Source organism: Pteronotus mesoamericanus, unplaced genomic scaffold (assembly GCF_021234165.1).
Source record: "Pteronotus mesoamericanus isolate MK-2021 breed Mesoamerican mustached bat unplaced genomic scaffold, CSHL_Meso_final contig_50, whole genome shotgun sequence".
NCBI classification, from domain to species: Eukaryota; Metazoa; Chordata; class Mammalia; order Chiroptera; family Mormoopidae; genus Pteronotus; species Pteronotus mesoamericanus.
This window is the reverse complement of record NW_026555186.1, coordinates 43,489,492-43,593,194: the sequence shown is the minus strand read 5'-3', so window position 1 is coordinate 43,593,194 and position 103,703 is coordinate 43,489,492. Positions and strand designations below refer to the sequence as shown.

At 38.7% G+C, this 103,703-nt stretch overlaps 1 protein-coding gene and 1 pseudogene across 1 annotated transcript; one reads left to right on the top strand and one right to left on the bottom strand.

Moving 5' to 3' along the window:
- Window positions 1–4,946: 4,946 nt before the first annotated feature.
- On the bottom strand, window positions 4,947–96,647 carry FAM81B (family with sequence similarity 81 member B). The gene is made up of 12 exons (XM_054578300.1): window positions 96,459–96,647; window positions 91,565–91,759; window positions 55,074–55,116; window positions 54,535–54,632; window positions 50,453–50,517; window positions 36,159–36,402; window positions 32,008–32,126; window positions 22,635–22,764; window positions 16,233–16,339; window positions 8,559–8,694; window positions 6,787–6,982; window positions 4,947–5,131 (listed from the first exon to the last, which is right to left on the bottom strand). Exons 1-12 carry the CDS (start codon window positions 96,645–96,647, stop codon window positions 4,998–5,000), a joined length of 1,656 nt encoding a protein of 551 aa, XP_054434275.1. The 3' UTR covers window positions 4,947–4,997.
- A 1,236-nt stretch (window positions 96,648–97,883) lies between these two features.
- Window positions 97,884–98,666, top strand: LOC129074478 (ribosome biogenesis protein NSA2 homolog; annotated as a pseudogene).
- The last annotated feature ends 5,037 nt before the right edge of the window (window positions 98,667–103,703 follow it).

Here is a 103,703-nt window from a genome sequence, read left to right as displayed (position 1 = left end):
TGCAGCCAGAGGGATGTCTCTGAAATGCAAATCTGATGCCAGTCTCCTATTTAAAATCATTCAAAGGCTTGTTGGGCTCTCAAGGTAAAGCCCAAGTTCCTCTATAGTTATAAGGCCCGTTGGGATAGACACCCCACTGCCCCTAACTTCCAGCCTATCTTTCCTACTTACCTCCCCGACTTTTCCTCCCCGCCTTCACCACACATTAGGTTCAGACGCGTGTTCCATTCGCTTGGCCGCAGGCCTTGGCACCGGCCACTCCACCCCACGGAGCCCCCACATCTACCTGCCTAGCCCCTTTCCTTCCGCTAATGCTTGAGAGTTTCCCTGTGGAGATCCTTTCTTCCAGGAGACCCCTGTGCCTGATTCCCATGTTTATGCTAAATGCCTCTCCCAGGTGTTCCCATTACACCCTTTACTTGCCCACCTATTTACAAGTTTAATTGCTGGTTTTTTCCAGCAGATTGTAAGTTCTCAAAGGGCAGGATCCATGTTTTGTTTGTTCAATATTGTATTTCAAGAGCCTAGCACATGAATGAATGGAGCCTGCAAAGCAGTATCTCACAGAAGTTGGAGACCCTTTATGAGGTAAAAATACATACATATATGTGTGTGTGTATATATATATATTATAGATCCAGTTTCTCCTTGGAGTGTTTGGATACTACTTGCTTCTATTATGAGTGACACTAATAGTAGTGAGTAGATGTTTGCTAAGTCTCAGTAGGAGAAGGGACAGCTGCTGGTGTCCACAGCCCTCGGGGATGCAGTTACTTTGACCTCGGGCCTTACTGCTGGCCTGGCTCTCAGGTCCGTGAGTACATCCACTGACCAGTAGGGCTGAAAAGCCAATTGCTTGTGTAGCATACAGTGGCAGATTTGTCTTTCATCTTCAATGGGGAAGCAAAAATACTTTGAACATTATTATTTAGCCCTCAGTGTAAATAATGTTTTGTAATTTTTACCCCTAAGCAGGTTTTGATAAGAGGAAAGAAATGGCAGCAAACGCAGGGAGTTTGTGGGATTCAGACTATAAGCCTGCTTAGGTGATGTTTATGCCTGAAGTGAGGCCTTTCTGAGATACATGAATGTTTGCCTCAAGTCTACTGGGTGGGTCTGGGTCACAGATTCTATGACTCGCAAACCCTCCCCTGTACGTGTGGGGAGAGAAGTCTGACATTTCTCAAAGGATTAAGATTTGCTTGGTATGGAGTAAAGTGCCATGCGTATTGAGTTTCTTTAGGTAGATTGTTCATCCTTGTCATCTTTTTGCATCCATGGCAAAAGAAGGGCAAGGGAATGGGGGTCGAATGCTTTACCTGTCCCTGAATAGAGGTGAATTTACTGTGAAACAGTGGCTCTTGAACTTCAGAGACCCTCACTTGGATGAGCCCTCAGCAATGTCTTTACAAGGTCGTTGCAAAATTTGCAGAAGACATTTTAATTACAATAAGGTCATTGATTGATTAGAACCACTGTCTTTCCACTCCCACTTCACTTGATGTCAGGTGACCCTGGCGTGTCTGTGGGCACCTTTGGATCCAGCTAAAGAGAAGTTGAGTTTGGGATACATTTGAGTTAGAGGGATATACTTACGGAAGTAATAGCCACTTCTGTATGGAGTTAAGTCGCAGCTGACCTGAGGTAGCAATGGCTTCCAGGAATATTCCTACAGGTTAGTGTGCCAACTGCTCAAGACAGGGCAACAACAAATCAAAACTTTGTGCGCTTTAGGCCATGCAAAACTTGGACCCACTGTCTCACTAGGCATAGTTCTCGGGCCATCTAGAGTCTCTGCAAATGTGTGAAACCTCAACTTGGGCTCCCAAGCTAGAGAATGCTAGCAGAAGATCCTTTGATTCCATTCGATCCTTTGCTTACCCTCCTACCTTACATTCAGTTACTACCCTGTCAACCCCAATAAGAGAAAGAGACCCATTTCAGGAAAGCTTTTTGCTTGATCCTGTGCTAATACTTGGATTACATTTTCATCTGGAACATTTTTCTTGCAAGAAAAAAAAAAGTGCATCAGCACCCTTTTTTCCCCCTCTTGCTTGCTGCATGTCCTTGCTGCTTTTGTAGCTGTGTCTGTAGAGTTAAAAATAGGTATGAGTGGGATGACTTGGCCCTTCGCCTGTGTGAATTCCAAACTTAGCCCTTCCTACAACCACTTATTTGGTTGATTACAAAAAATTACTCATTCAGCCTAGTAGTGTATTTGTTGTTGAGGTTGTTGTTAAAATATATTTTCACTAGAAACAATATTTGTGTTATAATGTAAAAACATTAATAAATGCTGAATAGAAAACAAGTATTCATACCCTCACTGCAAAGTTTTTTATAAATTCTTATTTGTTGTATGTTGTGGAATGTATATTGCAATTTACTTCTTTAAAAATTTTTGACAAAAATGAGTTCATATCCATATTGCTTCACAACTTGCTTTTTTCACCTGTGTATCCCGAATACCTTTTTTGAAAAGACTGTATTTATTTAAAATCTTTTAGAGAGAGGGGAGGGGAGGGAGAAAGAGAGGAAGATAAACATCAATGTGTGGTTGCCTTGCATGTCCCCCACCAGGGTCTTGGCCTACAACCCAGGCATGTACCCTGACTGGGAATCGAACCGGCAACCCTTTGGTTCACAGGCCAGCACTCAACCCACTGAGCCACATCCGCTCGGGTATATCCTGAATATTTTTATCAATTCCTCTTAAGGGCTGGATAGCATTTTTGTTTGTTTGGTGATATGAATTTAGCGAATTCCTTATATTTGGGTTGTTTTCAGGTTTTGTTTTGTTTTTACTACAACAAATGGTGCTGTAATGAGCATCCTTGTTCATGTATCTTTCCATTCCCCCTGTAATATAAATTTCTAGTAGAAATTTAGACTTCCAGGGTCAAAGGATATATACATTGCAAATGCTGATAAAAGTTCCCAAATTGCCCTCTAAATCATTGCCCCGATTTACAGACTCACCCATAGCGTGTGGGAGCGCACATCCCCGCACGCCCATGCCAGCCCAGCGTTACCAAGCGCTTCAATGTCTGTCAGTCTGAAAATGGTAGCCGCAGCGGGTCACTTTAATTTTTATTTAGTATGTTAACTCTCTATTTATTTAGTTATTTATTTTTCCTTCCCCTGCCCCCTCACCTGAGGACACCCTTTCATTGCTTTTAGAGAGGGGCAGGGAGAAAGGAAGGGCGAGAGAAAAACATCGAAGTGAGAGAGAACCATCGGTTGCCTCCCATACTCACCTGGACTGGGGCTCAAACCCACAACCCAGGCCCGTGCCCTGACCAGAAATTGAACCTGCAACCTTTTGGTTGTGGGTTGACACTCCAGCTAACCAAGCCAGACCGGCCAGGGCCATTTATGATTTATTGTACTCTTCTGTGACTAGCCTGCTCATATTCTTTTCCCATTAAAAAATACACACATTGATTTATTTTGTTATTGACTTGCAAGGGTTATTGGGATTCCTTGAGATATTAGCCCTTTGTCCTAGTATGACACTTGACAACAAAACATAACTTGCTATTGCATTTTAAATTCTTAAACTCAAGGGATTCATGAAAAATCCTTTGGAAAACAATCAATTATGCTGTATGTAAATTAATAAAAATAAATGTAGGTATTTCATACAGCTAAAAAATTAAAGGTAGGCATTGATCAAAAACTTATTTGGAAGGCAAGTTTGTTCTTTATCATCCTTCCTCCCTAAGCCAAGGAAGTAACCTAAGTCTCAAGTGAAGTTCCCTCGCCTAGTTTAGAAATTTGTCCTTGTTCTAGAGAATAGTGCGTGACATAATAGTTTTATTTTTTCTTCATTTTACTGCCTGATACTAGGTTCTACATTAATGTACATATCTAGAAAAGTTAGAAATGTTTTTAATATTGTAGGAAACTAGAGTTTTTTGAAGTGTCTTTGAATTTAGCACCTAGATTACATCATGTTGGATGTTTTTCATGTAAACTGTTGTATTATTTTGCGTGAGTTAACTCTTTAGTTGCTCATAATTCTGATACATATTGAGTACAATGAAACAATATTATTCGCTATAAATACTGGGATTGCTAGGAAACAAAAATCTCTGGGTCAGAAGTTGCTAATGACAGGCCACTGGCCATATCTGCCCCACAGATATTCCCTCATAGGTTAGGAACTGTTGGTATTTTGAACTCCAGTTAGCCCTCAGTATTCTTGGACTAGGAAGGGGAGGGTTGGTCCCAGGACCACCCTCCCAGACCCCCATCCCTGAGGTTACCAAAATCCAAGGATGCTCAAGTCTCTTCTGTAAAACGGCATAGTATTTGCATATAACCTGTATTTGCATGCAGGCTACAGTAGGGTATGCCTACACATTTCTTTATTCTCAGAGATTCAGCATAGTGCTGTTGCACAGAACATTCTGGGTACTTTCTTTTTGTGGGGGCAGAGGACAAGCTTGTTTTCTATCCACAGTTGGTTGAATCTGTTGATGCAAAACCCATGGGTATGAAGGGCCAACTATTGCTAATGCTTATGCAGAGGTTTCATTCATATGAAATCCAGATTTCTGTTTTCTTTTAAAAATAAAAATTTTGGCACTAATAGATAATATATATGTTAATAATCTGGAACTCCATAGTGGCTATGTTTAGACAGAGTGCAAGTGGTCTCCGATTTGCCACAGTTCCCGCCACTTTTTAATGCATTACATCGGCCTACTTTACTCAGTTACTTTGTGTAGATTGCTCTTGTTTATTTGTAGGTAAATAAAAATATAAAAAGGTGTGTATGTTAAAAATTTAATTTCTTCATTAATAAATTCATGAAAGCCTCATAAAGCTCCTTTGTTTTATTAGATTTTCTGATACATTCATTTCCTTAAAAAGGTGGTAAGAAATACAGAGACAGTGGAAGCAATAAACATTCAGAGATGTTAACTTTCTTCTTCCCAGCTTTTACCAACAAATCACTCCATTGGCTGGTGAAAAGAGGATGACTGGAAAGTTTATACTTCCTGGAGTTCCACTATCTTACGCTGTAATTTCTTTAGGTCTTTCTGTACTTTATATATCTCTAAATCCATCTTTGTTTGGTGTATTTGTTGGAGGGAGCTGAGAGAGTCATGAATTGATTTAAACCCTGGAAGAAGACATGAGCACACTTAAACAATGCGTTGGAACTTTTGTTTTTTCTACAGAAGCTGTTAATCAGCAGTCCTGCCGTAACTGATCATCTTTTCAAAGCACATTAAATTTTATTAAGACCGGTCTAAAATGTGTAACTATTTCTTGTATGTCATGAAGATGCCTTAGCAATAGTGTCTCAACTTATATCTGGCTTTATTGTGAAAATTTAATTCCTTCCTTTCCTCTCCCCCCAAATATATCGCATACTGGAACGAGTCCATATTTCAAGAGAGAAATTTAAAATAGTTTCTTCTTTCTCTACACTTTTATGAGAGATTTGGATCTCTTTTTTTATTCTAGTCTCCAAATTGAAGGTAAAGGCCTTTCCAATCTCAGATGAGATTTCCAACTTTCTCTAACTTCGCCCTGTTTGAGGGACATAAAGAGTGGCCCCCCTCGCCCCGTGCCCCCGTGCCCCCGTGCTTTGCATCTCTGTGCAAGTCTGGTCACTCAGTCCTCAAGCTCCTTAGGGTACAGCCCATTTCTTGTTCATTAGAGCCTTGCATATGGTCATTTCTCAACACACTTATTAAACGCATAAAGGAGAAGCCATTAATGTGGAGTCCCTGTTCGCTCAATTCCCACTTGATAAAATGCAGAGACATGTAGTTTGCAAATCCCCCTTCAGCTCATGCTATGACTATTACTGGAATGAATAAAATTGAACCTCTGGTAGGTAGTTAAGTAGAAAGCAAGGCTGTAAAAGAAGGGTCAGTTAAGTTTGGAACATGATTCCTGGCCAGATAGTTCATTATTTGATTTGGCAGTGGGAGCTGGGGAGTAGAGGTGCGGAGGGTCAGGTTTCCAGGCAGAGAATTTTATTTATGTGCCAGCAACATCTGGCAGAATGAGACCATGATATTTTTCCAAGACCTTCAAGGCATCTCTATACAAGATCAAAATTAGGTAGAATTCCCATGCATTTTTCTGAGACCTAGGGGACATAAAATAAGTTGGGGCTTTCTCTTGTACAGGAAACTTCTGGTTCCTGGTAATTCCCTTAGAATTGTGACTGGAGGCAAATGGCTGCGCCACAGCACCTATTCCATGTCCTTCACTGTGACAAATTAGATGGGCCTTTCAAATCAATCTCTTTAATGTTAGCTCAGTTTGATATTGCTGCTATTAGCCTCCTTCAGAAGAAAGACAGTCATTACACCAGACTCTGTTAATTCATCTCTCTTACTTCGAAAGGTCAGGTCTCCAGTCAGACATCTGTCTAGGCTCATTATCTGCAAGTTCAGCAATTTAGGCTCCTAGTTTCATGATACACCCACAAGCCACACCTTGATGATCTCCAAGGACTTTCCATGCCTAACAATTCTGAGTTTCTGATCGTAGAGAGTAAAAAAAAAACAACAACAAAACAAAACAAAAAAACAAACAACTCACATCAATGGCAAGCTTGTGATGGTGCTAAGTACGAAGAAAAAAATAAACTTACCTACCTACCTTCCAGTGGTATGCTGAGATTCTGTGAGATAGGAAAATCAGCTTGAATATAAAAGAAGGTTACTAATGACAAAACTGATAACTGGCCATTAGGTCCAAGTAGGAAACAGGGACTGGATAGGCAAGGAGTGATGTTAATTAAAGGCACCTGCTCACCTGATTGATATTCATTCTGCATTTTCTCTAATTCATCCCAGATGTGCTTTTCCAGCTGGCTCATTTTTTTAGACAGTTTATTTTCTATATGCTTTACTTTGCTTAGTTCTGCTTCCTGTTTGTGTGAGTTAACAAAATTCCCTAATTTGCTTGAAAGCTGCAGTAATTTTTCTTCCATTTTATTTTCTGACTTTTCCTATAAAAGAAATCACAATAAAACTCTGCAGATAAGAAAATCTATGTGGAATTGTATTTCAGCTTTGAGAATGTTTTTTAACAAACTCACTTTTCCACGTTAAACATGGGAATTTAAACCAAGTTCCCTTGTACCTAAAACAGTGTTCACAAATATAAGATTCACCTCTTTGTTCAGCCTGGTTCATTTGTAGTTCCTAGAAAGTAAAAGGCTGTGGTCTTGCAGAAACGCCTCAAGGATTTGGAATTTCAGCCTAGCGTTTAAAGAAGAAAGGCATTTAAATTCTGCCTGACCTGAGCTCGTTGGACATGCTCCTAAGTGTCAGAGGCCCTTATTCCCTGCGCTTCGTATCTCGCTGTGGAACAGCTTGAGCTAGAGCAGTGATTCTCCACCGTGCTGTCTATGAGAATCACCTGGACCATATACCACACCCCTGCCAAATTCTGATTTAATTAAAAGGTCTACGATGGAGCTTGGGATTGATCTAGCATAAAAGTGCTCCCAGTGATTCTAATGTGCAGCAACCTGAGGCTAATTAGCTTCTCTGCTCCTCCCCTCTCCCCTCCAGAGAATGTGGGAGCAAGAGCAGGCTAGACTGGCTCGGCCCCTGGGTTCTCCTCTCTAGTCCTGCCTGCCTCAGGAGGGTGAACTCCAGTCTCCCTGTTCCTTGTGGTGTGAGGCTTCTGCCTGCAGGTGATCCTGTGGTCACCTGGAGCAGCCTGCAACAGGTGGAGGTGTCTGCCTGAATCAGGTAAGCAACTAGCAGACCCACTGGGCTGAGATCTGAGCGGTAGCTTTATCAGGGACAAAGCTGTAATGTTTTTGTCCATCTCGTGGGCCATGTTTCTATCAGTTGTTTACAAACTCGGGTAGTACTGGTCTGTCTAAAGCCCCTCTACCAAAGTTCCAGAAACATCTTATTTGAATCACCTGCAAGCCTGGCAGCCACTGAGGACCCTGGTGGCCCGTGCTGCTCTCCTGGGGGCCCAGCAGCTCGGCTGCAGGGCTGGCGGGAGGGAGAAGGGCGCCCTGCACTGCGTCTCCCATGCAGCCTCCTCACGCCAAGGCTGGGGCTTTCTCCACAAGGTCTGACCGGGAAGAGACGTTTTGAAAACCTTGGATCTGCTATCGGATCTCGGGAGCGGTAAAATGGCTTGTCTAAGGCAGAAGTTTTCAGGACTGCTTGTGGCGGAGCATCACCCAGGCAGCTTGCCTAACAGCACGGATTCCCAGCGGAGGCCTTGGGAGGTCTGGCTGATGCCTCAGCTCTGGGCTGGGACAAGGCATCTGTATTTTTAAAAACTCCCCTTTGAATATTCCGGAGGTAAAACATATTCTGAAAAGTGTGGGTTCACAGAGTTGGCGAGTAGCGAACAGGAGCAGAAGACAAGCCTCTAGATTCCTCTCCTGGTGACCACCGACGCCCCTCCCCCCTCCTCCACCCCTGCCTCGCACTCAGTCACTGACACAGCGGAGGTTGCGGTGAACGGCCAAGGGCGACTTCGCAGACCTGACTCACGGCTGAACAGACAGTGGCCGCGCGGTGGTCTACCTCCTGAGTAGCAGAACTCCTTACCAGTTTCTCCTGTAGGCACTTCAGGCACTGATTTATTTGGCCCAGCTGGTCTTTTTCATATTTGATGAACTGGCTTTCGGTCCATTTTTTATTTTTCTCGACTTCCTCATACAGAGTGTTTGAAAGTGAATTAAATCTAAGGGAAAATTGTGTTCTATTTTAATAAGTAAGTTTAAACATAAAACCCTAACTTAGCAATAAAGTACTCAGGGTCCCTGTCCTGAGCTTGTGTTCAGCATAGCTACCGCCAGCGCCCCTCCACACACCCTAAAATCCAGGCACAGGCAGCGACGGGACAGAAACACCTGTCGCCCACGCAGATTTCCTCCCGGAGCCCTGGGCACATGCGTGCGCCTGGAAGAAAGACTTCGCTAAGTCACCTGGGTTGACGAGTATTACTTTACCTAGGGGTTAAAGGGTCACAGGAAATATTTTAGGCTTTGCAGGTCGGTCTCTTTGACAACCACTCGGTGCTGCCCCTGCAGCCTGAAAACAGCCACAGCTGACAGAAATCAGCGTGGCTCATAGTCATAGACAAACAGAAGAGCATGGTTTGGGTCCAATCTAACTTTATATACGCTAAAAGGTAAATTTCATACTCTAGTCACAGGTCATTAAATGTATTTTTTTAATTTAAAATTTATTAGAAAGCGTGAGCAACAGCCTTAGCCGTGGGCAGACTGGCTCAGGGAACCCCTGATCTGCAAGGACCGCTGCGAAGCGAGGAGAGGAGCGGGCCAACGGCCCGGCGTTGTTGAGTTGAGGGGAGAAAACTCAGAGGTAGGACCGAAGAAGGGAGAAGGAAGAGAGCCCCCAAAAGGCTTTGGGGAAGCAGAGCATTCCTTGGTTGTCTTTTCTTTCTCAGGTAAAATCTTCAGTAAAGTCCCCATTGCCACCAACGGGTCTCTGCAAGCGGACTCTTGGAGGGTGGGGTGGGGTGGGGTGGGGGGGAGGCTTAAAGTGGTGCTGAGCTATTCACATGGGCAAACCGGACAGTAATAGGCAAAGGAGGGGCAAGGGACTGCGGGCTTCAAGATGATGCACTGCCCAAGTATTAAATAATAGAGAATGAAGGATTTTTAAAAATGGAAGTGGATGTTATTAAAAGGGGGTGGAATCAAATATCAATTTGAAAAGTCACTGCAGAGTGGTTGAGGGTTTGAGCAGAAAGAGGGATTCCATGACTAAGGGACATGGAACTGGGAAGAGGTAGGGTGAGAGGCGGGGACTGGCGAGTGGTTTCTGCAGGCGCCTTGCTCATGATGAGAGGTCAATTTCAAATTGCCTTTTAGAATGAGCGAAGCATTAGATTGGCAGGAGCAATGCATGTTGACACAGGAAATATTCAGTTTATTTGCCGCTTGAAATAATAGCCGCTTGATTGTTTTTACTAAAAATTGCACACAGGTAATGTAGTTTGTGATATTTATCATTGGAGATTGCTTAAAACAGGTCTGGACAGAAAATATTCCTCTCTGGCTCTCCTGAAAAAGTATTTATTCTAATAATTGGAAAAGAAAAGTTGTGTGAGGCCATAACCATTTTTATGTAGGCCATGAGGCATCTAGCAATGGTATGGAGACATTTTTGGCTGTCACGGCTGAGGGATGCCGCATGCCAGCATGGTGCTGACCATCCTACGGTGCACGGGACAGCCCCCAACAGTACTTATCCAGCTAAAATGCTGATAGTGTGGAGGTTGAGAAACCAGGATTTAGAATATGAAATCAATGAATAGAAAAAGCTAATTTTCCAAAAGTTATGTTAATTGTAGTATTGTAGCTACATTCTGATCGTCACCTCTTTGAATTATAGTTTTGATACACAGAGAGAGAGATTTCACGCAGAGAAAGCACACCATGATTCAGGCGAGTACCTCAACATTGAAGGAGGTGCAATTGGTTATTCCTGTTCTCAGGCTAATGATTTCCAAACACCCACGCTACTGGCTGACAGCTATTAGATTTCAGACAGATAAGCCCCCAACCAAAAGGTGGATATAATTTTAGCCAACTCTTTCCTCTGTCTGGAACTCTTCTCCTTAGAATGTACAATACAATGGTTCCTGCCTTAACTTCATTCAGATTTATAGTCAAGCACCACCTCATCACAGACACTTTTGGACCACACTAAACAAAACAAAACAAAACAAACCAGCAACCCTTTTCCACCTGACACTCTCCATTCCCTTACTCCATTTTTCTCCAAATGCTCATCACCAAATGATATATAATTTGTGTGCTGTCTCCTTCACTGGAGCCTAAGTTTCACAAGGGCAAGGATTTTTCTGTGTTCTTGGCTGTGAACAATGTCTAAAATATAGAAGGTGCTAAGTAAATAGTCACTAAATAAATGAATAAATGAGCCATTTTTTCTCATTCATTACCTTTTATTTGGGCTGTTCACAAAGAAATCATACACTCCCCAAGCTATCGAGATACCTAAACTTCGACTTTCATCTTCCCTTCCCTGTTTCTGGTGAAAATATTAATTAATAGTGATGGTTAAGTGGGGCAGTAAATCTTCAGGTAACAAAGAAGTAGCTTTACAATTGAGAGTCCAGCCTTCATTGCTCACCTTTACTGTGTAAATAAATGAGAGCATTTACTCTAATCACTGATGCAATATTAAAATCCCTCTGAAAACCAATGTGCCCAAGTAATATCCCTGAAGGTCACATCAGTAATTGAAATTCTGAAATTAAAATAAAGCCATAAAGAATGAATTATTACTTATGATCTTTTCATTACAAGGTTTTGCCTGCAATTGGAGGCTCACTTTCCTGGAACTGTCTGAAGGCAGACTCTCTGTTGGTAGTTTATTATAACATCAAAGCATTATTTAAATAGTATTCTCCTTGAAAGATAAAAAGGATAAAGTAAAAGTTTATGTGAATCTTTTTTCTTTCCTTAGACTTTTTCCCCTAACATAATGGACATGACTTACCATGTAAAAACTACTGTTCTATTAATTGTAGAACTTATAGTTCAAATCTCAACAAGATGAATTATCTTGAATGATATTCACATTTTAGTTCCCAAATCCTCCATTGCAATGGTTAAGGGGTATTTCTATTAGATGTAGACAGATATAAAGAAGTAGGTAGATTGATGGGTGGATGGATGGATGGATAAATTTTTCTTTCCTTTTTTTCAAAACACATCAGTCAGACTTTTAAATTATGGTCAGAAATCTCACTAGGATAATGTTGGCTGGGGTTTTTTATCCTGAATTTTTGTACTGGTGGAGTCAGGTTAAAACATACTCCAAGGGCAATTATAAGGGGGGAGTTACAAAAGAGTAAAAAAAATGCAACAGGGATCTATAGACACAGCAGGGCTCAGGACAGAGAGCTGTGCTGAGAGCGAGCGGTGAGGGCAGAGTGTAAGGTTTGGAACAAATGTCTGAGAGGCCACCCTGGTTATGGCTGACACTCATAAATGAGGACATAGGTCCATCATGGGCCAGCTTTAAACCCAGTGTGCATTCAACAATCTGCTCAATTAACTTTTCAAGAAGGTATGAAAACTTTGAATTTTTAAAAGCTGTCACTATTAACAGGCCTTCAAGAATTTAGATGGTAGCTTTAACCAAATGTGAATATAAAAAGATTTAATGCACTTTGATGGCATTAAAAATGAGGATTTTTTTTGCTTCTACATTCTTTTTTTAAAATTAATTTATTTTTCCAAATACACTTGTCTCTGCCTTCCCCCCACCACTTTCCCCTGCCCCCCTCCCCAGATATTTTTATTTTTTGTAATAAAAACTTAAAAAGTAGAGAATAAATCTAAAATTTAAAGTTTCACATCAGAAGCAAAAAATTGATTACCAGAAATATTTGTCTGCTAAATTTATATCTTAAAGTAATTTCTTATTAATGTTCTGTGATTTCTGACTAGTGATACTAATTAAAAAGTTATTCCAACTCTACTCTGCCAGGAAGACTTGCTTCCTGGGCATTCCAAGTTGTACTTGAGCTTAAATGCCAATATCTTCACAGCCTCATAAAATTCTGGTTTCAAGCAGATGTGATCTTTCATTTCTCTAAATTTTTGTACACAATAAGTTTCCTCATAAGGGGAATTATGAGATGGAGGCATCATAGATCAACAAAAATAGCCCGAGATTTGGAGACACTTTCTAACTGTGTGACTGTGTGCATTACTTAATCTCCATAATTATAAGTTTCCTTATCTTTAAAATGGTTGAGGACCACTCTACAGAGTTGGGTGTACTTGAGTAGTTGGAGAACTTAGTGATTGGTAGACATTTATAAATTACAATCTCTATTTTATTTCTGTCTAATGATATATCTCATGTAACATTGTCTTCACTTTTACTTCCCCTGTGTTTAGCTTGTCACTTATTTATGCATTTTCTCCCCAACTGTATGTGGCTATGGTTATGTCTTTGGATAGTCTAAAACCACAACCTACATATTAGAGATGCTCAAAACCGTCAATTAATTCCTTCATTCACTGATTTCTCTTGGTGTCTAAATAAGGGGTGCTGAGGATACAAAGATGAATGAGACCTGTTCTTGCTTGGATAGTTTGTAACTTTCCACTCTGTTAGCATTTTCAAAGTTGTGCAGTAAAATTCAAATCTATGCATTTGCTTCCATGACCAACTCCTGTTTCTTTTCTTATAAATCACTGTCAACTAGACAGCATCAGCTGTAAGAGCCATCGTGGGGAGAGACTGGTAGGTGCTGCCTCTGCAAAACTAGTTCTCAAAGACAGCTGTGTTTCGTGATGGCCCAAACTTGCTCTACAAACACTGAGTTGTCAGCTGAGGCCATTGCTTAGCTCAACACTAAAACCCTCCAGGAAAAGGAGGCTCAGTGCAGGGGTTTGAATGACAGAGCTCCTTTTGTTAGGTCTAGTGATCAGTGCCAAAGCCCCAGGAATTCACTAGCAAACCCTCAGGAAACACTGTGGTTTTTAAGTTCAATATAAAATGTATTTAGTTGACCATTAAATGTGAATTTGTTAAAGCTTCTAAATGGGAAAATGGCTCAATTAAACGTATCCTTTAATGGTATTAAAATGCTCTTAATTCCTTTAATCAGAGACACTTGTTTCTTAAAAAGAAAGGAAAACAAATTCTATATCCATCTACTTTGCTTTGACAAGTGCCCTGATTTGGGGGGCGGGGTGTGGAAAGCCCTATCTGTCTTTCTTTCTCTTTGAGGAAAATAGATTTGCAATACATAGCTCAGTTCAAGGCTACTATCCCTGATGTAAAGGAATCCTATAAATTGATTAAAACTGATGAAAATCATGACACAGACTTTGGTGAATGATAAGAATGGGCAATTCACAGAAAATAAAATTCAAATGGTGAAGGGAATATAAATGAAAACAGGAGGTGCTGTTTTTTCATTCTTTAATTGGCAAATATTAAACAGAGATAAATTCCAGGGTTGGTAAGAATTTTGAGAAAGATTTCTTACACACTGCTGGTGGAAGTATAAATTGCTACATTTTTAGAAAGAAATTTATAAAAATAAATATGTAAATTTTTTGACCTAGGAATCTTGCCTATAGGGATAAAAGCATCTATACCTAAGCTTACCTAAGGATATACACACGATAATTTTTTGTTGGTGTACTGTAACGTAAACTGAAAAGAATATATCAATAAGATAAATGATTGAATTAATGATGGTATATCTGTAAGTTAAAATATTATTCAGATATGAAAAATAATAATCATTTGTCTAGAGAGAGACCCAAGATATACTGGCAAAAGGCAAATTACTGAGTAATGTGTATAGAATTTATTTTTTAAAAAACCCATGCTTTCTCTACACGTATAATGAGTGATTTATATATCTATATGTAATATACATGTTATATTTAAATATGTGTATATATCAATATATGTGCATACATATAAAATGTTGTCTTTCCGTTACATATTTTTATAAACAAGGAGGAAGGTGTAGAAGGATACATGCCCACTGTTAGCATCGGTTACTTTAGGACATGGAAATGGTGTGTCTTAATGTGCACTGTTTTCATCTTTGTTTTATTTTGCTTCTTACAATGAATGCATATTACTTTTTGATTTTAAAATGATGGAGAAAGTTTAAATTAAAGAGTCAGTCATGTAATTCAATGACTCATTAGAGCTCATAAATATTTGCCTGGGGAAAAATCTGGTTTATAAGGTCACTGTGACCTGCTGTAAGACTAATGAAATGTTACAACTTCATTATTTTTGGTGAGAAAAAGATTCAAGTTTATCCTAATACAAAAGTGTTCACGTTCATATTTAACTACTACGATTACTTGTCTGTAAACCAATTTCCCATAGGACTAAAGTTAGAAAAAGTACACAGCATCATTCATAAAACAGTTAGCCCTGGACCTTAAACATTTCCTTTCTCTCTCTTTCCTATTTGTTAATACACTTCATCTCTTGCCAGTCTTCCATGTCGGATTACAAGTCTAATTTCTCCCCCAATAAAATCAATTCTTAAGCTGTACTTCTAGAAACAGTTTACTTTTTTACTTCTCCTTTGGGTATTTTTCTTTTAATTGAAAGCTGAAGGGATTAGATGAAGCACCACAGAGATAATTTATTGAGCACTCTCATTGTGCTAGATATTAAGAACCTAATATGACTTTTAAGAGTATGAATAAAGTGGGTATTTTCTCTTTACTCAAGACTCTATTCCTCTGAGCTTTTGCTATGAGTATTCTCTTTTCCATCCATTCCTAGGACACATTTCCCAATTTAACATCTCTGAAATTGGGAGGTGCATTAAAATGATGGTGTGCTATGCTTTACTAGACAGCTTCATGTCATAGAGGTACAAAAATATATGGTACACCTTAGAGTCAGTGGCAGTTAGATTTCTTGAAATATGGGAGATATGGGGGAAAATGGAGAAAGCACAGTGTTACTAGAATACTAGGTTTGACCAAGGCATTAAATCTAAGTCATGGGGGACAGAGAGGATAAAGAGCAAGGCTAGAAGGGGCCATAAGGCCATATCATTCAAGTCACTAGAAACTCTTTTGCCTGAACTAGAAACCCAGGAAATGGTGGTCATTTAAGCAAGAAAGGAGGATTTGAGGATAAGGAGGCCAGTGATTTGAATATTTGTGGAGTCTTGTCTCCTTTACTGCTTACTTCATTGCATAGGGGCAAAACTCAATGTAGGACGGGGTAGAGACCAGTCTTCAAAAGGGATAATGTAAAGGACCAGGTAGAAGATCTTAGAAAAAAATCCTTAGAAAGCTCTTTAGAAAGTTTTTGTAATCAAAGTTGTTTTAAAAATTACTTGATAATCTTGTGCAATTGATGTGTATTCATTGATGCTTTTATTGAGGAAGCTTAATACACAATCAATGACAAGTTAAAAATTCCTCTATAGGAAAGGTCTGTGAGTATTTCAATTCAGTTGAGATAAAATGCAAAGAGAATAACAGAATTAATATTCATATTTTTCTTTTATTATGAATATTGCAATATTCATGCAATATTCATATTAATATTAGTAGTACTGTAGTGTAGAATATTTTCTATATCACTTTTGTTGCTTTCCTTCTTGACCAGGTTTGTATTCCTGGAATAGGTTTTTATTTAATGCCAATGTTTTTGTTAGGCTAAACCCTTAGGAATGCATTTAACAAAATTAAAAACCTTTCATTCACTTACTTGAACTCCAAAAGATTCATTTCATGGTGATAATCCCCCTGGACCATCTTTAAATTTGAGATTTGTTCAGAATTGGAAGCCTCTATCTTTCCTAAGAGCTGTATTACCTAATGAAAGTAGAAAAAGGAACTTTGTGTGTGTGTGTGAACAGAAGCACTAGCAGTTACATTAGTTATCCTTTATTCCTAAAGGAGCTAGGAAACAGACTTGAGTCTAAAACACATTTTTATTTGAAAATGATTTTTCTTCTGAAGGAATGTTTCAGTAGTTACAGGGAAAGAATAATAGAGGAGTATTTGATTCTGCTGTCTGTAATATTCTCTTGATAATAGGCTATATAACAGTACCACAAAAACATACTATTGACATTAGTTTGTTTATCAATTTATTAATTTGATTATTTCCTTAATTTGTCTTCCCAGTTACAATGTAAACGACTGTATTCTTTATCACCACTATAACCTCAGTGCACATGAGATGGTTAACGGTAAATATTCACCGAATACTTATTGAACCAGTGTTGAAACATACAATTAACGTCTGACAAAAACACACTTGAGGGGCCTGAGATGAGGCCTCTCAGGAATTTCCAGGTAGGATTCTGACATGAGCACAAATAAATCCCAAGTGAAATGACTTAGGGATATAAAGCCAGGGAGAAGCGAGTTCTAGTCCTAGAAGCGGGGCTAGGAGTGTCGTCCACAGCACAGAAACACTGAGGATGTTACTTTAGGTAAAAGGACCAGATTGGAAAAATGGAGGCAGAGTCGAGCACATAATCATGCCGAAACAAATCACTGTCAAGGGAAATGAAACTACATGATTGACTTTGGCTAAACAGACTTCGGCTCCAAAACAGATGGTCATGTGGAAGAGAGTAGGCACTTTACAAAGAATCAGAGTTCTCTTAGAAAAGAAAGAGGTGAATAATGGAAGGGTTTGAATAGATAAATATTGGGTGAGCAACGAATAGCACATGAAAGACTCTTTATAGGAGATACATTTAAAACAGGCTATTGATAGGAGGCACACTTAAAGGCAGGACTGTTTTAATAGTAAAATAATAAGTAAATACATGCCTGGCAAAAGCAAAGAAAAAGAACGCAGGCAGAGCAATACTGTTAGATAAAATATTTTTCAAGGCCGAGTTTGTTAAACCGTGAAAGATGGTCATTTTTATAGATTAAAAATACAATCCACAGTGAAAAACAGAGTTTTGAACCTATATTTACCTTATATATTGAACTAAAAAGAAACAGCTAAAGAATTACAAGGATAAACTAATAGAAATGATATATTAGTGGTTTTATAAATATATATATATATATATTTTTTTCTTTAGTGAGAGGGTAAAGGAGGAAGACAGGGAATGAAACTAGATGTATGAGAGATACGTCAGTCGGTTGCCTCTAGCATGCCACCAACTGGGGACCTGGCCTGCAACCCAGGCATGTGCCCTGACTGGGAATTGAACTGGCAGCCTTTCGGGTTGCAGGCCAGCACTCAACCCACTAGCTGCACCAGCCAGGGCCTGAGATATTAATGATTTTAAGTGGCTTTTCTTGACCCTTTACTGGTCAAATAAGTAAAATATAAATAAGGATATAGAAAGATATGAAAATATAAAATTTATTTAATAGATTTGTATACCAATCTAACTTGCAAACAGCAAACATTTATTCTTTCCCATTGCCCACCAAGCATTTGCAGTGACTAAGTGCATGTGACTGTAAAGAAAGTCTCAAATTATTCCAAAAGCAGAAAAAGCACAGACCATAACTCTAACTCCACTGCACTAACACTAGAAATTAGTAAGAAAAGTATAAAGCAAAAAGATAATCATTTGAGTAATTGTATCATTTAATTCCAGTGTTTCATGTGAAAACGTGCCTCTCAGACCTCCTACTACAAGGAGCATAACTGGCCAAGGGCCTTGACTGCCGAACCTGAAACTCATCACCCCGTGTCAGAGCCACGCTTCCCCCTGGCTGCTCCCAGCCTCTGCCTGAGTAGCATCCCTCTCATGAGTGACTGCGGCTCAGGGAACTTCATGAAACTTTGTTAGCATCGCATGGCAGTCTAAGACCTTCTTTCTCCGCCCTTTTCACAGGAATCAGACCTGTATTGCATGCAGTCTGATGGTTCTCTGTATCTCTTCCACCTGTCTCCCCATTTTTCATCAGTTTTTTCTCTCTCAATAAATCTCTTGCACATCTAATTTCTTAATGGCATTTACTTCTAACAGCACTAACACAAGTGTCAAAGAATAAATCAACTCTGCAGCTGGAATTTACTTAGGAAAGACTAATGAGAACATTACGTATCAAAAGGATACGACACATCTATAGAGATCAATTTGTGGCATTAAATGTTTCCATAATTATACAAGGCTGAATGAAGCTATATAAACTAATTATTAATTTCACAAAATTAAAAAGAGAATAATAAATCTAACCAAAGGAAAGCAGGATAAAGAAATGGACAAATTAAGGTAGGCAGAATGGCTCCACAGAGACATCCATACCCTCATCTGTGGCACCTGTGAATATGTTGCTAGATGGCCACAGGGATTTGCAGCTGTTATTATGGTTACAAACCTTAAAAGAGGGAGATTATACTATTTTATTTAAGTGGCCCAACCTAATCACAGGAGCCTCTAAAAGCTGGAGTCAGAGAGGTTTGAGGTATGAGGTGAACTTGGTTTGTTGTTGGAGAGAGGTCCCATTGAAAATGCAGGAAGGAAGGCAGGTAGCTGGAGGAAGATCAGTCCCCAACTGACAGCCAGTAAGGACCCCAGTCCTATGACTGCAAGAAACTGAATTTGGCCAAAAACTTATGAATGAGCCTAGAAGAGGATTCATCCCAGCCCCTTCTCCAAAGGAACACAGCCCTGCTGACCCCTCAGTTTCAGCCTGTGAGGCCCTCAGCAGAGCACCCAGGCTGGCCATCCTGGACTTCTCACAAAAACCGAGATAATATATTTGTTTTGTTATAAACCACTAGGTATGAGGTGATTTGTTATGGCAACAATATAAGACTAATGTACAAACATTAAAAAATTAAGGAACAAAAAATATGAGATTATTATGTAAATTCAAGGGATGTTTCTTTGAAAAGGTAACAAGCAAAGTTTGTCCTGCTCTAAACATTAAGAAAAAAGAAAACATAACCATTAAGATTAGAGACAAAAAAATATGGAGTAATTATAAATATATGAGATTCAAACAACATAGCAAAAACATTCACAAAACTGAAATTATAGATGAAATGGAAACTCAATAATTATGAGACTTCAACTCACCTTCCTCAGTTCAAAACAGGAGACCAAAAAATAAGGATAAGAAGATTTAAACAATAAGCTATTTTTTAATAGATTTAACTGAACTTCGTACCCCCCAAAATACTGAATATGCATTCTTTTATAGCATGTACAAAATTTCACTCTCCAGCCACAAAAAAACCCTCAAAATATTCCAAAAACTAAAGCCAGTATATACAATAAATTTTAATTACAATGAAATAAAATTAAAAATGAATACTAGTATAACAAAGCATAAAATTCTTAGGGAAAGAAACAACAACAATATCTCCTCTTAGCTAATAAATCGAAAAAAATAGAATATGCAGTTGCAAAATCCCAGGAATGAGAACATTACATGTCAAACCCCAGGGGATATTGAAATAAATGAATACTCATGGAAAAATTCACAATCATAAATGATTATATCATTAAAGAATAAAGAACAGAAATAAAATACAGTACAAAAGAAAATGAACATCAATACAACCTGTAGGAAAGGAAAAAATTAGTAAAGCTTAAACTGGTGGAATGGAAAACAGAATGAAAGCAGAATTAAATACATTAAAAGACTGGCTCATTGGAGAACAATCAACATAATTGTTAAGGGACAACTAACCTAACTAATTAAGAAAAAAAAAAAAGCATAAGTTAAATGATAAAATGGCAAGGGGAAAAGATAAAAGCAGAAAGGATTAAAACAATCCTAATAGTATTTTGTACAACTTAATGCCAATATATTTCAAAATCTGAGTGAGATAAATATATTTTTTCAAGAAAAGTAATTTACTAAAGTTGACCCTTGAAGAGATAGAATGTGTACAGTTTAATTTTCATAGAAAAAAAAATTGAGTGATGATATTAAAGGACTCCCTTTTTTACCAGAACAACAGGCCCAGATGTTTCAGAGTCGAAGCTACCAAATCATTAATGGTTGGAAAATTATAATGCTTTTTAAATTGTTTTAAAGCATACAAAAAGAAGAGAAACTTCAAAATTATTTTTATAAAGTAAGTGCAACATTAATTTTAAAAATCTGAAAATATTGAACAAAACCCCTAGAGACTAGTTTCATTTATAAGTATTGATCAACATTTTTTTTTTCCACAGAGGACACATCACAGTCTCAAAATAACCTTTCAGCATCAGTATCAACAGGATATTTTTAGTAATTTTTTCAAATCAAAAGTTCTCTAAGAAAGGGATGGTATTTGAAAACTGACCATACAGATCATTCTTTCTTAAGCAAATATGATCAACATTTTAAAATATCAGCAAACAGTATCCTATAGCAGAACAAAAATATAATCAAATGCAATTTATTTAAAAAAATTAAAGATGGTTTAATAATAAGAAATACATTAATGTAAATAATTACACTAGTAAAACTGAGGAGAAAAGTAATATGATTACCTTGACAAATGCTGAAAAGACATTTGACAACATAACATTTTATTTTTTAAAAAAGCTCAATATAACAGGAAAATTTGTGTATTAAACATGTTTATTCAGAAAACTTCCACATCATAAGGGAAACAGTGGGAGCATTTCTGTTAAAATCAGGAACAAAGCAGAATGCCCACCATCCCTGCTCTACTATTTAATATTACACTGGAGTTACTATTAAAAGCAGTTAGGAAAGGGAGAAGAATTAGTTGTATGAAAATAGAAAAATATGAGTTAAAATTATTTAAAAATCATATGATTGTGTACCTGGAGAACAAACAACTGAAAAATACTACCATCAAGAAGAGATTTCACTGAGTTAGTGGAGTATGAAGTTAATACAGCCTTCCTAATGTACAACCAACAACCAGTCAGAAGACATAATGAAACACCCATTATAATAAACTAAAGAAATAGACAGAATCTTGAAATATATTTAAGAAAAAATGTTGCCAAACCATATGAGGAAAATTTGAACCCCCTCTTGAAGTATATAAAAGCAGACCTTGAACAAATGGGAAATACTGTTTGTAGATAGACATTCACGATTTCACCATTATGACTATGTCAATGCTAAAGTTAAATTATAAATTTATGGTGACTTCAGTAAAAATTAAAGCAGAGTTTATTTATTGGTTTATTTGATGGAATTAGGTTGATTTTAAAATCATATGCAAAAACAATTATCACCAGGAAAAGGGAAAAAAGAAAACCATGGAAGGGACTAGCCTTACCAGGTATTAAAAATATTACAAGGTTTCAATAATAAAAATAATAAGTAAGACACATGCTATACTAGGAAAAACTCTAAGTGGATCAAGTATTTAAATGTAAACAGTAAAGCACTGAAAATGCTAGAAGAAAATAGGAACAATTCTTTCAAGTCTGTGTGTGGAAAAGCTCTTCCGAACTGTGTCTTAAAATTCCAGAAGGCACAATAGAAGACACTGATAAAATCAGCTACAAATAGGGAACATATGCACATCAAAAGACAAATGATAAACTGGGAAAATGTATTTGCACCTCATATCATGAAGGGCTCCTAGAAATTGAGAAGAAAAAAATAGGCCAATAGAGAAACAGATAAAAGCCATGAACAGACAGCTCACTGAAAAGGAAAAAACAAAAAACAAAAAAACCCCCTCAAACTAAATAGCTCTTAAATATATGCAAAGATACTCAATCCCATTCATAATAAGAAAGGCTAATTAAAACACAGAGCTGTTGTCTTTTTGCTATAAGAATGGCAAGATTTAAAAGTTGAACAATACTTATTGGTGAGACATTGAGAATATAGGACATTTTACTTATTGCTGGTGGGTATGCAATATGGTAAAAGTCCTGCAGAGAACAAGATCTTTCAAAGTAACAAACACATGTACCTTTGACCCAGCAATCCCCCTTCTGACATCTCTCCTGCAGGCATACCTACATATGCACCAAGTGCCGTGAGTGCAAGGTTATACACTGAAGCATTGTTTGAAAGACAATTGATTGAACTGACAGTGTTCATGGCACTTACACATAAGCTGTCATATTAAAACCCCTTGGAAGGAAAGAGTTCTCTTGAATAGATACCATTTGGCTGGGCATATTGATAAGCTATAATAATCTTTGGGCAGTAACACGTAATATGAATTCTATCAATTTTCAGTTACCTTCATATCCAAGTTCTTAGAAACAGTTTCTAGGGAAGACATGAGTTCTTGAATTGTTTTTTCAATTTGTCGGTACTCATGCCTGATGAAATGAATGTCTCCAGAAAGCTTCACAATGCTGGAATCACATCTAGTGGCAAGATGGAAATTGGATGTGAGATCAACAGGCTCAAAACATTTTTAATCCTGCGGTAGGATCTGTGCATTCATTTGATGGCAAATGTTCTAAAGTTTTTTAAATAATGAGTTGGTAGATGTAGGAGCAGACACAGGATTCTCCTTCATTTTCCTCTTCTTGCTGGGAGAAAAACCATATTGGATAAAAAACACTCTGGCCCAAACCAGAGAACTAAGTTGGACTAGGTAAAGACATTGGGGAAAATAGGGAGAAAATTTTAGATTTTCGGCCTAATACATTAACTCAGTCATAGCAGTTCCAACAGGTTTTGGTTTTTGAGAATATTCCCTGCTGCCTATGGTTAGGCAAAATTGAAAATTTTTCCTCTTCTGTATCACATTCTGGATCCCCTTTCCTCCCATTCACTTCTTCCCTTGGCTCCCAGATTCTCAATTCTCCTTTGGCTAGTGAAGTGTCCAGACCCACCTAAATCTTCCAATCCACTTTCAAAACAAAACTTCCCTCCTTTTAATCCCCATCAAAACTCCTGCTCCTGGAGTGGTCTCAGTCAAATACTGTCTTGAATTAGGACAACAACTCACACTAACATATGACTGAAACTTTGGCCCATAACATTGCATTTGGTATTTTAAGGAAGGGACTGTCGTGAAATGGGGTTGGAGTTGAAGATTAACTATCTTCCCAGCATGCCCGGGAACCCCACCCCATACCCTCTCTCACGGCCTCTTTTGGGAGAGAGCAGGCCGCACGCTGCATGGACCATCAGTTTCAGTACCCTCACACATGCGTGAAAGACAGCGTGGAGAGTGCTGCCTGGGCTGTGTCTTTTGTATACAAGCTATCAGAGATTGTTTGGAAGTTTGTCATTTCATGAAGTAACTGTTTTGACTGTCATCACATAAGATGTATTAGGAATCACGTTTTTCATGTTATCATGCTAAGTGCTATGAAGACTGTTTATTTTATGACTGTTAATATTTTTTAGGATCCAGAAATAGGATCCTAAAGATTTTTAAGATTTTTGATGCCAATGTTGAGCCAAAGGTAAGATGGTGATTTTGCCTGAGCTGTCCCTTAAAGAGATCCCAGGGGACTGTGGTTAGGGGGTGAGGAGACTGCTGGGGAAAAAAACAAACTAGGAATTGATCTAATCAAAAGGGAGCTGGATGGTATGCACCAAAGTCATGGGCAAAAGCCATTCCACCCATTTGTATATGTAAAATGTTATTGTCAGAAAAACCTCCATTGTTGGTTAGTTAGAATATCCTTATGTGAGTCCACATTAAGACCTCCAAAGACTACACAGGAGCAGTTGCTGCTACCACTTCCTGACACCTTCTCCCAACCCCCCACCTTGATCCCTACCCTCTGGGACAGCGGGTCTGTGCATTGTGGGCCAATGGTTAAACATTTGGTCTCTGGTGTCAGATAGACCAGGCTTTGCAACTGGCTTCTGCTGCTTCCTAGATTTGTGATCTGGCACAAGTTTTTTAACCTCTGTGAGAGGATAATGATGCTAAGGTCACTGCATGTAAGTGCACAGTTTATTTGTCCACCCGGTAACTACAGTGGCTGCCAGACACAGGCAACGACATGAATAGTGTCTCTTGGAGAACTGCGAGCCCAACCTTCCAACCTAACTAGCTGTCCTGAATAACATAGGTAATGAGTATTTAGTCAGTACCTGGCACAGAGAAAGTGCCAATGCAAGATCAGCAGTTATTATTTATTTATTTAACTTGGAAGTTGCTGGCCAATTCATTTTCACCTCTGGACCAACCCAGCCTCCTCATCCCGCATGCTGAAGTCAAGGGTTAGGGGTTTTCCAAAGCTCACACTCTATATTTCAAAAGGAAGTTTCTCCTTTTCTCCTTCTGTGGAGTAATTTTATTGTTTCTTTTAAATTAGAATGTGTTCATTATAAAAAATTTCATATAATACAAAAGGAAAAAAACAAAGAGGAGAGTTAATGTCATCCCAAATCCCATTTTTCAGAAATAGTCATTGTTAATATTTGGCTATCATTCCATATATATTTACACGCACACACACAGAGACATATACATACACGTATACACATATGATGACATGGATGGAAGTTAGAAATACTATAAAAATAATTTTAGAATATTTGTACTGTTATATACTCCAATTTTCTTTAAAATGTAATATTGAATTTTAATTTCATTTAGCCTAAGGAAAGGTACCTGTAGTGAAAAGTGAACAAAGTTGCTGACCTTAGGATTTTTATATATATTACATATATATAGACATATATATATTTCTTCACTATGAGGGATATTTGTTTCTAAAAAAATGTGATAAAGAACTATCACACAATGGAATGAGACTTTTTATACCTACCATTTTCAACTTTAGACATTATTTATTGACCATATGCCAAAAATGGAGAAAATAAGTTTATATACTTGTTTTTAAAAAGGTTTTTTTCATATTCTGCTATTTTGAAAATGTCAAGTTATATGACATTTACACTGTGTTCTGTAGCTAGATTTCCCACTGTTATTCAATCTTCACTCTACATTTAGATTCTGTGTTCATTGGCAGTCCTTTTAAACCATGCTTTCCTTCCTGATAACCTTATTTCAGTGTATTCCTTGGTTGGTCAGCTTTTGCCACCCCGATTGCAAGAGAAGGCCTTAGGAATGTTGGAATCTTTTCAGTTCTTGAGTGATTGGGAATGAATGCCTGTCAGTCCTCTAACACCTGAAAGGTGACTCAGTTAAGATAACATCATGGGGTCACCTCTTCTTCTGTTCAGAATGTGATCGGTGGAGCTCCATCCTTTTCTGGCACTGGGTTAAGGTGGAGAAATCTGACGTGACTGAATTTTTTCCTTGTTTCATGTGATCTGCTTTGTCTACCTAAATGTCTAATGATTTTTTTTCTTGATGTTCAGTAACTTCAACCAGGATATCTTGGTTTAATTGTTCTTATATTAATTTTTCTCAGGTTGCCAGGGTTTTTGTTTGTTTTGAGCTACAAATTCAAATCTCTTATAACCTTGAGTATTTTCCTTTTGAAGAATTTGTTCTGCTTTTTCAGGAGCTCCTATTATTGGTCTATGTTGAATAAGTTTTACTTGTCTGTCATATACATTACTTCTCTATAAGCATTTTTATATTGAAAAGCATTTTCATTTTACTTTGTATGGCTTGCTCACAATTTTTTTAAAAAACAGCTATTACCTTTAGTTGTATTTATTCTATTTGGGGAGCTTCTAAAGCATTCATAAATTTAACCTATGTAATATTTTAATTTTTTCTTTTAACTTATCCTTGAGTGATTCATTTACCTATTTCCTTTTGTTGTCTGATAATCTCTTTTTGGGTGAAAGCCTTTTATCTAATATTTTTATCAAAATAAATATGTCTATAGTTTAAAAGTTAACAATAACTAAAGGCTAATAAAAATAGAGGCTCCTTGCTCTGCCTCTTAATTCTTCTCCCTAGAGGCAAGGGCCCACCTTTATACATAGTTTCAGAGATTCCTGGTACAGCCAACTCCTAAGCCTGTTGAGAGTTCTGTGATGTGAAAGTAAGTCATTTTCAGCTTATTTCCCAACTTTAAAATTGGTTTTATTTTGTCAGTAAGTCAGTCACCACACGTCCATCTGTTTTCTAGGTTCCAAGATTTCTGTGCTGATATCCCCAGTCTTTGTGGGTTGATGTTTTAAAGAGAAAATCTGTTTACTATAGATTTGGTGGGGTTTTTGGAAGAAGCAAAATTATATGTAACTGTTAAATCAGCAATTTTTTATGTTTTTTTAATCTTAATTTCTTTAAAACCAGAAGAACCTTTGATTTGAACTCTTCTTGTGTTTTTCTGGGTAATGCCTCTCATAAGGTATATTCATTAGCCTTACATTTTTATCAGTTTTTATATCTGTCTATCCATCCATCCATCCACCCCTCCATCCTTCCATCCATAGATGACGGTGATGATATTGGTGATTTTTATGCACAGGCTAGATTCTTCCTAACTACCACACTTACTTCTTTTAGTGATTCTGGCTATTTGCAGATTGGTGAGTATGTTCTTGATAGAGAGTAAATCATATCCTTTACTCAGGCTCGTCTGAGTCAAAATCTATGGTTACCTTAGGTGGGTGATAGTGAGGCACACCTTCCCATTTTTCCTGAAAAACCAGATTGTGTATCTCACGGCAAATCATTCTCAGTTGTGACACTCTTGCCTCCTCTCCTTCCTCATCCTGTTGCACTTCAGCCAGTTTCTCTCATGTATGACCTGGCAAGGAGGGATGTCCTAGGTGATAAATAACATGCTTACATCTTCAGCTACGCCTCCCCAGCTTTCTGTGCTGCTGACCCAGATCTCTATAGGGTCTCTTATCTTTCCTGTGACCCAATCAATCCCCCAGGTAGTAGTGCTCTATTCAGATTATTTGGCCTACACTTTTCAGGATCATGACTCTTGTTTGGAGGAAATCATTATGTTTAATATCACAGCATTTGGTAAGTGTGCTCTGCTTGGGGCCATCAGTTGTGGCAACACCTATGTTATATTAAATATGTATTACATTTGTCTTCCTTTTTATTTTTAACTGGCATTAAGACATCTCAAGTGAGAAGAGATGAGTAAAAGTGTCTTTATTCTACTGTCTTTCACCAAAAGTCCCTGCTCTTTATGTTTTAAAAATTGACAATATTCATAATGCCATTATTGTTTCTTCAGAGGAGGTGACTTTTGCTTTTAACCACCCTCAACACAATTTGCCATTTTTTTCACAAGCAGGTCTGTCCCGGGGTCCCCAGTAGCCAAAGGTGGCGAGAGGGTTGGTCTCCTCTGGCTGCTGCTGCAGAGTGCAAGTCAGAGCCCTCCCTCCGGGTGCCCTTTACACGCTCACCTTCTTTCTCCTTTTCGCAGGAAGGCTAATCTATCCAATAGAGGAGGGGGTGTCAGAAGCAGGCCAGACAACTCAGAGCACCTCATCTCATGGGAAGTAGTTGCTTTTAAACTGCCACTATTTTGGGATAGAGAATGTGGTGCAAAATTCAAGGCGCATTGCTGTTACCAAGTATTGAGTTTGATTTATGAAGCAGTGACATGTTTTCTAAGAATTATGTTAAAGTAATTTACTTTTACTTATGCCAAAATGATCATTGAAATGGAGGTCAATATATGTGGAAAGAGTGACTAATCTGCCTCCGCTTGTCTACTAGTCAATTGCCTGGCAAAAGTACAGAAAAGAAATAGGAGAGGAAAGGTGAATTTAATTAAGTCTTATGGCTTATAGTGAGATTCTGGTGCAGATTACCAAATAGACTGAAGAAATTTTCATAAAAGAAAGACATTTCAAGGAAAAATAAGACCTTGTCTTTGCACCACTGCTTAAGATTGAGGGGGAAGGTAAGTAAGCAATTGGAGAGGAAGGTGAAGGAATAGGATGCACTTGATTTTCACTCTTTCCTCAGACACACCAAATAAATAGCTGTATGTGGATCAATTGCCTCTGAAGAAAAATATAGAAACCAGTTTAGAAGCTCTTACACATGGAGCAAAGAAGGAAATGCCTACACCAAAATGGGTAGGAAAAGCTGAGACACACTAACGCCATAAACCTCACCTGGTGCAGGGCCTTGCAATTGGGAGGGAACCCCCAGATCCTGGCTTCTTCCTGAGGAGTGTAGGGTTTGAACCACACGTCGGGCACTCAAACTTTTACAGTTGCTGCCGGACGACTGGCTCCCAGTTCACCTATCTCTGAGAGCTGATGGGTGCATGTGTGAGTTTGTGGGGCCACAGGAAACAAAGGGGTGGTTTCAAATGGCCACAGGATTAAAAAATGGGCAAAGGGCCTGAATGGGCATTTGTCCAAAGACAACATACAAATTGCCAACAGGTGCATGAAAAGATACTCAACATCGCTAATTGGAAGGGGAATGAAAATCAAAATGGTAAGATATTACCTCACACCTGTTAGGATGGCTATTATCAAAAAATAAAAGGTAAGCCTTGGAGAGTATGTGGAGGAAAGGGAACCTTTGTACACAGTGTGCAGGAATATAAATCAGTGCAGCCATTATAGAAAATGGTATGGAGGTTCTTCAAAAAACTAAAAATAGGTAACATCCAACAATTCCTCGTCTGAATATATCCCCAAAGGAAATGAAGTCAGTACCTGGAAGAAATATCTGTCCTCCCATATCCATTGCAGCAATATTCACAATAGTCAAGTTATGGAAACAACCTAAGTGTCTGTTGATGGATGAATTGATAAAGAAATTGAGGTATACATACACACAGAGGAATATTTTTCAGCCTCAAAAAAGAATGAGGTATCACCACTTGAGACAACATGTATTAACCTGTGGCGTTATCATAAGTAAAATATGCTAGACACAGAAAGACAAAAACTGCATGATCTTATTTATATATGGAATCTAAAGAATTCAAATACATAGAAGCAGAGAGTGGAACAGTGGTTATCAGGGGTGAAGAGGTAGGAAAAATGGGAAGGTGTTGGGCAAAGGGCACAAAGTTGCAGTTATGTAAGGTACAAAAGTCTAGAGATCCAATGTACAGTATAATGACTATATTTAATACTGTATTGAAGAATTAAAATGTGCTAAGAGTAAATTTCAGGGGCTCTATTCACACACACAAAGGGTAACTATGTGAGGAGAAGATATGTTAATTAGTTTGACTGTACTATTCATTTTATGTTGTAAATCTATATCAAATCATAGATTTCACACCTTAAATATATACAATTTTTACTTAAAAAGAGGAAAAATGAAGAAAAAAGAACTGGAGCACAACAAAGGGAGTTGCATGTGGTTTCCTTGATAGTATTTCATTCATCTCTTGGTTTTATTTAAATCTGGTTGTTATTTTGCCTTGTATATAAGACAGAATTTACAAGAATAAAACAACAGGCTTGTAAGCATATCATTTGCAGAAAGAAAGAAATGGAGTGTCATCAGAACACCATCAATTGAATCAAATTGTAAGTTGCATTCAGAACAGATGTTTGCTGTTTATCTTCTTTGCAAAATTACAGCACATCTAAGTAGGGTGTTAGTGTTTGTTTTATTATTTTGCTTCATAACTTACATAAATACATAATTCTTTGTATCAGATATTATATACAATTTTGTAGGAATTTAATATATCCTAGAAATATAAAAATATATTTATACATAATATACTGAATTATATACAAGTATATCTATGAATGTGTGTGTGAACATACAGGTATTAATCTGGTAAATTCTGTTTCCCTAATGTCTGTGTTGTGTTTTGTCTTCTCTGAACTCTCATGGCCAGCGCTTAGCGTAGATCCTTGACATTTCTTACCTTTTTGCTATAGACTTCCTTTCATCTTCATGCCTTCTTCCCATTGCCTACCAGTTCAGTTACTACTAGAATGTCACTAAATATGATGTGCCATCCATTTACTTAAAATCTTCCCATGGCTATTTATAACCTTCTACATAACGTTCAAAGTCTTTGCCTTGGCCCACAAGATCCTTCATCACCTAACTCTGGACCACTTCTCTAGCTTTATCTCCCAATCTTCTATCTCTTCCTAAATGCAAATCCCAGAATATCAGAACTAAAATATTCTTCCCACTGGTAAGCCCTTGAACATGTCACAATAATTCATCCTTAGTTCTTTTGAACATGTTATTCCTTCTATGTGAAATACGTTTCCCACGCTTTCCTGTCTAGCTAACTGCTATATAAATTGTTCAAGACTCATCTCAAGTGTTAACCTGCTTCAGAAAGCCTCCCCTAAGCCCCAATCTGTTTGGGATATTCTCACAGCACACAGGCTTTCATTCAAGTGCTCACCTCATTACTTATATTTGTGGCTTTATTTTTTCAGGTAGACAGTAAACAACCATAGGGAAGGGGACTGTGTTGCTGAATCCCTGAATCCTAGCACACTGCCTGGCATGTAAAGTGCTTACTATTGGGTTGGCCAAAAAGTCCATATTTTTTTTTTCTGTAAAATAAAAGACACATTTTTCATTTTCACCAATAACTTCATTGATCTGGATATTTTGAGTATGTCAGCTATCCTGCTATTGGCTTCTAGTGAATGGGTAGAGGCCAGAGGTGCTGCTAAAAATCTTCCAGTGCATAAGACAGCCCCATGGCGAAGAATTATTTGGCTAAAATGTCAATAGTACCAAGAACCTTTGCAAACCACTTTTGACATGTTCAATCAGTCACAACACCTTCTCCATATATTGCACACATTTTTTTTTATATTTCAGTTGCATTTTTACCTTTCTTGGAATAATAAAGCATGATATGCTGAAAATATTGTGTATTTTCTTCCATCTTCAATATTAAAATGCCTGCACAAAAATTCACCAATTTTGATACTTTTTTTTTAAATGCACGCTGATATGACAGCTGTCACAATACAATCTAACAAAATTGTTTCAAATGAATTAAAAGACAGTTAAGCACTACTAGAACCATTGTTTGGAAAAAATGTAATGGGCTTTTTGGCCAACCCAATATATTTTTGTTGATTCGGATGGAGAAGTTTGCCTTAGGTGTTAATCACCTAATTCTATTTGGTCATTTATACTTCAGAGTGATTAACAGGATGGGAGGAAGGGTAATCCAGGAGTCAGGAAAGAGGTGCTGGAAGTTGGAGAGATGGGAATGTGTTCAAGGTCTGCCATTCACAAGTCACCTGTGATGTTTCTACCAGAGTGGCCCTGTTATTGTCAGTACCTACAGATGGTCACTGAATTGTATACCATTAGTTCTTTTGATTTATAAATCTCTTACATAAGATGCTATTCAAAATTTTATCCAATGGCAGTAGGTCCATTTCATTAAACTTTTACGTGTAATTCTTCTATATTTTAAATGTTTAATCAGAATTTGATACCCCTGGACATTTTATGTGTGATTATTAGGATACGTCTCTGCATGGATGCTGGCATTTGGACAACTGAGGGCTGTAAAGACAAGACTTGTGCCGCATATGGATGGAACTGGACATTATGTATATGTGGCATTTATAGGAACCTTGGATCTCACAGGTAACCTGAGGTTTTCAAATTCCGTGACATATTTTTACAACTACCATGTCATCAGTTTAGCTTAATGTGAAGACAGTATCTTGTCTGGAATTTGTTTGGAACAATATGGAACTTATTTGGGAATGAGAATTCAGTGGCCAAGAACTGACTGCTAAACATTAGTTAATAGGCTGCTTCTCACCTGGCTACTCTTCCTCGAAGATCTCCAACTCCTTGAAGGTGTTTGGTGTTTAGCTCCTGCACTGCAAAATTAGTTCCTGTGGCCGCCTGGTCTCGAATTCTTATTTGGTCTTCTAAAATCTGTAATTTTGAGTTAGAATTCCTATTAATTTCTCTTCACATATGATAAGAAAGTATTATATAAAGCAGAGGTTAAAAAACTGAATGCATTTCCAAGTTGAGCTAATAGTGTAACTGAGTGGTAGGAGAGTCTGATGTCAGAGAGGAGTGCTCCTGTGTGTCCCGGAGAGGCAGCGATGGCTGGGCTCCAGCTGATCGTTGCCAGGTGGGAACAATGGTTTCACAGGGTTTGAACAGAAGCCAGAAACCCAGACTTCATGTTAAATCTCTCTGTGTTTAAATATTGACATATTACTCAAAAGCTTTCCTTAGTCATGTCTTCATTATGTCTTGATGTTCTGAAATAGAGCTGACTGACCTATACCACCAGACTTGGTGGTCCCAAGAACAGTAGTTTTAAATTTTTTTACACTCATAATATAAATAATAATAATTAAAAAAATTTTTGTCCACACAAAAAATTATATCTTACTTGACATTCAAAAAAATTCCAACATAATGTCAGGTCACATAAAAAATAATTTATATTTACTTAGAAAACAGTGAGAGTATGGGACTTTGGAAAACACACATTTGTGTTATGGAAAAACCTTCAGGTTTAGTTGCCATATATGACCAAGGCCTGAACTATATTTCAACTTATGTTTATAAATTTTCTGAGGAAAAGAATTTTTGTAGCTAATAGTCTACAGAAATTTCAAAGACTATATACAGAATCATGCCCATTTAGAAGGTGACAGATCAAGACAATTTAAGAGCAAATTAAGCTTAAATTTCTATTCTTAAAAGTAATGAGAAAAATCACAAAACAAAATAATGGGCTGTTTAAGTGAATAAAAAAACTTGTAAAAACATTGTAAAATATAATTAAGAGAAAACTAACAAACTGGAAAAACATTTATAATATGTTATTGCCACAGTTTTCAGTGCTGCTCTACAATCAGCATGCGCCTGTTTGTGAGAGCCAACTGTGTGTGCCTCTTTCCATATTTGTCAGTGACATACTGTTGGTGTTCTAAATGAATCATAGAGTTTTTACACCATGGAAATAGGCAAACACTGAAAATCAGAGTTAATTACCCATAAAAAATTGATTGCTGAATGTTAAACATTTAACCGTGTATCACTGGTTATTATTCTTACTTAACTAAAAAACACATCAAATCAATAAGAATTAAAAAGCACTACCCCCCCCCCAAACAAATTGACTAAGACATTAACAGATTATTGACAGAGAAAATCAAGATTGTTATAATTACTTTTAAGAAGTGAAAGAGATCTCATTTCTATCCCATTGAATTAGCAAAGATTAAAACAATACATCTCAATGCTGGCATCAGCACAGTGGAGAAAGCACTTTCATAGAATGCTAATGGATGTATTAATCACTATAAACTTTCTGGAAGCCAATTTGGAAAAATACATCAAAAGTTTTCACCATGTTCCTCCCCTGGTAATTCTGCTTCTAAGAACATATAGTATGGAAGTAATCCAAATGCTGACACATACCCATGCACAGATATTTCAATATTAGGAGAATAATTAAGCAAATCATGGTATGTGCAGCATGCAAAGAGCTTTTAATGACATAAAAGAGTTTATGACAATTTTATATTAAAGATTGTGCTTAGAAATGTCATCTCAGCATTCTAAATGGAATGTCTGGAAGGACTAGAAGGAGATACATTTGAGTGTAGAGATTATCATTTGGTGACGAAATTATGTGAAATTTTTGTCCCAGGTTTTAAATTTTTTCCCTAAACTTTCAAAATAATTACAATGAACAAGTATTACTCTTATATAGGTTGGGGAAAAAACACAATAAAGCAATGTTACATATAAACTTTTTTCATGAGTTAAAAATAAATTAGTTTAAAAACATAATAATCTTAAAACATAATTAGCTGACAGCTTAAAAAAAATTTGATTTTAAAAAGAAACAAGCAATCAGACCAACCTCCTCATTTTTCCTATATATGCCAAACGTTTAACAGGATTGCAAGTATTCTGATGTTTTACAGTTTTTAGAAAATACTTTGTTTGCTTTGTCTTTTTCAGATGTAATCTAAGATGATTATTATAGGAAAAGGTGCTCTTAACAAAACTTCTAGAAATCTGGGAACATCTCTTAATGCTAAGATTTTTTTATTGGGGTATAAACAATATGTATTAAAATGTAGAAATTGCCCTGACCTGTACAGCTCAGTTGGTTGGACATCATCCCATAAAGTGAAAGGTCACCAATTCAATTCCCAGTCAGGGCGCAGGTGTGGGTTGTGGGTTTGGTCCCTTGTTGGGGTGCATGCAAGAGACAACTGATTGATGTTTTCTCTCACATGGATGTTGTTTTCCCTTTCTTTCTCCCTCTCTTTATCCCACCCCCCTCTAAAAAAAAGTAGAAATCGAAGTGTATATCTGGGTCATTTTAATGAATATGATTAACAATATAACCACTACTCAGATCAAAATATAGAATATTCCAGAAGCATTTTGATATTTCTGAGAATGCTCTTCCCTTTCCAATTACCAAGAAGTTTTGACTGCTAAACTTGGGTCTTATTTTAGTGCTAGTTCTATACTTGCTTGAATTTCTCATCATTTCAAAGGCACTGGATCCCACATCTCTTGTCACTTTCATGACACTTCACTATGCCTGAAAACATCTTTGAGTGATCTTAGAAGTGGTATTCATTTTTCAGCCCTGGGGTCAGTTCAGTTTGTGCTAAATACCAATCAATTACCTTTTAAAAGTTCACTAAGGTTTTTAAAATTTCTACACTCCCTTGAATGCATTATGGGGTTTGCCAGACCCTATAGATAGAAAGTAAATTAATAAATATGGTATTCTTAGTCTTAAATACAAAGTCATGAGGAAGTCATTGATAGATCAATCTCATTTTTTTGGTGTAATCCACTATTTTCTCTGATAGTATAAAAAGACATAAGGGAGGGAATTGTTATCAATTTTCATGATAACTCCACACCATTTTGGCCAGTTTCCTCATGTGTCTTGTAGGAAACCCTTGCCTGAAAGTTGCTATCCAGATTTGTCTTGCTCATTAGTACTTTAAAAACAGGGCTGAAAGACCTGCAGTAAAACCCTGTTTATCGCGGTTTAACCCAAGCCTTTTATTTTTTGATCAGAAACTCTTCTTTTTCCCTAATAGCTTAAACATTATTCATTCATTCATTCATTGCTCTACTCAGAAAATATTTAGAGTGCTGACAACCTACCAGCACTCTCATCATCTGGGGTGGGATTTAGCAGTGAACCAAACAAAGTCCCTGCCTTCATGGAGATTATATTTTAGAAAGAAAAAAACAAATGATAAACAAACATAGACTGTGGTAGTTTGTGGTAAGTGCTACAGATAAAAATGATGTGAGTTTAAGGGGGATTGTGACTGTTGGGGTGGAGTGTGGTGCTGTTTCATAGCTTGTCAAGGACATACTTTTTGATGAGGTGATATTTGAGCAGGGACCTGAAGGGAATGAAGAACATTGCATAGGAACTTGTAAGGGAAGATGATTCAGCCAGAGTGAATAAATAGCAAGTGCAAATGCCCTGCAGCCAGAGTGTCTGGTATGTTCCAGGAAGAGGTGAGAGACAGTGTGACCAGCAGGAAGGAGAGAGCAGTGGGAGAAGGGGTCAGAGAGATTTTGGGGGTCAGATTATAATGGGCCAATGAACCAGCATCAAAACTACATTATAAAAACCTCTGTTTGAAATGATGACATTAATATAATCTTGGAGATTTAGACTAAGATAAACACCTTAACAACATTTGACATGATGTTGAACAACTGTCTTTGCTGTTGCATAGACATTCGACAAACACTTTTTGAATGGAATTTCTTCCACTTTGGTGTAAATGAACAATTGGAATATTGAACTGTTTTCATCAGAGGCAACTAAATTGTAATTATTTAAACTTAAACAATAGCAACTCATTTTTATAGTTGAAAAATGATATTGGTGGTTGATAATCTTTGTCGATGAATGACGCCAACATATGGGAAATAAAGAACTACCTCGATGTTTTGGCTGAGTTTTTTGACAATGCTAGTGATGGTCTGGATGTGGTTTTCCAGTAACTTCCTGGCAAGCGACTCCTCTTTTTGAAAGCCGTGTGTCCCCTGAAGACAAGCAGAGATATCCTCCTTGATGCGGAAGGCTTGCTCAAGGAGGAAAGCTATGGTGCGCTCCTGGCTGTTCAGTCTGTCTTCCAGATGACTTCTCTGGATGTTTGGAATGACAGGAAGGAAAGAATGATCTCTGGTCAGGAAAAGGAAACAACACCAGGCCGTTACAAGAGTGAGCTTGGAGGAGCCAGAACCAGAACTTGCACCCTCACTTCTATGCCTGTATTTTCTCACCTGTGAGAAGTCTGATAGGACTGCGGCACCTGCATGGTTAGGATTTTGGTTCATATCTCATCTAAGAAGCACTTCTGACTTATACCTTGATCTTGTATCCTGCATTTTTCATGTTTCCTGGGCAAGAACTGTTCTGTATTTTACCTACTATTCTAATAAGCTAAGGTGGATCCAGATAAATTTAATACCTGTTAATTCTATATTGAGAACAGGGCTCCTTTCTTATAGCTGGAAAAAATAATAGCTCAATGAAGAGTAAATGGACTAAATAAGAAAAAGGAAAAGACAAAGGCTAGGGTTATTTAATATCAGGGCAAAGAAACATAAAATCCTGATAGCCCCTACTGGCATTAGCATATTACTCCTTCTCTTAACAGATAAACTTCTTGAAGGACAAGCTACTTTTGTTGTCTTTTTCTTTAATTTACTTTGCATAGTTTTTGTGACCTAGTCTCTAAAATCACACATCCGCAATTTTGTTTTGGTGTGTTCAAGAGAAGCAAGTCACTAAGTTCAACCTATACTCTTGGGTTGGGGTGGGGGTAGAATTGGGCTCAACCTCTTGAAAAATGGGATATCAAAGAATTTGTGGACATTAAAAAAAACACCACTCTGTCACTGTCATGGAATTGGCTTCTGTCTCTAATTGCACCTTGCCCTGTGTCCGTCCTTCCGCTGCCACCAATACACTGTGGCTGGAAAGCAAACTTGGAGTTGTTCTGAGGTGGGGTCTAGGGCCTGGGAAGTGATGGGAGTTCTGTGGGGCCCAACCAACAGACTTCGGAATCATGGGAAATATTGCTATCCCCCATGGCCAGGGTTGCTTGCGTCTTTGCAGAGTCCATGGGTGAGGCTCGTTCAACCACAGTGCTCAGCTACAGTTGGTCCTCGGAAGACCCACTTAGCTCCAGCTTCCCAAGAAATTGAAGCTCCAAGGGAACGAGAGTTGAGGTCTAGAGTGAACAAGTCAGCTAAGGTAAGTCTGCTGCAGAAGAACACAACAACTCACGTGAGGCAGAGCACAGCCAGAGAGGAAATGCATTATACTGCTCTTTGGGAGTTCAAGTTCCTGGGCTCACTATGGTTGTGACCAAAATACTGAACTAACATGACCACCGACTTCTCATTTTCCTTCCCTTTTAAAGCCTCAGAGGGCCTAGAGTGAGACAATGAGAAAACTGTGAAAACCCCTTGGGGCAGTGGGAGGTAGTTTATCCTGGGGATTATGTGGGGTGGTGTAGTGGGTGACGCCATATGCCACCCACCTCCTTTTTCAGGAAGGTAGGACTTATTTCCCCAACGCTTGGGAGTACTAACAGTGAATAGACCTCAGCTATGAGCCTTCTCTGGAAACTGCCTTGGTGAAGAAGGCACCTTGTCAAAGGCCATGCTCCCTTCCTAGGGCAGCTCAAATTCAGTGGATGGTCAGTGTGTGGATATAATAAAGGCCTGGCCCACTTGCTCTATCTCAGAACAACCTCGAAGACCACCTCAGCTTCAGAGCTCCCTGTGGAGTCAGCTGATGTCTTCTTGGTATTGTATCACAATACTTTCTTCCCAATGGTTTCCTTTCCTTCTCTTCCACAGGTGGCAGATCCCAGAAAACTCCATTATAAGCCTTCTGTTCACCAACCTCTGCCTCAGAGCCTGTTTCTTGGGCAACCCAACCTCAGTCAGATGGCCACTTTGGTCTGAGACGGATGTGGTTGTGGGAGAATAAAATGGGGAGGAGAGACCATTGTAGATCTAGTTTTGTTTCTACCCCTATTGCCTTGGGACAAACCACAATACCCTCGTGAAATTTCAGACTCTGGTTTGTGTCCTAAAGACTAAGATCATGTAAGGCACAGACTTGTGTTGGTAAGAAGCTGAAAAGCCCCCCCCCCCAACAATTTGGGGGAACAGCTGACTGTGAGCAATTGCTTCTACCCTGTTTACTGCCACATGCCCTAGGGGAGGAAAAGCTACTGCTCTCTTGAGGTTACTTCTTCTTAAGGAACAAAAGCTAAAGGGTAGGAGAAATTATTCTGTACAAGGAGGGATTCTTTTGTAGAATGTAGAATTATGGTTTTACTGTCCCTGCAGTTCATCCCTGCCCTACTGGCTGAGCTCACTGGAGCTGACAATACTCCATTTGGGGATCAAGGTTCTGGCTGAAATCCTCGGGAGAAAATGAACTCACAGGTCAAAATAACAGGCCATTTGAGGAGCACAGTCTTTTTAAAAACCAGCCAAAAAAAGAAGAACTACTAGATAACAGATTCCTACAGAAGAGAAATTAAAAAATATATGCAATAGGAAATTGTTAGAAAGGCTAATAAACATTACGAAATAAGATAAAGGAATATATTTACTTTTAGCAAAATAAAAATAAAAAAGCAGAAAACATAAAAAGTAAACTAGTAGAAATATTGGGCATGAAAAACACATAACTGAAATAAAGAAAAATAAAAGATAGGCTAAAGATAACAAAGGGATAAGCTAAAGAATCAAGAGATTTGGGAGACCAGACAAAGGGAGTTTACCAGGCAGAAAAGGGAACAGCCACACAGTTTGGAGATATCAAGGTCAGAATTTGAAATTCATATCTGTGACTCTAAAATTAAATGTTAACCTTAACTCTATTATATTCCTATTATGCTAGGAGATAAGCAGAAATAGGAGATGCAATTGGATTAATGCTACTCTTGTGACCTAATAGAGTGGCAGCAGAAATGACAGAATCGCCCCCACACTCCATATCCACTCTTTCTTTAGATTTTTCTTCCTTTCTCGGTCCTGGCCACTGCTCTCTCATCTACTTTCCCTCCTAACAAAGAGTGCACCCTCCACACAGCAGCTAGAGTGGTCTTTCTAAAAGTGTAAATGGTGGCGCTTGCCTACTTAAAATACTCTGATGGCTTACCCATTCTCTGAGGATAAAATCTTGCTCTTTCCAACCTCATCTCCTCCTACTCTTCTTTCCATTCCCTCGCATTCAACCACACAGGCCGTCTTTCTGTTCCTCAGACAAACCAAGTTAGTTCTCAGCTCAGGTTTTGGCCCCTGCTGTTTCTTCAGCTTGGAACACTTTTCCTTGCAGTCACTTCACAGCTGCCTCCTTCTCATTGTCTATGTCGATATTCCAATATCCCCTCCTCAGACAAGCTTTCTTCTCTGTCGCGTTCTCCCATAATATCCCATTTTGTATTCTTCAAAGCATTTGTCATTACAAAAACTATCCTATGTACTTGTTTGTGTTAACCTCCTTCCCTCCATTACTAGAAGAGCAGCTCCTTTTGACCGGGTGCTGTAACTGGTTCTCCACAGTGTCTCCAACCCTGAGAAGAGTGCCTGACACATAGTAGGTGGTCAATAGATATTTGTTGACTGACTGATTTCTCTGTTTGCCCCCTTAAGGCTCAGTTGTTGGAAAATTGGAAAAAATAATGGTTTTGTGAAGCTACCGGTCATTAGGACCTTCAAGATGTACAGTTGTCTCTCTTATGCGGCAAAAAATAGCCTCCGCCTGGGCGAGACTGCTCTTTCCTATTATCTGCACATCTGAGCAGTGAAGAAGGCTTTGCTAAGGGGTTTCCTTAATCAGATTCCATCTATCACTCATTTGGCTCACAATGTTCTTCTGGAAAATTACCAAATGGATCCTCATCTAGATAAAACCCGTTTCTCTAAAACCCCAGCATGCTGATGGCGCTCCGCTGGTTGCCTGAGTCACAGGCGTGAGGGAGGAGGATGTCGGCCCGCTGATGGTGACACAGAGCCTAGCGGGAGGGTGCAGGTTCTCTCATTATTTCCCTGAGCTAGTGCTTCTTTCTGCTTCTAGATCATCTGCAGCCTGGATTTGCCAGTGAAAGGGTATCTGATCTTCAGTCTTAAGTTCCATACACAGACTCATAAATGATGCTGCATTCCTCTCAAAATTTAGATTTTCTCTTTGGAGTTCTCAGAGTGGCAGACACTGTAGGTTGGTTACCTTCCCAATGGCCATCCCTCCCTTCTGCCTGATTCACTTCATATTCCTGTTCCCTGTGTCCTTAGTGGGGTGGGGGTAAGCTAATCATGGTCTCATTCTTCTAGGCTGAGATGCAGTGGGTTTAGGCAGAAGTATGTGAAACAATTCAGGCCAGTGAGACTCAAGGGGAAGCCCACTGTGGGCTTCTGGGTGAGGCTTCTTTGCCTTCAAGAAGAGACACCCGGGAAGAAACTTTCCTTCTCTTTGCTAGGTGTTGTCACGTCTGTGCTTGATGCCTGAAACTCTTGGCTCCATCTGATTGTGAGAGGAAAGAAGATGGCAAGCGGGAAGGATAGAAAACACTTGGGTTCTAGATGATATTGTTAGGCCTCTAACTTAACCAAACTCAATATTTTTATGTGGACTAATCAATGCCCTTATGCTTAAGCTATTTTGGTTGGAGGTTTTTTGTGTTTTTTATGTGCAGCCGAAAACACTATATCTGTATCTAATAACTTACCAATAAAAATGTCAGTTGCAATAGAAACATATCAGTTCATCAGAATTTGCTAAATATCTACTCTTGTCCATACACAAGTGCCTATACAGTACTTTCATTCCTTAGGGAACTTAGTCTAATTCAGTGTTTCTCTTGAATTAGTATCAAGGAGGTAGGGAAGGGAGGGAAGCTGTTAAAATACAGATTCCTTGGCTATACCATCGACCTACTAAATCATAATCTTGGGGGTATGAAAAGGAGAGCAAGAATGTGTATTTCAAATAGCACTTATGTGATTCTAATATATTCTAAACACTCAACAGCACTGTTTTAAAACTGGTCATGGGAGCCAATGAATACTATAATGCAGGATATACAGGGGTCTGGCACAAAATAACGCCCCTTTTTATTACAAAATCTTTTATTACAAAATCATAAGCATGTAATTCTGTAACATAACAATGTCACACTCAAGGACACCATATGGCATTTTATGTGACATGTCCAAATTGCTGTCCATCTCATGTGAGACATTCATGTACCCTCCAATCACACTCAAGTAGGCATTACTTCTGCTGGACCTGGTGTAAAATAGTGCTAAAGTGGGAAATATGGAATATGATTTCTCAAGTTATATAGAATAGTCTTGGCAAGTTGGAAGGCAAGATAGACTGAAGGTAGAATACAGGTTCTACTGCTTGCCAACCAACCAAGTGTTTCAGTTCTTTCATCTTTAAACAGGACTGACAAGGCCTACTTTGCTGTATGGTTGTAAATTTCTGAGATAACATGTGACAAGCATATGTCATATATCTGCTCTGCAGTCCAGGCTTAGGAGGGACCCATGTGCACTCACTCTTCAGGTGCTGTTGGCTGGTGTCAAGGCTGTATCCAGAGGGAGATGAGGAGGCAGACCTAGCCAGCAAGTGGGTCCATGAAGCGAGGCTGCCACTCTGCTCAGACGCCAGTCTATGGTCCTGCCTGTCATGGTTGGCCTCGGTGTGGTGTTATTTGGCACACTGAAGGAAGCCTTTGAGGAGGGTAGCACCTGGTGCTATGTAAATATATTGATCTGTAATCATGGGGACATTAAATGACAGATAAATTCTGAACTGTAGTTATTTCTTTTCCTTCAAGCTTATTTTTTAAAGTTATATTTAAGTGGAGCATGTTCTTTTTTGAAATTTTTTTTCCTACCTAAGATTTACTATTAATTGGAGTGCTATTATTACAATTTATTAATGATACTTAATGAAACACTGAATAATGCTCTGTTTAGCTCTATTTACATGATTCCTACAAGATGAACACAGAACTTATATCTTTTCCTATTTCCATTTACCATAAGAAAAGAATGTTATTTTCAAATTGACCTTTCTGAATTAACAACTGGAAGCACACACCTGTGAACAGCCTTGGTTTTCTCAGAGAACCTCCCAATGACATCATTGTGCAGATCATTGAATTATCAAAAACAAAAACAAAAACAAAACCAACAACTAACCAAACAAACAAAAAAAACTGAGGCTGTTTGCTGGAGCAAAATGTGGCCACCATGATTCTTTCAGTAAATGAAAACCATTCACTGCTTCGTTACTATATGCAGTGTATCAGTGGGACTTATATGTCAATTTACTGAGAAAGGAAATTTACCTGAATATTCTAGACTAGTCCAGATGGAGTTACTAACCACAGGAGGAAGAATCCCTATGGGACTTTCAGAGAGAGATTTGGGATTTACATAAATTCAGCTGACAACTGAATCTGAACAGATTTTCCACAAACTCTGAGTTCTATTTCCCTACAGTCGGTGTGACTTACACGAGCTGTGCTGTTGCTGGCAGATGCATTGATACATGGAGCCTCTCACTTCTCTGCCTGTTCTGTTCTTAAGAGTAAAGAACTACATTTACTTAGAAGATTCTGAGAAGAATTTTGGCAACCCATCATACTCAAGACACAAAAATATGAATATTTAACCTCTTTTCTAGAACATTGAAAGGGCATAACTTAGGACAGTTTTCATTTTTGTGAGATCCAATATATGACTACTTACATTCGCACTGCAGAGTCCTGAGATAGATAAATATATATATATGTTCAGAATGTATCCAGTCATGTAACACGAAAAATAGAGACATTTATTGAAGACGTTATAAGATACAAGAAACGTTGTACATAGGAAAATGACACCTCAGTCCCCTTAAAAGTAGGCACCTTGGGACCTCACACAGTTCTCCCAGTCGCCACCAGCTGCCCCATATTTCCCTGAATCTCATCGACTGTCCAAACTCTCTTCCCTTTGAAAGGTGATTTTAGTTTTGGGGAAAGCCAGAACTTACATGGTGCGAAGTCTGGGCTGTAGGGGGGCTGAGATACCTGAGTGATTTGATGTTTTGCCAAAAAATGCATGAAAGAGACATGATGAATGAGCAGGCGTGTTGTCACCATGAAGCTGCCAGTCGCCAGTTTTCCATAACTGCAGCCTTCTGAATCATCCCAATAGTTTCCATGGAGGAATGTTCAAGTTTAACTCAAAATTTGATACAGATTCACTGCTTTACTCACTCAGTCATTTTGAATGTGATGGCCACACAGCACACATACTCACTCAACATCATCTACTGCCCCCACTGACTAGTACAATGAAATTGTCATTGGTCACACATGCACATTCCAGTCCACTCTCCTTGACTGCCAGGTTATATCGATGTCATGCAAACTGTTCTCATTATATTAACAATGACTGGGCTTTTTCCAAACAGGCCTTGTATATTGAAATTTTACAGAACACTTTGATGCCTCAAACAAATAATCTTAGTGTGTGGGTGTGTGTAGCAATGAAATTGAAAATACACTTTCTGACTTTCCTCTGTTGCTTGTTTATAACCACCATGGCAGATTTTGGTAGCTGCAGGACCCTCTATTGTGAAGTTTTATAAAGAGTTGAATGTTCTAGGGAGGGGAGGGAGGCAATGAGTTTTGGTGGGTAAAGTCCAGGAGGAAGCAGACCAAGGCCAGTAGGGTTAGGTCTTGAGGTCTGAATGGAGGGGCCTGGGAAGGAGAGGACACCAAATAGTGACCAGGCCAAGAGCAGACTGGAAAAAAGAAAAAAAAACAGTTGTAGATCTTTTATTGAGAAAAATTGTATGAAGCAAACTCCTCATGTTCAGTAAAGTTAGTAAAGGGTAAAAGTGGCCAAATATATAGTGACAGCAGATGATTCGACTGCGGGTGGTGGGCACACAATGCAATATACAGATCATGTATCATAGAAATGTACACCTGAGACCTATATGATTTTAATTAACCAATGTCACCCCAATAAATTTAATAGAAACATAAAAATTAAAACTTCAAAAAATAATAAAATTACAGAATTAATGATGTACCTGTTGTGATTGGCTTTCTTTGATGGCAAGCAAGTTGGCAAGTGGTCCAGAGTCCCCGTGGGAATGAGGGTGCCATAGATGTCTGGGTTACACTTACAGGTAGAATTTATGTAAATTGTGGCAGCAAATTATTTTGTTTTCTTTTGGAGTTCCTATCACATTTTGTAGTTCTCCTGAGACACCTTTCCATATTACCTTGCTATTTTGGAAGTGTGTGTAATTTATGTGCATCTGCAGAGAACAGACACTGTACTTGAAATTGGAAGAACTGGGTTCAAGTTCTGCTGCTGTCACTTGCTACCTTTAACCTCTTTTAGGTTGCCCAGAAGAGAGCTCCTTATCTGGCCTATGGAGATAATACTCCTGCCCCAACTGGCCTAGGGAATCAATTTCGATAATGTCTCTGAAGTACTTTGTCATGTCCACAAGTTTTATAGGCATGCAAATGCATTCTTATTATAGTTATTACTAATTATTATAAAGTGTTACGGGCTGAATTGTGTCCCCACAACAAGATATGTTGAAGTCCTAACCCCTAGTGCCTCAGGATGTGACCTAATTTGGAAATAGGGTTGTCACAGATATAATTAGTTAAGAGGAGGTTGTATTAAAGTAACCTGGGCCCCTAATCCAATATGACCAATGGTCTTATAAGAATGGCCATGTGAAGACAGGGACACACAGGAAGCTTACCATGTGGAAACGAAGACAGAGGTTGGAGTGATGCATCTAGAAGCCAAGGAATATTGGGGATTGCCAGTTGTCACTAGAAGTGATGACAGAGAGTTGGGACAGACTCTCCCTCAGATCCCTCAGAAGGAACCAAGCCTGCAGACGCCTTGATTTTGGGCTTCTAACCTCCAGACTGTGAAACAATACATTTCTGGTGTTTTAAGCTACCTAGTTTGTGGTGTTGTGTTTTGGCGTCCCTCTGAAACTAACACAGACGGTAAATGACTTGAGGGGAGGTCCTGGAGAAGTGTAGGGAATTTATTTTTACACTCTCCTTTTTTCTGCATAGCACTGATAGTCAACATATCACTCCCATAAACATTATTTTATTTCATTTTATTCCCACAACTACCCTGTGGCATAAGCGGAAGTGTTTCAATTTGGATAAACCCTGAGTTTAGAAATTATCAGTAACTCAACTGGGGAACATTTTAACCTCCGTCTTTGACTCTTTCTCCTCCATCACAGCAGCTTTGTTTAGACCATTAGTGGCTCTTCCTGTTTTATTTGTATTTTTTCTCAGATATGAGATGTATTTATTACTCTGATTTTTAATATATAACTTGCTCTCAATATTACATAATTTTCACCCCAATCACTTTTCCTCTACCAGGCTCGCATGTCTCCTGGAAGTCCTGTGGGTCCTCTCTGAGGCCAGAGATTAGAGGGCTCCCTCTCTGCTCCAGGGAACTGAGACTGGCCTCAGTCTGGCCGCAGCAGAGTTCTCTCACTCGAGCAGAAGCTCTTAGGTGTGGTGAGAGAGCAGAGCGCCTTCTGGGTGGAGAGACTAAGCTTCACCTAGCAGCACCTGCCCTGGTGGATCTGGGGGAAGGTGCTGTGGGTAAGGCCAGTTCCTGCAGCCGTGCCCACCTACAGCCAGAGTCTTGCCCACCACAGGTAGGGCAGTGAGAGAATGCCAGAGAGGGAAGAATAAAGGACTGCACTGTGGCTAATGGCCATGCCTCTGAGGTGCAGCTAAGATGCTCTGAGTCCAAGCGCCTACACCCCACAGAGGGGCGCCCATGGAGTAAGGACAGAAATCCTTGGTTGCATTACATCTTCCATGCTGCAAGGGAGGGGCTGAAGATGAGGATGTCCTAGCATATGCATGTGTGTGTGTGCACGTGTGTGCACATATGTGTATGTGTGTAGCTGGTAGGGAGTGTGGATAGGGGAGTGATAAAGAAAATAGGCTTTGAAGTAACAAAGACATAAATTTCTGGTTCTGTCATAGCATTGTGTGACTTTTGGCAAATATTTCACTTCTTTGAACCCCAGTGTCTTGTCTTTATCTTTAAAATAGTAACATTATTCACCTCCAAGGAGTTATTGTGAGAATTAAATAAGATGATCAACACTGAATGAGAGCCGGAAGCTATAACAATAAATATGGTGAGTGGGGCCAGGGAACTGTTCAGGGTGAGAGAGGGTCTGCCAGGTAATAAAACACTAACCGAGTGTCCCAGGCATCCCTTTCTTCATGAGCTCTGCAGGCTGTTTTGAGCTTTCTCACCTGGAAGCTAGTTGACCTCAAAGATGGATAGGGCATTGCAAAATGAAACCTGAAAATCTAGCCTAACATGACCTATCCCATAGAAAGCTCAAAACAACAGTGTTTGCCTTCTTTCTTGTGTACTGTAATGTGAAATATCCATCTTCATCATGTAGCAGCAAAAGCAATGTATCATGGTATAATAAAACATCTGCCATGGTACTAACAAAAAACCCTTGAAGATGAATACTTCCCAGACCCTGAATGCCATATTCCATCACAAGAAGGAATCATTAATCACTGACTATTTTGCCTGTTTGACTTACTGATAGTTTTGTGTATCCAAATTTTAAATACCATTTTTTGGCTGTCAGCCAGACCCTCATCTTTCCAAAATTTACTGCTGAGAGAATACCTGAGATATATATCGGCTATCGCTCAGTCCAGACAACTCCTCAGTACAAAACAATTTCCTTTTTCTCAGCCAGACAGCACCATAGTTCAAGTGCGTACTTCTCTCCTTTTAATTCCAGCCATCTTCACCCCCTTGCTCTTTTTGCCACACCACAGGATTGTTCTTGCCTTAGAAACTGCTCTTCTTTGAGACGTCCACACGGCCAACTCCTCCGCTGGCCTTTACTCAAGTGTCAGCCTCTCAGGGAGGCCTACCTTTGTCAGACTGTCTAACGATGTGCGTCCTTTCCTTCTGCTAGAACAGAAGCTCCCTGAGAGCAGGGATCTTTGTCTGTTTTGTTCACCGATGACTCTCCAAGTGCCTAGCATAGTGCCTGGCACACAGCAGATACTCAATACATACTCGGTATGTGGGTAAATGGTAATAACCAATTTTAGAAGACTGAGGAATCTTAGGGATGGAAGAGACCTTATAAATTATTCGATTCAGTGGTAAGAAACATTTTTCTAAGGAGCATCAATTGAAGAAATATGGAAATTAGTTTATGGGCAGAATTTGTTTTCCACTTAATATTAAATCCTGTGGGTAAATAATGTACGTTCTTAAATCTTAACCACTTTACTTTACCACATAAAAGAATATTTATGAGAAACTGTGGGCAGAGTTGAGAAATAGAAGGCATCTTTCTAATCCACAGCCTGGAAATGACACCTGGGTCTTACCTTGAGCACAGACAGCCCTCGGGACTCAGGCTGCTCATCGCCACCACTGAAAGCCCCACTCCGCTTTTCGGGGGAGGCAGAGATCGCCTAGAGAAGAGAGGGCCTTTCCTTTTCTCAGGTCACATAGCTGACTAGGGGCAGGTTCAAGGGTAGACCGTGGTGCCTGGCCTTCATGCAGCGCTCCTTTCACGGGCAGAAGGAAAAGATGAAAGGCGGGGCGGCGGGGCGGGCGGGGGCAGGGGGAAGCTTGGGTGCTTTCTTCTCAGTTAAGCTGAAATGAGCATTGGATGCACTGTTATAAAAATCAGTGAATGTCTGCTTATTGTGAATAAACATGTGGAATCAGAATTATCCATTGCCTTTAATATAATGTCACCGTAATTGTCAGAGAAGTGATTGCAAGCATTCTGCCTCCCCCTGCCCCAGGGATTATTAATATGACTCAGCATTTAACAAGCACTAGTCATGAGTGGGTGTTGCTCCAGCTGCCTGAGACTGAGAAGGGCCCTCAGTCTGCCTACTTTTTAATGTGCTTATCTCTAGCCAAACCTTGTTCAAAGGCCAGGCATTACTTCTTTTGTTGCTGGATTTTAGTTTTTTTTGGTTGTTGTAATTTGTTTTTTAGTATTACCTATAAGTATACCTAGATAGATCTATAAGGCAGAACCTAAGAGAGTATGTAACACTGTATATTCAGGCAGTTTAATGAATCAATGAACTTTACTTGTGTAAGTGCTGTTTGCATATCAAATAATTTGTTGTCACTCAGTGAATACTATGACTAGGAGGATGAAGTTATTTTAAATGTGATTGTTTTTATGTTTATTTTATTGGATTCAACAAGTCAATTCAAAAGACCTGCACTGATGTTTGAAATGTCCAGATGTCATTTTGCTTTTCCAGTTAATCAGCTCCCCAGAAGTCTACTATTCTAAGAGCCCTAAACATGCATTTGTCCCACCGTGGCTCCCCATGAAGTCTGTCAACTACAGCTCCTCAGGAACTGTGGACCACAGTGTGCCCTGCAGGCTGCTGCAGGGGTGTCAAAAACGTGAGGCCGCAGCGTCCCTGCCGTTAGGGAGCTTGCAGCCTATTCTGGGAGATTAGAGAAAAGAAAACTGACCATCTCAGATGGTACACAGGAAGCCCTAGGTATATGACTTAGGCAGCAAGAGAAGAGATGTTGGGTGGATCAAGGTAGAAATAAATGTTGGAGCCAGATAATCTTCATCATGCCCTTTCTTTGAATTATAGACTATTTCTCCCCCTTTCTCTTAAGTGTAGTTTCTTACTTAAGTTTTATCTTAAGTGTGGTATCCAAGAAATGGCAAAAAATGTCTTTGGGTTTAAGTCTGTTACCATCTTTCAAGAATCTGTTCTCTCATCTCTTGGGATGTAGGTGACCAGCCTGCACTAGGGAAAGCCACTTAATTTATATTGGAATTTGATAGATCAGAAGAATGATTTCTATTTTCTATTGGTTATGTGAAAAGTCAGGTGGAAACAGGTCTCCCTTTCTCCTTGGATGGCAAGGTTAGCTAATATATCCCATAATGATAATTATTTTTGCTCCTACCACATTCATTTTCCTTAACTCAAAAAAATCTTATATATCCAAATGTCATATATTTAAACAGTGAAACAATTATTTTTCCTTGTTTGCTTTTATTTTCTCTAAATTATAGTCCCATGGCACATAAACAAATACAAGTTATGGGTAGCATGAAAAGGGGAGCCAAAATACTGTGGTCAAACTCTTTAGAATGTATTATATATTGAACTGGTTAAGGACAGGGAAATTCTTAATTGTGAACATACTGTAATGAAAATCAGTGAATTTGAAAATTGTATCATCTTTATTGTTAAAGGTACTTGTAAAATGAAAATTGAGTATGTAGGTTTTTCTCTTCACATTGACTCATTTCATTTGTTTGGTCATTTTCATCTGCTGTCATGTTGTATATTTTAGAATCAGAATTATCTGAAAGCTGCAGTGAGTCCTAGAGATCTTCTAGTGTAACCTCTTCATTTGGCAAGTGAAAGAGCCAAAGCCCAGACACATTATGGGACTGACTGAGGTCACACAGAAAACTGTGGAAAGCCTGGTATTGAATCCCAAGGCCCTGAAAACATTGATTGGTGAACAGGACTAAATCTCCCTCTGGCAAGTGGAATAGAAAACAATTCAAAATTAATATGCATTGCCTCTGCGACCTCACCTTTTCCAACTGGAATTCTAGGCTCTTTTGGATATTGCACATGTATCTGTAAAGTTGTATTTCCAGGGGCCAGAGGAGCCCCTCTTCTATAGACCTTCCCTGGATGAGCTCTGGGCATGGCACCATAAACAGCACAATCACAATTTTCTGATGATTAATATAGTTAAAATTTTCCTGATTTTTTATCATGAAAAGTTAACGGACTTATTTGGTTTTTTGAAAGTCATGGTTAACTATATCAGACCCTGTTATATGTCATTCATTGCCTATGTTCTATTATTTTATTCATAAATAGGTGGGAACCTATGGAGATTATTAAAGAGGAGATGGTAAAATCATCTCGCTCTGTCAATCAGAGAGGAATGGGACAGAGAGGCCTCCCTTTCCTTGATGGTTTAATGCAGTCTCTTTCAAAAGCGGAGGACTAGTTTGGATGAACTCATAGATCTCATTCAGCCCCTTTAATCTCTAACTGAATCATTAAATACAGTAAATAGTTCAAACTAGTTGTAATTTACAGACTTACTTGTCAACATATTCAACTAGATCTGTAGAATTCTTGGTTGACATTTTGGCTGGAGATAATCTTACCTAAAACAAAGGTCATGGGTTTAAAATACATCATCAGGTACTTTACAGGGAAATCCTATCTACTTTAGCCGTACATAAATTTTTAATTTTCTTTAGTATTATGTTTTTTTATTGTGATAAAATACATGTAAAAAATTTACCATTTTAACTATTTAAGTATGCCATTTTCTGGTATCTAGTACCTTTGCAATGTTGCACAGCTATCACCAGTGTCTACTTCAAGAAAATCCTCCCCACACTGAGGGTCAACTCCACGCCCATTGAGCAATCACTCCTGACTCACCCTTTGATCCAGGCCCTGGCAACCACGAATCTGCTTTCTGTCTCTGTGGATTTGCCTACTGTGGATATTTCATATACATGGAAACATACAATAATATGTGGCTTTTTTTGTGAATGGCTTGTTTCTTTGTTTTATTATTGACACTGTTACAGATGTCCCCCGTTTCTCCCCCTTAGCCCCCTCCGCCCAGCCCCTGCTCCACCCACCCCACCAGGCTTTCACCACATCAACAAAATATAAACAATGGGTCGTAGACCGCCAGCCCAGTTAATCTTGCACGGGCTCTTTTGTATCCCTAGAGACTAGAACCAAAATCGAGTCCTGGGGAGATACTAGAGAGCTACATTTCACAGATTTAGTGTCAGAGTCAGGAAGAGCTTTTTGGAAGGTCAAAGCCATAGATTATTCTTAGATAATTTTTAAATGAACTCTCCAATGATTACTGGCTGAATGTCTAAAGAAGTCCTCAGAGAGTAAATTATTCCTGACATACCGAATTTTGAGGGAAATCAACTAATTTTCAAAAATAAAACAAAAATCTAGAAAACAAATCTATTCAGGTAACTGTTTTCTAATAAAGCTGGATGTCAGATTATTATAGTCCATGAGAAATAAAAGTCAGAACACAGTTATACACTTGCACTAAACATAGCTGGACTTATGAACACTAAACTAATTTAATAAAATTGTACCATTAGAAAGTTCTATTTGCATGAAAGTTCATAATTTTGCAGCAATTCTAGGGGGAAAAAAGGATCAATATGTACTCCCTGTTTTTGCATACGCTGAAACTGTTTTCAACTTTAATATTCTTTTAATTTTAAGTTTAAAAACAGGACATATTTTTATCTTCATTTTAATTCCTATCACTGACTTGGATTCAATAGGGAGAGAAGAGTGGAATTCTACTTCATTTTAAAGCTTAAAATATGTTCCTAGGATATTTTGTCTTGGTTTATGTTATCGTGTACTATAATGGTGAGCGGAAAGTGTTAAGACCCACATACAGAAATCATTCCTTTGGCAAGTGCCTAAGAAACTACCACTTCTTAATTTAAGGCTGCTTTTTGGTGGACAACCAGAATAGGCTCAAGCTGCCACAAATGGTGCTTTAGATGCTCTCTTCCCACTGCTGAGGACTGGGATCTGCAGTGGGTCTGGCACTCTGAAAGCTGGTCTTCCCCTAAAGAAGGAAAAAAATGAGCCACTGGGTACCCAGGTCCATGTTATGAGAACCATCCTAACTCCCTAGAGACTGTGACGGGCCTGCTCTGGTCTATTCTGGTTCATGTTTTCACTCCAGTTTTTTGCTGGAACAATCTGGGCCCTGGACACCTCACCTACTAATGCCGGCTAGTTCCTCCTCACCTCTCCCCTGCCACCCCTGGCCTGAGCGGGTCTGTTTGTGGTATTTCCCCAGCAACTGGCTGGTCCCCGTCTTTTTCTGTTTGGCACTTAGTAGCCCTTTGTAAGTATTTGTGGAAGGAAAGAGTAATGATAAATATTTTGTACAAGGACACTAAATTACTGGGTTATTGTCTCCTTTTTTCCTTTCCAAGTGAAACAATCAGCTATGTGTTCTATTTTTATTTTATTAATTTTTAAGTCTTATTTGGAAAACCATTAGTAACATCCTCTTAACATACCTAAAACTCACATACTTCTAGAGTAACAAATGTTAAACCTGATAAAGGAGGAAAATTGAAAACATATGGAAAAATAAAAGCTATAGAAAAAAGTTTTCTCACTTATAATTCTACTACTTGGGGAGGTAATTTTCAATGGGTGTGCCGTGGCTCCCACGCCGGTGCACCACATGGATTTTTAAAATGGGCAACACCTGACTACTCAGTCAGGGGCGCCGACCTCTTTCCCCTTACGTTGTCAAAGAAGAAAATGACAGCAGCCAATACAACAGCCACCTGGTGTGAATGAATCAAAATCATATTTATTTTTATGTCAGATTGGCAAAAAATGTGTTATTTTGGTGTGCTGCAGAATTTTAGTAATTAGTGTACGTGTACCATGAGATGAAAAGGGTCGAAAGTTGTTGACCTAAAGTTATGAACATTGTGGCACATTTATTTCCTCTATTTTATATGCAATTTTAAAATGTACCTAAGACAGTAAATTGTATATCTTTGCTATTTGCATGTAGGAGTCAGCTCTGTTTCATCCCTATTCCTACAAGCTAAAATGTAGTTACATAAAAATTCTCACAAAGAACTTGGTGCTTATTATGGGAACTTTTATATACATCGGTTTTCACCTGTTACATAACAGTACTTTAAAACACTGTGGTCCTTTATGGTTTTGCCTATAAAATACTTTCACATACATCATGTGATTTTATTCTTCCAACAGTTCTGTAAAGTAGGAATCATTATCTTTACCAAAAGAATAACGTTAGTTATCTTAAGCAACTGAAATTTTTCTTAATTATAGAAAGAATTTAAGATGATTATTTCTACAGGTGAGGAATCTGAGGAGTAGAGAAATAATGGACTTGTTCACGATCATATAGATAATGATAATAATTATATTATAGCCATTGATGGAGTCCTTTCTACCTGCTAAGCTCTTTAATTTAAAAAAAATTTTTTTATTTATTTATAGAGCAAGGGGGAGGGAGAGAGAAAGAGAGGGAGGAAAACATTGATGTGTGAGAGAACCATGGATCAGTTGTTTCACACACCCCCTCCCAGGACCTGGCCTACATCCCAGACATGTGCCCTGACTGGGTATTGAACCAGCCACCTTTAGGTTTGCAATCCACTGAGCTACACAAGCCAGGGCAAAGCTCTTTACTTTAATGACTCATTTTGAGAAGGATGAAGGAATTAAGCAAAGGAAAAAAAAAAAGGACAGACTCATGGACACAGACAACAGTATGGTGATCACCAGAGGGAAGTAGGGGTGGGGATGGGGTGGAAGAGGGGAAAGTGGGGTAAATGGTGATGGAAGGAGCCTTAACTTGGGGTGTGAATACACAACACAATATACAGATGATGTGTTGTAGGATTTTATATCTGAAACCTATATAATTTTATTAACCAAAGTCACCCCAATGAAGTCAATACAAAAATAAAATTAAAAAACCTATTTCTTTGAATGATAGGCTTAATTAGCCCATTTCACAGAAACAGAGAGGTTAAATAATTGCTGAGTCACACAGCTAGTATGTGGTACAGCCAATAGCTACAAATATCAGTGCTTGATACTGTGCCAGCTTTCCGGTGCTCTTTCTTTCCATCACAAGCAGCTGCACCTACCGGTCAGGTGTTAGGAGAATTACAAAGCAAAGTCTAAAAGCACTTCTCTGGATTTTCTTTTACATTTTTTGGAAAGATATGACATGTACCAATTAAAAAAAACATTCCATTTAGCTATTCTCTTGTTCATGTTAGAGATAACATCTATACCTTAAATTTATCATAGTTTCTCTTGAATACAAAATAAGTGATGGCTTTTTGTTAATTTTTAGCCATACATATTAAAAGTCAGCCCAATGAATGTACTCGCAGACTGAGCCCCTTTTTCTGTTCAGCTTGTGCTGTCATTAGTTCCTTTGCCAAAGCAGGAAAAAAAAAAACAACCCAGGAAATGCAGGTTTTTCACTCTTGAAAGCAAAAACAACTTTTCCAGGATTCCTTGGAACTCTCTAAGCAAGGCTGAGCTTTAAAGAAGCTGAACAAAATATCCTATGTTTAATAAGAATATCTAAAAGTACTCACTTTGTTTTCTTGGTCACTGGCTGAGCCAGGAAGGAGGTCATCATGTTCATCTGGCTGCTCCTCTGCAGCCGGGGAGGAACTTTTGTTTACATTTGTATCTAGGCAACCAGAATGCTGAATCAGACCAGGAACCATGGCACGTGAATAATAATTGCAGTGGTAATTTCTTAAATGAAGGCAGTTTCTGTACTTATGGCAATAATTATCAAGAGAGCCTTCTAGTTTGTTTTACGCCCGCCCTTCCCTACTTGCCTACCCTAATTCCCTCCCTCCCTTAAGACTGCCAATCACACCTGTAGTCAGCTAGAAGAGCTTATCATCTCAGGTACTTTCATTATACATTCAGAAAACTTTGTTGAAATGCTCTCATTTAGATCGAACTGTTTTAAAATAATAGGGAATGTTTTCTCACCCAGTTGTGGCCAAGCCATCCAACAATCTTTGGGATGTGTTACCTTGTTTATATGTAATATGAAAGATAAGTCAGATAGTAAAGTATGAGGAATTTAGAGACCTAGAATAATCCACGAGAGAAATACCTGAACTCATGACGCTTGAGTCCCTGGCTTCGTTTTTTGTTGACTTGATTTTTTAAAGGGGAACAAATTTTTAAAAAATTTTCTTTCTTAGAAAGCCAAAGCACTAAAGAATGTTGACTGAACCCTGATTGAAGTCTTGATATCCCTGCGGTCTCCTCTGGGCGGCTCAGCAGCATTGTGACTGCAGGAGGGATCTGTGATGTCGATGTGGCTGGCTCCCACTCTTAACGTGGCTGTCATTAAGCTACTGAAATTCAGGAGCTTGAAAGATCTCGCTTAATGCTCATTGTCATAAAAATCACTAGGTCCTTCACCTCTTTGTTTTAATTGGGTGGAATGTGGCTATTTTCAAACTGGTATTTCATACCCTTCCTCTAACTTTGCCTTCATAGTTTGGTGAGAGACTGGCTCCCATAAAAGTAGACACAAAAAATTGGTAGTTACAAAACAGTCACAAATGTAAAGTTCAGCATAAGGAATGTAGTCAATAATATTGTAATAAGTAGGTATGATTCCCAGTGGGTACTTGAATTATGGGGTGGAAATCCCTTTGTAAACACTTTGTAAATTGTATAATTGTCTAACCACTATGTACACCTGAAACTAATATAAAATAATATTGAATGTCAACTGTAACTGAAAAATAAAGTTAAAAAAATGAGCAAAAGGGGCTAAATTTTAAAAAGTAGACAAAGATGAATTCCTGCAGTACTCCCAGATCTTCCTCCAGTGGGCTAGTTAAGGAAGCCAACATGTCCAGGCCACTAGGGGGAGCTTTTAAAAGAATGAAGCAACGACAGGTGAGGTGGGACAGGGCTTTAAATTAATTAAAATATTGAACTTTGGCATTGTGGGAAAATTTTATCTCGTTATTTGACAAACAAAAAGATAAAGATGTGAAATACTTCAGCTCTGAAATATTTTTCTATAAAAATATTTTGAGTATTTTAAAAACTGGAATTTGCATCTTTTGCTAATACTACTTTGCCCTCATATACAGAAATGATATTATTGCCTGAGTTACTCTTCAGATTATGTTGCTCTGTTTGCCTTGCTCTGAGGGCACATGATGTTCAGGATGCTGAATGACAAACTTGTATTCCACAGATAAATACTACCCACAAGTTTTGGCCTCAATGGTATGTCTTCCAGTGCTAAGCTAAGCCCTTAAAACTTAGAGATAGAGTATTTAATGGTTATCTAAGCAGTCCAAAAGGCTCATTACATCATCTTAGTCATTTTATCAAGTGTCAAGAGAGACTAATACACCAGTGACAGAGGACAGGTGGCTGTGGATACCAAGAGAGTGGGCGAGAGCCTTGACTGCTTAACCTACTGGTGTTTACTTCAGGCAAGATTACCTCTTCAATTCTCAGTTTTCTCATTTGTAAGGTGAGAAATAATGCAATAATGAGGACCTCATAAGGTGGTTGATAAATTAAATGCAATAATACACTCGAAGTTCTCAGCTGAGTACCAGGCAAGGAATCCATTAAGCTGTATCTATCATTAGTGATTTTACAAGGTGCAATTATCCAAGAAACAGACAGGAAGTGTGTGAGAAAGGGGAACTGGATTTGACCTTGCTAAACAACTTTTTGAGATTCTTTCCTTAAATTCAGCTTTTATATGATGTGTCCAGAAAAATAGGTCCAAATGAAATGAGTCCAACTTGTTCGTTCTCTAAATGGCTGCTTAGGACAGCACACATAATATATGTACCATTGAAATCCCTCCTGTCTGAAGGTATATATAAAATCCTTCCTGGAAATCAATGATCTTCAGAGATTGCTTCTAGTCCAGGTTTACCAAGAGTACATAGCCTAAAGCACAAAAACCAATAATCCTCACTTTCGATCTTAAAAACCATTGTATTTTGGTATTGTTTTCTATATAAGCATAAAGGATTCATCTTTAGGTGGTGTTCAGTGAAGTGGGGGGTTGGTTAGTGTTGAGGGTCAACCAATACAAAATTGTTCTGTGGTGTTGTGCACTACCCAACCCTAGGGGGGGCCATTCACACAATAACACTGTAGGTTTTCATATTTGTTACCAATTTTTCTGGCATATCTCAAAAAAAATACCTTGTTCTAAGAGAGTAGATATATCAGGACAGTTTTCTGACAAGTAGAAGTAAAGGGTCTTGAGGAAGGGACGCCCATTTCTGAGAGTGTATATGGGCCACCGGCAGCAGCCCCCATCGTGGGTGTCTGCTGAGCACTGTGTCCTCAGCTGAACTAGCCGCAGCCAGCCCTGGGCCACAGCAGCCAGGGGTTCCTGGCAGAGTGTATCCTCCTCAACTTTCTTTTTTGCCTCTTTCCTTTTTATGTCCCCTCCCACCTGCTGTTCCAAATGGCCTTGGGCCATCCCTTCTGGAAAGATCTCATTTAAACCAGGGGACTCCATAGGGTCTCACACCTTTTCTTGTATTCTAATTGGACCTGCTCTAGTCTCCAAGTAAGCTTGATGTGTTCGGCGCTTGACATTTTAGGAGCTATCCCTCATATTCCACCTCACGATTTTCCTGAGGAAGGCAGTGCAGATGTGAATATCTTGAATTTACAGATAAAAATACAAGGAAGTTCAGAAAATTAAGTGACTCACACAAGTAAATGGTGAAAATTTGACCAGACCCTGAATATTCCAATCCTCTCTTGTGCACCTTTCCTCCTGGGATGAATCATACTGAATGCTGCTAAGGTATGAGTGTTTGACTTCCATTCTAAAGGGTGCTCTATGCTGAGTGGGTCCCTGGCAATTGCATTTTGTTTCCTTGGTTCATTACTCTCCTAATTGCCTTAGATGACTGTCACCTTTTCCTCTGACCTCATACTGCCATCAGCTCCTCTGTTATCATCACTCTCAGCTGATGACCTTTCCTTTCTATTTCACCAAGGAAATAGAAGTAATCATAGGGGATGTTTATAAGCCCACCCACTACACCTACAGACCTACATGAATTTGTGTCCATAAATTCTGTCTCTTCTGTTTCAACAGATGAACCATCTTTGCTCCTCATTTAGGTGCCTCCCAGCCGTCCTTAGGCCCCACTCCCGCTTACCTAAACAAGGACCTCATTCCCTCTTTACTAGATTATTCCCATCAATATATAAGCAAACATTTTTTTCCATTCCACTCCCCTTAAAACAAATGAACAACCTTCTTTTGATCCTATATACCTTTCAGCTACCACTGACTCTTCCTTTTCTGCACGGGAAAGCTCCCTAAGAGTGTTTATATTTTTCTCTTCCCAGTTTCTCTATTTGCTATAGTCTAAATTGTGTCCCTCCTCAAATTTGTATGTTGAATCCCTAACCCTGAATGTGACTGTATTGGGAGATAGGATCTTTAGGAGGTAATTATGGTAAGGTGAGGTCTTAAGAGTGGGGTCCTAATCTTATAGGATTGAGGATTGGTATCCAACAAGAAGAAAATGCAACCTCAGTCTCTCTCTCTCTCTCTCTCTCTGTGTCTCTCTCTCTCTCTCTCTCTCTCTCTCTCTCTCTCTCTCTCTCTCACACACACACACACACACAAGGCTGAGGACACAGTAAGATGACAGTTGTCTGTAAGCCAGAAAGAGGGTTCTCACCAGGAACTGAATCTGTTGCCACCTTGACATTGGACTTCCCAGCCTCCAGAATTGTGAGAAATGAGTTTCTGTTGTTTAAGCGATATGGTCTATGGTATTTTGTTATAGCAGCCTGAGTAGATGAACACAATCGCAAATTACTAAAATCAAGCTTTCTGTCCCTCACTCCTTCCACTAAAACTGCTCTTGGCAAGGTCCCCTGTGACCTCTCTGTTGCTAAATCCAGTAGTCACTTCTCAGTCCATATCTTAGTGTCCCATTAGCAGCATTTGACAGAGTTGGGAGCTGTCTTGAAACTCACTCCTTACTTGGCTCACAGGGCACCGTGTCTCCCACAGCTCTGCTATTCCCTGTCAATGGATTCCTCATTCATCTTCCTGACCCCTGAGCGGGTGATCAATCATCTTCATCAGCCTGAAGATTTCTCAGAAGACCTGTGTTCTGGGAACCCTCAACCCTGGGTAAACCAAAATAGCTAGTCACTCTACCTGTGTGCCAGAGCTCAGTTCTTGGACTTCTACACGCACTACCTTGATAATCTCATCCACTCTATTGGCTATAAGCTGACAGCTCCACAAACTCCTTACTCCCTACCCCCAAAGCTGTTTGCCCCACAGCCATTCCCATTGCAGTAAATGGCAACAGCCTCTTTCCAGTTTCTTGGGCCCCAAAATACAGAATTCTTTTTCACCCTCTTGTTCCCTTACACCCTATCTGTTTGCCAAACCTTCAAGCTATATCCAGGGCGGGGCATCTCTCACTGTCTTCTCTGCCACACTGGCCCAAACTACCGTCATGTCTCCCTGGGGTTACTGCAATAGCCTTCAAAACACTAGCCTCTTTTCTGTTCAGCTTTTCTCCCCATCAATTATTCTCAACAGTGACCCTGTCAAAGTTAATAGTGACCATAAAACTTGTCAGCTCAAAATCCTTCAATAGTTTCTGTCTTGTAAAGGATAAAATTTTACTAAAATCTGCAAAAGCTTTCTGAGGTCTCAGCCATGCAGTCTGCTCACAGCCACCCTGCCTCATCTCCTAGGCCTCTCCCTTGCTTACTCTCTTCCAGACCCAAAGGCCACCTTGGTCCTCCCGGAACATGCTGGTAGGCACGTGCCTCGGGGCCTTTAGTCTTGCCGTTGCCTCTGCTTACACGCACTTTCCCTGGATGTTCCCCCTGTTCACTTCCTTGCTTCCTTCTTGTCTTTACTTAAACATCGGTTCTCAAAGAGGCCTGGCATGCCTATCTCAAATTACAGTTTCCTTTTATATACACATATTTCCTACTGTACTGCCCCCTTAGCATTTATCTGTATAGTATGCATTTACTTTTCTTACTAAATGTTTCCCCTGCTAGACTCTAAGTTCCATAGGGTAGACATTTTTGTCTCTGTTGTTCACTGCTCTGCCCCAATGCCTAGAACAGTGTCTGGCACATGGTAAGTATTTGTTAAATAAATGAGTAAATGGAGTCCATAAAGATGTGTAGGCAAAATTCCACAGGGCAACTCAGAAGCACAGGTGACTTCTCTCTGGGGTAGAGAGGGTGAAGGTGACAAGAGTTGTGAAGGAATGGGCATTTTATGTGAACCTTGAAAAATATGTTAGTCCCCGACGTCTGAGTGGCACTCATGGTGGTTTGATTTTTCTCTTTCTCTCCATAACAACCCTGAGGACACTTCCAGGCGCTCTCGCTGCTTAGGATCCTGCACTGAGACAGTTTCTCTCCACCACCAACTATTTATTGTCCTATTCTCTTCCTGTCTGACTTCTAGCCAGTCCTCTATTAGAAAGGATGTGATAAAGTTAGAATGGACTTTGCACCTGACCAAGGAAGATGCCTTAGTGCAGGCATTTCAACCATTAATATGTATAAAACTTACCCAGAGAGCTTCTCAAGCTGTAGACCATTAGGCCCCCCGATCCCATGAGTTCCTAAAAAGCTCATTTTGATCCAGAAATCCAAGGACCACTCACTGAACAACTCAAAAGAAAGGATTTCTAAAGATGGTATTCTGAAGGCCCACTGTGAACATAATTTCAGTCAGAGGCCTCTTTGGTGTTCCTAAAATTGCTGCTGTATTCCTAGAAACAATCATCTGCTTGTCTGTCTATCTGCCCACTCATCCGTCCATTCATCCATCCATTCATCCATCCATCTCTGCCTTAGACTCTGTGCGGATGTGAATTTTCCTGCACTATAGCAGTGCTGGGGAACGGCCTCCTTTCCTAACAACGTCCTCAGGCCTTGATTACCGTCTGCCCCTCCCCCAGTGCCAAACCACATCCTACCAGCAGTCTCCTTCGGGGGCCAAGCAGCAATTTGCTTGGCACCTTGTGTTAATACCTGGATCCTCCTCCTTCTCCCCCTGTCAGCCAGGCTCTGTTTCCATTCTCTGGTTCCCCGTTACCACTTCTCTCTCTCCCACCTCCGAATAAACTGTTTTATTCCCAGACACCTAATTGTAGCCAAGCTGCTGTGGTGAATTCCCACCTCCCTTAGCTGAGTTTCCCTCCTCCAACACCCACTGCCCTTTATCTGGCATAATGTCAGCCCAATACATTTACTGACCAAATGAAGAAGAGCAATGCATTAAAATACAGTAACATTAATAATTTACAATTAAATGCTGAGGGGAAAATTCACAATCAGGAAGTGGAATTCCCTTTTGTATACAACCTGTCACACATTCAACATGCAAACAAAGTTCAAAACAAACAAAATACAACAACTAAAAAACTATTTTACTGACTATTCCACCTGGCTGATAACACAGTACAAAGGTAGGTAAGCTAATTATTCAAAGACAATGACAATTTGCGTGGAGATTTATTGTGTTCCCACCAGGTACAGGAGCCATGAGATTTTGTGGAGGCAATAAAACCTTGTGCTTGTTAAATTAGTTTACAGAATCTCTGTGCTACTGGTGGCAAGAATATTTATTCTAGCTGCTCTAGTCTCATGACTTATTTCTCTTCAAAAGTCTCTCCTGCTGCAGGGAAGTTTCCTTGCTCCACCACAGGGCCTGAGTGAGCCCTGCGGATTCAGCAGTCTGCTCAAAAAACCCTCGATTCATCAGCTCACCAGCCACAGACCGGCTGTGGCTGGTCGTCCCACTTGCCGCTCCAATGTCTCGGGGAGCCCACTTTTATTGTGTGGTAAGACCACTGTTCCCCGCCACCGAGCCTAACACAAGCACAAGTGCTTCAGGGAGACCAGAAATATCTGTTTGAAAAGCATATAAATAGATCTTACTCTCCAAATCAATGAATATATTTTCAGCCCTAGACATCCACACACTTAGCCAAAGAGCTCTAGGATAGAATTTAATATTGTAGGTATTTGTCTCATTAGTAGAGAGGGTAAACAAATCCAGGAGAGAGAAGTTTTTCTTTGCTCTGAGGACAACTTAATGTCCCATAGTGCTAAAATAAAAAAATTATTTGTCTTAATTGCCCAACACTAGGGAGGTGCTAAGTATTATTTTGTATGGCTTAATTATGACACACATTAACAATATTTATTAATAATTATTTATCATATTTAAAATGTATATGTTATAATATTAAGTGGAAAATTGGGGTTCAAAATGTAATACACAGTTTGATTTCAGATATGTTAAGAAACAATTCAAAAGGAATTTTATCAAAGCTTTAATTGTTTTGGGGAGGTAGGATTATGAATACTTTTTTCTTCTCTATAGCCTGTCATTTTTTTTTTATTAGTATGAATTGTTTTTATATTTTAAAAAGTAAATAAAAGACAATTTTTCCTTTGGTGTGCAACTATACATTTTTTAAAATCAGGTTTCCTTACCAATGTCTGTTTCTCGTCAAACTTTAGGCACATTTTCATTTTCTAATGGTGCGTACCAGTTTTTACATTTTGTAAAGAAATCATACTAGAAACCATAAGTTTCCTAGCAACAGGCTGAAAGTGTCTGCTAATTCCAGCATGCTTTTGCAAATTCCACCCGGAGGAGATGGATGTGGGGTTTAGGATGGGAAATTTTGGTCGGGTTCCTTACTTGCCTGAATCTCAGCACCTCTTAGAAAGCAGAGGCAGGAGGTTCTTGTCTGATCTATTATTGACCCATGGAGAAAGAGGCAGCAAAGCACTTTCGGAGCAGAATGTTCGGCTTCAGGCTGAGAAAGCACTTTTCACTCCAAGTCTCAGATTCAATTTTCATCAGTCAATATTCTGCTTTAGATTTTAGTTTGTTTTTATTTTTTAAGATGGGAGAGAAAATTAGTTGATGATACATAAAACTAGAAATATTTCAAAGGGGATACACAGGGAGACTTTAAAATTTTTTGTAAGAGTTGTGGTGTCTCTATTTTTTATAGTCTAAATTCAACTTATACATATATACGTATATAATTTTACATACATGCATAAATGTGATATCACATCTTAAACAGATTTTATTTATGTTAAAAGCTTTTATTTATTTTTAGAGAGAAGGGACGGGCAGGAGAAGGAGAGGGAGAGAAACATTGAATCAGTCAGTTGCCTCTTGCATACCCCCAGCTGGGGGGACCTGGCTTGCAACCCAGGCATGTGCCCTGACTGGGAATTGAACTGTCAACCTTTCAGTTTCCAGGATGGCGCTCAGTCTACTGAGCCACATCAGCCAGGGCTGATATCACATTTTTAAGTGAATCTTTTTCTTTCCATTTTTGCTTCCTCCTTCCCCCAACCCTTTCACCCATGTTAGCTAACTACTGTGGAGCCTTAGTAGGAGAACTTTATAACTTCCGAATATGTCAAGTAGGTTTAAACACCCGTTTCCCACTCAGATTTTTGGGGATGTTACAGTTCAAACATAGCCAGGTTTGCAAGCTCTGTGGCAACGGCTTCTTCTTCGTAGCTAGTCTGTGCTAAAACTATACTTAGAGAAGTGTTATCTGATTTTATGTTAAGAATGGAAGATCTAAATGTTGTTTCTGGCAAGTGAACAGATTCTTTTTACACTACCTCAATTTAAAAATGTTCAAATAGATGTTCTTTGACTTAAAAAAAAAGTCATCTTTCGGGCATTTACATGGAAGAGCACAAGGGAAATTACTGGAAGGAAAGAAATGTCCTATATTTTGACTGTAGTGGTGTAGTGCAATATACACTATATTACATCGGTGTATATAGCATTAGTCAAATCCTGTTGAACTTTGTGCTTAAAATGGGTGCATTTTATTGTAGGTAAACTATACCCAAATAAAGCTTCTAAGACAAAAGCATTTCTATTCATTTAAACTTGGGATTTTAGAATTTGCTGTGCATATATTGCGATTTATCATTACAGTCCTCCCCTCTTCCCTATCTGTAATAACATGTGGATTTCAGATGATTTATTCTATGGCCCTATTTTAGGACTGAAAAGTGATGGAGAAGCAAAAGTGGTTCTGCAGGTGACAGGGTGCCACTCAAATGAATGTCATCAGAGCTGCTTGCATCTTTCCCTCATTGCGCCACGGAAGTCTCTCAGCTCTTTCCTCTTCTATGAGAATCTCTCAAGTGCGACAAAAGGTGTAGAAGGAGGCAGTTCTTCTGATGGTGTTAGGGAGACAGAGTCCAAATTTTTTTCTTTTTTTTGTATTTTGAAGTAGCACTTTTATTTTTCTTTGTGGTTATTTTTATTGTTGTTCAATTATAGTTGTCCCCATTCCATCCCCCCCATTACACTCCCTGGCCCTACCCAACCCTTCCCTCCCACACTCACTCTCCCCCGCCCCTTGTCTTTATCCATATGTCCTTTATACTTGTCCCTTGACTAGACCCTTCCCCTTCTTTCCTCCAGTATCCCCCTCCACCCTCCCCTCTGGTTACTGTTCGTTTGTTCTTTATTTCCATTTCTCTGGTTCTATTTTGATCACTTGTTTGTTTTGTTGATTAGGTTCCACTTATAGGTGAGATCATATGGTATTTGTCTTTCACCGCCTGGCTTATTTCACTTAGCATAATGGTCTCCAGTTCCATCCATGCTGTGGTAAAAGGTAGGGGTTCCTTCTTTCTTTCTGCTGCACAGTATTCCATTGTGTAAATAGACCACAGTTTTTTGATCTACTCATTTACTGATGGGCACTTGGGCTGTTTCCAGCACTTGGCTATTGCAAATAGCTCTGCTATGAGCATTGGGGTGCATAGGTTCTTTTGAATTGGTGTTTCAGGATTCTTAAAGAAAACCAGCAGTGGAATTCTTTGTCTCAATATTTCTTTCTGTCTTCTCTCGTGACTGTACCAAACATAGGTTGGCAGAGAAATAGGTACTAGTTAATAAAACAAACATCATGATTTCTGGGCCAAGTATCTTTCCAACTGCTTGTTACAATCTTTTTAAAGGCAGTTTAAAAAAAAGATTTTATTTATTCATTTTTAGAGAGAGGGGGAGGGAAGCAGAAAGAGGAAGAGAAACATCAATGTGTGGTTGCCTCTCATGTGCTGCCTACTGGGGACCTGGCCTGCAACCTGGGAATAGAACTGGCAACCCTTTGTTTTGCAGGCCAGCACTCAATCCATGGAGCCACACCAACCAGGGCTTTTAAGGCAGTTTTGAGATAATTATACTTTTTATTCTCCTATTTACTTTAATCATGGTGGTGAATACACTATCATTCAATAAATGGCTTTATAATGCATCTCACTATAAAGTACTCTTCGTTAGCAACAGTAAAATTTAGGCTATAAAATGGGCAAAGCAGATAATCTCATTTCCCCCCGCTCCCCAACATTTGGCCTAATATTGAACACTGTCCTTGAAGTTGTATCGTAGTCTATTAGGGAGACCCTCCCTTCCATCTCAGTTCATGTTGAAAGCAGCAGAGATGTAGTTCCCCTGCACTCCTCATTCATTGTTGCTAAATCCCACAGAGGGTCCAATCTTTCTGGCTTCAGCCAACGCTGAGGAGCAAAGCAGGGTTCACTGGGGAGGAGACAGCATGGAGCTGGGCAATGCAGAAGGCAGTGGAAGATATTGCAGTGAATAGGTCTGAAGGGGAGCTGGGCAGGGCATTATAAGCTGTGTGGGAGCCTCTGGGTGAGTGGGTGACAGTAATGCGAGAAAGCAGGCTGTCTGCCAGATGTCTCCAGTCACCTCTCACAACCTCTCAACTTTGCTTCATAATTAATTTTTAATATTTGAAAATTCAACTTAAAAATATCAAGTCTGAGAAACAATGCAAAAAATATAATGTAATATTGGGTGTTCAACACTGAATAAATTTATGCAAATAACACTGAGTGAAACTTGACTAATTCAAATTTATGGAATAGAATGTGGGATAGTTGATGTGGGTTGGATTGAAGTTTTTGTTAAAATTTTTGGTAAACTCTTTAAAAAGTTCAAGAGTTTAAATAATTTAATGAGTAAATTGAATTAAAGAAGGATATCGAAGATACTTAAGAAGAAAGACTTGGACTATGGTGGGTTGGCCAAAAAGTCCATATGGTTTTTTCTGTAAAATAAAAGGCATTTTTCAAAGGATTGAGGGAGGGAGAGGGGAGAGGGGCAGGGGAAAGTGGTGGCGGGACAATGGAGACAAATGTATTTGAACAATAAAAAATAAAATTAAATTTAAAAAATTAAAAAAATCCCATCTGGAAAAAAAGGACATTTTTCATTTTTACCAATTTTATTGACTTGGATATTTTGACTATGCTGGCTATATTCCGTGTGGTATAACATTGATTGTTCTCAATTAATATCTTGATTTGATTTCTACCATCATGAACTGGTCTACCTAACCATGGAGCATTGTCCAGTGAGAAATCTCGAGCATAAAACTTCATAAGTCATTTTTTACACTTTTGTTAAGTCACAGCACCTTCTCCATACACTGAATAAATCTTTTTTTTGTGTGTTTCACATGCATTTTTATTTTTTTGGAATAATAAAGCATAATATGCTGAAAATGTTGCTTATTTTCTTTCATCTTCAATATTAAAATGGCTATACAAAAAGTCACCAATTTTGATAAGTTTTTAAAAATATACTCTCATGTGACAGTTGTCACAATACAATCTAACAAAGTTGTTTTGAATGAAGTTAAAGACAACTTTGACCAACCCAATATTTTGAAGAAAGAAGAATGGATTTATGCATGAACATCTGGTACATATGTACATACGTATTTACTTATTTATTTTAAAATCTCTTCAACAAAATCCTTGGGCATCCCACTGGATCATTCTTTGTTAGCCTAGTATGTTTAAGTAATAAATAATAAATAAATAATTGACAGTGGGCTGGGGGGGTGGGCGGGGTGAAAGTGGGCAAAAGGGAAAAAAAGAATTGGAACAACTGTAATTGAACAAGAAAAAAGAATTTAAAAAATAAATAATAAAACTATGTTTTGGTAATAAAACTATTCAATAATGTAGCTTTTTAATTTATTCAAATTGAAAGAAAGAGAATGAAAAATATTTACATTATAACACTTAAGTGTCCTATATAATAATGGTACTGACTACATGATGAGCAGTATAAAAAGTCATCCAGGTATCCAATAAGCATTTGCTTTTTACCATCTCTCTGCATAGCACTCCCGGTGGGAGGGCCTGAAACCTGCTGCCATAAAATAGGAAGGTTGAGGGATGACATTGTCCGCCCCCAGGTCTCAGTCCCTGCAGGGGCCCTTGCCCTACCTGATTGGTGTGGTATGTGTGCCACAAGATGGACCACTTTTTTAAAGGAAAATGCCTTTATTATTCACTGGGGAGTGTGTCTGCTGGGGCCTTGGCTTCCGAGAGGATGATGCAGAAACCACTCTGCAGGAAGCAGGTGAGGCCTAGCGTGCTCCTAAGAGGGAGAAGAATCGCTTTGAGTGAAAGACTGAGGACAGAGCACCCAGGTGTGGACCACTTTAGGCTTGACATGAAGCCACCTCTGACAGCAAATCTTGGTTTCTAGGTTATCAAGTGCTTGGGGAGAACGGTATTTTTGTTTGTTTTTTCTGGAAACCAGCGAACAGTCATGGTGCTGTGCCTGGTTTGCACTGGTAGAACAGAGATCCAAGCACACAGACGTAGGAACTGGATGCAAGAGAGGAACATGAAGAAAGAAGCCCTGAGGATCTCACACGATTACAGTTTTGATAAAAAAAATAAAAAACAAATCTTTGTGGTAAAATGACGACGGTCTTACAATAAAGCAACACCTTGAAAGGCAGAGCAGATAATGAAAACAACATTAGATCCTAGGTGGCTTCTCTGAGTACTGAGTCAGATTACTTCTGAAAAATTCTTTAGATTTTCAAGTTTTATGAAACAATACAACTCCTTTATAGTACAAATCAGTTGGAATAGGATTGTCTGTTACTTGCGAAGAAACATCCTAATTGAAATAATAAAATGTGTATTATTACCTTATATGTAGATCATACTGTTTAGATTTTAGTTGTACAAATAAGTATATAGCATATTTATTATAAAAAGCTTTCAGTAAGCAAGTCAAAAAGGTATAAAACAGCTCACTGTATTTGTGAGAGAGGCATTGAATCACTTGATGTGAATAGTTTTTAATGTTTCAAAATTTTTTATGAATGATTAATTGAACATTAGGAAGTATTAAAAATTACCTCATATTGGCAATATGAGTTTAGGTCTTAACTCCAGATTTATTTTTATACATTCATAGATTTTTTTCCTTATATACTGATAAAACATAAATTTAGTTGGGGATAAACTTCAATTAACATCTCTCTCTGCAAAAGAAAATTTATTTCAGAATTACTCATAGTTGCTCATGGTCCTGTGGTGTTTAAGAGATGTGAAACAATTTCCCCAAGGTGCAAAGTTAATTATTTTCATCCTGTACCTTTTGTAATAATTCATGTTCTTAAAGCTTCTGGAATGGAAATGTTCCAAGTAACCAAAGTATTATTAAGCTGAGACCATAAATAAAACCTTGTCATTTCAAGTATAGCAACTTAATTGCAGATATTTTGAACATTGAAATGTTTCAAATATTAGTATATATGGCTGAAAGTGCATATTGCAAATCTTCATGAAAGAGATTCAGAATATCACTTCTTTTCACATCAACCCCACTTTCTTGTCTGTTTCACATTTTTACTTCCAAACAAGAGGAGCAGTCCTGGGTATCTGAGCCCAGATCCATTTTTTTTCACTGCAACTTTCATTAACCTTTAAGATTCTTTTTCTCATTTACTGAAGAGCTGTCATATTTGAATCATGCTTTTGTGGTGTGTCTTTCTATTAGGAACTTGCTGTAAGAGAGAAAGAAATGGGTAGAGAGAAGTTGGCGCACATATGCATTCAGTATGCATCTGGCCATAGAACATAGAGAGGTATTTCTCTCTGTGTAAATGAGGAAGGATGACTTCAGGAAGCTGTGAGTCAGCTAGACAGTTGTGGGTGGGACTGTACCAGAGCAGGCGACTTTATCAGCCCCAATGGTCACAAATAACAAGTGGGTAGAAAGAGCATCGATGTTATTGCAAGGAGATGGAAGTGCGAGCTGACCCTGAGGAACGTCTGATGGCACTGACTCTGTGCAGACTCTGGGGAGATTAAGTCTCTAGCTGACTCTCCTAATTAGAATGACACGTTTATATGACATGACAAGAGAAATGTAAACTAAGGTGGGAATTCTGTGATCAAGATTTGAAGGACAGAGAGATGGAAAGAGGAGGTTTCAGGGGCCAGTTTGGAGGTGCTGAAGGGGAGAAGACAAGGAGGGGAGGAGCCAGACTCCCCACTGAGTCATGGTCTTGGCCAGGCTCCAGCGGGCTATTAGCTGCCTGGAAGCAAGAACTTGCAAGTGGAATCTTAGGAAAGGAGTTCTGCTGCCCTAACTTTTTTGTGCTGCTACTAGGAAAGACCCTGTCAAGGGTGGTTTGTTTGGGAACAGAGTGACCAATTCCAGCTTGTCCAGGACTTTCCTGGCTTCTGCACTAAAAGTCCTGTGTGTTGGGAAACCACTCAGAGGCTGTGTCACCCTGGAGCCCTGTGGAATTTGATGCGGGGCTGGTGGGGAGGGGCTTTGCTGACAGTGGTGCTCTCTTGGACGTGAGATACTAGCCAGGGCAGGTCAAGGGGGGGAGTAATGGGGGACAAATTTGAAAAGCATGGTTCCCATGAAAGATTTACTTTTCTCTTGTTTTAATTTGGATTTCTGGATCCTTTGGTCCAGAAAAAGGAGGACAAAGTCCTTACTGTTCAGGTCCCATATCATACATAGGTGTCAGGAAGCCAACAGACTTGCATTTTGGTTCAGGGGACAGAGATAAAGGGAGGAGAAAGAGTTGGTGCAGGGAGTGGTAGTAGAGGCCTGGGGAGCGGTTTCTTCTACCCCGACCTCTGCCACGGCAAGCAGCTGGCTGTTTGTTCAACTTGACCCTTCTGACAGGAAGCAGAACATATTTCATAGCTACTGCTGGAAAAAAATATCACTATTTAAAAATAAATACAGATGAGACAATCAAATTCTGTGGGGCCAAAATTCCACTGATTTCAATTCAAGATATGTTTGTTCAATGGAAAGACACCTGGGGCAAATATATAGGAGATAAAGTTATGCCATGGCACACATTAGAAGCAGCTACCTCTCTTTTCACAGGGATTAGAGAATAAGACAATTACATTCTTTCACTAAAGAAAATGTTTTCCATGGAGTGAGCACCTGCTGGTGTAAATCCAGAAAGGACACACAGCTAAGGGTAAGGAACCTGGAGAATCACTAGGAAGAAGTGGTGCAGGAAATAGTGGAGTGGGGGTAGCTGGGAGTGGAGCAGGGTGTAGAGGAAGAGAAATTTACCTTTGCAGCTGGCTCGGTGGCTTCAAATTCTTCATTGGGGCATTTAATAGTTTCCTTGAAAGAAGAGTTTTGTGGCCAAATAAGATTGGGAAACAGCATTTCCCCTAGCTCCCTCTTGAGCATGTACTTTAGCATGTCAAATGGCTTACCTTTAACTATTTTCAAAAGTTATATAACTGCCTAATTTTATCTTAAGTTGAGAAAGAATTATCATCCCAGGGAAATAGCGAAGCATAGAACTTATTTTCAGAAATACTGCCTTAGACAGTTTCTGAGAATAATCTCAGTGAAAAGCTCAGAAATAATTTTTCTGGAAGTTGTTTTAGGGGTTAATGGCATCTTCATTGGTGCACTTCCACAATGGGATGCCCTCCCCCAGTAAGCGGTATTGGACCAATGGTAAAACAAACTACTCAGGAAATTGCTCCCTCTGCTAAAACTCAAGTTTGACATTAAGTATCTGGCCTTTCAGAAAAGAAGTGTTGTCTTATTCTGTTGGAGCTCTGCATGAATGAATTTTTATGAATATTCTCTTTGAAAAGACATTTAAAATCCAAAATCTAAAAGGGCACCAGTCTTTTAGAATTGCTGGAAACAAGAAAAGAGTTAAAAAGGCAGATATAAAAATTGAAGTCATTTGAAGATCAGAATAGCATTTAAATTAAAAAAATATTACTTGAAACAGGTGATAAAATTCTTTCTTAAATATGGATGGAATTAGAAATAAATATTATCATGTTGGGTAAAAGCCCATTAGGAAAATATTACTATTTACTTGGGAAAATGGTTGATCTAGTAAAATACAAAGGTAGTTCATACCTAAAACATTATCCTTATAATTGCCAACCTGTTGAAAGGATAAAACATAGGAAAATTACTTTATAAATATTTTATAACTAGAGAACATTTTAGCTGAGCAGCCTAAACAAAAGGCTAGAAGCAATATACTCTTATTTTCTTGTGACATAAACAGGTTATTCATCATTGTTTGAGAACATTTTTTTTTTTGCACTGAGTTTTTTAAAAAAGAGGAGGCTTTGTTCAGGTGAGAGGAAACAACAGACGTTCATTAAGAATAGTTAGGAAAAGAAGGATTCTTTTGAAGATTTGCCTTGATTGAAATATTGAGGGGAAGAGATGTGCTGACTACCTGCTGTGGGCTGACAGAGCCTATGGGAGGGGATAAAAGGCTTATGTCAGGATGAGAGAGCATGAGGATGACCTGGAAACAGGTGACGGTGAGCTCCCTTTGGGTTAGTGGCAGAGTGCATCTACTTCAGGAAGTAAAATCCTAGAGAAAACATTCTTCATCAGAGGACAATAGCCACTGCAGTACTAGGATTCAAGCTAAGCAATGGCCAGTTCCATACCAGGATGACAGGACAAAGGAAGAAGAGAGATTTTGTAATTGGATTGTTTGTCTTCCTGGAGTGGAGTCATGTGAGTTCTTTGTATATTTTGGAGATCAAACCCTTGACCAAGACAAAGTCGGAAATCTAGACGGCCCAATTGAAGCAGAAGCAAAAATAAATAAATAAATGAATGAATAAATAAATAAATAAATAACTTAGCAGACTCTCACAAAAATGGGAAAAAAAAGAAGTTCCCCCCAAATGAGTGGAAAAGGGGACTCCCCACAGAGAGAGCGAAATGAAATAGAGGCAAGGGAACTATCAGATACTGAATTCAAAACAATGGTTCTAAAGAAGCTTAATGAGCTCAGCCAGCTCAAAGATAACTATGAGAAACTGCAGAGAAACTCTCAGGATCTTAAAACAGACATATCAACCTGGAAAAGGACATAGAAACTATCAAGAAGACACAAGAGGATATGAAGAATACCATTTCTGAATTGAAGAACACAGTAGAAGGAATCAAAAGCAGGCTGGATGAAGCCGAGAATCGAATCAGTGAGAGGGAGGATAAGGTAGAAAAAAGCTCCCAGAAAGAACAAGAAATGGAAAAAAGATTAAAAAAAGATTGAAGAGGCATTTAGGGAAATGCAGGACAACCTGAAATGCAATGATATCCGCATAATAGGAATACCAGAAGGAGAAGAAGAGGAGCAAGGGATAGAGAACCTCCTTGAAAAAGTAATGATGGAAAATTTCCCTAATTTGAGGAGAGAAAGGCTCTCATGGATCCAGGAGTCACAGAGGACCCCGCTCAAGAGGGACTCAAAGAGGTCCACTCCAGACACATCATCATTAAAATGGCAACTATCAAAGACAAAGAGAGAATCCTCAAGGCAGCAAGGGAGAAGGAGAAAGTAGCAAACAAGGGGGCCCCAATATGGCTAGGAACTGACTTCTCAACAGAAACACTACAAGTCAGAAGGGAATGGAAACAAATATTCCAAGTAATGAAAAGCAAGAGCCTACAACCAAGGCTGCTCTACCCAGCAAGGCTCTCAATTAAAATAGAAGGGGAAATAAGGAGTTTCCCAGACAAAAGAAGGCTGAAAGAATACATCTCTACCAAACCAGCATTCCAAGATATGCTCAGGGGTCTGGTTTAAGAAGATGAAGGAAAAGGGTGAGAAAGAGAAAAACACAGGTACAAAGAGAAAAAATGAATAAGTTTCTATCAGTAATAACTCTCAGGGTAAATGGACTATATGCCCCAATCAAAAGACACAGGGTAGCTGAATGGATAAGAAAAGATGACCCACACATATGCTGCCTACAAGAGACCCACCTCAGAGCAAAAGGCCTACCCAGATTGAAAGTAAATGGATGGAAAAAAAATATTCCAAGCAAATGGGCAAGAGAAAAAGGCCAGGGTTGCCATACTTGTATATGACAAAGTAGATTTTAAAACAAAGGCCATAAAGAGAGACCCAGAGGGGCACTTTATAATACTTAAAGGAAGACTCTATCAAGAAGACATAAACATTGTAAACTTATATGCTTCCAATATAGGGGCCCCCAAGTATATAAGGAAATTTTTGGATGACTTCAAAAAAGATATAGACAGCAACACACTGATAGTAGGGGATTTCAATGCCCCACTGTCAAAAATGGACAGATCTTCCAAACAAAACATTAATAAAGATATTGTGGAGCTCAATGACACACTGAATCAAAGAGACTTAACTGACATATATAGAACCTTGTATCCCAAAGAAGAAAAATACACATTCTTTTCAAATGCTCATGGCAGTTTTTCAAAGATAGACCACATGATAGGACACAAAGCAAACTTCAGAAAATTCAGGAAAATTGAAATAATACCAAACTTTTTCTCGGACCACAAGGGATTGAAATTGGAAATCAACCTCAAAGAGAAACTTCAAAAACTTTCAAACTCATGGAGACTGAACAGTACACTATTAAACAATGAATGGGTCAATAATGAGATAAGAGAAGAAATCAAAAAATTTCTGGAAACAAATGAAAATGAACAGACAACAGTCCAAAACCTATGGGACACAGCAAAGGCAATCCTGAGAGGGAAGTTCATAGCAATACAGGCCTACCTAAAAAAGATACAAACATTTCAAATAAAATACCTAACTCTACAACTTCAAGAACTGGAGAAACAACAACAAATAAATCCCAGAACAAGTAGAAGGAAGGAAATAGTCAAGATGAGAGCTGAACTGAATGACATAGAGATGAAATGAACAATTCAAAGGATCAACCAATCCAGAAGCTGGTTCTTTGAGAAGATAAATAAAATTGACAAGCCTTTAAGCAGACTCATCAAGACAAAAAGGGAGAGGACCCAAATTAATAATATCAGAAACGAAAGAGGAGAAATAACAACTGATAACACAGAAATACAAAGGGTCGTCAGAAACTACTATGAACAATTATATGCCAAGAAATTTGAAAACCTTGATGAAATGGACACATTTCTAGAAAAGTATAATCTTCCAACACTGGAGGAGGAAGAAACAGAAAGCTCAAACAGACTGATAACAGCTGGGGAAATTGAAGCAGTAATCAAGAAACTCCTGGCACACAAAAGCTCAGGGCCGGATGGTTTCACAGGAGAATTTTACAAAATATTTAAGGAAGAGCTAACCCCTCTCCTTCTTAGACTATTACAAAAAATCCAAGAGGAGGGAAGACTCCCAGACTCTTTTTATGAGGCCAGCATCACCCTAATCCCAAAACCAGATAAAGACCCTACAAAGAAAGAAAACTACAGGCCAATTTTGCTGATGAACATAGATACTAAAATCCTCAACAAAATATTGGCAAACTTCATCCAGCAATACATTAAAAAGATTATCCACCATGATCAAGTGGGATTCATCCCAGGGATGCAGGGATGGTTCAATAAATGCACGTCAATAAACGTGATACATCACATAAATAAAAGAAAAGACAAAAACCACATGATCATCTCGATAGACGCAGAAAAAGCATTCAATAAGGTACAGCACCCATTTATGATCAAAACACTCAGAAAAATGGGAATCAATGGGGCATTCCTCAACGTAATAAAGGCCACATATGAAAAACCTACAGCCAATATCATACTCAACGGGCAAAAACTGAAAGCTTTCCCACGAAGATCGGGAACACGACAAGGATGTCCGCTCTCACTGCTTCTTTTCAACATCGTATTGGACGTCCTAGCCACAGCGGTCAGACAAGAGAAAGAGATAAAAGGCATCCAAATAGGAAAGGAGGAAGTAAAGCTGTCATTGTTTGCAGATGACATGATAGTGTACATAGAGAACCCTGTAGACTCTACCAAAAAACTCCTTAACCTAATAAGTGAATTTGGCAAAACAGCAGGATACAAAGTCAACATTCAGAAATCAAAGGCATTTTTTACACCAGCAATGCAATAGAAGAAGAAGAAATCAGAGAAAAAATACCATTCGATATAGCAAGAAGAAAAATAAAGTATCTAGGCATAAATTTAACCAAAGACGTAAAAGGCCTGTATGCAGAAAATTATACAGCATTGAAAAAAGAAATTAAGGAAGACACAAATAAATGGAAGCATATACCGTGCACATGGATTGGAAGAATTAATATCATCAAAATGTCCATACTACCCAAAGCAATTTATAGATTCAACGCAATCCCTATTAAGATACCAATGACATATTTCACAGAAATAGAACAGACATTTCAAAAATTTATATGGAACCATAAATGATCCCGAATAGCCGCAGCAATTTGAGAAAGAAAAACAAAGTAGGAGGGATCACAATACCGGACATCAAACTCTACTACAAAGCCAGTATACTCAAAACAATCTGGTACTGGCACAAGAACAGACCCATCGACCAGTGGAACAGAATAGAAAGCCCAGAAATAAGCCCAGGTCTCTATGGGCATCTAATATTTGACAAAGGGGGCAGAAGCAGAAAATGGAGCCATAATAGCCTCTTCAACAAATGGTGTTGGGAGAGCTGGATGGCTACATGCAAAAAATTGAAATTGGATCATCAGCTGATACCATACACAAAAATAAACTCAAGAAGGAGGGAGGGGGCAAGGGAAAGTGGTGGGGGGGAGGCAGAGACAAATGTATTTAAAAAGTAAATAAATTAAAAAAAAACATCAACAATGTGATTGTGACTGTGACAAATTAGAAAGGGCCTGGATTAGGTAAAGAGTTTGGATTTTGTTCTAAGTGCAATAGAGAAAAGACTACTGATGTTGCTTTCAGTTCTATTTTTTGGGGCGGATGAAATATACATTTGTTTTGAACTTTTAATACTTCTACAACCATTTATTATTAAAGTTTTCAAATATATGTTAAAAAAAATAAAAGACTTAAATATAAGTCGCAACACCATAATCCTAGAGGAGAACATTGGCAGGAAACTCTCAGATATCCCACGGAGCAATTTTTTCACTGATATGTCTCCTAAAGCAAGAGACATAAAGGAAAGAATAAACAAGTGGGACCTCACCAAAATAAGAAGCTTCTGCACAGCTAAAGAAAACATCAGCAAAATGAAAAGGGAGCCAACCCTATGGGAAAATATATTCGCTAATGATACATCAGATAGAGGTTTGATCTCCAAGATATATAAAGAACTCACTCGACTCTACTCCAAGAAGACAAATGATCCAATCAAAAACTGGGCAAAGGACCTGGGCAGACGCTTTTCCAAGGAGGAGATACAGAGGACCCAGAGACATTTGAAAGGATGCTCAGCATCACTAGCCATCAGAGAAATGCAGATCAAAACCACCATGAGGTATCACCTCACACCGGTCAGAATGGCCATCATAAACGGATCAACAAACAACAGGTGCTGGCGAGGCTGTGGAGAAAAGGAAACCCTAGTACACTGTTGGTGCGAATGCAGACTGGTGCAGCCATTGTGGAAAGCAGTGTGGAATTTCCTCAAAAAGCTGAAAATGGAGCTGCCTTTTGATCCAGTGATTCCCCTGCTGGGACTATACCCTAAGAATCCCAAAACGCCCATTCAAAAGAACCTATGCCCCCCAATGTTTATAGCAGCACAATTGACAATAGCCAAGTGTTGGAAGCAACCTAAATGCCCATCAGTAGATGATTGGATAAAAAATTATGGTATTCCATTTACACAATGGAATACTACGCAGCAGAAAGAAAAAAAGAACTACTAAACTTTGCGACAGCATGGATGGAACTGGAGAGCATTATGCTAAGCGAAATAAGCCAGGGGGAGAAAGACAAATACCATATGATCTCACCTATAAGCGGAACCTAACCAACAATGCAAAGATGCAAGGAAAATAAGACCAGCAACACTGAAAGGAAAAGAAACCAACAGAGACAAGAGGGAAGGAGAGAGAGGGGGCGGGGGAAAAGGAAGGGAAGGGGAAAGTCAAGGAACATATAGCAAGGACTCATGGACAAAACCAAAGGGGAAGAGTTGAGGGAGGGAGGGAGGGGTCAAGGGAAAGTGGTGGGGGGAAGGCAAAGACAAATGCATTTGAAAAAATAAATTAGTTAATTAAAAAAAAAAGAGAAAGCAGGTCAGTCAGGGCACTAGTTTTTAAGGTATGTTAACAAATAATTAGAATAAGTGAGAATTATGGCAGCAGTCACTTCAGGATTCCATATGCAGCCTCTTACACAATGACTGAAATATCAGTTGGCCCCACGCCTGCTGTGAAAGCTCTCAAGTGAGAATTAAAACAACAATACAACTTTGAAATAAGCAACTAGTAAACAAATCCTGCTTGCTAGCTGTTCACACAGCACTAAATACTGAGCAAATTTAAGGAATATCTGTTAGAAGGGGGGTAGTTGATTGGTTTGGCCTGGGATACCCACATGTCATAGCCTTGTGGCTGGGACTTTTTGACTCACGGTTTAGTCCTGAGCATGTTCCTCCTTTCTTGAGGAGTCTCCTTTCTAAAACCCCACTTCACATCCTACTTGCTGCACAGACTAAACACAAGATTGGAGTATCTTGAGTACAGACCTGTAAAATCAGAAGATTAGAAGCTTATTTTATATAAATCAATTTTTGTTAAAAAGTATAACTGAATTTGGTGGATTTTCAGTTCCAACTAGAAATTATTTATAAATAACCAGGAAAGAATGGCAATCTGTTGAAATGAGATTTGAGAAAACAAGACTTAAATTGGCCATTACATTGTGACATGTTTTCAGAACAGTTACCATAAAATTTAAGTTAAATATAAACTTATTCTATACTTGTCATCATAAAATTAAATATTCATCTCTGTTTACTATGAAGGACCTCCAGCTTTCCTAAAATATTGAGATGCTGATTTGAGTAGTTTCAAGAATTGTTATCTTATAAGTTCCAAATGAGGCTATTGTGTGTATGCGTGTGTGTGTATGTGTGTATACAATTTATTAGAATTTTGCAGAAATTTGTGTCTTTTCACTTAAAGTGGTAAGCCAAGTTTTTCATGGGAGGTTGATTTATTATAAGAGGTTGAATGTTGGTGATAATTAATTGATGGTATCAATCTAGCTCAAACTAATTCAATTAGCAAAGGATTGTAGATTTTCTTAAAAGTAGAAACATAGTTAAAGGCATAACTTTTCTTTGTGATATTTACTTACAACTAAAATCAGGAGACTAAGACATTAACTATGAGACACTGTGAGATCTCAGTTTCTTTTATATAGCTTATAGTAGCTTTTACCCGTGTCGAGTCAACCATGTCTACCCCAAGGGTAGGGGTAGTAACAGATCTGATCCTAAAACCCAGGGATTTTATTGATACATTTTGGCTTCACTACTTATCTATGATTCAGAATTCTTTCTGTTGTAATCTATAGGTAATTCAGCTCAAAATGATTCAAGCAAAAGAACTTACTAGCTCTCAGCACTGTAAAGTCTAGGCAATGTGCCACGCAAGATCCAGCAGGTCATAAGATGCCATTTGGACTGGATCTCTCAGTTCTGGTTCTGCTTCCTGTGCGTGGGCCTCATTCCCAGCAGCTCTCCCATCAGTTATGGTCACATGACCACTCACAGATCTAGACTTTCACCTTATGTGATAGCAGTCTCAGCGGCGAGAGAGCTTCTATGTCGACAGTTACAGTGAAAGTTGTGGATCTAAAGGTTATGGGTTCTGACTGGCCCAGTTTGGCTCAGCCCAAACTCATCAATGCTCTAATGGGCGAGGCTTGGGTGACACCTTCCCTCCCCAAGGAGAGGAGACCCACCTGTCAGAGAGACCTAGAGTGTTGGGGTAGGGTGGGCATTTTGAGTATGAAAAAGATCTCCTTTATATATGTACAGGCTTGGTAGGTCAGGCCCTCTTTTATTCTTTTCTTCCTAGGCGGTGTTTTCTGTGTGTGTACATTGTGCCCTCACTGTATGCTTGGCCCCCTATCTTCCCCATTTCTTCCTCATACCTAAGCCCTCTAGCCTCGTAATCACAGCTCTGCATTAGAAGTCACATGTGACACTTTAAATTAAGAAAATACTGGTGCCCTGACCCCACCCACAGAGATTCTGACTCAGTTGTAAAAAAAAAAAAAAAAAAAAAAAAAGCCCTTTCACCTATGCTTTGTAAAAGCTTCCTAGGGGATTTTAATGTGTAGACAGGGTTGAGAACTTCTGCTCTAAGTTAAACTTTATGCAGGGTAGAACCTGTTCATCCTTCATATAGAGAATGATGAAATTCGAGGGCTAAATTTCTTTGGGGGTATTAGTGTTTTAACCACATCCAACCCTTAAGCTAAAGGAATGAAGCACTAACAGTGAAATTGCAGTCATTTACCAGGACAGAGAAAGCATTTGGAGAAACACTGGGGCCTTCTCATTACAGCACTCCTGAAATACCATCGAAGATTTTGATCTTGGGTGTGGTTCACCCAGCTTATAATTTACCTGAGCTACCAAATAGATGTTGTTCAGAGATTTTTAGAATAACAGATGTTTTAAAGTGCAGCCCTGTGTTTGTTTTTGTGTCTATATGTATGTGTGTCTTTCCTTCCATCCTAAAATGATTAACTTAAAAGAGGAAGAAATCGATACCATTGGGTTTTTATACTGATTCCTTTTGTGTGTTCTCTACCACAGGATTGAAATGTCATTGCTTGGCTCTCAAGAACCAGGTTGTATGTTTCCTGCTACATGAATCATTATAAACAGGAGCTTTGGGAAGGCAATCTAGGGCCAGTAATTATACTGATGAAACAGAAAGACTATTCCAAGTGAGGTTAATTTTTAACAGAAATCGGATAAAAATGTTGTCAACTAACAGCAAAATGCTGGCATTAAAGCCAAAATTGCTGGTGCCAGTGACTGGTTGTGCGGGCTAGTGGCTCCCAGGGTTGTCACAAAAGCCCAGCTGGACCTCCTGGCAATCCCACGTTGCTTTAAAATCTGAAGTAGAAGTTTGGAGCTTAGTACATAATACCCTTGAGAAGTCACAAGTGGGAAGTAATCCCAAATTAGAAGTGTAACAAAGCATGCAAATGCTGACAATTTCAAGTTGTGCGTGTGTGTGTCTATGTGTGTATGTCTGTGTGTGTTGGGCGGGGAGAGGGCTTATAGACCTATGGAGTTGATAACTGACCCAAACTTTGATCGACTTATCCATGTGGTAAGCCATCCTGTGAAGAAAAGCTCTAAATGGAGGGGGAAATGTAGCATCTTATTATGAAAGAAATTTAAATGTCTTTTAAAAGTGCATGTTTAAATTTTGTCCAGAGTTCTGTTTTCTACAATGAATTTTTGTTTTTAGAAAATCACTTAGGCTCCTTGTATACAGTATCTCAATTCAGTTTGGTGGAATGAGTGTTACTGGATAATTAAACAAGTGAGTCATTCCTGAAAAAGAATTAAGGCTAAGAACTGAAAGGTAATTGGAAGAGAAGTCTGCCACCGAAGAGAGCTTTGGCATAAGGAGGAAAGGTGCTCGTATATTCTCATTGGAAAGATGCCAAATGTAGCTTTTTCTTTTCCTTCTTTTCTCATATGAAGAAAGACAGAAATTATGATCATAAAAAGCAGAGTACAAAATAAGGTCTTCCCTATGAATCAGTTAAACCAGGATAATATAATGACCAGGTATCTGAAGACATTGAAGATTAGTTGATAGATAAACAATTTCATTAGTAAGCAAAAAAAAAAAAATTCAAATTCACTTAATCAAAATGAGAATGAACTGAATCATAGTAGCAAGATGAGTCTGCTTTTCTCTCTTTCCATGTATCAGGCAAGGTGGCTGGTCATTCACAGTGCCTTAAACAACACTAGTAGAAAGAGAGAACATTTCTCAACATTCACATATCAGCTTGAGAAAATCCACTAATTGTCTCTGATTGGGCTATATTCTCATATATTCTCTATGACTAGGGGAATTGGTACTCAGACTGACCCAGTGTGGTAGAGAATCCCTGCAATCTGTGACTATGTTAACACACAAAGTAAAAGGGACTTTGCAGATGTGATTAAGTTAAGGATTTTGAAATGGAGATTATCCTGAATTATTTTGACAGGCCCAATGTATTCACAAGTTTCCTTATAAGAGAGAGGCTGGAGTTTCAGAGTCAGAAAAAAGACAATTGGGAAGACAGAAGCCAAGAGAGAGAGCAAGATTGGAAGAGGCTAAGCTTTTGCCTTTGAAGCTGGAGATTGCGGCCATGGGCCAACAACTTCAGGTGGCCTCTGGAAGCTAGGAAAAGCAAGGAAGTGGAATCTCCCCTGCAGCCTCCAGAAGGAATGCAGCCTTGTGACACCTTGATTTTAGTACTTCTCACTTCCAGCACTGTAAGGGAATAAATTTGTATTGTTTGAGCCACTACGTGTTTGGTCATTTATTACAGAAACAATAGGAAAATGACACACGCAGTCTATGCCCCACCCACTGGGGCCCCTGGGGCCCAATGACTGAAAGCCCAACTAGGAGCACACGAAGGGTGAGGGAGCGGTGACTTTTGAAGAGGACACTGGAAGACAAAAACAACATACACATCACAGTAATCAAGCAAAGTTGGGTACTGAGCAATCACAAAGTTAGGGAGAAGTCTCTCGAAGTGCAATTGGAGGAAGGGAACTTGGGATCCTTACAGATAAAATTAACAGAAGCTATTTCTAAAGCCCCTGCAGAACTTGTTTTCTCCAGTCTTGGCCCATCTTTGCTCATGTCTTCCCCTGGGAGGGAGGATCTTTTGGAGGAGTTTGGATCATTTAGTGGACATCTTGAGATGAATTGGTGATACTTTTCTTTCCAAGGAAATATCAGGCACACATATCCTTGTAAGACATAGCTCTATGAACTAACTTATTTAAATAAAGTTATTCTAAAGTATTCATTTCCTCTAAAAGTATTAATATTTGCTGTATATCTTGGAGAAGTGAACCTATGATAGGCAGTTACTCTTTTTCAAGGCAGTTTCAATATGCCAGCTGGCTTGAAGAAGAATACTTACATTATATTTCAAAGAAAGCAAGAAAGGGGTCTCTCTCCCACTTCTCTAGTTGCACACAATTATTTTTAAAACTGAAGTTATTTTGAAAGATATCAATGATTTTAGCCACATTAAAAAGCACTGCCTTGTCTCTCATAAATGTTTTAAGTTAACTCATTTTTTAACTTTCTGCAAAGAGGCAATTATAAATATCAATACATACATATTAAAATTAAAAAGTTTTTTGTCACCTAAAATCATTTCATGTACTACTAAGTTTTTCAGATTTAAAACTTTTAAATACTCTTTTAGTTCACAGAATAGCTTTAACCCTAACCATGCTAGTTATCTAAAACCTAGGTATCAGCCTTTGGATTCTAATCAAGGCAGAATGGGTAACATTTCCATTAAGAACAATAAAAAAGTGTGGACAAAATATGAAAATAATCTTTTTGAAGGCATCAGGGAGCTACCAAGGCTGCTAATTATGGGACTAAGTTCCAGGGTAGGTAAACCCAGAGAAGTGAGCTCAGAATTTTGGGCTGCTTATCTCACAGTGATGCCTACAAAATCCAGAAACGTTGGTTGAGACCCTGAAAAGCTGAACAGATAGTTCAACAGATTCATGTGGCTGTGGGGGAAGATGGAAGAAAAGAGGTCCCTGATAAACCTCCAGGCACTGGGTTGGCACCCCATTGATCTACCCACTACCCAAGTAAAGGTGTGTAGAAATTAGGTCAGTGTTCTCAGGTGCTGAAGCCCAGCTTCAAATAATTTCAACCCCTTATTGTATTAAGCAAATCTAGAATTGCAGTGTTCATAGTCCCTACCAAAAAGTAAAGATAAACTCTCTTTGGAGAAAGATGTTATCAGAGGGCTCAATGTACATATATTATTTTTAATTTACAATGTCTGGCACTCAATAAAAAATAAAAGACATATAAGGTAATTAGGCAATATGATTAAAAACTGTAAACTGAAACAGATCGGCAAAGGATCTAGGTAATAGAATTCAAAACTGTGTAATTTGATTAAGGAAATAAAAGACAAGGTCAAGAACTTTTGCAAAGACCTAAAAAAGAAATGAAATGAGAAATGCAATATCTAAAATTAATGGCTCCAAGGTTGGACTTTATAGAAGATCAGAAGATACCACTGCAGGGAGAATTAATGAACAACTAAGTGATAGGTCAGAAGAAAATACCAAGAATGAAGTACAAAAGGTTTGAAATATGGAAAAGAGTGAAAGACACAAAGAAGAAACAGAAAAAAGTAAGATACATTCCACTGAAGTTCCAGAAGGAGAAATAAAGCTGGGGAGAGGAGATCACATCTATTATCTATCTGAAGAGATAATACCTGAAGATTTTTCCCAAAACTGATGAAAGACATCAAGCCATAGTTTTGAGAAACCTTATACCTCAAACAAGTTAAATACAGAGAAAATCCCACCTAGGGAACTCATGGTAAGAGTGCTGAAAAGAAATGATAAAGATAAAAATATTTTAAATAATAGTCAGAGTGAAATGGCACAAATTAGAAAAACAAATGACTCCAGAAGACAATGGATAGTATTTTCCAAATTACTGAAAGCAAAATAATTTCCAAACTAGAGAAAAACAAAGATAAAATAAAGGCTTTTTCAGACATGTAAAAATAGAGTCTTTCACCAGAAGATCTTTGCTAAAGGAATCAATATTATTCAGGTAGACAGAGATTCCAGGTGAAAGCTTAGAGATGCAGAAAGAAATGATAAGCACTAAAAAGGGTAAATCTAAGTGAATATTGACAGTATGAAATAATGTTAAAAATATAAATAAAATATACTTACTTTTATTTTATTTAAAAAACTTTTTTGTTATTCTATTACATTTGTCTCAATTTTCCCCCCTCTGCCCAGCCCAACCCCATGCTTCCGCATTCAATCCCCACACTGTTGTCCATGTCCATGGGTCATTCATACATGTTCTTTGCCTAGTGTCTTCCCCTTCTGTCCACCATTACCCCCCTCCCTCTCTGCTCTGCCTGCTGTCAGCCTGTTCTATGTTTCCATGCCTCTGGCTCTATTTTTCCTGTTAGTTTATTTTGTTCATTAGATTCCTCTTATGGGTAAGATCATATTGTATTTGTCTTTCACCAACTGGTTTATTTCACATAGCAGAATACTCCTCAATTCCATCCATGCTGTCGCAAAAGGTAGGAGTTCCTTCTTTCTTTCTATTGTGTAGTATTCTAGTATGTAAATATACCACAGGTTTTTGATCCACTCATTTACTGATGGGAACTTTGGCTGTTTCTAGAAGTTGGCTATTGTCAAGAGCCCTGCTGTGAAAATAGGGGTGCATAAGTTCTTTTGAATTGGTGATTTGGGATTCTTGGGTATAGTCCCTGCAGTGGAATCACTGTGTCAAAAGGCAGTTCAATTTTTAGTTTTTTTGTGGAAATTTCATGCTATTTTCCATAGTGGCTGCACCAGCCTACATTCCCACCAATAGTGCAATAGGGTTCCCTTTTCTTCACATACTCACCAGCACTTGTTTATTGATTTATTAATGATGGCCATTCTGACTGGTGTGAGGTGATATCCCATTGTGGTCTTAATTTGCATCTTTCTGATGGCTAGTGATGTTGAGCATCTTTTCATATGCCTATGGGCCATCTGTATGTCCTCCCTGGAGAGGTGTCATGTCTATTCAGGTCCTTTGCCCATTTTTAATTGGATTGCCTGTCTTCCTTGTGTCGAGTCATCTGAGTTCTTTATATATTTTATATACTAAACCATTGTCTGATGTCTCATTGGCAAATATATTTTTCCATACAGATGGTTCCCTTTTCATTTTGATGCTGGTAATCACATGAGCATATCAACAGATGCTGAAAAATCATTTGGTAAAACCCAGCGCCCATTTATGATAAAAACACTCAGCAAAGTGGGAATTGAGTGGGCATACCTCAACATAATAAAGGCCATATACAAAAAAAAAACCTACTGTCAGTGTCATAATCAATGGGCAAAAACTAAAAGCTTTCTCCTTAAGATCAGGAACAAGTCAATGGTGTCCACTTTCACTACTCTCATTCATCATAGTACTGGAAATTCTACCCACAGCAATCAGACAAGAAAAAGAAATGAAAGGCATCCAAATTGGAAAGAAGGAAGTAAAACTGTTGTTTTTCGCAGATGACATGATAGTGTGGGAAACCCTATAATCTCCATCAAAAAAATATTGGACCTAGTAAATGAATTTGGCACAATAGTGGGATACAAAGCCAATATTCAGAAATTGAGGGCATTTTTGTGCAACAGCAATGAAATATCAGAAAGAGAAACTAGGAAAAAAATCCATTTACTATAGTAACAAGAAAAGTAAAGTACCTAGGAATAAATTTAACCAAGGAGGTAAAAGACTGGGACTTGAAAAACTATAGAACACTGAGGAAAGAAATTAAGAGAGATATGAATAAACAGAAGCACATGTCATGTTCATGGATTAGAAGAATTAACATCATTAAAATACTACCCAAAAGAATCTATAGTTTCAATGCAATTCCTATTAAAATACCAATGGCATATTTCACAGATCCAGAATAAACATTTCAAAAATTTATATGGAACAGAAAAAAGACCCCAAAATAGCCTCAACAACATTGAGAAAGAAGAATAAAGTTGGAGGGATCACAATACCTGGTATCAAACTATACTACAAGGCCACTGTAATCAGAACAGTCTGGTACTGGCATAAGAACAGACACATAGATCAATGAAACAGAACAGAGAGCCCATAAATAAACCCATGTCTCTATGGCCAATTAATATTTGACAAAGGGAGTATGAGCATACAATGGAGTAAAGATAGTCTCTTTAATAAATGGTGTTAGGAGAATTGGACTGGTATATTAAAAAAATGAAAGTAGGCCACCAATTTACACCATATCCCAGAATAAATTCAAAATGGGTAAAAGACTTCAATGTAAGTCTTGACACCATAAAATTCCTAGAGGAAAACATAGGCAGTAAATAAAATACATATCTTTTAAAATTATATGTCAACAATAGGGTATAAATTGAGAGAAGAGGTGAATGGAATCAAATTGTTAAGGTCCTTGCATTATCTAGAAGGAAATAAAATACTTTTTTTTTAATGTTAGACTTTGATAAGCCAAAGGTAATTGTTTGTAACCACTAGTAACCCTGACAGGGCATTAAAACTCTGTAAAACTATGAAATTAATGAAGGTGGGAGTTAGAATTTACAAAATCACTCTAAAATGAGAGTGAAAATACAGAAAAGATCCCCTGTCATAAGACAATTCTACAACAAACTGAATAGCCATGAATACTTTTAGTTTTCATGTTGTGATCTCTAAGTACCATTTCCCATGAGAGGAACAGGGCATCTTAGAGAAATGTCTGGTTCAAGTCAACACTCACGACTAGCCTTGTCACAACAAACAGTGAGCATACTATCAAAGACTACTGGGGTCAAGAATCAGGTTGAACTGATTTTCACTGGCTTAAGGTTAAAAAATCTTGACAATTAGTAAGAATAGTAAAATCAAATATATTTAAATTCATGAGTTTAAAATGGTATTTTAAAAAAGCCTCCAATAAACTCAAAGATTGACTTTCAAGGACACAGGGTAGCAACTCATTATCAATAATGTTACGATGAGAGAAACAATTATTGCCATATTCTTCTAAGAACTAAATCTCAGAGTAAGCAAGTGATAAAGAGAAGTTTCTACTTACAAAGGTATTTTAACTAATCAAGAAGGAATGATAGAATTAGGAAATCATCATTGTACAACTCTTAGTGAATTATAGGTCCATGAACCAACTCTCAATGGTTCCTAACATCACATGAAAAAAGACAACCAGAACATTGATGAAGTGTGCCATACTGTGGGAATCTCCGTAAGACAAACAACTTAGTTTCTTCAGCAATAAAATTGCAAAGAAAACAATAATTAGATCTATTAGGAACCTCTAAACTATTAGAAACTTAGGAATCATATTAATAAATCATAATTGTTTTCCTTAAATCCAAATTCCAACAAAAGAAACTTAAAAATAAATATCTATAAGCAAATTGTGGAGATATGAACACGGAATGAATGTTTTATAATATGAGAAAATTATTGTTAAAATTTTTCAGGTCTTGTAATGGAATTGTAGTTGTATTTCAAAAGGAAAGTCTGTATTTAGGAGATATGTGGTGAAAAATATTTAAACAAAATAGTCTGGTGCTTAAAATTTACCTCAAAATAATCTGATAGGGTTGAGGAAGTGGGAAGAAGGTTAGAAGAAAAAAAAATTCATGATAATTGTTGAGGCTCTAAGATGAGTACACAGTGATCATGGCGCATTCTGTCTAATTTAGGTTGTGTATTGAGGAATCTGACTTCGTATTTCTTTGTTTGCTGACACAGCATTTAAACCTCACTCCTCCTTCTTCCCTTTCCAAGCATGCAAGCCCTCACCCTGTCCCCACCCCAAACCACGATAAAAACCCAGGCCAGTCTCCTTCCGTTGCTCTTTTAAGCCATTTAAAACCTTCCTGGGAGGCCTGTACTGCTCTCTCACTAGAGAACTCAAGTATGTAGCCAGCTAGCCAGAAGTGTGGCTGGCCTTGGACTCCATTGGAGGCTGGTGTATGAAGTGGGGGCATTCTTGGTGGGGCCAGTACCCTTTCACCTGCGGGGTCTGTGCTAACTCTGGGTGGTTAGCGCCACGATGGTGCGGCGGTGCACAGCGCACCTGTTAGTGTCAGAATAACTCCTCGTTCACTTCTTCTACAGACACATCATGATACCCATCTTTTTCTTTTCTAAATAAACCTTCTGAAGTGGGATGTTTTCTTTATATAAGAAAAATATAAAAGTTTTGGTGGATCAGAAATCATAAAAGCAATGAAATGATTCTAGAACGCAAGCCATATCTGGGAAGCAGGAGGCAGTTTCTCAGATGAGGAGAGAACGTACCACTCCACTGACTGAGCTCAAGCCCTGATCACTTTTTTATGCACCAAAGATTTCAATATTAAAAGTAGCTTCAAGCTAAAAGCAGAGGAAGGTAAATTAAACCATCCATGCAACATGCATTTATTAAGTGTCAACATATGCCAGACACATTTCTAGGTACTGGGGATCGAACCATAGCCAAGCCTAGTCACAGCCTCTGCCATTACAGGCTTAGAATCTAAAAAGAAGTTGAGCAGGAGGCATAGACCTCTCAAAAGTAAGCTATTTAATTAATTAATATCTAAAATTGTGTTAAATGCTATAAGGAAAAAAAAAGGAACTGAAAGAGAATAACTAGACATCGTGAGCTCATCCACGATGAGCGGGCCATGGGAGGAGCGGAAGAAAAAGCAGGGCCAGCTTTGGCTCGTGTGAGACCTGCACATTTGCTTGGGCCCCCGTGCTTAAAAGGGCCCTAAGCTTGGTGTAAAGTTCTGCTGTCTCCATTTTAAAAATAAGAATGCTTGCATTTTATTTTGTTCTTTTATTTAATCTTTATTGTATTTTTTTCCATTACCATTTAGTACCCTGATACCCCGCAGTGAGCACCACACTGTTGTCTATGTCCATGAGTTGTTTTTCCTTTTTGCTCAATCTCTCCACTCCCTACCCTATCTCCCCACGAGCTCATCTGGTCTCCATCTATAAATCTGTCCCCATTTTCCTTGTTATTTCAGTTTGTTCATTAGATGCCACATATGAGTAAAATCATATATTTGTCTTTCTCTGACTGGCTTACTTCACTTAGCATAATGTTCTCCAAGTCCATCCATACTGTTGCAATAGGTAAGATTTTTTCTTTTTTATGGCCAAGTAGTTTTCCATTGTGTAAATATCCCATAATTGTTTTATCCACTCATCTACTGATGGACACTTGGACTGCTTCTATATCTTGGCGATTGTAAATAATGCTACAATGAGCATAGGGGTGCTTATGTTCTTTCGAATTAGTGTTTTGGGTTCCTTTGGATATATTCCCAGAAGTGAAATTGCTGGGTCCAAAGGTAGATCCATTTCTAATTTTTTTGAGGTGTCTCCCTACTGCTTTCCACAGTGGCTGCACCAGTCTGCATTCCCACCAATAGTGCAAAAGAGTTCCCATTTCTCCACATCCTCACCAGCACTTGTTCTTTGTTGATTTATTGACGACAGCCATTCTGACAGGTGTAAGATGATGTGTCATTGTGGTTTTAATTTGCATTCCTCTGATGATTAATGATGTTGAACATATTTTTATATGCCTATTGATCATCTGTATGTCCTCTTTGGAGATGTGTCTATTCAGGTCTTTGCTCAGTTTTAATTGGGTTGTTTGTTTTTTCAGTGTTGAGTTTTGTGAGTTCCTTATAAATTTTGGATATTAACTCCTTATCATATGTATCGGTAAATATATTCTCCCATTCTGTGTGTTGCCTCTTTATTTTGTTGATGATTTCCCTTGCTGTGTAAAAAGAATGCTTGCATTTTAATTTTATACTAGATCCTGCAAAGTATGTGGCTGGTTCTGGAGCAAAGCATTCCAATTAGAAAAAACAGCATGTTCCCAGACTTGAGGCACAGAAGGACAGGTTGTGTGAGAAGAATTGAAAAAAGGCTACAAAGGCTGAGTAAGGAACAGAGTGGCGGGAGATGAGGTCAGAAGGAGGCAGAAGCTCTGGCAGCTGTGAGAGAAGACTCTGTCATTGTCATATACTCGTTTCCAGTGGCACAGGAGACACTCCCTTAAGAGGTTCTCTGAAGGAGGGCTTTCCAGATAATCCATCACTAAAAGGGGGCTAACGCCTTGGGACAGAGGTCAAAAAGAGATCACCAGTGGCTGGAAGACAGCCAGCACCACAAGGCTTCCCGGTGATGTCCTTATCTCCAGGTAGAGGCTGCTGGATCTGCATGCATTGCCCACCAGGGCCAGGGCTGGGATCCTAGCCTTTCTAAGCCCGCTATCACCAGTCCAAAGTGCCAGCACCAAATAGAGGGATCTTCGAAGTGACTAGGAATTGTTTTTCTCCAGGTTGTTTCTTTGAAGTAATGTTTCAAGTCCTGTATTCTTTATAGGAGATCTGACTTTAACAGAGCCTATTCTGATTTGAAGGAACAGAGTCATTTATAAGCTGACCGGCTGTTACTAAGTTACAAATAACAAATTGTGCCATCAAGTGAAGAGTACCTGAAATCGTTTTGTAAGTTTCAGGTGTTTTCTATTCTATGTAGTGGAGAACATTCTAGACCTTTTATTGTGTGAGAAGCGGCTATTTTTAAAATTTCTCTTAAGCTTTTGTATCTGGGAGACAGGGTGTTAACAGAGCTATCTTAGAAGTGGTGAGTGAAGGGACATTGCTACCAGCTGCTATTTCCTCCCACTCGGAATCCAGGAGACCTTTGGAGAGAAGGTACACGGCAGTTAGGAGGTCATGTTGCAATCACCTTACAAGGTATTTACCTAACGTGTCTACATCTAAGGTCCCTCATCAATGGGGGCCACTAGGGTCAGCGGTCCTATTGTGGTCTCTATCCTTAAATAAGTAGGGACAGGGTAGATGTAGCAATTGGACTGATACAAGGTGGCCTTGGTAGGTTGGTGGACTTATATATCCTCAACACCTGTGGTATCTCTACGAGAATGGAAATTGCTTAGCAGGTGTTCCTCTCCTCACCTGAAGAATGAAATTTATTACTAAGACTGACAAAATGATACCTGCTATTGTTAAACACCTGGTATATGCCACAGACTTTACATACATTTTTGCACTAATTTTCACAACAAATCAAGTAAGTAGTTACGATCTTTCTACAGTTGCTACAAATGAGTCTTGGAGAAGCCAGGTAAGTTACCTGGTGACTGAGGTCTTAGTACTGGTGAGGGCCAGCCTAGAATTTGCACTCAAGGCTCCTTGATGTCAGAGTTCATCCTCTCAGTGATTACCCCATTCTTTGCCCAGAAGCCTCTTCTCCCGGTTGCTACAGAACTGGAGCAGAGCTGGGCCAGCAGTCAGCACTTTGTCTGATTCAGGTTGGCTGATTCCTGACTGACCCAGTACTTACAGGAAGCAGATGGAGCAGACATTAGCATCCTGCTGAGCTCAGAGGAGACAATCAAGCCCTACTCCTCTAGTCTTTTTTACATGACATTTTGTTAGAAAGTTTGCAATGTTTTTAAAACCAAGGCACTCCAAGGCAAAGATTAGCACAGCCCAGTTCAATGGATGTGTGCATTTAAAACCTAGATTTGTTGTATTCTTTTTAAAATGCTGGCCAGTTCTGCCCAATGGGTTTTAAATACCAGATGGTGACAAATACCCAGCCAGATTGTCTCAGGGTATATAGGATTTCTTGGCAGTAAATAGGGTGTTTTGGGAGGTGTATTAACTCTTTCCGCCCACTGCGGTGGTAGCTGTTGCTTTCGAAACGTTGACTTCGGAAGCCTTCTCTGGTGTCAAAGACAGACTCAATCACTGTGTAAGTCATTACTAAAGTTAAGTAGTAAGTTACTTTCTAGGAAATTAAAATGGTGTATTAGATACAAGAAAAAAATGATTCTAAATTGGACTTAACAGTGATCATAGAGATGAATGAAATAACGATCTAGCCACAGTGGCCTCCTTTCTATGCTCTGACTTTGGTGAACTCTTTCCAGCTGCTAGACTTTTGCACATGCATTCTCCCTGCCTGGGAGGTTGTTGCCTCCCAACTCCACAGCATGGGTTGTCTTTTTCTCATCCCCATGGTCTAAGAGACGACTTCCTCAAGTGTGTGCCATCAACCATTCTCTCTTTACCCAGTTTGCTTCTCGCAACATGGTGTTTTGTTGTGGTTGCCCATGTGTTTATTTCCTACTTCCTTCTCTGGATCTAGTGTTTGGTTTAGTGCAGTGTCCTCAGCTCCTAGACCATAATGACTGACATGATCAGGGAATGAAAAAAGCATTTGTTAAAAGAATGAATAATTAATTATTCCTTGATATTTGACAATACTTTAGAAATGTCAAATATCTTTAGAAAAAACTCTAAATTTTATTTTTACATTTGATCATCATCTTAATAATTGTGAATACTTGATTTCCAAAACAGAGGTTGATCCACATGTTTTGATAGAGTAGGAATAGCAAACAGATGTCTAGGACTAAAGCTTTTATTTATTTTTTTCTTTTTTGAGGGGAAAAATGAAAAGTACAGTGTTACATGGTGATTGAGGTCAGAGATAGTCTTGAAGCTATAAAAACAAGAGTTAGCCTTTATGTTTGCCTGAGAGAGAAAAGAGAAAAGTATGGATGGAAAATAACAGAAACAAACTTATTACTATGTTGAGAACTTATATTGAAGGACTCTTGACTGAATTATGATAACGGAGATGAAAAGAAAAATAGCCTGAAAAACACCAGTGAATGGAGAATAATATTGTAGTTTTTATCTGAACTAGGTTTGAAAATTCTTTATTGCCCAATTATTTCTGGAAGATATACGCTGGGTTACATTTTATGAGTCCAGGCTAGATGGTTGGAAAGAAGCAAATATACTCAGTATCCTGGCATAATTAGAACAAAAGAAACCAAAATGATAGCACAGGTCTTTCAAAGGATTTGGAGAGATACGAAATTCTATGGAACTTGAATCAAAACCCTGAAATTTTGTACTAAACTGGATAAAGAAAAAGCACATTTAATTATACTAAGAATCACCAAGTTAAGAAAGAAGGAAGGCAACAAGTTTCAGGAGAGAGAACTGAGACCTTGATGGTACTGAGTGCTGGATGTCTTTATTTTGACTCTTTCTCACAGATGGAATGATTCTAGTAGCATATAAAATATTATGATAGATAGAGAAACTGAGTTTTTAACTATCCCAAATTTACTTCATTTGTTTTTATGCTCCTAAGAAAAAACATATTAATTAATTTTAAATTAATAAGCCTGCTTAAGGCCAAGAATTTGGAATCTACATATTTCTTGATATGGATAAGAACATATTTTATTTGAAATATGTTGCCTGCTTGATTATCATTTACCCTTTATCTTCGAAGTGCTTCATTGTAAACCAGTTTTTCTCCCATGCTTTGTTTTAAATCCCACCGAGAAGCTGGACAGAATCTTTGTTTAGGTCTTCTGCAGCATTATGGCAGCCAGCAGTGAGGAATGCCATGCGTTACTATGATATTCTCTGGCTTTTTCAAGTCAGGTTGCTCCAGCCACAAACAGGATTTCAGACCTGGAAGGGCTGCGGCATTTGGTTAGGGTAAGCACTAACCCACCCCGGGACTTGGGAAGAAGGCTGTCTTCTCCCTGGGGCTATGCTCGTGTCAGCCCGGAGATTTGAAGCCCACCCCGAGCATAGAGCCTGCTGGAAATGAAGCGACACAGAGGATGGCCCATCCATAAGATTTAGAGAGGCTGCTCCCTGACAACTCTGAGCAGGCGAATTCAGCCTGTCATTTGGTTTCTGACTGAACAGAGAGTCAGCTATCCCAGAGGTTCATTGTTGCTTCATGGGCCAATGACTGTCTGTAATGAAGTTTTCACTTATTATTCATGGTGAAATAAGAAAAATCAGGTTCAAGGCAATGAATTTTTCAGAGAACTAGTTTTTCAATATGAAGGACTGCTCTTACTTCTAAATACTGTATGCTTCCTACAATTTTGATGTTAAAATATCCTTTCTTTATGATAGCAGATATCTTTTTAATGTCCTTACTTGGTATGAGGTCTGCCCAGCAAGTATCCAGCCATGTACTATGAAAAATAAGGATATTTATTGAAGAAGATACAAGATACAAGAAACATAGTACGTAGGACAATGATGCCTCAGTCCCCTTCAAAGTAGGCACCTTGGCATCTCACATAGTTCTGCCAACTGCAGCACTACGGTTCTTCTATCTTCTGCTCTGGTAGCAGACACCACAGACAAATTTTGCGACAACACATTTCATGCCAAGATCCTGCATCAAAATCTCAGCAACCGTAGTTTTTGGAATCCCCAGATCATTCTCCCAATTTTAGTTCTCACACTGTCAGTTGCTGTTCTTTGTTGATTGCAGCCCATACACATTCAACATTCTCAGGTGTTCTGCTTGTTGCAGGCCTTCCAGAATGTGGATCACTTTCAACAGATTCTTGACCATCTTTGAAGTGTTTGTGCCATACTTTCATTGGCACTGTACTCATTGTGTCACCCCCAAAATCCTTCTGAATGATCTGAATAGTTTCTGCAGAGAAATGTCCAAGCTTAATGCACAATTTGATGCAGATTCATTGCTCTACTCGCTCAGTCATTTTGAATGCAATAGCCACACAGTACACATGCTCATTCATTGGTGTCTAACACCCCCACTGACTAGTACAGTGAAGTCATCCTTGTTCACACCTACACATTCCAGTCCACTCTCCTCGGCTGCCTGGTTACATCGATGATGTGCAAACCATTCTCATTATATTAACAATGCCTGGACTTTTTCTGGATAGACATTGTAAGTTATGGTAAGTAATGACAGTTGCTATAATCCCCAAATATCAATGGATTAACCTAATCAAGTTCATATCCTCCTCAAGTAAAATCTGAATATAGGGAGTTTTACTCATGTTCACACAGACACCCAATCTCCTTTCATCCTGTGGGTCTGCCCTCACCTAGGTCCCCAAAGTCTTCTCCATCTAGTGGACACACATAGAAAGAGAAGGAAGATTCCAGGAGGGAGACTTTTATTGGCCAGGGCTGGAAGCGGAGCACATCACTTCTATTCCTATTTCATTGGCCAGAATTCACCGCATGGACAGACAATAGCAAATGAGGCTGAGAAATACAGGTTAGCTGTGTGCTCAGGTGGAGGGAGAAGCAGCATTAGTGACGAATTACCCAACCCCTGGCACATTTGGCAAAATTAAGTTTTAGACCTCTTGCCATATCTTTTCTTCTTTGAAAATTTAGTACTGCATAAAATCCAAAGAGTTTTGGTAACTGCTGATCTAGTTCATTTTCCTCTTTATATAAATGAGGAAAATGAATTATAGAAATTTAAATGAATTGCCCAGGATAGCACAGCTATAAAATGACACATATAAACTTAAATAAACCAAAGCCAGCATGGACAGTTTTCATTAAGCCAGTCATTAAAATCATTCCTTTGTTATCTGTTTAGTTGTGCCTCCTCCTCCAAAGATGTGTTGAGATCCCCCAATGCTTAAGAATGTGACCTAGTTTGGAAATAAGATCATGGCTAGGGTAGTTAAGATACAGTTATTAAGGTGGGCCCTAATCCAAAATAACTGGTGTCCTTATAAAAAGGGGGTATTTTCACACAAAGACAGACACCAATAGAAGGAAGATGCTATTAAGATATAAAGAGAATACCATCTACAAGCCAAGGAATGCCTGAGGCTACCAGAAGCTGGGAGGGAGTCATGAGACAGATTCTCCTTCAGAACCCTCAGAAAGAGCCAGCCTTGCTGACAAATTGATTTTGGACTTCCAGAACTCAGAGGCCATAAATTTCTGTTGTTTAAGCCACTTAATTTGTGGTACTTTGTTGTGGCTGACCTCAGACAATTAATACATTCTTCATAATTTTTGGCTGTACATGTGAACTTCCTGCAATTATAAATTACTACTTACATTTTTGCCCCCAATATAACTCACTTTTAAAATTGAAATAAATTTACTACCCTGAGTCTCTTGGCATATAGCTGGAACTTTCTTCCCCTTCATGGCCCCATGTGTTCAGTCTGGGTGACCGTGCCCACCTGACCCCCCTCCTAGGCAGGGTGCGGCGGGGGGTATGGGGCCTCCAGGAATGCGGGAAACAAAGTACAATGGCTGTTCCAGTACTGAGGTTCTTTCATCACTTTACTCCCTCAGAATTCCCTTGGTCCCTGAGTTTGCCTGGTGCCGAGGGCTCTGGGAGCCCTCCCGAGGAACCTGACATGCCAGAGTTCATGCTGACTACAGGCAGGCGCTCCTGAATGGAATTCCTTAGTCCTGCTTATTTCAGGTCATTCTAGCCTCTCTTGACAAGTGGGGTTTTCAACTATTAAAATATGAAATAATTTTCCTTATGTCAACTAACATCATTTAGTACTTCTCTTGTTACATGGTCTGTACTTTGGGAACTGCCTGCTTTAAGCTGACAGCTCCTGGACAGATGTGGTTAGACTGTCCATTCTTCATACCCATGTTCACCCTGAACCTCCCACCTGGGACATCCTCACCTCTTCATTCCTTTCTCCAAACCCTTCAGTGCCCAACAGCACCTTTTCCTTAGCAAAATCTTTCCAGCCCCATATGACCACAGGAGTTTTCTCCTCTCTTGGGACCACAAACCCTCCGCTTTTCCCCATGTGACTCTTAGGGCGAGACTGCGCTGCTTCACCTTCAGTATCTTTGTCTTGGGTTATCATTGACCTCTCATTGCCTTGTATCATATAATCTCTATATCCACACACGTGTTTTGTTGAATAAACATTTATCAAGCAGGAAGGCCATGACAGATGTGATAGATGAAGTCAAAAGGGAAAAAAAAGCAGTCTTATCTCAATCTACTTTTTTTGAAAGAACCAACACACATAAAGATGGAAAGTACTAAGAAAGCAGATAACCTGAGAGTTGAAATAGGAAACACCAAATGGGCTTAAACCTATTGCAGTATGTTAACAATTTGAAGGGATTCTAAAAATGATCCAGGAAACAGAAAGGTGAAGGATTATCATTTGTATGTAAAGGGAGAGTACCTTAGTCAAATATAAAAATTGGAAGTACAATAAAATCGAATTACTCTGTTCATACTCCCAACTGCTTAGATCATTGGATTTGTAGCATTGTTGGCCTCTTCCCTTTTTGGGAACATTTTCTTGCTTGTTGGTTCTACAATCAGTAAATTTCTTTTTGCTGATCAAAGGTGGCTATAAAGGTCTGCAGGAGAGGAGGCAGAATTCAAAAGATGATTTGCTTTGGCTCTGCAGGCATGGAGTTCACCTTGTCCCCTTTGGGGAGGCACCAAGGTGTCCTGAGCTCGTTCTCCCGTTCCTAATGTCCATGAGTTCACCTTGGATTGGAAATAGGCCTTTTTAAAAATAAAGAATCAGAATCTGTTGAAAGACACAGTATTCTATTTCTTTCTTTCTTTCTTTTTTTTTTGCATTTGATGCCATGGGAAAATATGGATTTTTAAAAATACTCGCAGGTTCACTGTTTATTTAAACTAAAATATTGCATATTTGAAATTATTTGGGAAATTAGTAGAGGGTTAAAATGTATACATTTACTTTTAAAATAGGTGGGGGTGGAAAGGAATAAAAGCTAAGAGTTTTTGAACACTTATTTTATGGCAGACATTGTAATTTAGCCATTGATTCATTCATCCATCCATTCATTTTTTTTCTTTATCAAATAGGAGATATGTTTGATGGTCCGAATTTGAAAGGCACCGACGAGTTCCCAGGGAGTCTCCCTCTGTCTTCGAGTCTCCCGCTCTCCCTTCTCAGAGGTCACCAAAGTTGCATGGTCCTTGTGAACCCTTACAGAAACATTTCATGCATATTAAAACTAATATCCTCGTTCGTGGGTCTTTGAGACCCGAGAGTGGGAAGCTTCTTCGCGCTCCCGGGACTGTACCGGGCCGCTTGGCGGTCGTAACCATGCCACAAAACGAGTATATTGAGTTACACTGCAGGCGCTATGGATATCGTTTGGATTACCACGAGAAAAAGAGAAAGAAGGAAGGTCGAGAGGCTCATGAACGTTCAAAGAAGGCAAAAAAGATTATTGGTCTGAAGGCTAAGCTCTACCACAAACAGCGCCATGCTGAGAAAATACAAATGAAAAAGACCATCAAGATGCATGAAAAGAGAAACACCAAACAAAAGAATGATGAAAAGACTCCACAAGGGGCAGTACCTGCATATTTACTGGACAGAGAGGGACAGTCCCGAGCTAAAGTACTTTCCAATATGATTAAACAAAAACGAAAAGAGATAGCGGGAAAATGGGAAGTCCCTCTGCCCAAAGTTCGTGCCCAGGGAGAAACAGAGGTATTAAAAGTTATTTGAACAGGAAAGAGAAAGAAAAAAGCATGGAAGAGGATAGTTACTAAAATCTGCTTTGTTGGAGATGGGTTTACTCAAAAACCACCTAAATATGAAAGATTCATTAGGCCAATGGGCTTACGTTTCAAGAAAGCCCATGTAACACATCCTGAACTGAAAGCCACCTTTTGCCTGCCAATACTTGGTGTCAAGAAAAATCCCTCATCCCCACTTTACATAACTTTAGGTGTTATTACGAAAGGTACTGTCATTGAAGTGAATGTAAGCGAGTTGGGCCTTGTGACACAAGGAGGCAAGGTTATTTGGGGAAAGTATGCCCAGATTACCAATAATCCTGAAAATGATGGATGTATAAATGCAGTCTTACTGGTTTGACAGCAGTTTTATGCAAGTAGCTCGTAATTATTGAAGACTATACACCAATCAGGAAAATGTGACTGTGATGTTTCTGCATACTACAATATTACAACAGCTTACATGCCTGCAGCCATCAGGAGAACTATTTTATTGTACAGAATATTAAAATGGTCCAGTTTTATAAAAAAAACAAAAAAACCCCAAAAAACCCCTAATATCCTTTTCTTAAAAAACACACAAATAGTGGAAAACTACTTTTCTTTTTGAACTTTACTTTTTCACTGAACAAGTTATCTTGAAGTTCATTTCATATAATTATTCCACAAAGAATTTTCTCATGTTATATAGCTTTATGATTTTCTATTATATGGATATGAATTTTTGAAGGTTTATTATTTTTGCATATTTAGGTTATTTATAGACCTATATAATTAGGTTATTTCTAAATCCTGTATTGAACAGCCATGCATAATATATCTCTTCATAACTGTGTGAGGCTGTGTGAAAAATTTCTTCAAGTGGTATTGCTTGTTCAAAGGAGAAGTACATTATATGGATGGATGTCCCCACATGTCTTCCTCAGATGCTGTACCAGTTTTCATTCCTACCAGCGGAGAGTAGTAGTATTTACTATAATAATCTTTTAAAATTAGATAGAGTTGGTATATACAGTATTATATTAGTTATATTAGTTTCAGGTGTACAATATTGTGGTTTGACATTTTTATGCCTTTACAATATGACCAACTCACTAATTTTAGCAATCATTTGTCACCATGTAAACTTATGACAATATTATTAACTATATTCCCCTTCACCTTTTTTTACCCATTCCCCTCCCCCTCTGTTTACCATCCCTTTAATTCTGTTTCTGTGAATACACACACACATATTCATTCATTATATATTATATAATATACAATATATAACATATTATATATAACATATATAATCTATGTTATATATAATATATACAATCTATCAATGGATATCTAGGTTGCTCCCATATCTCGACTCTTATAAGTTATGCTGCAATGTATTTAGAGGTGCATATAACTGTTTGAATTAGTGTTTTTGTTTTACTTAGTCTTTCCAACAATCCGATGAAGCCAGTATTATTATCCCATTTTAAAGGTGAAGAAACAGTTTCAAAGGAATAAACTTACTTGACAAAGATGATACAGTTAATAACACACAGACTCAAAGTTTGAACCCAGACTTGTCTGGCTATCCATCTGCCTTTCTTTCCCTGCCACATTGTGCTCTTGTACCTTATTATTTGTATTGAATTATAAGCAGAAATTTCTTTAAAAATGTTTCTTAATTCATATACTTCTAGCAAAAATACTCAGGATAGTATCAAACTTTAGTATAGCACCTAACTTTTTAAGTGCTTTCATGTTTTAATTCTATTTTATAGACTCATGAAGACAGGCTATATCTGTGGGCATTTTGATGCTGACAAATCAAAAAGTAAAATACAAAAAATTTCATTGGGATTTTGATGGAGAATGTATTAAATCATATATTGATTTGGGAAAAACAGACATTTTAACTTATGTTGATTCTTCCAATCCATAAACATGAAATATTTTCCCATTTCATTGTCTTTTTAAATCTCTTTTAATAATACTTGTAATTTTCAGTATATAGATCTTCTAAATCCTTTGTTTATTCCTAGATATTTGTCTCTTTGTTGCAATTGCAGAAGGAATTTTTTTCATTTTTTTGAAATTTAATTATTAGTGTATAAGAATGCAGTGGATTTTTGTACATTGATTTTGTATTTTTCAACTTTACTTATTGTTTCTAATAGTTTTTTTGGTAGAGTCTTTAGGGTTTTCTATGACAGAATCATGTCATCTGCAAAAAGTGATACTTTTACTTCCTCATTCTGAGTTTGGATGACTTTTCTTTCTTTCTCTTACCTTATTGCTTGGGCTAAGACTTCCAGTACCATGCTGAATAAGAGTGGTGAGAGTGGACATCTTTGTCTTGTTACTGATCTTAGAAGAAAAGCTTTCAGTTTTTCACCATTAAGTATGATATTAGCTAGAACAAAAAATCATTAGATTTGTATGGAACCACAAAAGACCCTGAATAGCTGAAGCAATCCTGAGAGAAAAAGAACAAAGCCAGAGTTATCACACACCCCCACTTCAAATTATACTACAAAGCTACAATAATGAAAACAGCATGATATCAGCATAGACCATAGACCAAAAACAGACGCATAGACCAATGGAACAGAATTGAGAGCCCAGAAACAAACCCACATATATGGGAAAAAGTTTTTGACAAAGGAACCAAAAACATATAATAGAGAAAAGAAAGCCTCTTCAATAAATGGTTCTGGGAAAATTGAAAAGTCAAATGCAAAAGAATGAAACTAGACTGTAGTTTATCCCTATACACACAAAAAAACCCCTATAGATCAAATACCTAAATATAAGACCTGAAACAATAAATTACATAGAAGAAAACATAGGTGCTAGATTTATGGACCTTGGTCTTAGAGAATATTTTATGAGTTTGACCCCAAAGACAAGGGAAGTAACGGCAAAAATAACTGAATGGGACTATATCAAACTAAAAAGCTGCTGCACAGCAAAAGAAAAGACAACCAACTGAATGGGAAAAGATATTTGTGAACAACAGCTCTGACAAGGGGTTAATATCCAAAATTTATAAACAACTCATACAATTCAACACACAACAAACAATTCAATAAAAAAATGGGCAGTGGACTTGAACAGATACTTCTCCCAAGAAGGCATACAAATGGCCAACAGATATATTAAAAGATGCTCAAGTTCACTAGCTATTAGGGAATTGCAAATCAAAATTATAATGAGATACAACCCTCCATCTGTTCGAATGGCTATCATCAACGAGACAAGTAATAACAAGTGTTGGAGAGACTGTGGAGGAAAAGGAACCCTCGTACACTGCTTTGGGAATGTAAACTGGTGTAGATGCTATGGAAAACAATGAGGAGCTTTCTCAAAAAATTAAGAATAAAGTTACCATATGACCCAGAAACCCCTCATCTTGGTATCTACCTGAAAAATTTGAAAACATTTATTTACAAAGATATATGAGCTCCTATGTTCATTGCAGCATTATTCACAGTGCAAGACATGGACACAAAGTATTTTTCAATAGGTGATTTTGTAAGGAAGCTGTGGTACATATATGCAGTGGAATACTACTCAGCCATAATAAAAGATGAAATACTGCCATTTGTGATACCATGGATGGACCTTGAGAATATTATGCTAAGCAAAATAAATCAGAAAAAGTTAAGAACCATATAATTTCATTCATATGCAGGATATTAAACTGAAAGTAATAAATGAACAGACAAGAAAAACAAACAAACAAAAACTCATAGACACAGGCAACAGTTTGGTGGGTACCAGAGGGCAGAGGGTTGAGGGGATAGTAAAGGGTAAAGGGGGTCAAATATGTGGTGACGGAAAATGATTTGACTTTGGGCGGTGGGCACACTATGCAACATACAGAGCATGTATCATAGAAATGTACATTTGAAACCTATATAATCTTATTAACCAAAGTTACCCCAATAAATTTAATAAATAAATACAGAATACTTAGTTACTGTAGTTACTTAGTTACTTAGTTATACTTAGCACAAGGTCGTACAGTGAGCTACTTGAGGGACGGGATCTAGAAACTTAACTTTCAACTATTTCGCACTGTTTTACACAGGAGGTGTGCCTGGGGCTGACCCTGCCTTGAGTGCAGTAGCGGGAAACAAGCAAGTGCACCCATTGCTCTTCTCATTAGACAGTGATGATCCTCAGACCTTAGAATCAGGATAAGCAGTCACATGTGAGTTCATAATGCTGTTTAATCAAGAATTCTTTTGTTAAAATTAGGTGTATATAGCTTTTGTTTTCCCTTTAAAAGAAAGGGGGCAACACTTATAAAAATTGAGAGCTGAGGAGTCATGGTTACAGTGGAAAATACAAGAAATAGTCAAGTTCTGGAGACTATATAAGACTACAACCTCCTTAAGGCATAAATTGATTGTTTCTTTTTGAAATGAATATTTGATACATAAAATGAATGTAAATAATGTGTATGTATATTATAAAACATTACAATAGAATCAATACCTGAGGCCCTACCACCTAACCCAGAACTCCACCGCCACCCATACTGTAACTGAACAAGCAGGGGCCTGTTCACATGGTGCCTTGGTGTATGACCCAAGAATCCTTTTTGAGAGTAACAAGTTCTTGTTGATAAGATTCCCACCTTGGAGGGGCTGAGAGCACTTATGCTCAGAACCCTGTTCTCCCGTGAGACCCAGCACTTCTCTTGCTCCCCACCAGGCTACAAGCCAAAACCAAGTCCAATAATTCCCCATCTCCTCATCTTAAGCCAGCTGCACAAGCAGATCTCTATCCTCTCACGGCAGCTCTCCCCTGCAGGACCTGGTGTATGTGATCCTCAGCCTCCATGTAATGTCCAAAAAAACACATGCTGTGTTGCACTGGATCATAGTGAAGTCCAGGAAAGGCACAAGTTCTAACAGAGTGGTTTATCCACGTCCCAAGAGCCCACATAGAATACAGGTCTGCGAAGGAGCAGGTCAGCATCTTCCAAGGCAGGGTCCTTGATGGCTCTGGAGTCAGCTAGAGCAGGCATAGAGCAGAAGCATGCCGTTCTCTCCCTTACTACACCAGGCTGCATGGCTGAATCCTGACTACAAACTGCCTAGCTGCTTCATCATAGCCCTCTCTCCTCCACACTCACTCTGTCTGTGTAGCTCCTATCTCACAACAGGCAGCATGGCTGAATCTCTCTTACATGGCTGCCCTCTTCACTACAGACCAGCAAGGCTGCTACCTATTCTCTCATCTCTCATGGCAGATCAACCGTCATGACAGACCAGCCTCTCTTTGCTTGCCCTTAGTTTAAATCCTGACTGAGAGCTTCCAGCATGACCTCCTATGTCGCCCCTCCCACAGTGAGCTACATTTGCCCATCTCCCATATCTTCTACCTTCTCTCGGCTGCTATCTCT

Coding starts and splice junctions, on each gene's coding strand:
- FAM81B (XM_054578300.1), bottom strand. CDS start 96,647: ATGATAACCCAAGACAAAGATACTGAAGGTGAAGCAGCGCAGTCTCGC. Junction 6,983..8,558: donor AGTGCCTACAGGAGAAACTG/GTAAGGAGTTCT, acceptor TTTCTTTTATAG/GAAAAGTCAGAAAATAAAAT. Junction 5,132..6,786: donor GCAGAATGAATATCAATCAG/GTGAGCAGGTGC, acceptor GTCTTCTTCCAG/GGTTTAAATCAATTCATGAC.